This window comes from Antechinus flavipes, chromosome 3 (genome assembly GCF_016432865.1).
Source record: "Antechinus flavipes isolate AdamAnt ecotype Samford, QLD, Australia chromosome 3, AdamAnt_v2, whole genome shotgun sequence".
Taxonomy (NCBI): Eukaryota; Metazoa; Chordata; class Mammalia; order Dasyuromorphia; family Dasyuridae; genus Antechinus; species Antechinus flavipes.
In genome coordinates, this window is record NC_067400.1 from 314,366,133 (window position 1) to 314,486,794 (window position 120,662).

Sequence of the window (120,662 nt, forward strand, 5' to 3'; positions counted from 1 at the left end):
TAAAAAAAAAAGATTCTGTTTCTACTTCAAAGATAGATACAGATTGAAAGGCAGGTTAATTGACTTTATCCTGGGAAAGTGAACTTGATATCAAGGACTGCTTTGGTCACTGACTCTATGGGATCCCAGATAAATTTTCACCTCTCTGTGCCTCAAATTTCTCACCCACAAAATAGACCTTTTGATGCTTTGATTATCCTCCTTAGGAATAGATGAAGATGATGTCCAGTGATATGGCTAATAATAATAATACCAGTGGGCAGCAAGATGATGCAATGGATAGAGAACCAGGCCTATAGTCAAGAAAAGTTGAGTTCAAATCTAGTTTCAGATACACACTAGCTGTGTGACCCATCATTTAACATGATTTGCCTCAATTTCCTCATCTGTAACATGAGCTAGAAAAAGAAATGGCAAACCATTCCTGTATCTTTGGCAAGAAACTTCCAAATAGGACATAAAGAGTCAGACGCTACTGGAAATGATTAAATAAGAACAAAAAGTAGCATTGTTGTAGTGCCTACTATGTGCCAGGCATTGTACAAATATTTTCTCATTTTATTTTCTCAACAACCCAGGGAAATAAGAGCTCTTATAACCCATTTTACAGATGAAAAAACTGAGGTAAACAGAAATTAAGTAATTTGTCCAGTATTATATTGTTAGTAAGTGTCTAAAGAATTTAAACTCAAATCTTACTGACTTCAGGCCTACAACTCTATCTATTGCAACCACTTAACCACTCCTATTTTGCTGGATTCTTATTTATTTTGTTATAACCACTTGAATATAGAGCATTTCCAAATAGGAGTTTCCAATATCATCCACAAGACCACATCACATTCACTGGAAGATAGTGTTGTGATGAGTAACTAAAGGCGAAAGGAAAGCTTTTAAGGAGATTGTAAAAGCAGAATAAGAGAATTCAGAGAGGGAAATTGCAGTTTGAGAATTGAGAGGTGAACAGACTGTGATGGTCATGAACAGCATGATGAAGTCCAAGATGTAGCAATGCTGATAGTTGGCTAAAGCACAATAGAAGTGCAGAAATTATGAGGCATCATTAAGAGTCATTCACATAGATTTTAAAATCTCCAAGGACAAAAGAGAGGGAAACCATGAACCAGGGAGTAAAGATATAGGGAAGCTCGTCCAAATTCTGAATTCACAGGATCTAAAATGATGAGAATTTACTGCATTATAATGTGAAAGAAGATAATAAAACCTTCACATGTGCCAGGCAAGACATGGCTTTCTTTTCTATTTTTCCATTTTCAGATAATTATTTTTGTTAGTTTTTTATTTTTTTTTTAAATTTAGTTTTCAGTATTTGCTTTTACAAGATTTTGATCTACATCATATTTTTGTAATCATATTTTGTTATATTATACATGTACAATCATATTAAACATATTTCCACATTAGTCACTTAGTGAAAGATGATTTTCTTTAAACACACACACACACATACACCCTCTCTGTTCACCATCCCACAGGGCTTTAAGGCACTTTTAATGATGCAAAAACAAAAACATGCTACATTAAAGTGGAGAAAGGAATATATCCCCAGAATAGAAAGGCTAGGGCAAAAGGACAATGTCCCCTCCTTCTGGCAATAATAGATCATAAGCTATAATTTCAGTAATTAAACCAGGGGATTTCTACTTCTTTCCTTTTGTATCCCCCACCTGATATGCCTTTATTTTAAGAAACAATTACAATCTTCCACTCTGTTCACAAACATTTGGGATTGTCAAAAAAACAATTTTTATTTTTTACTGCCAGCCTTAAGAAGCATGTAAGGGATTCATCAAAACAGTGAAACGCCATAAGTCTCTGCATGAGATAGAATTTCAAAGTAGGTCATCTTTCTGGGCTAAATTCCCAGTTAGCATACCTGACATACTATTGTTACTGGCATTAGTCCTTTAAAGAAACATCAGCAGTTTGTGGCTGTTTACTGACCATTCACCTGTTCTCCCGTCTATTCATTCATTCTGTCTCCCCTTCCAAATCCTGTGTCTTTTTAGATTTCTATCCACCCACTGCTTGGAGTTTGTAAATGTCTATGGATATGCCTATTTCTACACACGATACTATGGCAATTGGGAGTCTGCTTTGTGATCTCCAGTTTGATATACCAGTGAGTTATTAGCCGGAATAATATCCCATCATCAACTCAGTTAAATTAATATTTAATAAATGCCTACTATGTGCAAAGCACTAATGCTACCTACTAGAGATACAAAAATGAAAAATGGTACCCCCTTCAAAAAACTTACAATGTGATAGGGCAAGTGTAGAGTATTTATATTAATATATATGATCTAAAGCAATTAGGTAACCCAGTGAATTAAGTCCTGAAAACTGATTCAGATGAGTTCAATGACTTAAGCACTGTCTGCCTCGATTTCCTCAAATGCATGAGATAGTTATCAAATGCTTGGCAAAACTTAAGAGTTATTGTGATGATGATGATATGAAAAAGGTAGAAAAGAAAGTTAAGGTCTTTTTCAGAAAATTTAAGATAGTAGAGACTCCTTTTAGCTTTAGGATAGAGAATATTGAGGAAAATTTCATGGGGAAAAGTGGTACATGAACTTCCTAAAAGTAATCCATGGAGAGGAATAGAGAAAATGCATGGGGGTGGGAAAGGGAAGAACAAGATCAGAAAACAGTTGGCAGTCTGGTTTTTTTAGATTGGAAGTAATACAAAATAAGGCTGAAAAGGTAGGTTGTAGTCACATTGTGACTCCTTTACTCATCTTTGAAGGTGATATGGTTCTTTTCCTTACCCAGAAAGACACTTTTTATTATTTTTGTACTTGATCTCATTACTTCCTATCTCTTCCAAGTTTGTATCCACAATAATTCTTTCTCTCCTTCCACGTCCCTCTCTCTTTTTCTGTTTTTCCCCCTTCCTTCCCTCCCTCCCTTTTACTTTCTCTCCTTTTTTCAATGTCTATAAATGCTCAACTCTACCCTGTCCTTAGGTAATCTCCCTTCAAGCATCCTGAGCATTATTTGTTGTTAATATTCCCTCCATCAGAATGTTTCTTACCTACTTCTCTCAACAGGAAGGTATCATGCTTTCTCACCAATTCTTGCTCAAGAGAACCAAGCTTAATTTCCAAACAATTCCATTAATGGTTGCCCCATTAACAATTCTAGAATGGACCAAAGTTTCATGCAAATAACTTGACCCAGACACTCAAAAACCTTTAATGGTTCTCCATTGCCTATGAGGAAAAATATATCCCATCCTGACATTTAAAATTCTTCAGTTTGACTCCCATTTACCTACCCAACCTTATTTCATACTATTCATACCATTTCTTTTCACATGTTCTACATCCTATTCAAACTGAACTATCAGCCATTTATTCCCCAAACAATACTCCCATTTCTTGCTTCTTCATGTATTTACTTATGCTTGAAAGTGTGCTCCTCTCCATCACTTCTGGGAAATTTTAGAAATCTTCAAAACTTTACTCATGTGCCACATTTTCAGGAAAGTCTTTCCTTGTAATATTCTCCTCTAAAATGTAATATTTTCTGGGAGCAGGTTTCTTGGGGGGCTTCTGGGAGCAGCCTTCATTTCAGCTCAGTAATTCCCCCAAATGCAGCCAGAAGTTAAAGCCCAAATCCTTTATTGTTTTCTTCAAAGTCTTGTCTCTTTTCCTGGGAGCGGTAGCTTTAATACAGGCCTCTCTCTCTCTCCTTGGTTCCAAGAGCTCCTGCCACTAGTCCTTTGCCTCTGCCAGCTTCAGCCTCCAGCCAGCACAAAGATGTAAGATGGAATGAATCTGTCTCCTCCTTGGAGAGCTTCTAGTGGGCTTCTGTGTCTGGCCCTGAGAGCTTCTTGCTTATATGCTGTACACTGAGTCCACACCAATCATTCTATCACTAGGGAACCATTATTTGTTGTAGGAGCAAATCAATGCTAAACTAGATTTAACCACTGTCTCCTCAATTCCACTTAGTACCTTATTTCAAGTTCTAGACCATAACATCTCCTTGTAGGATCAGATCAATCATACTGAACCATGCTAAATTAGATAACTATTATCTCTATCAATTCCACTGTCTTAGTACCTTGTAAGAATCCTAACATTTCCTAATGCCCCAAATGTTAACTGCCTTCTAACTCAATTTCCCTTACACTATTGCTTACTATCCTGTTTTATACGCAGTAGAATTTTTTCTTATATTGCCTTTATTATTTTTCTTTGAAACATGGGATAAGGAAAGCAATTTCTCTAACTATAACAGACTGCACATAAAACTGCAAATCTACCATATACAATTTGCTGTCTTTTAAATAGAAGTTGTATATATAAAATATAGAATACGTCCACTTTTTTTCTTCTCTCCCTTAATGCTAGAAATGGCTACCATTAGATAAATAGGTGTATATATATACACACAAATAACACACATGCATGCATTGTACAAATAAAATATTCTATACATATTTCTATTTATCATTTCTTCCTCTGGATAGTACCTTTCTTTGTATGTCCTTCATATTTAATTTGGGACTTAGTCACTCAGTCATTCTTAAAACAATACTGCTGTTACTTTATATAACATTCTCTTGGTTCTGCTCATTTAGCTTATTATTTTGTGCAAGTCTTTCCATGCTTTTCTAAGATCATTGGGTTTGTCATTTCTTATTGCACACTAACATTCTATCACAATCATATACCACAACTTGTTGATGGGCATTCCTACAATTTCCTGTTACTTGCCACCACAAATAGAACTGCTATAAACATTTGGAAAAAGACTTAGTGGTATTGCTGGTTCAAAGGATATAGGTAGCTTAATAATTCCTGGGACATAATTCCAGATTGCTTTTGAAGTTGGTTGGATCAGTTTTCAATTCCTGTGGCAGTATTTAAGGTCATTGAAGCAGAAACCATTTCATTTTGTCTGTATCTTCCAAGAAAATAAGTGTCTTACATACAAATAAGAAATATAAGCTGGGCAAAAGGTGAGTAGGGCCCTGAATTAGGGCTGTTGGCAGTATGAACAGAAAGGATAAAAAGACATCTTGAAGATAGAAAAGGCAAACCTTAGCATTAATGCTATTATGCTGTCTTTAGTGTGGCATGATGATGACCTTAGAATTTTAAAGACTATTCTAATAAAATGCAGTCTTTTAAGATTATCTTACCAACCTAAAAAGTTTACAAGTGTGGTACACTGAAAAGTATTGGTTTGTAGTTACAGGACTTAGTTTGAATCCTGACTAGATATTATCAAAACAGTCAAGTTGTAAAGGGCAAGATAGGTTTGGGGGAAAAGGAAAGGTTTAAAAAAAAAAATAAAAGGAAGTATTGTTATGTATATACTAAATTTAAACTGCTAATGAGATAGTGATTAGCAGACAAGGATGGATGTGGGACTGCAGTTCAGGATGTATTTGACAATCTATCCTATGCACTGGGATAATTATTTTTTAAAATAATATTTTCCCAAATCCACAGCTCTTCCAATGTAGATAGGTAAAAGACACCAGCAGTGGCAAAAATCCAAGACTGAAATCTTGTTTAGTTTTTGCCTTTATTAACTACTCCAATAGTTGATGTGTTATTTCCTTAGTAAGTACTCTTTTTACCAAAAATGTTCATAAATAAGCCTTTTAGGTAAAGGTTTTCACAGATGTTGTGGCCAAAAAACCCAAAAAAATTCAGTGGCAAATCCTCTAGTGATAAAAGATCCTCACCCCTTTCATTTTACAGAATGAAGGCATGGAAAGATCAAGGGCCTTGCCCGAGGTTACAACACCAATACTCTAGAGCTGGGATTCATAACTCAGACTTTGACTCTATATACATAAAGATTCAACTCCCACCCATACAACCATTAAAAGTTTGTTGGAATCTCCAGGAGCAAACTATCTCCTACCACGGTTTTTGAAATTCCACGATTACTTCCATGCCACATAAGGAAACATCACTTAGAAATGCTAGCAGAAAAGTTAGTAAAATTAGGAGGTCTGCAGGAGAGTGATAAGTCATAATCTGTGGAAGGGTCCACTTCCTAAGAAGTTTTAGACCATCTTCTGAAAAGTATAGTCCCTTACTAAAAATTTCCAGATGTCTTCCTCTACCTCCCCAAAAAGCAGCATGTGACATGAATACTTTTAAGAAAAAAAGGTACAATATATACCCAAATAAACATTTCACCAAGTGCATATATAGATTTTATTTTTTAAAGAAATTATAAATATTCACAGATATAGAATTTTATTCTTCAAAGCCCCCAAATAATTTAATCTTATATTCATTCCTTAGGAACTATTCTTCCAACGATAGACAACCTAAGGGGAAAAAAAAGATATTTTAGAGAATTAGACTTCAAAAAAACATACTGTTTACTCTGACATCAATTAAAAATACTTGTAATGTCTTCCCTGAGAAACTTCAACAGCTCCCCTAATATAAATAAAATTATATTAAAGATAAAAATTTTAATGGTACTAGTTTCACTTAACTTTAAAATACACACTGATGTAAAATTTTCAAAACAAAATAAGATTATATCAAATAACAATCTCAGAAAGCCTTTGAACTAGGTTATGTATCTGTTTTCTTAAAAACATCTTCTCATAAAAGAAAAAAATATTTTGTTATTTTAAAACTACAAAGAACAGAGAGGAGCCTGCAGGGCATTTTGTTTGTGCAAGAGTGTTTGGCAAAGATAGGTGAAGTTGAAAGCTGCAAGGTCAGCTCAGCTCATCACTAACTTCCTGTGGAAAGTTCTTCAATTAGTACCTAATGTAAACTAGAAATTACAGCTACTAAGACCATTTTGAAATAACAAAAAAAAGAGTATTGGTACAGATAATAGCAATAGAGAATAGTAAAAATAATAGGCTTCCTCTCCTACTAATGCTTAAAAACACAAAAGACTGAAAAGTATAAACACATCAGGCTGTTCTGGCTCCTCAAGTGTCAGATTTCAAGAAAAAATGCCTTTCAATTCAGCTCTAACTAGAAAATTAACACTTTTTCTCAGGTCATCTTCTAAGAGATTTAGTCATTTTTGAAAAAATATTTTATTATTACTTATTTTATTGTTTATGTTTATATTTTAATATTTTCATTTTCTAGTAATTCTTTAACAAATCATCACAAAATGAGCCATGGCAGGAGGTGATATTCTCTCAATATTTATTTATGGATATTAAGTTGCTAGAGAGGAACCTATTCATCTTTGTGTCCCCCAACTGTACCTAGCAGAGTGTTCTGCTCATAGCAGGGAGCAATAAAGACTTTTTGGATGTATACATAGCAAAAATAATGTTTCCATATACTCCCTTCTCTGGCTAACTTTTTCTTAATTTGCAATTTTCCCTTATCTGCATATTGGCACATTCCACCCATTCTTAATGCTTGATTTAATTAAATAAGCATCTCAATACCTCCCTTCTCCAACTGAAAACTCTAGGGCTCTAGGATTTATAGGGTTAATTAATGGCTATCAACTCACATTTTCCTTAGAATTCTCCCATTCAATAGGGAGATTGCTTACTACCACTGCATTTCTCTCAACCTTAAGTTTCTTAAACTATAAAAATATAGAGCTTAGACTAGATCTCACTATGGTCCCTTATAGATTGAAAATTCCATAATTTTCCAAAACTGGATCTGCTTCCTTGGAATCACACTGTTGTTCACTGACAAATTGAAAATGTTTGAATTTACTATGCTCTGTATTTTTCCTAATATATGTGTGGGAAAAGGTGAATAACTTATAGATTCTAAAGTAGGTCAAGCCTTATAGGCCTCACTTTCGGCTTCTCCAGCATCACATGAGTTTAGATAAGGCCTGGACTACATTTCACTGTCCAACGAAGGGAGTGGCCAAAGAAGCTGTATATCACCTTGTCTACTACATTCCACTGACCAACTAGGAGAACAGTAGACTTATATGACCAATCACAACATATAGAGGGTGGGATTTTTGAAGTTCTTTGTCTGAAATGTATAAAAGCTGTAAGCATTTTGAAAGCTCTGGCCCTATCCTGCTGTGAAATTTTGCTCACAGACCAGGATGGGGTCCGCTTCTCGAGATTCTAATAAATAATTCTGCTTTCTATGAGATCTCTGTTGTACTCAAATTGGTTGGTCTTTTTGTCCCAAACATATAGAACTTAGCTTCTTAACTTCTTTACATAAAGAAACTCCAGCTATATTAAATAAGTGTATCAGCCTTACTAAAAGTGCTTTCTTAGACTATTTTTCAAATATTATATTCAAATATATATTTCAAATATAAACATGGATATTCAAATACTATATATATAAGATAGTTGGCTCCTGGAGATCCCACCAAACTTTTAATGGTTGTATGGGTGGAAGTTTAATCTTTATGCATGTGAAATCAAAGTCTGAGCTATGAATCCCAGCTAAATCCCAAATAAAACCTTGATATTTCATAGAATTAAGGATTCTGTGAAGAAATACTAATGCTAGTGATAGTCCTCCCTAAAATACTGAATAAAACAATCATGTGGAAGTTGCATACAGAAATTTTCCATTATGAAAATTAAATCTAATTCTTTTATTTTGCTCCAAAATTTATTCCACCTCCCTTTATTCCAAGGATATTCTATGCCATCAATCAGCATTTATGGATTCTAATCTATCTATCCACTCACTCACCTACCTAATTACCTCCCTATAAAATCTAAATGTGAAAACCTTAATTTTAAGCTACTTCACAAACTCCAAAAGGGAGAAAAATTAATAGTTTAAGAGCTAGCTAATTAGATTTATCCTCAGAGTAGTACAGTGAGTTCTATACTAAATGTAATCTCATTTAGAAAGCTAGTTCACATTTATCCACCCTTTTTAGCAATGGAGCTTTATAATTAAGAGTTTTAAGGTTTATAACACAAAGCCTACATATAAGCATTCTAGCAATAAAAACTTCCCTCAATAATAAGGTAGCATAAAAAAAAAAAGCATCTAATTTGAAGAGTTCAAAAATCTGGATTATAGCTTTAGCTGAATTCACTTGAATTCACTTCTGTGACCTTGAACAAGTTTAAAGTTTCTCATGCTCCAAGGCATACAGGAGAATTTTTAAAAATACCTATTCCTATTTCATAAAGATTATAGGATCATAGATTTTGTACTAGAAGAGGGTCAGATGTTATCTGGTTGAAGACCTTCATTTTACAGATGTAGGAACTGAAATGATTTGTCCAAAGTCATTCAGAGAGGAAGGAATAGAGCCAAGAATTAAATCTAAGACCAATCACTGAAAATCTAGTACACATTTTCCACTAAACCATCCTACCCTCACAATATGAAACTATACCAATTTCTTGGAATGGTCTAAAATTCATGATGTAACTAGGATTATTATCATGATTTGGGGAATGAGACAAATTACTTTTGCTCATCAGTGGACACTACATATACAGCAGAGACCTGCTGTAGTCAGCAATATAATTCATGCTAAATTACTAATAAGTAGAGGAGGGAAGCGGCTTCTAATGTCAGAAGACTAGATTAAGTAAGATCCAAATTTAGTAAGCAAGAAAATTTTAGCTCTTGAAGGTTAAAGACTAGAGGACTTTGAGTCTTTAGGATAGACTTACTTAAACCAAACTATTCAAAAATTTGGGATCACCAAACTAATTAGAGAGGAACTTGATAAATAAAAGGACTCATTATGATTTAAGTAATGTAAGCCTAAGTTTGTTGAAAATAATTTAATTTATATTTGCACTAATTTTGATTATATCTGTCATATAATGAATTTTAAAACTGGAAAAAAAAACTAATAAATAATCTAGGTCAAACTCTTCAATTTATAGAGGAGGAAATAGGTCTGTTGGAAGTAACTTACCTAAGATCAAAAGGCTAATTAATAGTAGGTTAGACTAAGGCTTAGATATCTTTTCTCCAGCTTAGTGCTCAAGTTCCATTTCCTTGCCCTTCCTCTTTACAGTCCAGGGGGGCAGGAACAATCCTAGAACCCCTTGGAAGATAGAAAACAGGGGCATATATAAACGTGGGTATCCAGATTTGTGACTTTATTATCATTTAGTCACTCAGATATTTAAATTAGTAGTATAGTTTTGTGGAAAGAACACTGGAATAAAAAAATTAGGGGGAGTATTCTGGGAAGGTAACAAAGCAGATCAGAAAATTTCAAGCTCTCCACATTGCCTCCACAGATAGATCAAATTCGCACTTCAGGATGCAAACTTGGGGCAGAACAGGGTCTTGCCAGACAACCTGAGAAGACTAGGGTTTAACCAGTGTGAAGTGCAACCACCTCCAGGCTACAACAAATGGATTTTACCTGAAAGCTGTGATCAAATAAAGAATCTTGACACAATAATGCAAGAAATGATCAAAGAAAATTGTTCTGAAGTGACAAATCATGAGGAGAGAGTATAAATAGGGAAAAACAAAATCCAATCACCACCTCAAAGAGATCCTTTGTGGAAAACAAAGGAATATTACTGCCAAATTTTTTAAACCCCAGATCAAAAAGAAAATTCTGTGAGAAACAAAACAAAACAAAACAAAACAATTCAAATATGCTGGGGGTAGTACAATTAGATTTGTACAGAATTTTTCAACAGACACAATAAGACTGCATGTCCTGGAATAACATATACAATCAAAAGAACTAGTCTTGTGGCCAAAAATATCATATCCAGTAAAATTATCCATAATATTGAATGAAAAAAAAAAAAAAAGACTTTCAATGAACTTGCAAATTTTCACAACTTTGTCTCAATTAACTCTGAACTTAATAGAAAATTTAACACAGAAGAGTCACTATCCAAGGTTAATTTCAAGGTACTCAACATGAACAAAGTTTAGGCTTTTTATATGGAAATGTATACCATATGTTTAAGACTGACTTCAATTATTAGGTAGCTGAAAAGAAAGACGGGGACAGAGTTCAATATGATCTGAGTCTAAAAAGTAAAATTGTAAAAATAATAATCATGTTATACAAACAAATGAGATGCAGAGAAAGAAATGACATAGAAGCATTAAAGGAGAGGAAAAGGGGGAAAAAAGTTTGGGTTTTTTTGAAAATCTATACACATCAGGAACGGATTAATTAGGTAACACTACATATATTATGAGGGATATATCACTCTCCAAAATTTAGAAAGAAATAAGGGGGGAGGGAATAAAATAAGCTGAAATATAGAAGGATGTATAGAATAATTATAGTGGGACAAGGAATATAGATTAATGGGAAAAGAATAAAGGGCAGGAAAAGGTGACATAGGATAAGGTGGGGTGCAGAAGGGTGTTTAGATTAACAGGAGTGGAACAAGGTGTATGATTAATGAGAATGGTTTAAAGAGGGAAGGAAAGGAGGGGGAGAAGATAAAGGAGGGATGTATTGGTTAGGGGAAGTTAACAGCAAGGCAAGTTAAAGAACATAATTAAAATAGGAGAGTTAGCAAAGACAGAAAATAAGGGATATACACAAACACTACAATAAGGACCAGAAGTAGAATTTATTAAGTAGGATAGTTAACATTGATCTTAAATAAAGTCAAATTTAAAGATATGCAAGAGAAAATTTACATTATGTCAGCCATATTAATATTGTCTTAGCTGTATGTTTACATATGGAAATATGTATGTATCTGCCTGAGCATATGTGGGCATGTATACATGTAGGTGTATGTATATGTGTGTATAGATATATGTGTATTATGTATGTAGGGGATAGATTGTGAGAGAGAGAATGTATGAGTGTATAAATATATGTGTGCTTGCTTAACTGTAGGCATCTTGGGGAGGTGGAAGGGATGAAAGAGGGAAAAAAGTAAAGTAAAAAGCACACAGCAGAGAACAAAAGAATAACCTACAAGGAAGCAAAGAAAAAACGGACACTCCATGAATATAATCTATTATTATACATGCTTTCTTGAAATGAAAATTTATTTTTATGTATTTTGAATACTCTGTAATGTTCTGCTGGGCACATGACAATGTTTTGTTTTGTTTTATTTTCTGCTTCTGCCTTTCTTTTTCTATTTTTTTTATTTTGCATTAAGTTCAATAAAAAGAAAAATAGAAAAGAAAAAATTAACCTTAAAAAAAAAAATTAAGTTCTAGCCTTATCTTTGCCACTACCTATGTGACCTTAGAGTGACTTCTTATCTCTGAGTCTAAGATATTTGATTCTAATTTTAAATGATTCAAAATACTCCACTAAGGCTCAGGTTTCAGTTTAAAGAAGAACAAGTCTGAAATATCAGAGATCTCAAATAGGTTGTAGAAGCTCAATTTAATTCCATTTTTTACCCAACAAATGCACTTCTGGATCATCTAGTTCCTATTCCACAGTTTTTCATGAGCTCAACAGTATTCAAGAATGGGAGTTGTTAAAATAAGCTTTTCCCTTCTGTTCCTTCTAAGTCAGAATCTGTTAAGTGCCAAGTCGCATTCTGGACATAATGTAATCCTACATCTCACCATTAACCTACCAACTTCCATAAATCTGAATAACATCGCTTCCCCCTTCTCCCTCTTTTAGCTATAATAACTAACCAGTCTTTGTCTAAATGAATTAAAGTGTGAAACTAAATGAACTAAAAGTTTCAATAAAATTAGTCAATCTGATTTTATTATTTTCCCCATCCCAATCCTTTCAAGATAGAGAAGTTATGCTTTCTATTTTTTGAAAGGAAACTTGTTACATTCCAAACATTTGTTAATAAAAAAAAAAATCTGGCTGGCAATTAGCTAACATTTAAGACTTTCTTTGTTCAAAAAATGTTTTATTTGACTTGTTGAAAAATTACACTCATTCCTTTCTCTCAAAAGTTTAAATAAGCTACTATCTAAGAGGTAAAATGTTGATTTTTAAAAAAACTTTGTTCAAAGTAATACCTACATTTACTTTCACTTGGTACTCACCATCCATCAACTTATTTCTTCTTTCATTCATATTTTGAATCCCAGGGCTCTCATACACTCCTTGTGAGCTTCAATTAGATGTCCACAGTGTTCTTCTCCTTTCTCAATGATGCTATAAAACACAATTTAGTCATTATTCAGCAAAAGAGGCATTAAGCTTCTCAGGTAAAAAATACGGACATTAACAGAAGGGAGTCAGTCAAGCTATAAAAACTTGTTATGAGAAATGCTGTTACAGAGACTCTTATAATTACAATTATTTTGATGTCACAGATAATACAGATAATCTACATGTTTAAATTCTGTGTAACAAAGTCTGCATGATCTAGAATTCCTAATGGATTCAGCAAAATAAAGACAAAAATATCCCAAGAACTGTAGCAACACAATAGTCTTTTACTATATACCCATTTCTCCAGAGCAATTTTTTAATTTGTTAGTAGAAAGAGGTTAGAATTCAGAGATTTTTTCAGGTCTTTACACTTAGTTTTCTAGCAATGCAATTATTTAAATAAAATTCTACTGTAACAATAGTAAATTTACTTAAAAACTATCCTAATGTCTTGAGTTTGCCAAGAGTTTGTCATAAGGCTATTTGTGTGTTTCTCTAATATTTCCATGAGTGAAAAATATTTCTGAAGTTTTTTTGGCTTCACATTTTTTTAGGGGTAAGAGGAGAAAGAAAAATTCTATTCCCAAAGTTAAAGACAGGCAATGGAATAGGAATAGAACTAAACAATTTCCCCAATTTTGTAAGTTTTGAAAGTGGCAAGTAAGAAGACATCAAGATAACCCTCATCGTCCAGTTTTCGAACCACTGACAAAGACATGTATTCCTGCTTATCTACTGAGCAGTACGTTGTTTTTCCCCATGGAAAAGAATCAAAAACACTGAGATACAAATATACATTAAAGTATATTTAGTTCATGTATTCCAAGTGTATTTTGTATCTTGCCCAACACTGGAGCTCAAAGAAAAGTAAAAATAGTAACTCTTTACCCTCTAAAAACAATATAACTGATATGTCAAGATATGTACATATGACACAGGCAATCATATATTGTTCTGAAAGTGTCAAAAGATACATATTAACAGAGTCTCATGTATCATACCACTAAACAAATGATTAAAAAAATTACCCAAGGGAACAGATAAACAGACATGCCAGGTGGGAGAAGGGAAATAATGAAAAAGGGGGCCGTGGAAATTAAATACCAGTAATATTAATTGCAAATAAAAATAGTAAGAATAATTGACTTTCATATAGCACTTTTAATGCTTGCACAACATTCTACATACACGATCCTCACAGCTTTATGAGATGGGCACTATGTGTGTTGTCCCCATTTAACAGATGAGGAAACTGAAAAGCTCAGAGAAGTGACTTGTCCATAGTTACACAGCTGGAAATGTGAAAGGGGGGAGGTTAAGCTAGGTCTTCCTGACTGGAAACAGAAACAAAAGATCAAAGGTTAAGTAAATGAGAATAGTGGCAAAGATCAAAATAGTCACATGAGACCAGAGAGGGAGGAAAAAAGACATAAAGACATTGACAACATCTTGAAAAAAACTACACAAAATGTGCCACGACAAGTATTAATGTGGGTAAATCTTTAAAACAAACTGTACAGATGATGAAGCTGGTCTGTTTTGTTAGCTTGCTTGTGAATAGTACAGAAATGACAGCAGCAAGAATCAAACTCTAGACATGTCGGAATAATGAACCAAATATAGCAAAAATACATTTTATAGGAACAAATGTGAAGCCTTTTATACTTAAAAGAAAAATTACCTGTACAAATATCAAACAAAGGAGAGCTGGTATTACAGCATTCCATGTAAAAAAAAGTCTAGTTTTAATTGATTTCAAGAGTAATGTGATTGCCAGAAAACTGAATATTAGTCATGGATTGAACTAATGGAAGTAGTTATCAGAACAAGAAAGTTACAGCATTTACACTAGCCAGACATCTTAAGTACCGGGCTAAAATGCCCATTTTTGAAAGAGTTACTGGAAGTTTCCATGGTTCTAGAAACCATGTTACGTAAGGATTGGTTATTAATTAGAATTGAGGATTCTAAATTCATGAATTTAGCATTTGTTGCATAGATTTGTTTATTTTTTTTTGCTGAGGCAATTGGGATCAAGTGACTTGCCCAGGGTCACAATTCTGTGACCTAGCTGTGTGTCAGCCAGGAAAGGTTAAGTGTCTTAGGCCACAATTGAATTCAGATCTTCCTGAGACTTCAGGGCTGAAGGGCTGGTACCGTATCCACTGCACCATGTAGCTGCCTCTTGTTGCATAGATTGTCTAAGTCAATTCTCATTTTAGAAATAAGGAAACTGAAGCACAGAGGTTAACTAAATTCACAAATCCATGAACTTAAGTCATTGAGAGAACTGAGTGCAAGATTAAGGTATAATTTTATTTATTTTATTTTGGCAGCATGGCTAATGTGGAAATGTGTTTTGCATGATATGACATGTCTAACTCATAATATTGCTTATCTTTCTAAATAAATAGAGGAGGGACTAGGAGGAAAAGAACTCAGAATATGGGGGAAAAAACTTTAAATGAATGTTAAAAATAAAATTTAAGAACAGAAGTTCATTTTTAAAAATGATTTTTTTAAATCATCATAAAATGAGATATAATTTAATGTGACAGATAGAAAACTTGTCTAAAAGGTAGGAAGGACCCAAGTTCAAGTTCTGTCTATGACAAATGATGGCTTGTGATCCTACACAAATAGACTTTAACCTCTCATAATTCTAGGTAATTCTCCAAAACTCAAAGTTACAGTGGTATTAACTTGCATTGGAAGGGAATTCTCTACACTGAAGATATCCAAAACTGAGCCACAAAGGTACAAGCACTCCCAATATTTAACTAGGAAACATTTGACAAGACAAATACTTTAGAACATAAGATTGTTGATGTGTTTCTAAGTCAACATACTGCCTTCGAGGATCTTTATGAACAGTTTAATGATTTATTTAAGTTGGACACCATAGTTCCAACTGAAATAGATCAAAGGTTCAGTCCATTCTCTCGCTAGCCCTAAAGTATAATAGATATATAAAATGAAGATATCAGCCACTCAATGTTCTTAAAAATTGAGAAAGCTGAAAGCTTTTTTTTTTTTTTAAATTAAACTCCTTCATTCTAAAGAAGCAGACATGAAGACTTTGAGAAATGACCATGTTACAAAGGTGATAGGGCAAGACCATGACAGGTACCCTTTGAACCTTCCCCTGTATCACGTGGTCTGGTGCTTCGTAGGTAGTAAGAAAAGTTCGTAGCTGAGGGGAAGTCCCTTCTCAATGGTTCCCTGGAAAACGGGGAAGTTGGTCTAGATTGAAGATTCTTAACTTGGGGGAAAGGAAAGAGTCTGAATTTTGGAAGCTTTTGTAATTATTTTTCAGGGTAATCGGTTTCCTTTGTAATCCTATTTATTTTATTTTATGCACGGGGAAAACGTGGTTATGGGAGGAGGTTCCTGGCCACAAGACTCAAGGTTAAGAATCCGCGCAGGCCGGACACCACTTACCAAGCATCCCGGGCTTTCTTGGTCTCCGGGCATGCGCAGCACGGTTTCAGCGGCTTCTTCTCCTCGACCTTTCCGGAAGAGTCGGAGTCACAGCTGGCGGCCGCCAGGGTGGACATCTCCAGAGTAGTTGCAGAGGACGGCTTCCTAAGCACCCGGAACAACAGGGGTCATTTATTATAGGGAACCCGGCTCACCTTCCCTCCCTCTCCCCAGCCCACGGGATTTCCTTAGTCCCTGCACCTAGAGGCTGGGAAGATCCCCTTTCGTGAATCTCCCACTCGATAGGAATAGAACCGGATCTTACCTCCAAGAACTCAATTCGGGAACTATTTTCCTCACCCCTCCGGAAGTTGGGGAGAAAAAGAGGAACCGGAGGTCCCGCCTACTCCGCCGAAGTAGCTATTCCACAGGACAAGCTAAAGAAGATCCCGCTTGCGTCATACGGAAGCCGGCAGAACCGGAAGTGTACTTAGTGATGAAGGACGGGACGGTACGGGCAAATTAGAGCTTTCACCAAACTATCAAGTTAGCTTTTTTTTCTTTTCCTAACCTTGTTGTACACTCACGGGTGATGTGAGTAAGAACCTAGAAAATGGGTTTTTCCAACTGAGATGATTTTGCAAAACAATAAGTCTCCATGTTTTTACTTGGAGGAAATTAGGGTGAGCTGATGCAGCTCCTCATGTGTGCTTCCTATTTCAGTATCCTCCCTCCCTCCTTCCTTGGCAACTTGGTAGAGTAGAACACTGAATTACACTTGGTGGGACACTTATTGGTCCTGGAGTGAGGAAGTTCTCCTGTCTCAGACCCAGGGCAAATCCCGTGAGAGCCTCGGCTTTCCTAACTGTAAAATGGGGATAACATAGACCTGCTAGGATTGTTATGTGAATCAAACAAGATAATATTTGCAAAACTGATGAGGTCCTTAATGGTGTGTTGGACCAAAACTGAAGAACTGATCCCTGAGGCAGGCAAGGAGAAGGCTCTGATGGAGATCTGTTCAGCTTCATGGTTCCACTTTCTGGGGAGGTTTTCCAGTCTCAAATGCAAGGTACATCAGATCCCCGAGATTCACCCTTTGGAGAGGTCTGGAGCAGTTTCACCTTGCCATGCCCTATCAGAAATCCCAGTCATGTTCCTGAGGTTAAATTTTCCCTATAAAATCTATTTGTGGGCTATCCCATGGCTGCTACCTTCCTTTGGGTAAGTCAGCCACTGCACTCTGTTCTTAGTCTCTTTTGTCTTTCCCCTCTCCAAACCACTGTGGTATTTTCCCCAAACTCCACTACTCTTCTCAACCCCGTTTCTCCTCCTTACCAGCTAACTAACTTTTGGGATACTAAGTCCCTTTCAGGATTTAGCCTGCCAGATGGGGGCATGCCCCAACCTCTGGGGTGCTCCCTTTCCAGTAGGAAATTGTGAATTCCACTGAAGAACTTGTCTTTCACATGCTCTCCATTCTATTTTATATTTACCATTCCTGGTGTCTATTGTAGCCCTTCATTTTGTCTGTAAACATAATGCTGAAGAAACTGAGCAAGACAAGAGATTAGAGACCAATTTAATAGTTTATTAAATGGAGAGAAATACTGGGACCAATGGATCCATGGTTGATCCCAGGGCTAGACGAGACTATCATCTTAAAAGAGTCTAGCCCAAGTATGGGGACAGCAAGCTTTTTTATAGGATAACAAGAACAATGACATAGTGGGGGAGGCACCTAGATGGGGATAACCTAATGGTGGAGGAGGTTACTGACATTCTAATGACATCTAAAATGGATAAACCTTTATCTTGTCAAACATTAAGAAGGAATGTCTACAACCTAAAGATATAAAATCTTTATTGTGGTGTTATTTTTCTTTAAAATATAATGGTTCTCTCTGGGAGTAAGTTTCTTGGGGAGCTTTTCTGGAGGCAGCCTTAGTGTCGGTTAAAAGTAATAATCACTCCAAATGCAGCCAGTGATTTTATTGTCTCTTCCAAAATCTTATCTCCTTCACTTGGGGCTTGGCTAGTTTTCTGGAGGCCTTCTCTCTCCATGGTTCCAAGAGCTCTTGCCGCTAGTCCTTTGCCTCTGCTCCCTTCAGCCTCCAGCCAGCACAAAGGTGGAAGATGGAATGAATCTGTCGTCTCCTTGCTTGGGGCTGGGCAGCTTTCTGGAGAGCCTTTAAAACTAGCCTTGGTCTCAGTGGGGGAAGTGCCAGGAGGCCAGCCACCGCGGTGAAAGTTGGAATGAACTGGTTGCACCTCGCTCTAGAACAGGCTTCTCCTGAACTCACTTGATGCTCCCCTCTCAATCTTTTCAGCTGAACTAACTTGACTGGCTCACTGAAGCTCTATTTATGCTCCTTCTCTGAGAGTGGGATTATAGGTTTCCTCCCAAAGTATTCTAAGACCCTGAGACCTTCTTGCTTATATGAGTTCTCTAAAGATGTGAACACAAGCATTGTTTCTATCAGTATTAGTGACTTATCACCTTGTAAGGATTTGCTCTTAAGGAGTGAACCAATAAGCATTGTATCAATTCCATTGAGTTAACATTAGGATTCTAACATTTCCCTCGAGTTATCACCTTGTTACAAGTTGAGTTAACACTAGGATTCTAACATCTCCCGCTTTCTTTTGTTTTAGAACATAAGCTGGTCATGACCTCCCTGACTTCTCAAGGAGGAGAGAACCCCAAAAAGAAGGTGATCATGCCTTCCCTGACTGCTCAAGAAAGAAGTGAAAACATTAAGAGGGAAAGGTTATAACGTAAGGCAGAATAACTAAATAGGACAATTGGAGAAACTGGATCAGGACATTAAAAAGGGAACTTTGGCACAACATAACCCCTTCCCCAAATAAATCTAACTTTTGCCAAAGAAAATGTCCATTGTGAATTATTCATGTGACCAAACCCCAACTTTTGGTGCCTATCATCTTCTGATTTCTACGTCAACCACATCAAAACGCTGGAGAAGAGAAAAATCAAAGGGGATAGTAAGCAAATTAGGAGTGAAGAAACGATTTCTAAGAGTTTTTTATTCAGCTGTGTCAGATTCTTTGTGATTCCATTTGGGGTTTTCTTGGCAAAGATTCTGGGAATAGTTTGCCATTTCCTTTTCCAGCTCATTCCTCAGATGAGGAAACTGAGGAAAACATCATTAAATGATTTTGACAGGATCACACAGCTATTAAATGTCCAAGGTTGAATTTTAATTGAGGTCTTGCAGACTTCTGGCATGGCAGTCTATCCATTGTACCATGTAAATCAGTGGTTCTCAGAGTATGGTCTAGAGAATCCTGGGGATCTCTGAAACCTTTTTAGAGGGTCTACAAATTCAAAAATAGTTTTTATTTCCAATATGGTAAATGTCTATAAATATAATCCAGATAAACAAAAACTCTTTGGAGAGATCCTCAATAATTTTTAATAGCATAAAGATACTGAAAACAAAAGTTTGAGAACCACATAGGTGCTCTTTCAAAGAATTTAAGCTATTTGAAAGCAGAATAGGCTGAATGAATGGGTAAGGAGTTCCCTCTCCTGGGAGATATTTAAAAATAGACTTGTCAGGAATGTTGTAAAGATTTGAGTTTTTTTTTTTGTTAGATTATTCTAGTAATAGAATACTCTATTGCCTCTGCTAACACCTTTGTGATCCTGGAAAAGGCATTTAGCTTCTTGAGACTCCACATCTGCAAAATGAGAAAATTAGATGAGAGTCTTTTCAGCTTCAGATCTTACAATTGATTTTTTTCCTGCCAGCTGTTCTTATTCCTATTTTAACAGTAGTTATTTGAAAATGAAACATTCTATACTCCAAGAAAAAAGATTGTGTATTGGTACTGATTATTCCTAGGTTCTTGCATAGCTAGATGGGTGTTCAGAGAGCTTAAATTACTATAAACAATTTGGAAGCCTCACTACTTCCTGAGGCAAGCATGGAGAAGCACTGATGAAATTATAAGTGGATTTTGATTAGGCCTTTTGTTCTTTTAGTGGACTTTTATTAGAGTCTTACCCCAGGTTAAATTCTTATCATAACTCCACAGTTATTGTATCCAGTCAGAAGGTCAAGTTATGATGTCAGCCCCAGAGGTGGTATTTTCCCCCAAAAAGTACTGTACCTCACTAATTTGATAACTCCTTTTTAGGGTTAATCCACCAGTCAGTGGTGTAATCCACTACTAACCTCTGAACTCCCACCTCTTGAAATACAGAGTTCATTAGGAATTTGCCACAACGGAATGGATTCTTCCTCCTCAATGGTGTCTTTCCCCTGGTTATTTGTGAGTTTCTGCTGGGAAACTTAGCCGTTGTCTTTCCCATTGTTAATCGCTAAAACCCCTTTCTTTGCTAAAAACCCTATCTGAAAAACTACTGGGATAATTGGAAATTAGTATGGCAGAAATTAGGCATGGACCCACACTTAACACCACATACCAAGATAAGATCAAAATGGGTCTATGACCTAGGCATAAAGAACGAGATTATAAATAAATTAGAGGAACATAGAATAGTTTATCTCTCAGACTTGTGGAGGAGAAAGAAATTTGTGACCAAAGATGAACTAGAGATCATTACTGATCACAAAATAGAAAATTTTGATTACATCAAATTAAAAAGCCTTTGTACAAATAAAACTAATGCAAACAAGATTAGAAGGGAAGCAACAAACTGGGAAAACATTTTCACAGTTAAAGGTTCTGATAAAGGCCTCATTTCCAAAATATATAGAGAACTGACTCAAATTTATAAGAAATCAAGCCATTCTCCAATTGATAAATGGTCAAAGGATATGAACAGACAATTTTCAGAGGATGAAATCGAAACTATTACCACTCATATGAAAGAGTGTTCCAAATCATTATTGATCAGAGAAATGCAAATTAAGACAACTCTGAGATACCACTACACACCTGTCAGATTGGCTAAGATGACAGGAAAAAATAATGATGAATGTTGGAGGGGATGCGGGAAAACTGGGACACTGATGCATTGTTGGTGGAGTTGTGAATGAATCCAACCATTCTGGAGAGCAATCTGGAATTATGCCCCAAAAGTTATCAAATTGTGCATACCCTTTGATCCAGCAGTGCTATTACTGGGCTTATACCCCAAAGAGATACTAAAGAAGGGAAAGGGACCTGTATGTGCCAAAATGTTTGTGGCAACCCTGTTTGTAGTGGCTAGAAACTGGAATTTGAATGGATGCCCATAAATTGGAGAATGGCTGGGTAAATTGTGGTATATGAATGTTATGGAATATTATTGTTCTGTAAGAAATGACCAGCAGGATGAATACAGAGAGGCTTGAAGAGACTTACATGAACTGATGCTAAGTGAAATGGACAGAACCAGGAGATCACTTTACACTTCGACAACGATATTGTATGAGGATGTATTCTGATGGAAGTGGATTTCTTTGACAAAGAGACCTAACTCAGTTTCAATTGATAAATGATGGACAGAAGCAGCTACACCCAAAGAAAGAACACTGGGAAACGAATGTGAACTATCTGCATTTTTGTTTTTCTTCCCGGGTTATTTATACCTTCTGAATCCAATTCTCCCTATGCAACAAGAGAACTGTTCGGTTCTGCAAACATATATTGTATCTAGGATATACTGCAACATATCCAACATATAAAGGACTGCTTGCCATCTAGGGGAGGGGGTGGAGGGAGGGAGGGGAAAAAAAAATCGGAACAGAAACGAGTGTCAATATAAAGTAATTATTAAATAAAAATTAAAAAAAAATTTAAAAAAAACCCTATCTGGATTTAACCAGCTATTAATAGTATAAGACATTTGCCCCTTGATCTAAGATCTAACCCTACACATTTTTTTGAGACAATCCATGACATTGACCTATAACCCCAATATACTTTTGAAATCCATAACCCCGACTCTTTAATATTTGGGTGGCTAACCCCAACAGTACCAAAAAAAACTCTTCCAAAAAGAAATATAGACTCACATAAGAGATGTATTTCAGTTACTTTTATTCAACAATAATTTTCAAATTTCTACATTATTTTTTCCTAGTATTGCTTAATGAATAATGAATTCAGAATACACCCCTTTTTTTTCCATTAGATATTCCTTTAAAATTTCTGGAAGAAAAATTAATTAAATTTTTTGATTAATTAAAATTTTAAAAAACTTAATTTTAATGACTGATTTTAGATAATTTATTTTTGTTTAATGATTATGCCATTTAATGTAGGGAATAAATTCTTAGATTTTAAAGAAAAATTTCAGTTTTTAAAATAAGTCAAGTTGTGTTTTCATATCGCTCTCTTTTTTTAAAAAATTCAATAATTTATTAACTATACAGTACAGTACAACAAACTGTGAAAGAAACAAATAACAAATAAAGAAACAAATAATCTAAGAACTTTTTGTTTGTTTTAATCCAATCCATAGGAGTCAGTGCTTGACAATGGGGAGGAAGAAGGGATTAACAACTAAATGGATTGAAGAAAGTATCCTGTATAAAATGGCAGATGAGCTAAGTCTTTTTTTTTAACCCCATTTTTTTTTTTATTTTGAAAAAAATTTTCTTTACAACATTATCCCTTGCACTCACTTCTGTTCCGACTTTTTCCCTCCCTCCCTCCATCCCCCTCCCCCAGATGACAAGCACTCCCACAAAAACAGCAAAAGGTTCATTGGGATCTTGCTCTATTTTTGTAAAAGCTTTACATCCATCTTTCTGTCCAGGGAGAGAACTCCAAGTTTTTATTGCAGCCTTAGAAATTTGCTCATATACTGTTATGACATGTTAAATATGTCACAGTATATCCTAGATAAAATATATGTGTGCAGAGCTGAACAGTTCTCTTGTTGCACAGGAAGAATTGGATTCAGAAGATAAAAATAACCCGGGAAGAAAAACAAAAATGCAAACACCATATCTTAAAACCTTAACAATCCCAACATATTTCCCAGAACTCTTCAAAAAAAAAAATGTCAAAGACTAGGAAAAATATTAACCTTTTTTGGGGATGTGTGAGGGGAGCAGAATTCACTTGGTTGTAATGCCAAATGATGGTATACTCTTATTATATAAACCTCTATTGTATGTCCACTTTGCTAGTTACTATGCCTTTACTACCACTTTTATGTGTACTCACCATTCACATTTTTAATTTTTAACCAGAAACATTTTCTCATATCAAAGAATATAAATCTTTGGGCTCTTTGTTTTGTAATAGCTGCCTCAGTGTCATCTTTATCATAGTAGCAACAAGTCCTTACATGATTAATTAAATTTTTTCATAGTATACTAGTTGGTAGAAGTTAACTGTCAAGAGAATTTTTTCCTAATAGATGATTTGGCCAATAAAGTGAATATCCTGTTAATATGGTAATTCTTGTTCATTCTTATACTTTAGTACTTACTAAATGGATAACATAATTTTCTTCAGTGGTACACCTAAAACCCATTCATGTTTGTTCACTCTGAACAATTTTTTATCCACATTCCCATATAACTTCTCTAAAGGAGGACAATCTAACATTCTAGGGACCTTTTTTTTTTTTTTAATGCGCCCTCAGGACCATTGTATCAGTAGGTGATTCATCTGTTATTTCTCTCTTCAGAGCCATAATTCTCTACAAGGGCAAGAAGCTTGGTCTAGATTCAACTGAGAAAATGGTTGTGGATTCTCTAGGGCCCTGTATAAATACAGCTAAGAAAGTCATAGGGGGGTGCAGAATAGGGTGTGATGAGGAGGACCTCACAGAGAATGTATATGAAAAGCAAGAATGTGTTCTTTGGTAGCTTCCTATTTAGATTATTGTTACTAATTAATTAAAAAACTTAGTTGTTTCTAGCTTTTGGAAAATTGTAAATATTATCAAGACATTTAAAAAATTTCAGCCCCACCCTACTCATAGCTTCTGCCTGGTACTCACTACATACCTATTTCCTTTTCAGGTCACATTTATCTTTATAATGCTTACTCTTCCTCTTGTATTCAAATTTTGCATTCAACTTACATCTCCTTATTTTCCTTGGGAGACTCAAAATTAGCTTTTTCAGAAATGTGATATTCCATGTTTCATAATCATTTGACATCATCTGATGAATAATAATTTTAAAGAGGTGGATTTTTATTTCAAGGAAAAGCTTTGAAAGTATTGTACTATTTCTTCAACATAAACTGCCCCATTCTCTGCTTTCATTTTGAGCCCAGACCATTGTCCATTTGTAATATCTGTCAAATCTACCAATACTGATTTTTTTTTTTTTTTGATCTAGCACTAAATATAGAACCTTTCCTATACTTTGTGGAGTAGGAGTGACACCATATGCTGAGATAGAAGAATTACAGTGTTATTTTTGAATCTTGTTTCCCTGAGTAACTGATTCAATTTTGTATTTCTGTTGCCTTCTTTCTACTACAAAGCCTATTTTTCTACCTCTTAAAATGAAAACTTCAAATACTTCAGAGCCCATGAGAGGCAGTGGGGTATGGTAGAAAGAACACTCAATTACAGTTAGAGGTTCTCGACTTGAATCCCTTGTGAAGTAGATGGTAAGACCTCTTTTTGCTTTAATAAGATATTCTCTTACTAAGTAGAACTCATGCTTAAGTCATTCTTAACTAAGTAGAACTCATGATTTTTAAAAATCATCTAGATCCTATAAATCTTGAATATCTGAGCTATCAAATCTTTACTATACATAATTAAAACTATGAAGCACATCAGTATCAACAGGGGCTGCAAGGAAACTGGGTGAAGAGAAATAAGACCTGGATTCACCTCCAAAGCCAATCAATTATTTTCTCTATTGTCTTTCAGGGAAAATATAGCCCACTTGGATTTAAGAGGGTAGGGAGAAGGAGATGCCCTGGTTAAAAAAAAAAAATCTAATCAATCAATAAATATTTAAATGCCTGCTATGTGTCAATCACTGTGCTGAGCTCTGAGAAAACAAAAAGAGCTTACAATCAGTGGGAAACAACATGCAAACAAATAAGTGTGTGTGTGTATTTCAAGCTATATACTAGAAAAACAGGAAATAATTAACAGAGGGAAAGCACTAGAATTAATGGGGATTGGGGAAGGCTTCTTAAAAGAAGCCAGAGAACAACCAGTGGGACAGTCAGAGTAAATGCCTGGAGCAGATAGGTGAGTGTCTTATTTGTGGAATAGCAAATAAGCAAATAAGTCACTAGGTTAGAGTGCATGTTGGAGTAAGATGTAAAAAAGAGTGGAAAGATTGAAGGGAGCTAGCTTATAGGTGGCTTTGAAATTCAAATAGTGCCAATAAGAGGTACTGGAGTTTATTGATTGGGAAGGTGACATGATCACTTTAGAAAAATCACTTTAGTGGCTAAATAAAATATTTAGGAAAAGCCTTGAGGTAGGTAGGCCCATTAGCAGGATATTACAATAATGTAGGCATTAATTGATAAGGACTTGCACCAGAATGATAGAAGTATCAAAAGAGTGAAAGGGAGTATTGGTGACAAATCTGAAAACAAATGTCAGTTTATGCAACTATCCTTAATTTTGAAAATACTAACTGCTCACACAGGTTGAACCACAGTTAACGCTAAAAAAGTAAAGCTCTATATAGTCTAACAGTGATAATAAACAAAAATCTTTTAGTTGAAAAAAACTAGACGTGTTGTGTGTCTAGTAGGAGACCCACTTTAGTGTGGGCAAATCTCAATACATATACTAATAGGCTACACAGTGAGTTGTAACCCTGACAATGAGGGGATGATAGCAACATGAGACAAGTTCGATTCACAGCAGGGCTTCATAACTGGAATATAGGTCTTTCAGGTACTTGTCTGAGCTTAGGAACCATATGGGGCTAGTGTTAATCAGTTCTGGGATTTTGCTGTGATTGAATTCATCCAGAGGGTGATTGATAAGTATTCTTTATAATGTTCAGGCTCGCTTTCTGGAGGTCCTCTGGAAGGTCCTTGGTCTCAACAGGATAGAGTCCAAAGTTTTTATTGTCTCTTACACAGTTTTGTCTGTCATAGTCAGACCCAGTCTCCTCCAGCAGTCTGCCAGTCTGAACTAGTCTCCATCTGAGTCTGACTTTGTCCCCAGTTTAAATATGCTATTATAATTACATTATTACAATATACTGAATATGTGTGAGCTAGAGAACCATTATATCACTATGCTAAGTACTAAGTATATATATGAACTAGAGAACCATTATCTCATCAATTCCACTGAGTTAACACTTTGTTTCAAATATACTTCTCCAGAGTTCCGGCTTTCTACAATTGTTATGCCAGGCTCAGGTCATAAACTTGCTGCCTAGGTCTTAACTCTGGAAAACAGGGCCTCAGCAACACCTTGGGTAAGAGATAGAGAGGGGTCCATAGTAACTTTTAGGTTGTAAGTTGGAGAGGCATGGAAGTTAGTGTTGCTCTCTACAATAAGAAAGCTAGGAGAGAGATAAGGTTTAGCAGGGTGGGTAAGCAGATCTGTTTTGGACATATTATTGAATTTAAGATGATCACCTGGCAGGATAAGATGCCAGACACTGAGATCTTTTCTCAAACTAAACTTCCAAGCATTCATACTCTACTTCAGGGAACACAACTCCATTGGGCTGGCCAATGTTCAAATGCCAAATATATGATTGCCAAAAAGATATTTTATGAGAACTCACACAGTGTGAATGCTCACAAGGTGGTCAAAAAAATGATATAAGGATACTCTCAAAATGTCTCAAGAATTTTAGAAATTGTGTGCGACACTGACACACAACTTGGCAAATGATTAAACATGGGACAGGGTCTCTCAAGTTACTGCCAGTAAGAGTCTTGCCAAAGTCCTCCTTAATACTCTGATCTATGCCTGAAAGAAGGTAAACTACCAGAGAACCTGTATGGCTTCAGAAAGGGCCAAAGAACAGTCAATATGGTGTTTACTATTCAACAACTTCAGGAGAAATACCAGAAGCAGAAGAGAGGTCTGTATACAACATTTGTAGATCTGACCAAGGTCTTTGATACTGTTAAATCTCCAGAGCTTATGGAAAATGTCAAAATTTGATTGCTCAGACAAGTTCATTAATATAGTGCTAAATTAAAGATGAGAACTAGCAAGATAGCCCTATATGATATAAGTATCGGATTCTGGACTACAACAATTATAGTTTGAATGGGATATAAAGATGTAAATCCAATAAAATTTATGAGATTTAATAGGATTGCAGTATAGATTGGATATAAGAGCTTTCAGGCTTAGAATGGCAGTCACTGACAGAAGTGGGAAGAAGGGAAATTGATAAGTTTATAGGATCATGATCTAGAGCTGGAAGGGATCTCCTCAGAGAGCTGTTCTAATTTCTTCTTTTCACAAAGGAGGAAACGGGCCCAGAAAGTAGAAGTAACTTTGACTAAGGTCACATAGCTAGTGTCAGAGGTGAGATTAGAATCCAGATGCTCTGACTAGAGCTAGAAACTGAGTCCCAGGATTAAGGAATTTGCTCAGTCATCCCAAATACAATTCTTTCTGCTGCAGTTATAGTTGAGTCTTTTAAGCAGGAACATCTTCATTTTCTGATGACAGTTGGAAGTGAGAATAACTAAGAGTTCTGATTAAAGGTCAAGGAGATAGAGATTTTAGAATTATTGACATTAGAGGCATTGAAATCCTGAGAATGTTTGAATTCACAGGACACAGAAAATCACGGTAAAGAAAGGCTCCAGGCTCTGTGCAAGTTGAGGGGGAAATGCTGACTAAAAATAAGCCATTGGCATATCTCCAGGTTATCATTAAAGAAGAGGAAATCTATTATTATTTAAAGATCTTTCTACCTTGTTCTGGACTGAAAAGTCATGGATTTCCAGTTAAAGCATTTTACTGCCCGAGAGAATGGGGCCAGGCACTTAGTTGACCTACCTAGATCTCAGTTTTCTCATTTATAAAATGAATAAAACCTCCAAGTTTCAAGACAACCGACCCCATCCTGCACCCTGCAGGGACCGCGTGTTTGCCACGGCGTGGACTCGAGGTCCGCGGCAGAGCTGACCTCACACTTCCGTGCACTGAGTAAAATCAGAGAACTTCGAGCACTTGTTAGGGTTTTCCGATTAATAACTACCGATTTTTACCTTAAGGTTCCGGGTTTTCCATAAAAGGACTGCCGGATTTAATCTGCAAACCACCTTGCCTTTTCGCGGAGCGCTCTAACCGCGCCCGGGGAAGGTAGAGCAAGAGCCGGCAGATGGGCGGGCTCCTCCGGGCCGGCCCCTCCCTTGCCTTTCCCCCAGATGCGCCTGCGCGGCGGTTGCCTTAGCGACGCCGCCCAACAATCTGTAGGCCTAGGCTGGCCAGGCTTGACTGGACGTAAAGGCTGCCACCATGAGCCGAGCGGTGACCATCGAGCAAACCCCTTCCCAGCGTCCCCGGTTCCGGCTGAGGACAGGGCTCGGGAGCTCTGTCGCCAGTGGGCGACTATATGATTACCTGTACGGTAAGGATGGGACCCACACGCTTCCCGCCTCCCACCAACTCCCAAAGTGGGCGGGAACTTTTGTCTTCCGGTTGTGAGAAAGAAGGCATGTGTTGGTTAGAGCCAAATTTAAGTGTTGTGTCTGCGCAGGCACAGGGTGTTTCGGAGATTCGGGATCGCGCGCCTTTGGGATGGGATGCGCAGTTGGGGTGCTCTCCCTCCTCGCCTTACGCCCCATCCGCTCCTCACTGCGCAAGCGCGTTCTTGATTGCAGACTTCCGAGTGCTAGAACCACAGGGACCCTCCTGGGGTCGAGGCATCTTCTGTTCAATGAAATCGACCTTTATTAAGCGCTTACTGTGTGTGTGGCTGCAAAGACAAAAACAACACAAGACCCCTCCCTCAGGCAACTAAAATTCCTCTGGGGTGGGAGGGGCTTCAAGCATTTATTTTGCTTTTCGGTGTGCTAGGTACTCCAGAAAACTTTGGGGGATACGAAGAATGGGAGATTAACAAAATCAAAAAGACTAGTGGGATCCCAGCTCTTCGGGAACCTTTGTTTTAATAGGAGAGACAATATGCAAACAAGATAATTAGAAGAAAGGCTTTCATTAAGGGGGAATCTGCAAAGACTTCTTGCAGAAAGCTGGATTTTGACTGAGAACTATGTTCAAAAATGCACACACACACACACACACACACACTCCAGTGATGACCCAATGAAAAGGTGTATTCACTGCTATGAAGATCAGGAAGTGATTTTAGGTACTAGTTATCATTTTAAGAAATGATTTCTGTGTTTTTAATAGGAATGGATATTGTATTTTGTTGATACAATCATATAATTTTGTCAGGGTTATTGATGTGGTTAATTATGCTTATAGTTTTCCTAATTTTGAACTACATTTGTATTCTTAGTATAAATCCAACTTTCTCATAGTATATTACTTATTTGATATATTGTTATAATAGCTTTGCTAGTATTTTGTTTGTTTTTTTCATCATTATTCATTAGGGAAATTGGTCTATGGTTTCCTTTTTTTTATTTTAACTCTCTTTAGGTATCAAAACTCTTTTATTTGTGTTCTAGAAGAAATTTGGTAGGACTCCACCTATTTTTCCAAATACTTTATGTAATATTGGTATTAATTGTTGTTTTTTAAGTGTTTGGTAGAATTTGCTTATGAATCCATCTAGTTTTTTTTTTTTTTTTTTCTTTAAGGGAGTTCATATATGGCTTATTAAATTTCTTTTTTTAAAAAAAATAGGATTATTTAAGTATTCTATTTCCTGTTCTGTTAATGTGGGCTCTTTATATTCATGTGAATATTCATCCATTTTATTTTGATTTGTAGATTTTATTGGCATATAATTGGGCAAAAATGCTCCTAGAAATTGCTTTAATTTCATTTTCATTGGTTATACATCCACTCTTTTAATTTTTGATATTGATTATTTGGTAGTTTTAAAAAAAATCAACTTAACCAATGGTTATTTACTTTATTGTTTCCCCCATAAAACCAGTACTTTGTCTATTTTTTTGTTTTTCTTTGTCTTTTTTTCTTAAACTTTCAATTTTATTTTTTCTTCAATATTCAGGATTTTTAATTTGATATTTAATCGAGGATTCTTAATTTGCACCCAAATTGAAATCCTGAAATGTTCTATTTATCTCTTTTAATGAAGTAAATGTATAGAAATATTAAATTTTCCTATGGACTGCTTTAGCTGCACTCCACAAATGTTGCTCTGTTGTCTCATGTTTTCATTATTCTAAAAGAAATTATTCTTTCTATGATTTTTATTTTTTGCTAAGGCAATTGGGATTAAGTGACTTGTCCAGGATCACACAGCTAGTGTCTGAGGCTGGATTTGAACTCAGGTCCTCCTGACTTCAGGGCCAGCACTCTATTTACTGCATCAACTAGCTGCCCCTTCTGTGAGTTATTTTTCAACCCATTCATTCTTTTGGGTATAATTAGTTTCTCATGATTTAAAAAAAAAAAAATCTATTCTTTCAGTGCCCTTTTAAAAACGTAATTTTAATTACATTATGGTCTGAAAAGGATGCATTTAGTGTTTCTGCTTTTCTGCATTTTTGTGAGATTTTTAGGTTTCCTAATATATGTCCAGTTTTTGTGAAGATGCCATGTACAGTTGAGAAGAGGTATAATCCTTTCTATTCTCACTATTCTCCAGAGATCTATTATAACTAACTTTTCTAAAATTTTATTTATATTCCTTATTTATTCTTCTCAAATTTATTTTTTGATTAGCTCTCTGAGGGGGTAACTTACTCTTGTAATTCATTTAACTTTTTCTTCAAGAATTTGAATATAATGTCATTTGCTGCATATGTTTGTATTAACATTACTTCAATGTCTATAGTGCCTTTTAAAAAATATCATTTCTCTGAATGTCTTTTAATTATGTATATTTTTGCTTTTGCTTTATCAAAAATCATGATTAGTGTAGTTTGCTAACTATTTACTCTAATAATTCATTTAACTTTTTCTTCAAGAATTTGAATATTATGCCTTATGATGCATATATGTTTGTATTGATATTACTTCATTGTCTATAGTGTCTTTTGTTAGAGAAAATGTAATTTCTCTGAATACCTTTTAATTAGATCTATTTTTACTTTTGTTTTATCTAAAATCATGATTGCCACACTTCACCTTTTTTTTTTTTTACTTCAATTGAAGCATAATAGATTCTGTTCTAGCCTTTTATTTTAACTCTGTGTCTTTGTTTCAAGTTTATTTCTTGTAAACAACATATTGTTGGATTCTAGTTTCCAATCCATTCTGCTGTCTTTCATTTTATGGGTGATTTTATCCCATTTACATTCACAGTTATGATTAATTTCCTCTATCCTATTCTTTTATTTATCCTTTTCTTTTTTCTTTTAACCTGACTCTTCCTCAAAAATATGTTTTGCTTTTGATCACTGCTTCCCTTGATCTTCCCTCCCTTTTGCTATCTCTTCTACCCCTTCTCTTAGCCTTTTAGTCTTCTACTTCCATAGTGAATAAGATGAATTTCTAAACCCAACTCTGGGTGTGTGTCTATGTGTGTCTGTGTGTGCTTGCGTGCGTGCGTGCATGCGTGTGTGTGTGTGTGTGTATTATTCCATCTTTTAATCAGTTCAGATGACATTTCCTGTCCCTCCCTTACATTTTCCCCTGTGTACCTCTTTTATTAGATAATTTTTTCCAGTCTTTCCCATTCCTTCTTCTCCCAGTGCATTCTGCTTTCTTACCCTTCCATTCTTTTTTTGTGTGTGAGATTATCCCAATATATAGACTAACACTCTTGTCTGGGTATACTCCCTCTAATTGCCCTAATATTGACAAAAATTCTTAGGCATTACATGAATCATCTTTCCCTACAGAAATGTAAATAATTTAACTGTCCTTTATGAGTTCTCATTTGTGTTTCTATTTTTTATGCTTTTTTTAGTCTTGTGTTTGAATATCAGATTTTTATTCAGCTCTAGTCTTTTCATTAGACTTGAAAGTCTTCTATTTCATTAAATGTATATTCCCCCCTCCATAGAATTATATTTAATTTTAGGAGATAGGATATTATTGGTTATAATCCTGATTTCTTTGCCTTCCAGAATATATCTGAGTCCTCTGCTCGTTTATAATAGTGGTGGTTGCTGAATTTTATTGTGGTATTGATTGTTGCTGCATATTTAATTTCTTTCTTTTTGATTACTTGTAGTATTTTCTCCTTGAACTGGGAGCCCTAGAATCTCGCTATAATATTCTTTCTTTCTTTCTTTCTTTCTTTCTTTCTTTCTTTCTTTCTTTCTTTCTTTCTTTCTTTCTTTCTTTCTTTCTTTCTTTCTTTCTTTCTTTCTTTCTTTCTTCCTTCCTTCCTCCCTCCCTCCCTTCTTTCTTTCTTTTTTCCTTCCTTCCTCCCTCCCTCCCTCCTTTCTTTCATTCTTTCTTTCTTCCTTCTTTTCTTTCTTTCTTTCTTTCTTTCTTTCTTTCTTTCTTTCTTTCTTTCTTTCTTTCTTTCTTTCTTTCTTTCTTTCTTCCTTAATCTTTCTCCATAATCCTTTCTCTGGATGTGAATAGCATTTTTCTACCATGAGTCTTTTGGAATTGTCTCAGATTGTTGTATTGCTGAGAAGAGCTAAGTCAATCATAGTTGATACTATTACTGAGTACTGTGTTCTTCTGGTTCTGCTCATTTCACTCATGTAAGTCTTTCCAGGTTTTTCTGAAATCCACCTCATCATTTCTTATAGCATAATAATATTCCATCACGTTCATATATTACAACTTCTTCAGCTATTCCCTAATTGATGGGCATCCCTTCAATTTCCAATTCTTTGCCACCATACAAAGTTGCTATAAATATTTTTGTACATGTCAGTCCTTTTCCATTTTCTGTGATATCTCTGGGATACAGACCTAGTATTGGTATTGCTGGATCAAAGGGTATCTAGGCAGTTTTTCTTGATAATTTCTTGAAATATAATGTTTAGGCTCTTCTTTTAAATCATGGTTTTTAGAAAGCTGAATTATTCTTAAATTGTCTCTTCTCAATCTGTTTTATAGATCAGTTGTTTTTTCTAATGAGATATGTCATCTTCTAATATTTCATTCTTTTTACTTTGTTTATTGTTTCTTGATATCTCAAATTATCATTAGCTTCCACTTATCTCATTATGATTTTTAAGGAATTATTTTCTTCAGTAAAGTCTGGTACTTCTTTTGCCATTTGCCCTATTCTGCTTTTTTAAGGCCTTATTTTCTTCAGTTTTGGTTATACTTCTTACCAAGCTTTTACCATAATTTTCTTCCATTATTCTCTTTTCTTTTTCTTTTAGAAGGCTTTCAAAATTTGGTTAATTTGCTTAGGGTCATAAGTTAAGTGTGGGGTCAGATTTGAACTCAGGATTTCTCCTGACTTCAGGGCCAGTGCCCTATCCATTGTGCCACTTTGCTTCTTATTAATTTTTTCTTGACTTTTCCTCTACCATTTCTCTCTCTCTCTCTCTCTCTCTCTCTCTCTCTCTCTCTCTCTCTCTCTCTCTCTCGCTTTTTCAGGAATTTTTGTTGGGCTTATGTCCAGTTTGCAAATTTTTTTTTTGAGACTTTGCTTGTAAGGTTTTTTTCCCACATTTTTGTCTTCTGAGATTGTGTCTTGATCTTCTTATTACCTTTATTCAAGTACTTTTTATTTTTTCTCATTTTCCCAACTTATTTCTTGACTTCGGACTTTGTTAAAGTTGGGCATTATTCACTTGGTAGTGGGGGAATTGTTCTACGTTTCAGGCTTTTTTGAGCTGGTGCTATTTTTACAGCTAGATCTGGGAATCTGTAAATGTTTGTACCTCTAAGCAGGTGTTGTCTGAGGAGTATGGTCACTAATCTCCTAGTCTTTGTCCAGGAAGGGACCACACTTGTGAGATTATAAGTGCTCCTCTCTGAACTAGAATGTGGCCTGGAACTGTATTAGGCCAATAGATTGGCAAAACAGTACCCTGTTTTGTGCCCAGTGCCAGTATAAGGGTCCCCTGTAATCTCTTTCTCACCAGATTCTTAGTCCCCTTATTGTCTTTGGGCTGCTGGATGTGCATAGGCAGGCATAAAGATTTACAAAATCTTTTTCTTCAATACAGCCCTGTAAATTAGAGTATATATTATTGCCATTTTGCCAATTAGGCAACTGACATTAAGGAGTATTAAGTGACTTGTTGCAGATATATAATTAATAATTGGCAGAGTTGAATGTCCATTTCCAGGTCTTCTAACTCTTAATAGCACCAACTTCACTATACTGCCTCTTTGAAGTCTTAAAGAGCACCAGAAGCTTAGAGATAACATTCTTAATTATAAAAGGGGCAGAGTAGCTAATATTACCAATGCTTTCTTGTATATATGCCCACATTGATGCTTGACTTCCTCTTTTTTTCTTACTTTCATATAGTTGGGAGTTTTTCCTGCAATTTATTCTGATCACTATTTTACAACCCAGAAGAACTTAATAACATCTCTAGAATTTCAGGATTCAATTTGAATTCATTTAATACAGTTGGCTCTTTTTCTCTCTATTTCTTATTTTTTAAAAATCTTATCCTTTGTACAGTAATCATCTTCTTATTGCATCACTAACTGACACAACACACCTTTAGTTATTGAGAGTATTGTTAAGATGTTTCTCAGTTTTTTGTCTTTGTTTTTGCTTAGGTAGCATTTTATTATCACTTGATCTGCTATAGTTTCCTACTTTCCTTAACAATTATTCTACTTTTAAAATTTATATTTTTTTCTCCATCCACAAACATGTCTCTTGCTTTGTGGGACTATGTAATATTTCCATGCATGTGATCACTACAATTAGATTTCTTTCCTTCGAATTCCTTTGTCACGAATTTGGTGGCTTGGACTACTCATTAGGCACTTATTAGATGCTGCCTTGTATTAAAGTTATTTTTTCATATTTACATATTTCGTATTTGTAAATGCATCTCAAATTCCTGGAGGAAGGGACTGGTGGACCTTTTTATACATATTTTATATGTAGATACTTAATAGTTATTCACATGGTTGTTCAAACGTTTAGTCTTTTTTGATCTCTCTGACATTTTTCCTGGGGTTCTCAAAAGAATGTTACAATATCTTATTACTTTAGTCCTTTTAATTTTTTTAATAAAGCCAAAATTTTATAATTTCTTTGCCTTGAGTTGAATGACCACATAAAATTGGTTTGTGTCAGTTTTTTCTTTTGTCTCTGTCTCACTAGAATTTAATTGTGGATTTTGTACTGCACTATTTTACACTTATTACTGAAAACTGAATCCAATATATCCCTTTCCTGGTAGATATGAAAAATACATTCTATAAAAAATAATTGGGGCAGCTAGGTGGTGCAATGGATAGAGAACCAGCCCTGAAGGAGAAGACCTAAGTTCAAATCTGGTCTCAGACACTTAACACTTCCTAGATGTGTGACCCTGGGCAAGTCACTTAACTCTAATTGCCTCAGCAAAAAATAATAATAATAATAATAATAATTTTCAAACTCGTACTACAAAATGTTATTTGAATGCAAGCTGTCTAAAGGCAGAGGTCTCCAATCTACTTTACTTTCTCTTTGGTCAGATCACATATAGTAGTAATATGATCATGGAGTATTGACAGATCTGCATACAGAGGAGTATGATCAAGATGATGAAGGGTTCTATAAACAGTAATTTGAAGAACAATTTAAAAAACTAAAGATAACTTAATTTTTAAAAAAGATGATTTGCATGCATATCCTTTGACCTAACAATACCACTACTAGGCATGAATCTCAAAAGAGTTAAAAACAAAATGAAAAGAACCTATATATATAAACATATTTATGACAGTTTTTATCTCAGGGCAAAGAATTGGAAATTGAGAGGATGCCCATCATTTGGGGAATGACTGTATAAATTGTTATTGGAATTATGAAGGAATATTATTGTTCTATAAGAAATGTTGAGTAGAATATTATTAGAAAAACCTGGAAAGTCCTTCATAAGCTTAAGCAAAGTGAAATGTACTATGAACATAGTAATTGCAAATTTATGGGATGATCAGTTATGAATGACTTTGCTATTCTCAGGAATACAATGATTCAAGACTACTCTGAAGGACTTATGATGAAAAATGTTATCCATACTCAAGAGAAAGAATTAATTGTGTCTGAATACCAGCTGAAACATACTTTTTTTCTTGTGGGATTTTTTGGTGGGGTGGATGGGAGATGATCTATGTTTTCTTTTGCATCATGATTTTTATGGAAATGTTTTGCACTGTTTCACATGAGTCTTTTCATTGGGGGGGGATGTAGGGAGAAAGGGATAGAATCTGTAACTCAAAATTAAAAAAAATTAAAAAGAGGTGACTTCGTAGACATTATAAGTGTATTCAAATATTTGAAGGGTTGTTATGTAGAAGATGGGTTAGAACTATTCTACAAAATTCAGAGGGCAAAATTAGGAATGTTACAAGGAGATAGATTTTGGTACAGTATAATAAGTTTCTTTATACTTAGACTAGTTAAAAAATGGAATTGACTTCCTTCTAGACTTATTAATTCCCCATTATTTAAAGAATTTAAGGCCAAATTAAATGACTACATATATAGGACACTGTGGAAGGGAGTGCTATTTATTGTCTTGGCCTGCAGCTTTCAATGCCATTTCTGGTCCTAAGCCATTTCTTGAGAAGGATGTGGTGTGATTGGAGACTATATGAGGAAGATTCATGACCCCTATACTTGAAACTATTGTAGTTACATTTCTCTCCCCTACCTTTTACCTTAAATCATTTGTTTGATTCTAGGTAAAGACATTCTCACCCCCAAGAAGGTGAGGATTGTAGTGTAAGGAAATATTTTGGGTTAATATATAACTATACATTATGTCCTGAAGTCAGGAGGACCTGAGTTCAAATGTGGCTTTATATACTTACTAGCTGTGTGATCCTCAGCAAGTCATTTAAACCTGTTTGCCTCAGTTTCCTCATTTGTAAAATAAGCTGGAGAAGGAAATGGCAAAACACTTTAGTATTTTTGCCAAGAAAAACCCAAATGGGGTCATCAAGAGTTGGATACAATGAACAACATACATTCCTATAGCAACATTTTCCCAAATACTGCATATATGAATATAAATTCTCATATTTACAAAATGAACAACAATTTGCTTTTCTCTTCAGTCTAAAAATGCTACTTATTTGGGGCTTCTGAATGTAAAATGTATGGCCAGATGCCCTAGTAAACATGCTGTTTATGGAAATTAGACAATTTGGCAGTTGAAGTTTATCTGATCTTAAGTGTAATCAACTCAGAACTCGAATGAATGTATTAAGGGATTTGAAAAGAATACACACACAAATAGACATGAACACACTTGATCAATCATTATTTCATTGATATTATTACTGTTGTGATCAAAATTAAGCTAGACTGAGGCATAAAGTTCTGAACACATTCAATTTGTTAAGGCTAGCAGTTACCAATAAAAGGAGTCTCTCAGCTCCTCATCAAGCTAAAAGTCCATGAGGTTGAGGCAAGCTACTAGTGCTCACTTGAGGGAAGCATTGAATGGAGAATAGAACTTCACAAGAAGGAAATGATCTATGATTGGTTATAAAGTCTAAAGAAACAATATGATTGATAGCATTGTAGATGTGGGGGTCAACATGGTTGGCTAGAAATCAGGAATATGGAACCCCTATCTTATCGTTAAGGAATGCTGATTGGTTTATTGAGTTGGTTTATGGAGTCCATTGAAGCCTTAACAGCCTTAAACCGAAGTAAGGTAGCATTGCCTAAGGTCAGTCACATTGCTAACAAATTTTCAAGAGCAGGTTTTAACTTTGGTTTTTTTGAGCCATGATCATCTTAATGCCAAATAGTAAATGTAATTTGAATTAGGTTCTAATTTACCACAATTATTCTATTTAGTTTTAGGACAGAATTTTGTCCAGATAAAATCTGGGTTTTTAATCACTTTTTAAAACTTCAAAAAATATTTCCCTAAGGGTCATTAGTTGTGACAATACTACAAAATTTAGAGCTCCTTGTTATCAGTTATTTGTTCTGATAATCCCACCTCTTCTTTATTTCCTTTTAATTAGCCTCCCAAACCTGTTCCTTTTGGGTTCACAATCTAGCCCCTATTCTCTCACCTGTCCCTAAAGCTATTGAGTTTTAACCTTGGGTAAGAGATAGGGTGAGGTTTTATATGGCAGTCATACATTCCTATTCCTCTATTTTGTAATATGAAAATTTCATGCTGCATCCCAAGATCAAAAAATTCTTTCAAACCTCTTTTTTTGCAAAACTTCAGATTCCTTTACTTTCAAACCCTATTTGCTTAAGCTTTCTCACTTCTTATTTCTCTGTGTAGCCCTCCAGGAGACTTTGATTAAAGCTCTTTAAAACAGAACAGCTCTTGTTCTGTTTTCCCATTCTTATTCAACACCACTCTTTTCATATCCCAATCTATCAAACCATTTTTCATCTCATTGAATTTCTTCTTTATAATTTAGCACAGATTTTTTTTTTTTTAATATCACCTCAGTCAATTGCATTATTGTTGCCATTGGGTTTTTAAGAGATTACAAATGCATGGTCTTATTTAAATTCTAATTATGCTACCTCAAAAGTTTTCCTTAAGTGGAAATTGAGAGGGTGGCAGAAATGGTGCTGCCTAGACATCTGATAGGTCTGTATAGTTTAAACACCTTGGTCTGCATTGGGTTTAAAAGGGGCTGATCCCTTTTCAACAGACTGAACATAGACTACAAAGCAGGAAGCCTACAGTGACTTATCTTTGCTGGTGAGGCACAAGAGAATGGATCTAAGTCCTGCAACCCTATTTTATAGCTTACAAAACCTTATCTAGCCAAATAACAATTTAGTGTTTTTCTATTATTCGCAGAAATAACACAAAGCATTTTTCTAAATAAAATTTTGCTCATCCTTTGGCTGTTCCCCAATTTAAACAAATTTTTTTCATTCTGTGTACCAGGAAAGTTTTAATAATGGACAGTTCTTAAGTACCAGATTTAAACTGAGAAACCTCCCCCCCCCCTTTTTTTTTTCACTTTGGAAGTTTACTTTCAAAGCAACTTCAGTTCTCTTTTCTCTAATCAGTGAAATTATCTTCTTACTTACACTAAAGCAATAAATCTATTACTTTTCAGGGATAGAGTGATAAAAGGATCCAAGTGTTGTTTCTTTGTAACTGACAGTTCTATTTTCATTTGTCCTTAATTTCTATAGAGTTACCGCAAAACTTAATAAAACATTTTAGCATTTATAAAAACATTCAAACCACATTTTAGAAATTCACAGCACAGAAATTGCATTTTAGTTTCTGATAAATCACTAATCACTTTACAATGCCAAATTTTTTTGCACTCTGAGAATGAAGATTCTTTCTTATCTGTCTTTTGTCTGTGTTCTAACTTGGCCAAAGTTAAAAGAGAGAAAAAATATTTTTTTCTGAAGATAAAAAGTTTTTGGTTGATTAGGTCTAATTTTAAAAATAGATTGAATAACAAACACAGATAACATGATATAAAAACATGTAAAAATCAGGTTGTACAAGTAAAAGTCTTGTTTCTGGCCAAATTTGAGAGGCACACAGTTATATTATTCCTGTCTTCTTCAACCCCTTTTAAAATGAGAATTGCCCATTATTATCTCTCCTGGGATGAACCAGGAGCCCTCTTTGAAGAAGAAAATTCCTCAAGAATTCAGTTTCCCTAACAACTTGAATGGGGAGCCTCCTTCAAGGAGAAAAAATTTTCCTGAAATTCAGTATTGACTAGGGGGATTTCCTAAGTTTTATATTACTAATTATTATCAAGTACTCACACTTTTTAGATAGTACATCAAGACAGATAAATAGTTACAACTTCTCCAACAACATGGAGTCTTTCATTGAGTTGAGACTGAGGGGTTAGTCAAGTATTTGGTGCTATCTCCTTTGAAAAAATTCTGCAGGGTAAAATTTCCCTGGAACACTCAAGGATTTCTCTAGGAAAATGCTTCAAGGACCAGCTCTCCTTCCCTATTGCCTTTGTGGTTGACATTTGTTATAATTAAAATTAAGATAAACTGAGGAACAAAGTTTTGAGCTTCTTTCAATTTATTGATAAAACTGGCAATTACCAGTAAAAGGAGTCCCTTAGCTCCTTAGCAAACAAATCCACATCCCTCCTTCACTTAAGTTAAGTTGCATGTCATTGCATAATCTCCCTGATTGTCATGGTCCTCTTCCAGCACAAAGGACAAATAATAACAATAACTAAAAGAACTTGAGATAGGTGAGCTAGCCTTTTTGTAGTTTGTTTTTTGTTTTTCTGGGAAGTAGAGAGACTTCACAGATAGACTTTCTCTGTCAGGAAACAAGCTATGATTGCTTACAAAGCCTAAAGAAAATGTGATTTGGTAGCATTTTAGATGTGGGGACATCATGATAGGCTAGAAATCAGAAACCCCTTTTTGTTCTTATGGAACACTAATTGATTTGTGGATCCCATCTTGTAACCTACAGGGTTTGTTAGTGGAATAGAGATAACAGACTTTCTGATATCTGCATCTTGTAAGACTTGTTACTAAGATATCAAGTTTCTCTGTGCATGGGCAGTAAGATGTATAGAGATAACATATTTCTTGTAATAAAGGTGATTTGTGAGAAATTTTAGCTCTGAGATGATGACTGAGCTTCTGAATTTATGAACTTAATGATTTTTTTTTTTTGCTTTGAAAAATTTTTTTAATTAAAGCTTTTTATTTACAAAATATATACATGGGTAATTTTTCAACAATGACCCTTGCAAAACCTTGTGTTCCAAATTTTCCCCTCCTTCCCCTCACCCCCTCTCTTAGATGGCGAGTAATCCAATACATGTTAAATATGTTAAAATATATTGAACTTCTGAATTTAAAGACAAAGAAACATGATTTAGATAGTACACAAAATGTATAGAATCGATTACAAAAAATGGAGACAAAATCAATTTGATTTTCTCAATATACTCTTCATTGATGCACATCAAAACAACTTCATGTCTTCCAATCTTGTACAATTAAGTTCATGTTCTTCCATGGATCTTTCATAGAAGGTCTACCTAACATTTTGGGTACCTTCCCCAGTTCTCTTTTAATTGCATGGATATCATTAAATGCATATGCTGTTCTTTCTTTGCTTTTGCTGTGTTACTCATATATACATATGTGTGTGTATAATCTACATATACATTGGTGATGTTCACATGATGATACCACTTAGGTGGCATTCCATATTTGTTAATAAAAGGTTAGGTTATAGTAATATAATAAGGATGCATCCTAACAGACCTATCAGATATCACTAATGTCATTGGGTAAAGTGGTTTTTATTGCACTTGGGCTTTTGATGAACTCTCAAATGATCCTGTGCTCGGATTCCTGCTCCCAATTAGTCCAAACGCTGCTCAGTCTCCAGAGGTTCGGTTAACTTCAGATCAATTGCTTTTTAAGGGCAGGTACTATTTAATTCAGTGATCTCTATTTTGAACTTCTTCACTAGACTATTCTTAAAGTGCTGCTAAATTAGGCTAGAGAAGTATTTTAACACTGGCCTGTTTTTTGAATCATTTCGTGCAATATTTTGGAATAAATGCTTTTTTAAGAATAATATTGACCAGTCAAGTCAGTGAACTTTGAAGAAGACTTGGCCTTTCAAGGTTGTGTGTGTGTGTGTGTGTGTGTGTGTGTGTGTGAAGATGGAGACTACTTAAATGACATTACCCCCACTTAAATGGGAACCACAGCAGCAGTAAAATGTTCAAAATACATGTTCAGTATCAAAATGTGAGTTATTTTGCACATGGAGAACTCACCAAAAAACACCTCTCAGTCCATAAGCATTTATGAAGTACCTACTTAATGTTCTAAGCTTTGATGGAAATCTTTCTAAAATTAGGTTTATATACTTCTGTCTCTGAAATAGCAAATGAGGAATGCAATATAGTCTTACTTGATTGAGTTATAACAGAAATACACTCTGGTTGTTAAATATAAGGTTATTCCTCCCACACCTAATGGTCCTAATGTGGCTGTACTTTTTGGGTTCTCATATCTGTTTTTCATTGTTGTTTTTTTCTTTCTCCTCTTGCAAACCTGTCCCTTTTCCTTACTGATTCAGTATCAGTTTCTAGTCAGATTACACTTACCACACTTTTCCCTAATTTGATGTTTCTAATTTGCTAGTATAATCTGATAAACTAGATTTTTTTTGCAATGTGCATAAAATAAGAGTAGGTTCTCTGTGAAAACTTGATGAGTTTTCCTATGAATAAAATTAATGAGCTTTATTATTGCTTATGTTTTATTACCTTTCAACTGCTCAGAGACTGTTTTAAATTCTTGGTTGTCTTGTGAATGATTGAATTTGTAGTGATTTCATGATAGAAAGGATGCTTTGTAACCATAAGGTGTTGTGTAAATATAAACTATTATTAATCCTAATAAATTTTTCTATAGATGTGTAAAGGATTAATTTCTACTTTAGATATTATACCAAATCACTCTTTCTGAGCTCTAGGTATTCTCTCTGTCTCCCATTGAGCTCTAACATTTTCTCTGTTCCAACTACTGACTTGAGTTCCTTTAAATTCCAACTAAAATATAATCTTTTACTGGAAATCTCCAAGATCTCTCAAATGTAGTTAATTCCCTGTTAATTATGTCTCACTTATCCTGCATATAGCTTATTTTTTATGTATTTGTCAAATGTCTCTTCTGTTAGATTGTAAGCCCTTGAAGGCAGGGACTGTGTTTTGACTCCTTTTGTGTCCCCAGCACTTAATACATTGCCTGGCACATGGTAGGCGCTTAATAAATGTTTTTTGATTGTTCCTAAGCACAAAATGAGTATTCATAAAAATTTCTGAATTAAATATAAGGATTAGGCTTATACTTTACCCTGATCTTTTGAGGAAAAATTACTCATTACTCTTTTATTTGCACATGGGCAGAGTGGGCATCCATGACTCTTCTTGGATACTTGGCGCTTCCTAGGCTATATAACCTCCAAAGAAATGCAACTTAGTTTGTGTATGTGTGTAGGGTTTCTGATGTTAAAGAAGGGAAAGTTGGGAACCTGTTATAAGTTTTCCATTTTCATTACTTTTTAAAGCTGGTTTTGGAATACAAATTTGTATGTAGCTGTTTTTTGATTATTGAGTAATGAGGATTTGACCTGCTTTAGTATTGGGCATTCTTGTAGGTTTTCTATTTCATTCTCTAACTGAGAAATTATGTTGTTTTGACATTTTTTCCTTAGCTCATGAATAGATTTGCTATGTTCTTATTCTTCTGCTTATGTTCTTGTTGCAGATCCATTGTTTATAGTGTCAAGTGCAAAGGACCATGCACAGGCTAATATCCAGGCTACTGTGATGAGAAACCAAGTGGTAGGCCATTTCATCTTCCCTCATTTATTCAGGCAATTTTAAAGGCCTGAATCAGACCTGAATTATCTTGTTGACTGTGTACATTGATCATATAAATTGAATGACTGCCAGATCTTCCCCAGACTTTGTATTGTAATGACACAATTACTCGGAACAAGACGGTTATCTACTTGTTGAGTCTTTATGAGGGTTAATGAAGTACTGTGAGTAGTGGTTAAAATGTTTTAAAAATTTGATCATATTACTTCCTCCATTTTTTCCTGTTTTACTTCTATTAGAAAAAAGTTCCCAGGTTTAGAAATATGTTTAGTAACCTGCAGAATTATCCAAGATACTTCATGTATTTGAACCCCTCACATCCTGTCCCAGTATTTATTGATCGAGAATGGCGAGGATGGGCGGAGCAACGTAAAGAAGCTCTCCACAAATTTGCAGCGTAAGTTCCAGGTGACTTCAGCTTTCAAAAACTCTACTCATACTGTTGTTTTCCTTTTGCTAGTCACCTTATAGTTTCAATTCAAATTATTCTGCCTTTAAAGAAATAGATTTCTAAAATGCATGTAATTGTAGTACCTAGACCAGTTGTCGCCACCAGACTTTCTTCCCCAACCTCCTTTGACACTTGATAACATTTTGCATTTGCCTCAACATGTTAAACCAGTAACAGTGGTCATAGATGACTGAATAAAGGAGTCTGACCAGGGGTCAGAACATACATGCATATGACTACCAGTGAAAATAAGAAAGCCTGAGGCTTTGTGGAGTTTAACTTAAATATTTCAGCTTTCCTGAGGAAAAATTTTAAACAGCTAGAATATTTCTTGTCATTTTATGGTATCTTCTTTACAGATTGTAGTTAGTACATTTTTAGCAAAAAAGCCTAATTATGGAGATCCTTTCTCTTTTGTTTATCTATAAATTCATCCTTAGTAAACACTTTTTGAGAGTAATGATGGGTATCTTGAGACCCAAAATCAAGGAGTAGTGTTTTAAATTATTTTTAATGTTTGGCATTTAGAGACTGGAGCATTTATGTGGGTTAGATACTCTATGTAAGTGTCTGCCCCCTAACCTAAGTGTGGCTACAGAAACTTCCATTTCTTCTTTACTGTCACTCCTTGAAGTTTGTTTCTTTCTCTTTTCTTCTGAAGATGCTATATTACCTGGGAACGCCTTCTTACCAGTGCTTCTTTCCTCGTCCATGCATCTGCAGAGAAATTCTTCAGTCCTTGGATCAATCCTGAGCTGGATCTTGACTGACAAGGGAGAAGGGCAGCCATTTCTCTAGTCCTTGCATTGGACTCTGCCCTTCACCTCACTGGCTGAGGGCTCCATTCCCTAGTTGCCCTCTAGCTCCTATTACAGAATACTTGGAATAACATATGCTGAGTATTTCTTTGCATATAAGGTTTTTCTCTGAAGTGTAGGTAAATTTTCAATTATTTGTTTGCCCAAAGATTTCCATTTAATCCAATAGATCATCTGTATGACTTATAAATGGAAAAAGAGAAAGGATTGCCAAGGAAAATAGAAAAAATCTGTCCAATAGCCTCTTGTTTCCAGAAGTAAAAATTCTCAGAAAACTTCCAAAAGGCAGTGTACATGTTTGAAAGACAGGAGAATTTTAGGTGTAAACTGGGAACTTGTGTTTTCTTCTGCAGTTCATATGGGGAACCCTCCTCACACTTTCCATCCCTCCCAAAAGATATTACAGGTTCACGATACTTAGTCAATCGTCAGCCCCTCAAAAATACAATTCATAAGCTTCCTCTCCCAAGGGTATTTATTTTTACTAATAAGCCAGAGGACACAACAGGTTCAAAGCAAAAACATCTAATAAAAAAGCAAAGAAAAGTGATAATAGAATGATTTCACTCCTAAATCCAGGATACACTTTCACACAAATAATTCTCACCAACAGTGGAAAAAGTGGCTACATATAGGAATCATGCATCATGTGGCCTTGGCATATGTATGAGCCTCACAGATGAATAAATAACTCAGTTTTTTGATATTGCAGGGCCACTGATGGCTTCTATTATTGTCCTCTCTTTCCTGTGCTGAGCCTGCATGTCTTAGGTCCTGCTTTCTCTTGGGTCTGCTCATTGTATCACTGTATCACCATGGCTTGTGAGTTTTATGTCTGGTCTCTACTGCTTCCCATCAGTTGTGTTTAAATTGGCCTATTCTTGCTGCTTCCATTTATTCAGCCTCAACCCCAATGTTCTGCTTAGGAATCTCGAATAGAAATGCTGTTTCTTCCCCATAAGAGTAGAAATTATCTTTGTCATTGCTGGGTCCAAAACCCAGAGTATAAGCTTCAGTTCTTTTGGTGAGAAATATTCAGGCATTGCACTAGGTAAAAGCACCTTTTTCTCTATAAGGATGGAGGTCTTTTAGTAAGATGATTTTTAACCCTGGGGGACTAATAAACTCTTTTGCAGTAAAGATCTACCATTTAGCTATTTAGAACCTAATTAGACATTTAGTTGGTCTTTCTCCTGTTAGTAGAATGATGAGTTTGTATCAAGCCTCTGACTTTCAGTTATCCCTTTTTGGGAATACTGTGCCTTCAAAACCACATTAAAGGGTTCTGTTCATAAAATACAGGCTGCTTCTTTTTAAATTAACGATATATATATATCTCAAGATCACTTGAGAGATCACATTAGTTGTGTGAGCAAGGAAACTCAAATCTCAAGGCTGTTTTAGGAATCAGCTGAAAAGGAATGCAAGCAAGCATAAAAAACTAAGTTAAAAGCAGCAGGATCTTAGTCCTTCATCTTCCAGGCCCACAATCTTCCTTTACTTTTATAAAAGTTACTGGAAATAAATTTCTCAAAGTAGGGACTTTCCTAGAGCATTATTAGGTGGGCCAGTCTCTGGGAGGTAAGGAAGGACATGATTGTCAATAAGCTGAGGATGAAGAAATCTTTCCAGAAATTTATATTAGTTGGACCCTTTAAGCTCCTCATTTTTATACTTTCTAGCGCCCCACACTGCAACTCATGCTACAAATTATCATTTAGGACTCACTAATATTGACCTGGAGTTGACTGAGTTCTTACTTGTGCTACAAAAACAGAATACCCCAAATTCCAGGTTGGACTGGAGAACGCATTTTCCCATAAAAACATTGTTGCATAGGAGTTAGAGTTACTATTAATAGAGTGCACTCTTTCAGATATAGTTATATAGGTGAAGGATCTTTTATTTTGTGAGTTGGCAAATATATTATGAATTAAATTTTTTGTGTGTGTGAAACTAGGTATTTCATCACATTGTATAACATTGGGAGCATGGGTATATATGTTTAAATCCATAAAAACAACTTAAAGACTTTTGGAAATCTCATTCATAATTAATTAATGATATATTTATATTTGACACTGATGTGATATAGTGGATAGAATGATGGACTTGGGAGATAGCAAGGGCAGGGTATGAATTCTGCCTTAAGCACTTCTAGCCATGTGACTCTTAAATTCTCTGAATCTCTTTCCTCATCAATATTTACAGGATTTCTTATTTTTTTTTAGACTTCTTTACGCTTAAGAAATTTTAACATGACTCCAGATATATATGATAAGGTTTAGATTTAGGGAACCAAAATGAGATTAGGGTTTCTTCTGGTGGTCAAGGAGTTAAATAATAAGGTCTAATGGCAGGTTCGGGGTTCAGGGAACCAAATGGAAAGGTTTGGCTCCCCTGAAACCCTTCGGGATTCGGCACAATGGTAGGGAGTTTTGGAGACTCCCTTCTGGTGGTGCGGAGGTTCTCTGTAAAAGAATTTTCAGACCCGAAAACCTAGATTGATAAAAGAGGTTTATTATGGGGATTGGAAGTAAGGTTAGAAATCTTGACAGGGAGGCATAAAGTCTCGTTAGAAAATAGGTAAGGGTAAAGAAGAGTTTGGTACTGGAAAGAATATTCCAGGGGACAGAGGCCCTTGGCATCCCAGTGTGGCATAGCATGGCATGTTTGGAACCTTGGCAAAGAGAGGGTTTAGTTTGGCTCTTTTATAATGGGAGCTTTAGCTGAAGGGAACTTGTGGGTGGAGTCCCAAGTTGGCTCATTGCTGGGTTTCAGCTTGAGCTGGAATTTGAATTGAATTCAATGAGTTTCAGGACTCATCCGACCCCACCTAGATAACAAGGATGAAACTGTTTTGTCCCTTGGGGGCAGGGTCCCTCACTGAGGCAGAGTTGAAGGAGATTTTCTCCTTTAAGGATTTTTAGAGTTTTGGGGTCCTCTCTTCATATATAAAATGGCATACAAATCACATGTTTACTGATAATTTTGCAACTTCCATATTTAGTTACAAGACCCCATATAACATTGCAACCCACAGTTGAAGAAGCTTTGGTTATAAAAATAGGGATAATTTTAATACCACCTATTTTACAGAGTTGTTAGGGTTAATGTGAATCAAGGCATGGAGGCATGAAAACTGTTTGGAGCAGAGATTTATCCAGATTTCCTTGAGTGCACAGAGTTAGTGAGGCTAAGATAGGCTTTGCATTCTAGGCAGAAGAGTTTATTGGGAAACCATCTCAGTTGTTCAAGTTGATAGTAATGAGAGATGAAAATTACTGCAATAAAAGTAAGAAACAAAGATTATTAGATAGCTTCAAGATGTGATTCAGAGATTGACTTGATTAGGAACTGATTATTGATGAGATATCAAGGGTGAAGGAGAGAACAGAGTCAAAACATTTTTGTAAGTTTACAAATGTGGAAGACTAGATAAATAGTGGTGTCAAAGAGAAATAGTGAAGGTAGAAGGAGAGGGGCAGGTTTATGGGAGAGATAATGAGCTCAGGTTTTGAATTGATGAGCTTAAGGTAATGCTTGCATATCCAAGCAGAGATCATAAAATTATGATTTTAGAGTTGAAAGGGGCAAAGCTGCCCAATAAAATGGGAGAACTGGGATTTGAACTCAAGTCCCCTAACTCTTAAATACTGCATTCTTCCCAATATACCATGTTGTCTCCAATGTCCTTTGAGGAATTGGAAATCAGATCTGGAATTCAAAGAAGAGGTTTAGGTGAGACATTTAGATATTTAGAAGTCACTGATTTGAGGAGGAAGTAATTAAAGCTGTAGTAATGAAGAGGATTGTCAAGTAAGAGTATAACGAGACAAAACTGTCCATTTCTTTCCTTTTCCCAGGTATAATATAGGAGCAAAAGTATGAGAGAGGACATTATCAAATTCTTGTTATTCTATTTTATATTTCTAGTGTCCTCTACAATGGAAGGAGCACTGGATTTGAATGAAAAGACCGTGATTTAAGACCGTGATTTGAATCCCAGTTCTGCATTTTCTTTGACAAAGGGACAAATTACTTAACTTCTTTGGGATTCAGCTTCCTTATTTGTAAATGGAAGAAGTTAGATGCTTCTAACATAGTTTTAGCTATTACCGTAAATGCTCAGACTTCCTAGAATTGTTAACATTGTGGTTTCTAACTTTTTGCATAAGGATACACCTTTGTATTATTAAAATATTTCTAGAATCTTAACATGAAATAATTATATTCAAAAAAATACTCAAATAATCAAGTAAAAATACATGATGACAGAAAACTTTTAGGAATTCATTAATATTTCAAGATATTTTTTATCATATTAATAATATCAACATAAGTTTAAAAAGAGTAATATATTTGCAAGATATAATTTATTGAGCCTACTGATGATATGTTTCATTATTGTATGAAGTCATACTTTGTATTTTGTAAATAAATATCAAAATTACATTTGCTATGTATTTGGATAGTAACTAGTTTGAAAGCCATGTGGCTAACCTTGTGGTATGTGATGGAGTTTAAACATTATTTCCCCTTGTTTATAACTCTATCTTAAAGGTAAGTTAGGCCAATTCCAAGATTTGCTTTCTTGGTTCTTACCATTAATACCTTCTATATGTTATCCATTTTAAATTAGTGGTTCTTTTAGTAGAGCTTCTTTATTACAAATTCTTTTATTACTTAAGCTTCTTCACCTTCCAGACATGTTTACTTCCCATTTATTTATAGAAATCTTTCCTGTAATAGTTGAAACAGGCTTATAGTTCTAGAGCATTTTCTGTTCTGAAAACTTTCAAAATTTATTAATTCCTCCAGCTGTGGGACTTAATATATTTCTTCTTCTCTGCTCATCTATTACATAATAATATTACCCTGTTAGTTCATTGACTGCCAAGAATGGTCATACTATAGTAGTACATAACCATCATTTATTTGTAGAATTACCAAATCTTAACTGTAGAATGTTTCACTTAGATATTAACAGCTGCAATCTGAAGTGCCTGTGACTGGTAGTAGTCATGGTTTCCAGAGGCACATCAGGAACATCAGGTCAAGGACTGTCTGGCCTATTATTCTCATATAATTTTGATGTGATAGTTTTTATGTTAAATCATGTGACTCCCTTAACTTTATATGAATTATTTTTGGAAGCTAAAATATCATGCAGCATATCAGGAAAACCAAATATCACCTCAAGACACATGCATAATAACATAATTTACCTACAAAAAGTTTGAAATAGGTATCTGAACATGAAAAAATATATATATACACACACACACACATATATACACATGGGAATTGTATGGAATACTGATAGAATATAAACTCATTAAGGGCAGTAGTTATTTTGTTTTTGTCTTTGAATCCCATAGGACCTGGCAAATAATGATGTAATAAAGCTTATTGATTGATAAAATGGTGAAGAAATAATCTCTTAGAATAAGTCATTATAAAAGTTAAATACCAACTAGTATTCTTATTCTAGACTTGAATGTTGTTTTCTTGGTTCATTTTAGGGCTGACCCTTCTTTTAAGATGCCTAAAGAAGTTTTTGAAGATCCTCAGGTTACAGGAAAGAATCGTTATAAATATTTTGAATGGTAAGAAGCCAACATTAATGGTGAATAAATCTTAATCTGATAATTAAAATCCATTGGAACGTGTGTACTTAGAATGAGAAGAAAGAATTTCCTTTAATCACATTAAGTTTAGTAATTTAGGTAGATGAAAAATGAAATAGGATACAGATTGGTGTAGGAATCTAGATAATGAAGATGCAAAAATATCAGAATGAACTGGAAAGTGGTATACATAGGCTTTTTGTGAGTAAGAACAATCCAAATTAGTACTAAGAGATTCAGTTTGTCAATTTCCCATAATTCGAATAGGTAACCATAAATTGATTATTGAGTAATAAAGTTGAATCAAAAGATACACTTGAGTTACCTATAGAATCTGTTCTGGGACAGAAATGAAATCTTGACTCTAAGATAACTAAGGTCCCTTGAGAAAGTAAATATCTCATGAATATTGTTATTTTTCCATGAAACTCAGTTGCAACTGGGGATGGATGGTCTTTCAAGACCCTTTTCATTGCCAAATATTCTAGACTTTAATGAAGAGTTATAAAACTCTTCATAGATATGAGCTTCCTATGGAAGGGAGCAAGCTTTGTAATTTCACAAAAACATAGCCCAGTAAAGATGAGCTTTGGGACGGAATATGAAATGGCATGTAGAAGGCCTTATTTAAGAAATTGCCCCCAAGATATTGGGGAGAGCCAGGGTTACATGTGAATCATAACATTTTAGAATTGGAAGGAATCTTAGGAATTAAATCATCAACTTTCATCAAGTCATGAATCCCATTTAATTATATTGCCTTATTTTCCCCTCAGGCCTTTCCTTCCATTTTACAAGCAGATGCCACTTAATGTTATTCTTGCAACACAAAAGTAAGTAACAAAGAATTGAAATGTGTTTTCCAGTTAATTTTATTTCTTCATTATTAGAGATGCAGACTGTTTACTTTGGTATATTTGATTTAAAAAGAAATTTATCTAAATATTATGCTCTTCTGATATATTTGTTGCTTGATGCTGTGACTTAACAATTTGTTGCAATAACCAATTGATAAATATTTTGTGAATCCTCCATTTTTCTAATACTGTCCTGCTTTAGTGTAATTTGTCAATACTATCAGAGGTGGGAGGTGAAAGATGGGGTATGAGAAAGAATAAATGGATCAGTTTGTCTGGAATGTTGAAAGTGCAATGGAGGAATCACAGAATTAAGTCTGAGAAAAAAAGATTGACTCCATCTCTTAAAGAGCTTAATGGTAAAACAGAGGTGTTTTATCCTTGAAATGAAAGAGAATGATAGCAGCTTCTTGGGGATGACATGGCCTAACATATGCGTTAGAAAGATTCCTTAGCAACCAAGGGGAGGATAGATTGGAGAGGGGTAAGACTGGAGGCAGGGAGACCCCATTAGGAATCTCTTACAGTGAGTCAGGACCTCACCTAATTTGGTGACAATCAAGTAGAAGGAAGGGTGTGAATGAGATATGTTGAGGAGAAAGCAACAGGACAACGTGGCAATTAATTGGATGTAGGGAATAACAGAAAAGCCCCCAAAATAATTTTGAGGATGTAGTACCTGCTCTTGACAGAAGCAAGGAAATTACAAATAAAGACTGATGGATTTGGAGGAGGGGAAGAAAATGAGTTCTTTCTTGGACATGTTGAGTTTGAAATACCTGTGGCATAACAAGGATAGAGCTGTCCAGCAAGTAGTAGATAATGAAGGACTAAGAGACGAGACCTGGGTTTATACCCTTAAGAAGGGCACACAAGAAGAAAACGTGAGTTAAAATGCAAAGCTTTCATGCTCAGGTGGAGTCAAGTTAGCTTAGTTGATAAAGGTGACAGATGTATATAGAATTTATGTATTATAGTAAAAAAGGATGAGTTGAACCCTCAAATAAGAACCATTGCATTTACTGGGTTTTTTTCTTTCTTAATTTTCTTTTTTTTTTATTTATTAAAGCAGCTTTTTATTTTTCAAAACATATGCATGGATAATTCTTTGACATTAACCCTTGCAAAACCTTATGTTCCAATTCCCCCACCCATTTCCCTACTCCCTTCCCTATATAGAAAGTAGTCCAATATATGTTAAACATGGTAGAAATATGTTAAATCCCATATATGTATACATATTTACACAGTTATCTTGCTGCACTAAAAAAATCTAATCAAACTGGAAAAAATTAAAAAGAAAATAAAATGCAAGCAAACAACAAAAAGAGATTCACTGGCTTTTCAAGAGGGTCCTTCTTTCATGAATTTGTGGAAGTTATAGGGATTGGGAAAGCAAAGCCAGAAGATAATGGGCAGAGTAAACCATTAACCAAATTTTATTAATATCTATTATTACCAAATCTATGGAAAGTTAATAGACAGGAAAGGCAAAGGAAAGTTAATAGACAGGACCAGAAAAGGAAGCAATAGCAGCAGCAGCAGCATCATTAAGGGTTTCAAGAAATAGTAGAGACCAAGCCGAGCAAGAAGCCAGATGAGCAGAATAGTGCCCTTTTTAGATATCCTGACTTTTATTTTTTAAAATAGTATTTTATTTTTTCAAATACATGCAAAGATAGTTTTAGGCACCCCACTTGCAAAACCCTGTTCCACATCAACCTCTCTCTTCTCTCCTCCTCTCCCAATCCCAAGAGAGCAAGCAATATATTATAGCTTAAACATGTTCAATTCCTCCAAACACACTTCCATATTTGGCATGCTGAGCCAAAAAAAATTTTGATCAAAAAGAAAAAAAACACAAGAAAGGGAAAAAAAGCGAACTACAAAAGGTAAAACACTATAGCTGGATCCACATTCAATCTCCATAGTTCTCTCCTTGGACGTCGATGACACTCTTCATCACAAGTCCATTGGAATTGCCCTTAATCACTCTACTGCTAAAAAAGAGCCAAGTCCATCACAATTGACCATCACACAATCCTGTTGTTACTGTGCCCACTGCTCTCCTGGCTCAGCTCACCCCACTCAGCACCAATTCATGAAAGTCCCTCCAGGCCCCCTGAAATCAGCCCCATCCATCCCCTCCCACAGAATAATAGTATTCTACCACACTCACACACTGCAACCCAGTCAGGCCCTCCCCAACCCAGGGGCATCCATCCAACCTTCAGTTCCCTGCCCCAACAAAAAGGGCTTTCCTCCCTCTCTTACATGCCACAATTGACCTACAATTTAGCCCTTTGGTCATGGCTGACTTACAGAATTTATTTGGCTAGAATCATGAGATAGGGAAGGAAAGGGAAAAACTTGGAAGAAACTAGACAACTACCAAACCAGTGTGTTATCTAGCTCTTAATTCTTCCTCCTCCAGAAACCTCCCAGAATAAGAAAATGGAACAATTTAGTAGTTAAGGTAAATTGCTGAGAAGGTAGACAAGAAAGGAAGAGTGTTTATCATATTATTATAGATATATCACATAATAATATTTGGTATCTGTCAGATCTTTTTGAATCTAATTAATGGGTCATACATTAGGAATCTAAACTTGAGGAATCCATTAAGTTCTTATATAATCATCTTTTGCATGTTTAATCAGGTTACTTGCCCAAATATGTATTATTCTAAATGGAAAAATAAAAGCCACTCTTTTGATTCTTCCTGGTAGTTTGACAGTATAATGAATGTCATATATGTATGTATCTGTATGTGTACACACATATATACATATATGAAAAGTCATCTGTCTTGTGCCTTATATAAAGAGTAGCTTTAAAATGCACTAAAACTTTTGGATCACACACTATATGACATCTGCCATTCGCTTTAGATAACTATGGTTTATATTCTATAATTATCCCAATTCTCTACTATCTAGAGGAAAAAATAGGTTTCTATGAAAGGCAGACTATATCTGCCCTTCTCTATCCTTGAATTGAGTGGGGGGTGGGGGAAATCAGCTAAATTGGGGGGCATGACCATGGGACAAAAGATAAGCTAGAGATCATATAGCTATACTATATGATCCTAAAAGTATACTATACTTTTAAGAGTCTCCTGTGGCACCCAGAATCCACATTTTATATTCATAAGTGACTTCCTTTCAACTTCCTTTTCCCCTCTCTTCTTCCTTTCTCCTGTCCCTCAATTCAATATATGGGGAAATAACTTTTTTCAGGTATTATACAGATGTGGAGAGAGAAAGGAAATTTTTCTTTTTTTAATAACTTTTTATTGATAGAACGCACACCAGGGTAATTTTTTACAGCATTATCCCTTGCATTCACTTCTGTTCCGATTTTTCCCCTCCCTCCCCCCATCCCTTCCCCCAGATGGCAAGAGTCCTTTACATGTTGAATGGGTTGCAGTATATCCTAGATATAATATATGTGTGCAGAACCGAACAGTTTTCTTGTTGCACAGGGAGAATTGAATTCAGAAGGTATAAATAACCCAGGAAGAAAAACAAAAATGCAAGCAGTTTATATTCATTTCCCAGTGTTCTTTCTCTGGGTGTAGCTGCTTCTGTCCATCTTTGATCAATTAAGGCTCTCTTTATCAAAGAGGTCCACTTCCATCAGAATACATCCTCAAACAATATCGTTGTTGAGGTATATAATGATCTCCTGGTTCTGCTCATTTCACTCAGCATCAGTTCATGTAAGTCTCACCAGTCCTCTCTGTATTCATCCTGCTGGTCATTCCTTACAGAACAATAATATTCCATAACATTCATATACCACAATTTACTCAACCATTCTCCAATTGATGGACATCCGAGAAAGGAAATTTTTCAAGGATATTTGGACAGAACCCTAGGCATACTGAAGAATCTGAAGAAGAAACAGAAAGGGTTTTCTCCCTGCTATGGGTGGCTGGGCACATTACTTTATGTCTCTTTGAGTTGAAGGGTAAATAGGCTAATATGTGCGCCAAGTTTGATTTTTAACTCATATTTATACTTGGGTATTCTAAAAGATCTTAGCATGATGTAAATTTTTTTCTTTTTTACCTTTCAGACAAGATATATACAATTATATTTCAGCCACTAAAAAGCAGCCCCAAGTTGCTTTGGTACATACTCAAGGCACCCAGACAGATTATCGGGATAGTGAGACTCAAACAGATCCATATACTCCAGAATACGTAGTATGCCAGGATACTATCCCTGAGATCTTGACCTTGGCTACTCTCACTTGGGGTAAGTTGGCCAATGTGTTTTTAATGATTGGAGCTGACTACTGTTGTTAATGGATAATTATATGATCAGATGTAGGGTCCTAGAAATGACCCTTTGTGTGACCCATTGTTCTTTCTCCATTACTGGTTCATGAAACCTGCCTCTGATTACATTGCAGTTGCTATTTGAAGAGTCTTATTCTTTATAGCTATATAGTCTTTTCATAGGAATTTGTTTAAAGTTTGCCATTTTGCTCATGAATGCTTGTTCATCTGTTCTTACTGCTTTTTGGCAGTCAAAAGTTAGTGTCTCCTGTTTACTAGTTCATATATCCTCTATGAATCAAAAATATTTCAAGTATATATTCATGTATGTATAATAAATCAAGTCAATAAACCTTTATAGAGGACCTGCTATGGTCTAGGAACTATGCTTCAGAAAGGCAAAATAATAACAGAAGTAAAACAATAATCTCTACTCTCAAGAAGCTCAATTTAATGAGAGAGATAACATGTTAAAAGATAAATTTTAAATAGTCAAAAGAAGGAAAGTACTAGTGTTAAAAGGAATCTGGAAAGTCTCCTTGCAGAAGGTGGGATTATTTTAGCTGGAACTTGAGGAAAGCCAGGAAAGGTAAAAGGCAAAGATAAGAAGGGGGGAGCAGTCAGTGAAAATGCCTGGAATCACAAGATGGTATGCTTGTACAGCAAGTGGCCAATTACTTTTCATTGAATTTTGACTGAAGAGTGTGTGGGGATGAGTCAGGTATAAGAATATTGGAGTGGTAAAAGAGAGATTTAAATACCAACAAAGGATTTTATATTTGATTCTGGAAGTAATAGGGAGTCATTGTAGTTTATTGAACCAAGAGGGAAATGGTGACATAAGATAATATCTTTATTTTAAGAACATTAATGACTGATGTGAAAAGGCTTTTTTTTTTTTAAGACAAAAGAAAAAGAGAATAGGAAAAATCACTAAATTAGATCAGTAGATTGAAAAAAATCTAACATTCTGTTATAATATTTTATAATTTATATTATTATATTATATATAATATATAATACTTATATATCATAATATATTATAATTATATTAAAATAATATTTTATATTTATAATTTATTATATACATAATTTATAATAATAATAAATTAATATTTAATGTACTGAACATTGAAAGAACCCCCATGTCTGCAGAGAAATGAAGAAGATATCTTCTCATCTCTCTACTTTGGAATGAGGAATGCTTATTATTTGTAATTTTTGCCACATTCATTTTCAGTTGTTTTGCAGTAGTATTTCTTTCATTTATATTGTTGAATTTGTGGATATTGTTACTTTGGCTTTGTGCCTCAGTTCATGTATGTTTTTCCATGTTTTTCTGCATCATTATATTTGTGTTTCTTATAGCATGTAAATTCTTATAGCACAATTAGTTTTTAGCTTTTCTTCAATTGATGGTCATCTACTTTATTTCTAGTTCTCTGTTGCCCACAAAAAAAGGCTGCTGTAAATCCTTTGGCATATATGGAGCAATAAAAATTTTAGTGTTAAAATTTTTAAAAGGAAGGATTTAACTTTAATATAGGAAAGTTAGGAGAGAGTATACCAAAGAGTGTAGTGGAGCCACAAGGAAAGGCTAGGACTTGGAAAGAAATTGGAGAAAGCTTACCTGAAGTTTTGCTTCCTTTTTGGAATTTGTTTCTGCTGGGGGCTTGGAGGTACTGTTAATTCCTCAGAAGTTTTGATGTATATCTAATAGCCATAGCAAATTCAGTAGGGGATATATTTTTAGCTAGATTGTAATAATTGTGACCAGAGCTCATGACATGATCCAAATTAAGTCAAGGAGTGAGTGTGACCTGTAGGACAAAGAGAAGAATATTCCAAGTAGAAGTTGGCTCAGTTCCTCAGTTACTGAGTTTGAATAGAAATAGGAAGCTCTGACCAAGAATAAGAACATCATTAAAGCCTTCTAACCCCAACATTTATACCAATCACCTTCACATATAACCAATACAAATTTGATAAAGACTGTTTAACTTTAAATATTAGAAGAAAAGGGTCATTGGGTGTCTGTATGTTGGAGAAGTAAGAGTATATCTAGAACATCATGTGTTATAAAAAAGTATCAGTAAAACTTTTAAAAGTTTAAACCTCATTAAAAAGTTACTCAGGTACAGTTATTAAATAGTTATGTGTATATACATATACACACACACACACACACACACACACACACATATATATATAGTATAAGCCTGAGACATGGATATTTTTTTATAGAATTAATATTATAATGGCATTTGTTAACATATATTTGAGTGGGAGAGGATATAAGTAAAGTATATAAAAAGTATTTTTGCTTCATGATATTTTGTAAATTTTTTTGTAAAGTACTGTTGTTGTTTTATCCTGAAGGTCGGGGACTTCCAGCAGGACTTGCTGAAATAGAGATGATTGAACGTGCCAGAGAGAAACGTGCTTGGGAAGCTACTCTTCCACCTCTGAGTAATGATGAATTATTCAATAAAAGGAGGAAAATGATGAATGACATGGAAAGAAAAGAGTGGGCTTTTAGAGAACATGAAATTGAAAAGTAGGTACTTGATCAATCATCAGTACTATTATCCCTTCATTCATATGTCCTATAGATCTTATCACAGCAGACTTTTTTCTTTTTTTCACACATCAAAGTATGTTCAATTTATTTTTATACTATTCTTGCTCTTAAGCTAAAACTCAACTGTATCATTAACCTGCATAAGAGAGAAAGAGTGAGAAAGAGAGAGAGATGATGGACCACAGGGAGATGCCTACTAGAGGATATTAATAGTTCTGTGGGGAGTATCAGAGGTATTAGTTGGCCTTGTCATATGTGAGGACACAGGATCCCAGGTGATCCTGATGTGTGTGCTCTCTTGCAGTGTGCCCTGGTCATTTGGGCTCCTGGCATGGGCTCTTGCAGGTACATTTCCTGCCTGTTTTCCTTCCACATATGTTCTTTGATTATGTGTATTCTCTCTGTTTATACACTCTCCTATGGTGTGCTACTTGTGGAAGAATATAGTTTATCTGAACTTGAGAAATTTTTTTATCTTATTTTTTCAAAACTAAGGCAAAAAGATTCCTTCTTCCTACAATTACTTGATATAGTTCCAAAAATGTTAGTCTCAGCAATATGTCAAGAGGAAAACATTAAAGACATATTTGCTATACTGTTTACTTAATGTCTTGCATTCCCTAATGCATTCCCTAACTGGCAAAAGTTAAGACATCAATAGGGGCTTATTTGACCCACAGGGTGCCTTAAACAAATGGATAGCTTTTCTTGGAGACTCTCAGAGAGGTAGGTATTGATAAATTAAAAATGTTTCTCAAATCTATCCTTTCCCTCTTCCTTCAGCTTGATGGACTCAAGTTTATGCCCTACATACCTCACATTTTGCATTTCATCTCTACAAATTTAATTTCTTTCTACCTAAATTTATTCTTCTACCAGTCTAATCTTAAAAATACTCTGCAGCTTTCATGTTATCTTTCCTTTGCTTAAAAACCTTTTACATTGCAATACAGGTCAAGTATAAATTCTATGATCTAGTTTCTCCCTATCCAACCAGCCTTTGTTCCTTATTACTCTCTTCTCCATTCAGGCCAGTTTCTTTGATGTCTCTTGCATTCCGTGTTCATTTTCTCCCCCTTTCCTCAAACTGTTCTCTTCATCTAAAATGTTTTCTTCAGTGTTCCTGGCCTATCAATTTTTTTTTTTTTTTTTTTTTTGCTGAGGCAATTGGGGTTAAGTGACTTGCCCAGAGTCACACAGCTAGACAGTGTCTGAGACCAGATTTGAACTCGGGTCCTCCTGACTTCAGGGCTGGTGCTCTATCCACTGCGCCACCTAGCTGCCCCCTATCAAAAATTTAAAGACCATCCTTCCCAGCCTACCTTGTCAAATCCCATCTTCATCATGGATTCTTACCGTCATCTCATCTCTCATTTCTCAACTCCTCAGTAGCATTTGTAACCCCTGTGACATTTAGACCTGTTATTCTATACTGTTCTCTAATTGTTTCATATTTCTGATGTCCCTAACTAGAATGTAAATGATTTGCTGGGATCCTAGAGTTAAGACTAGAAGAGACTTAAAGATCTAGTTAGGCTAGAATTGAACTCTCTAAATTTGAAAATGAGGGAATTGAACTGACACCACTGAAGCCCCTTGACCAAGGTGAGCGGAGCTGAAATTTAGAACCAGGTCTGTTGGCTCAAAATTCAGCCCTTTTTTCACTAGAAATTTTTTTCTCTTGATAGGAGCTACTACATATACCTATTAATGATCAGCTGTACTGAAACTTTTAAGTTCATATGTTTTTTGGGTCCTTCTAGATATGTCTTTTGCTTGAGTACATTTGCTGATTCTGTCGCATTGGTGCCCTTGAATCAATCAGTTTTTGTTTTTTAATTACCTAATATGTTTTGGGCTCTGTGTTAAAGTACTGGGATACAAAGACAAAAGTAAAAAGTCTTTAAATATGTAGGTGTGTACAAGACGGCGGCTGATTGGCTGGTGGTTGTCCTTCTTTCTTCAAGAGGACCAAAACGACACCAGCAAATTAGAGGCGAGTTACTGCATGTCCGACCATCAAGCAGTCCCTGTGCGCATTGTGGGGGCTTCTCTCACTTGGCGCGTTTCCTGTTTCTGCTGAGCCAGTTCAGTTCTGCTTTGCTGGGGCAGTGCACGAGCACTTTTTGATGAGGCAGGCGGCTAGAGGGCGCCACAGCGTCACGAAGATTTCTCATGAGATCAAATCGGGCCTCGGACACTTCCTAGCTGTGTGAGCCGGGACAAGGCATTTAGTCCTGTTTGCCTCAATTCCTGCTTTCTAATATGGGTTGGAGAAGGGAGTGGCAACCGCTGCAGCGTCTGTGCCTAGAAAACCCCACATAGGCTCAGCTCTCACACACACTCTCTCACATAGATGGTGACTTTGGGGGGGAGGGCAGGAGGAACTGGAGCAATTGGAAAAGCCCCTAATTAGGTTGGTGCTTAATGCTGGTCTTGGAGGGGCCCGGGGATTCCAAGAGGCAGAAATAACGCAGAAAGGCATTCTGAGGATGGGACTGCCGGGGCGAAGGCGCGGAGACAGGAAGTGGAGGCCACGAAGATTTAAAGAGGACCGCTGTGGCTGTGGAGCACAGGAGCACAAAGGACGGGAAGCAGGTTACCAGATGCATAAACACTCGTGCGCACACTGCGGGAAGACCTCGGACAAGGAGCTCGTGGGTTTTTCTATGCATTTAGCCAAACCTCTGCTTTTTTTTTTTTTTTTTTTCTTTCAACTAGACTTTGATTTCATTCATTGAAAAGACTCCTAGTGAGGAAATCCCACGTGCCAAAGTCTATTTACAACTGTTTTGCTAATTTGATATTCTTAACAAGTTGCTTGGGATGGGGGGATGGCTGGGATGCATGGGGAGGGAGCAATGAGAGGCCGTGTGGTTTGCCCAGTGTCACACAGTCAGGATATGACGGAGGTGACACTGATTCCAAGTCTTTTCTGATGCACACAGCCTCTCTTTCTACTTCAAAATAAAATACTTTTTTGGGGGGCCGGGGAATGGAATGTTTGTCTTCTGAATTTTGCTAAAAAATGTCTCTGGATATGTCATCACTTAGAACTGGGTTTTTTAACTTGGGGTCCATGAACTTGTTTTTAAAAAAATTTTTTTTGATAACTTTTTCAATATAATGGTTTTCCTTTGTAATTTTTTGGGTTTTATTTTGTACATTAAAAACACTCTGAGGAGGAATCCTTTAGACTCCAGCAGACTGCCAGAAGGTTTTATTGACACACCAAAGTTAGAATTCCTTCTAACTTACAGCTAATTTTATCCTTTTGTAGTAAACAGTGCAAAATTAGAGATATTTGGCCACTGAAATGAAATGGTTAAAAATTTTGGAGACAGAAATTAAACAAGCTAATAGATTTTGTTAATCTAAGGCCCCTTAATGTTCTCAAGAAACATTTTCTATTGTATATCAGTGAACAAAAGCAGATAAAAACTTTGATCATAAATTTTGACTCAAAACAAGTAAGGTCAGAAGATAAGGTTTGTAAGCAATGAAAGCTTCTGAATAGCAGAAATAACAGTTACTTTTGGTATAGATAGGGGATTATAAAACACATAAAGAAATCTTGGTGAGCAGTATGGGGAGACAGACAGTATGGTACAACACACAGTGTGGTGGATAGCTCTTTACTGCTTTGTGGCAAACAGCAGTGGGGATTTTGGAACTAGTGAAAAAACCTTCAATGTTTCCTATAGATTTAAATCACTCACTAGTGTTCTAAGAAACTGTTCTGACAGTAAAGTTACAAAAGACCAAGAAATAACAAACAAAATATAAAGAATGAAAAAATAGAACAGAATGTGAAACATCTTATAAAGGAAACAGATTTGGAGTAAAGATCAAAAACAAAACGTATAAGAATAATTGGACTACCTGAAAATTGAGATCAAAAAAAGAATCTTGTCACAATAATGCAAGAAATTATCCAAGAAAATTGTCACAGAGTGATAGAACATGAGGGGAAAGTACAAATAGGAAAAATTCACTGATAGCAAATTAGGCAAGATTGCCCACAGAGTTTCTTATCATTTGGATAAGGAGTCAACCAGAATGGGTGGCATTCAAATAATACCTTTACATGTTCCAGTGTCTAACAATGAACATCCTCAAAAATAGGTAGGATTCCACCTAGTAAACTTCACCCCTAGCTAAAAAAATCATATCAACACTTACTTAACGTGGAAGGAGTTTGAGTAGGTTCCATTTCAGCTTTTTCAGTTTAGTGACTAGGAGTCCACAAAGTTATTTTTCATATTATTCCTGACACACTGAATGGCAGCTTTGCAGCTTTACAGACAGGAATGTTTGGTTTACAAAAGTGGCTCTTCCTCAGTATAGAAGAGAGAATGATTTTTGACAGTGTCTGAAAGGTGACCTGTTTTAGCTTGACCAGATGAGTGGATCCATGTGTAAGCTTAAATTACAAGGTTACAAGTGGTTACAAGAGAAGGTTGTGCAAGGACAAGATGTGCTAGGAAGGAATATGGGATCAAGTAGAAATCAGCAACCTCCTGGTCCACCCTTGCGAACTTAAAAAAAAAAAAAAGCTCCCAATAGAGCTAGAGCTAGTCTGGGACCTGTGATCTTTGCTGCTAAGTCCTGTACAATTCTAATTGTAACTCCAGCATATTTAAATTGTTTTGTTTGGTTTTTTTCTTGTTTTTTTGCAAAATTTTCTCATTAATCTGGGAGTTTAAAAATTAGGCAATAACATTTCTGTGTGTTTTCCACAAAGGATCTCTTTGAGGTGGTGATTAGTGAATTTTTTCTGTTTCTATCTTGCCCTCATGTTCTTCACTCCAGGTCAATTTTCTTGGATTATTTCCCGTATTATTGTGTCAAGGTTCTTTTTTTAGTCACAATTTTCAAGTAGTCCAATTCTTATGTTTTCTCTTCTTGATCTGTTGGTTTTTATAAGATGTTTCATATTCTGTTCTTTCATTCTTTATATTTTATTTTGTTATTTTTTGCTCTTTTTTTCCTAGCTTCACTGGCTTATACTTGGCCATTTCTAATTTTCAAAGAATTATTTTCTTCTTTTAAACTCCATATCTACTTTTCAAGTTGGTTAACTTTTTTTCCCCATAATTTTCTTGGTTTTCTTAGATGGTTTCTTTTTCTCTTTTCCTCAATGTCTCTTATTTGATTTTTTAAGTCTTTTTTGAGTTCTTCTATAAATTCTTTGTGAGCAGGGAGTCATTTAATGTTATTTTTGGGGATATAAGAGGGTTTTGTTTTGTTTTTTTTTTTTTATTTTACTGTCCTCTGAAGATTAAACCCTGGTCTTCCCTATTTCCATAGAAAGTTTCTTTGGTTGGGTTTTTTCTTTTTGCTTATTTTTTTTAAAATGAGAAGTATTAGTGTAAGTACCTCTAATTGTGGGGTAGTGATGGTACCCCTAGCTTCATTTCAGCTCTCCCTTCTGACCTGGAACCCAAACCAAAAACTTCCTGTTCCCCATTGCAGCCAGCAATATCCTTTCCCCACTGTTTCTGCACTCATTGGGTGGTGGTTACTTTTCTCCCCAGGCCCACAGCTGGGTCTTGGCATTCCTAATCAGTCAAAATTCCTTCAGTCTTCCCCCACTCCTAACTCCTCACACAATGTGGGATGTGAAAGTTCCTGTGGCTCCTGTTGAGATTCCAGACTAACTCAGCTACCCCTATGGTTCCCCAGTTGTTTCTATGGAGCTAGCCTGGATAGTTTGCACTTCATATGGGTTAATCCCCAGCCTGGAGTCTTCAGAACTTCTCCAGGAGGGCGCTGTGCTGCCCCAAGTCTTCTGTATTTTTCAGAATCTATGTTCACTTGGAGATGCAAATTTGGTCTGTTTGTGGGAGAAATCTGGAGAACTTGAAATTTACTGAACTACTCCACCATCTTCCCAGAATCCTCCTCCTGTATTCCCATTTTAAAAAAAAAAAGTATTTTTAAAAGTATTGCTTTTATAAACATTTATCATCCTAAGATTATACACTCCACCCCAACAAACAAGTTTTTTAACTCTCAAAATGAAAGAGCATAGTTTAGTGAAACTATGTATTGATCAGGGCCAAGAATCCATGTCTCATTCTGGATTTTAACTCCACTGTCTCTTTGGCAAGAGGGAGATGGTGATTATCATTATTTTAAGATGAAACATTGCCTATGTTGGCCTTGTACAGGACATCTGCAGGGTGCGGGAAGGATATCAGAGCTAGAGGAAGATGATCCGGAAAAACAGAAAAGCCATAGATAAAATAGTTGCTTATTTTATTTCTATAGAGGTCAGAGAGAATCTGGAGCAGGATTCCAAGGTGATATGTGCCTTCCATCTTGCTCATTATGGAGCCTGCTATAGCACATATGCTTATAGTTGTTGGAATCACTGAAGTAAAGTTGTGAAAACATATTTGGAAAAAGTGCTGATGTGTGTGGGGACATAATTATTAATTTCAGAAAAACAAAACAAAACATCACAATCCAAAGATTTACAGATCTTTTCTTTGTCATTTTGACAATATTGCTAAAAAATTCACTGAAAAAAAAGTAGAAACAGATGGAATTGTATAAGTATTTTTCCCACATCTTGTAGATTTTTTTTTTAAAACCTTGAGGCAGCAAACCATTACAAGTGGCACATCATTTTCCAGTGTTTCAGGAGTTTGGTTAAATATTTCAGTCATTTGTGGCTCCTGGTTCTGGAACACAGGGTTATACAAAGGTGAATGTTGAAAACTATATCCTTGCATATATATGGAAAAATAAAATATTATTTGAAAAAGAAATATGGACAGCCAAGCAATACAGATCCCCTCTTGGAAACTTAAAAATAAATGGACATAAAAAAAACTTCCAATCAAATACTAAACACAATTCTTAAACTGTCCCGTTACATGTACCACATGTCCATTATCTTCAATTGCCCTTTAGAACTGTCAGGAAAGAAATTACAAGAGAATTCTTAAATTGAAATGTAACAAGTTTAGAGGGATAATGTTGTTCTGCTGGAGTTTAGGGATGGACCTGCAATTCCATTAGCAGAGGAACCTGCCAGGTGAAGAAATTCTCTAGAATACATTTTACAACCTTCTCTTTGTGGCATGAATTGCCTAAAGAAGACGTGGTTGTTGATAGCTTGGATTTCTTCCTCTGAAAATTACCTATTCATGTCCTTAGACCAGTTTATCAATTGGGGAATTGTTCTTAATTTCACAAAATTGAAATAGTTTCCTATATGTCTTAGAAATGAAAGCCTGCTCAGAGGAACTTGCTACAGAGATTTTTTTCCATATTCCATTTGTCAAAATCTTTTCTAGTTTTAGCTGCATTGGTTTTGTTTGTGTAAAAACTTTTAAATTTTAAATAATTTGACAATTCTTAATTTCACAGGCTTGAGGGATTAAAAAGATACTTTATCAAAGAATCATAGAATTGTAACTGGGAGGGACCTCAAAGGTTATCTTTCCAAAATTTCAAATAGGCTTCTAAGTAAGGTCGTTTAATGCCTTGTTATGTCTTGGGAAAAGTTTATAGTTTTACTGGAAATAATGCTTTGAACAAGATTGTTGTCAAACATGAGGCACTGAGTCTGAGTACCATAGCCTCAACATTTTCACAGTTTGGAGAGACAGATGCCCTATTACAAAAAGATATTGAAAATGCAGAGAGACATCTGGTTAGTGTGGAGACACAGTTCCTATAAAATGAAAAACTTGCCAAGACAGTCGACTGTTTCTTGCAGATCTTTCTCCAACTACCATCTCCATTAAATGATGCAGTCAGAAAGACCTCTCTGCTATCAGAGAATTACTCTTGTTTAGAATTTTTCCCTTGTTAAATTTAAACCTGGGAGAAAGTTGAGGGTGCTTTACAATAAATAGCACATATTTTCCCAAAGAATTGAAAATCATTTAGCTACAAAACATGCAAAAACGTTCTCAATGATCTGCTATTCTTTTTGTCAGCAGTAAAACCTCTCAGAAGGCATTTCAAATGGATTTAAAATATACATAAATATGTATCATTTGAATGTTTCTAATTTTGATTGTCATCATAAATTTTTATTTTACTTAATTTTCCCTTTTTCTTCCCAGAAATTCATAGTGGCAGGTATGCTCCTTTCTCTTTTCCTCATAACAATATTCATAGCAATGGCATGAAAGAAGCTTGGTTGGCATGCTTATTTTCATTTTCAGATGATATAAAGCTGCTCTCAGATGACTAAGAGATGGAAGAAACAAGATTTTAAAGGTTTTAATAGGCTGAAGCTAATAAGGTTAAATATAATGAGTATAATAACAGCCCATATTTAGATTAAGGAAATCAACTGTACAGATAAAGAATAGAAGATGTGAGGCTAGGCAACAGTTCATATGAAAAAATTGAGGGGTTTTAGTGGACTCAAAGCTCAGAATGAATTAGCATTATGATATAGCAGTCTCCAGAGCTAATCTGAGGCTGTGTACTAAGAAAGAGAAACAGAATGTCTAGAACTAGGGAGGTGATAGTCCCTGTAGGGCTGGGCCTGGGCAGGACACAGCTGGAACAGTATGTTCAGATCAGGGCATCCAGTTTTAGAAAAACTTTGACAAGCTAGAGTGTATCAATAGGAGGATGACCAGATTGTGCATGAATCTGGAAAATGTGTCCTATAAAGATAATTTGAAGAATCCACTGTGCCATCTAGCTGCCCCTGTTTGGGGTTTTCTTGATAGAGATACTGCAATAGTTTTCCAGCTCATTTTGCAGACATGGAAATTGAGGCAAACAGGATTAAGTAGGAATGACATATTTGCTATCTTCAAGTACTTGAAGGGATTAGATGTGTTTTTCTTAGATTTTGAGAATAGAATTAGGGAGTAATAAAGACACAGATTTAGTTTTGACATTTAAACATTTCTTCTAATTTTTCAGGTGGTAATTGACTCTTCTCATGAGAAATTTTCAAGTAGAGACTAGATAATGAGTTGTTTAGGATAATAATATTGACTCCAGGCCCAGCACTCTATCCACTGTGCCACCTAGCTACCCTAATAAATGAACTCTGGAGGCCTTTATATCTCTGAGATTCTAAGCTATATGAGTAGGTTAAAAGACAAAAAGGTGCAATCAATGAACAGAATACAGATATGAATTCATACGTCTTTGGTCTTACTCTCCCATTCTAACTGGTGGTTATAATCATTTATTTTGTACTAAAGGCATATTATTTTGCCACTTAAATGGCCTTTCAATATGCATTTATTTGCTAATTAATCCATATCTATATTATCCATTATCTATATTTGAATGTCAGTCATCCTTGAAAATGACAGTGGCAATTAATGCCACACAGTGGACTTTAGGTTACATATATTAGAAAACAAAAACAAGATACTTTTCAAAGGGATTTGTGGTAGATCCTGAATTTAAAAAGTTAAGGACATGTCAGAGCCTTTTGTATTACTTGGAATCCTTAATAGATAACTGGAAGGGAAATAGAGAAGTTTAGAATCAGAAGGGAACCTTTGGGATAGGCACTCCAGTAAATTTCTACTGATTGGTTGATTTAAATAATGAGCATGTTAAGAAGGTAAAAAGGGAGCAACAATGATTTGTCACCCGTGAAAATTAATTTTTTGTGGTCTTCATAAACATCTCCTTAACCTGATTTGTTGATATAACCAAACCCTGCCACTTGTTTAAAAAAAAAAAAAATATATATATATATATATATATATATATATGATTTTAATTAGATTAATACTTCATAGGTTCAGAGTACAGATTTAAGCTTTATTCCCTGAAAATATCATGTAATAAAATAAATAATTGACAAATAAGCATCAACCAGAATAAAGATCAGAATTTTTGGTAGAGACCATTTTGTACCAATAAAATTGGAGGATTTCTATTTGAGATGTCATATGTTTGCATATCTGTCATTTAAAGACTGCAGGAACTTCAATTAGAGGTCCTCAAACAGCTACTGAAGAAGCGTGAAGATGATCAAAATGAAATAAACATAAGGCGTTTGAATGCCCAGTGGTCTCAACTTCAGGGAGAAAAGGAAGAGAAATTGGCAAGAATTAGACATGAACATGTAAAAGGTAATTTTTGTCATAGGAGAGATTATGGAAATGGAACAATTGGGTTGAAGTAAGCTCTCAAATAGACAATGTAATTTAAAATGCTGAATATTTTGTTTGTTTTGTTAGTTGGGGTTAAGTGACTTGCCCCAGGTTCACACAGCCAGGAACTAAGTGTCTGAGGTTAAATTTGAACTCGGGTCCTCCTGACTTCAGGGCTGGTGCTCTATTACACCAACTAGCTGCCCCCCAAATGCTGAATTTTAATAAAATCATCTTATTGTACACAACCAGAAATGAGAAAAGGATAGTGATATATTGTTAAAAGCCAGAAAGGAGAAACAGCAAAAAATGAATTCTAGAAAAAATCCAATGATAATTACCTAGAAATCAGGTTATTTAAATTAGGAAGAAGAAGCATAGTGGACAGATCTCTACCAGAGGGTTTCCCTCATTTGGAGATACTGTAGTTCTAGATGATAGGACTTAAAAAGTATTAAGACCTGAAATAGAGTTTGGACAATAAAGTGAAAGTAGCCAATGTGAGTCTTAGTTATATTTTAAATATTTATGGCAGTAATTTTCTCCTATTTACAAAGCAATTCTAAAAACATGCAACTGGGGCATTCATTCTTTAATTTATCCTGAGACTATTCAAGGTGGATCTGAGACTATTCAAGAGTGGTCTTCTTTCCATTTTTTTTAGGTTATCTCAGATCTTCTCTCAGGAAAGGATTTAAGCTCAGTATTGAAATTGATTTTGTGTTCAGCTACTTCTGAAGCTATTGATATGGGATCAGACTAAGAAACATACAACTATTAACAGTTTTAATAATTCATAAAACCCATGAAGCTTTATATAGGCATAAATTCTAGTGAAAGGGAAAAGTCCCTGAGACTTTCATTTTTTGTATTTCTAGTGTGTGGAATTCATAATATGAGAAACAAAAATGTTTCTTGAATTCAACTTTCACTATGTGAATGCACTAGAAGTCAGACTTTAGTTAATTTCCCATGTGATCATATGGTTTTGAACACCATGTATATGGATACATGACTTTCAATATAGTATTGCTAAAAATACCAAACTCAAACATCAATGTTCCTCAACATAAAATGTATGTTTAAAGAAAAAGAGAAGTAACTGGGATTAGTGTTGCAATTAAAACTCTGAACATAACCTAGGTTAGTTTGGAAGCTGACCTTTGGCTAAATTTAGATATAGCTTGTTAAGTAACTTCACCCTTTAGAACAATACTTTTGAGACTTTATCAGTAGTTGTATTACATTTCAGAAATAAGAAAACTGGTGTCGAGAGCAAGAAATGTGGAGGGGAAATTTGAGAGAAGAAACATCATTAGAGACTATAATAATTTTGCATCTCAAGTCTATGGACCTCTTTCTCGATTGGGTCGCTTTCCAGACAGTAAATCGGAGCGTTTTGTTGTCAAAAACCACTTTCTTAACACTTATGAAGGTAAGTATCATGAAAAATTCAAGCATATAGGTATTTATCTGATAAACAAAAAACGGGATAACACATTTACTGGAAGCCCAATATAAGAAAACCATGACTATGGGAAGAATAAACTAGAGAAATTATTTTTGTAAATATAGTGTTATTTTGAAAAAAAGAAACTTCTTTTCAGGAAGAGCTTATGAAATATATGTATCAGGTATCTAATAGGGTATCCAAGGGAAGCAGGGTTGCCCAGTAATTGGTTGACAAGAAGGAAGAGATAGAAAAAAATTACTACAGAACTGGAACTGGGCATCAGACAAGGAAAGATTGATTATATGAAAATCAAAGATGAACCTATCATGTTAGAAAATGAAATCTCTCCCTTCTCATCTCTGCCATCTGGTTTCCTTCATGTCCTAGCTGATAACTCATCTTCTACAAGGATCCAATTTTTGTTACTGCTTCTGTCTTCTCTCTGAGATTGTCTGTAATTCATCTTGTGCATATCTTGTTTATACAGTTATTTGCTTCTTGTCTCTCCCTTTAGATTATGAGATCCTTAAGAATAAGGACTGCCTTTTGCCTTTCTTTTTATCCTTAGCACTTAACACAATGCCTGAAACATATTATGTTCTTAATAAATACTTATCTGACTGACTGTTTAGCTTTTGGGAGAGTGACGTCTAATAGAGACTTGAATATGTCTTGAAAATAATTTCAAACTCTATGCTCAGAAAGTTATCAGACTGTGCATACCCTTTGATCCAGCAATGCTACTACTGGGCTTATACCCCAAAGAGATACTAAAAAATTTTGTGGCAGCCCTGTTTGTAGTAGCTAGAAGCTGGAAAATGAATGGATGCCCATCAGTTGGAGAATGGCTGAATAAATTGTGGTATATGAATGTTATGGAATATTATTGTTCTGTAAGAAATGACCAACAGAATTATTTCAGAAAGACCTGGAGAGACTTACATGAACTGATGCTGAGTGAAATGAGCAGGACCAGGAGGTCATTTTATACTAAAACAATACTATATGATAATCAATTCTGATGGACCTGGCCCTCTTCAAAAATGAGATGAATCAAATCAGTTCCAATGGAGCAGGAATGAATCAAACCAGCTACACACAGTGAAAGAATTCTGGGAAATGAACCACTTTATAGAATTCCCAATCCCTCTATTTTTGTCCGCCTGCATTTTTTATTTCCTTCACAGGTTAATTGTACATTATTTCAAAGTCTGATTCTTTTTGTATAGCAAAATAACTGTATGGACATATGTGTGTGTGTGTGTGTGTGTGTGTATATATATAGTATTTAACTTATACTTTAACATATTTAACATGAATTGGTCAACCTGCCATCTGGAGGAAGGAGGGGAAAAATTGGAACAAAAGGTTTTTCAATTGTCGATGATGAAAAATTACTTATGCATATATCTTGTAAATAAAAAGATATAATAAAAAAAATTTTCAAACTATGAGCAATTAGCATGTAGCAACTAAAAGAATGTAAATGTTAAATATTTAGAAAATGCTTACTTTCAGGGCCAAATCCTTTTGGTCTAGGCCATCTCTCCAGCTTTGGCTTCATTTTTCTATACCCAATCTTGACTCCATAGTTGGCTTTTATAATACCAGTTAGCTGCTTCCATCAAATCATAGGATCATAGATTTAGAGCCAGAAGAGTTTATGGTCCTTCAGACTGCTTCCTTGCTGCCTTTCTGTTTCAGCAAAGTATTTTTTGGCTTTCTTCCTTGAATTACTAATTTGAGCTTAGTTTTAAAAGACCAAAGTTTCCCTCTACAGCCAAGGCCATCTCCAATAGTCCTGATCTTTATCTGACCATTGGCCAAAGGGGAAAATGAAGCAGGTGACCTTGTCCAGCCCTGCCTCACTTAAATCCAGTTCACCTGCATGTCATGGCATTACTTCCCTGATATCATGGTCCTCTTTGAGAACAAAGGACAAGTAGCAACAACAATAACAATAGCCTTGAGCTGTTCTTCGCCATAACTAGTGGTGGGTGGGTGGTGGAGAAAGGGAGGGAAGAAAATCTCCACCCTGTCTTTCCCATCCCAAAAAGAGAAGAGTGATTGGTTCTTATAGGTTCTTATAGGTTCACTTGTTTAGCTCAATTACTCCCTCCTGAATGTTTAGTGTTTAGTAAGCTAACTTTTAAAAAGTGACCATAAACATCACCAGTCTTCTGAGTGTTATTGACTTATTAGCCCATCAAAATTTCATAATTTGTTTACTTCTTTACTTTCTGAGATTACTACTTAAGTCTTTATACTTAATTTAACACCTTCTTAATTTTGCTTACTTCCCAAATTGGGAAAAAATCAGTTGGTCATTGTTATAGGTGCAAAATCCTAAAAGCCTGTAGTATTGTAGGTTAAACGCTTTTTCTTTACATGGTATCATAACTGTCCTCAAGACTCAAGTCATGAAATTAAAGAATTAGGCTAGTAATATGTATTCTGGATGGCCTAAGTACAAAAATCCCAGGTCTGAAAAAAATCAACAACTCCCTCATCCATTTGACCAGCTGTTAGGGACAATACAGTGGCAGAGAAGCTATACCGACTTGAATTAAAGCTACATACTTGCTAAATAATTATTCTTTCTCTGTCCTGAATATTCTTCCCCTGCTATGGATAAGTAAATATCTTTTTGTTGACTGCCAGATGTTGTAGGTGTTTCTATTCTCAAACCTGAATTCTACCTGGCCTATCATAGTTGGAGTACAACTTTCTTCCCTTATTTCCCCTCTTCACTTTAACATTTAAAACTTTTTTTTTTTTTTTTTTGGCTCCTTAGTTCCTAGGATAGTGGGAGATGCACAGAAGGTATTAGTTAATAAACATTAATTCAATGAATGTTTTATTAAATACTTTCTTTTTCATGTCTTTGGTTCTCCTAGGGTTACTTGAACTTGAGGCCTCCCTCCCTGATTTTGTAACACAGCCTCGAATCAAAACTCCAAAACCCAAAGAGCTCACCACAAAGAATAAATTTCTTAAAAAATCAGCAAGACTGGATCTTGAGTTAGCTGAGGTTCACCAGGTATAAAGCAGTCATACTTTCTTTTCTTACAAATGACTTTTACCTGTCCATAGAGCTAGACTATGGTCTAGCTTGTGTAGTTCATGCATTTGGAACAAATTACTAATAGTGATACCACACACTAATGAGATTTGAATGTGATAACTCCCACAATGGAATATGAAGCCAGAGATCAACTGGAATGCAGCTGAAGTTATGCTATATTTCCCACTGGAGGTAGGAAAAGGGAGGGGAGGAAGATGCTACACTTGCAAAGAGGAATTTCTGAAGGATCACTAGATCAGAGACTGAGAGGTAGAAGCTAACTCAGATGTCATATAGTCCAATCCCCTCGTTTTTGTTGTTTGTAGGCAGTTGGGGTAAAGTGACATACGGTCACAGTTAGGAAATGTCAAATGTCTGAGGCTGGATTTGAACTCAGATCCTCTGACTCCAGGGCCAGTGCTCTTATCTACTGCATCATCTAGCTGCTCTACCAGACCCTTCATTTTACAAAAGAGAAACTGAGGCCCTGAGAAGTAAAGTCCATAACTCAAGGTTATTTAGACAAGCATAGTAAGCAGGGGAGCCAAGATCCTTGTTTCTTTGGGAAGAAAGGTTACTGTTTTGTTGACTGTTGATTTGCTCTCCACAAAATTACAGTAGATTTTTCAAGGGAAACAAGGAGGAAAACAGAGAAATTTGAATATGACATATCTATCTATCTATCTATCTGTCTATATATGTCATATTCTAATTTCTCTATATTCCTATATATTTCTATATATTCTCTATATCTATATCTGTATCTCTTTATATTTACATAAAGAGATGTAGATGTAGATATAGATATAAAAAGAAGCATGGGCTGTGAACCCAAAATTAACTACTCAGTAAAACTTTAGTATGCTATATGAAGGTAAGAGATGGAATGTCAAGAAGAATGTAAACTTTAAAGAGAAACATGTACAATTCATTGAGTCTTTGAACAACAATCAATCATCCAAGCCAAAAAGAGAAGTATTTGAAACAATCTGTTGCTAATCAGATCCATGTAAATCAGTTGCTAACAAAATGTTAGCCAACTTCAGTTGACTACTACTATTGATCCACTGTCAGTTGGATTTTTTTTTTTGAGTTGTTTTTTCAGTAGTGGTATACATTTGTATAGATTTCTTATAGTTTTGGTTTTGTTTGGCTAAATTACTCTGGTATAGAGTGCTGTTTCGAGTAAACCAAAAGAAAAGCGAGATAATGTCACATTCAGCATGGTACTCAGTGGGAAAGAGATCTGGAGTTGGAGAACATGGGTCTGATCCCATCTTTGATAATTATTAATACTCATGGGAACTTGAACAAGTTACTATACTTCTCAGCCTCAGTTTTCTCAGCTGTAAAAATGGGCAAATGGACTGGATGACTTTGTAGGTCTCTTCCAGCTCTAGATATGTGATTCTAAAATAAGAATGGGGAAATCCAAATCAGAGTAAGTTGAAAAGAATTTTGTTGAACTTGGTTTTCTTAAGTTTGGATTAATAGCAGGAACAATAAGAATAAAAAGGTTTGTGGTCACTTTAAATAAATTCCATAACAGTACCAAAAAACTGATAGAAAAAAATCTAATTATTTTGATGATAAATAAAAATAGACAGAAATCTTTAATAAAAGAAAGTGACAAAGAATTTTAAAATGAATTCTAGCAATTTTTATAGGAGTCCATTTTGGTAAGAATTTGTAGAGTAGTCATATTTATTCCAATTAAGGAATAAAAAAATTACTTGGATATAGTTATATCAAAAAAAGGAGTAAAATAAACATAAAAGCATGTGTTTTATTTCAGGCACTGTTGGATAAGAAGAAGAAAAGTCCCGAACCAAAGAAAAAACTTTTTTTCCTTCAGAAAAGAGTAATACCACCACCTCGACTGCCAACACCAACCTTGGAAATGTGTACTTCTGTACGTAGAAATGCTTGCTCATAATTAGAAATTCAATAATGTTATCTTAAGTGGAAAACTGCCCCCTTCTTCTTTTATTGCTGTATTCCAGCAAGTAACACTTTCATTCTTGTTAATGATTAAATTAGCCAGAATTTTCAAGAATGAATAAATGAAAAATACACCTAAGAAAACAGAATTTTTGGTATGCAACTTTCATTTAGTCTTTCCCCCACTCCACCCCTCCCCCACCCCCCGAGGCAATTGGGGTTGTGACTTGCCCAGGGGTAGTAATACAGCCAGGAAGTATTAAGTGTCAGGTCAGATTTGAACTCAGATCCTCCTGACTTCAGGGCTGGTGCTCTATCCACTTGTCACCTAGCTGCTCCTTCATTTAGTCTTAATACAGGAAGACTGATAGGTGACTTAATTATGGTTTTCAGATATATGAAACAGAACAAGAACCAGTAGCAGACTTATTCTTTTATTTAAATCATATCTGGCTTTTCATGACTCCTTGTGAGGTTTTCTTGGCAAAGATGCTGGAGTGATTTGTCTTTTCCTTCCCCAGCCCATTTTATAGATGAGGAAACTGAGGCACATAGGGTAAAGTGACTTGCCCAGGGTCACACAGCTAATAAGTGTCTGAGGCCTGATTTGAATTCAGGAAGAGAAGTGTTCCTGACTTCAGCCCCATCCCTCTGTTCACTGTCCTGTTCAGCTCCTCTAGCAGACTACTGGCAGATATATGAAGGTCTGAGTTCAAATTGGCCTCAGATGTTTATTAGTTGTATGATTCTGGGCAAGTCACTTAATCCTCTTTATCTCATTTTCCGCATTTGTAAAATGATCTGGAGAAGGAAATAACTTTTTGCCAAAAACGCCAAAAAATCCCAAATGGGGTCATAAAGCCTGTAATGATTGAACCACAGCAACAGAGTAACAGACTATTTTCAGTGAAGAGAGAAGAAACTACAAACTAAAAGGAAGCTGTAAACTATGCTTTTAGGTGTAAGAAAGGATTTACTGACAGTTCAGCTCAATTCAAGAAACATTTTCTCAGTGCCTCTTATATACAAGGCACTGGAGACTAATTCAGAATAAGCCTGGAAGAGTAAACATAGTACCAGATTGTAAAAGTCTTTCTTTGTCAAGCTGAACCATTTGTATTTTATCTTATAGGTTATTGGGAACCATCGATGATTCTTGAGCAAGGGAATAGCATAGTAAGATGTATTTAAGGAAGATTATTTTGTCATTGTATGGTACAGCATGGAATGGGTAGAGAACGATCAAAGTTTAGGTATAGCCCAGGAAGGAGATAATATGGGTCTAAACTCAGGTAGTATCTGGGTAAATGCAGAGAAGGGACCAACATGAGGTATTTGTGGAAGTCACATTGACAAGATTTGGTAGCTGTTTGGAAAAGAGTGAGAAGAGTTGAGAATGACTTGGAAGTTGTGAACCTAGGTGACTAAAAGGGTGTTTGCAACAATAAAAATAGAAACAGCTGAAGGAGGAAGAAGTTTGTGATGAAATTTAAATGAGTTGTATCTGGACATGTTGAGTTTGGGATACTTGTAAGATATCCAGCTGGAGCTTTTTCTATCAAGTGTGGGTCTGGAACTCAAGAGGCTGGTTGTAGAAATCTGGGGGTCATCTTCAGAGAGGTGATGATCAAATCCATGAAAACCAAAGAGATGACCAGGAGGGAGGAAGATGGAGGAGAAAGAGAAGAGAACCCAGAATAAAGGCTTGAGAGAGAAGACTCACAGATAGGAAATGGAAAGGTCACTGATGATCCCATTAAAGGGATAGAGCAACAGATCGATATGAGAAAGACGAGAAGAAACCAAAGTCACACAAGCAAAAGAAACAGATAGGGCAGCATGGTCAACAATGTCATAAACTGTCGAGGTTTAGAAGGATGAAGAGCGAGGCTGGCTCACTGAGCCCTTAAAAGGGACTGTGGGTCATCTTAAGGAGAACAGTTTAAGTATTAAGATTGTGAAAGGATTTGATTAAAAGTGAGGAGAAATTTAAGAATAGGGTGAAGGCAATACAGGATCAAATGAAGATCTGCGGGTTATTTAAAGATCGAAGAACCCTGGGCATGTTTGCAGGAGGCAGGGAAAGAACCAATAGGTAAGGAGAAGTGGAAGATAAAGAGAGCATATGGACGGAGTCTGAGAAGAGAGAGGATGCTCAGTACTGTCAGCTGTCCTGAGATTGGTGTACAACTACATTGGGATTTTGTTTGCTCCAGGGTGGCCAAGACATTAATTTGCCCTAATTCAGGTGCATGAATCCATGAATGATCTCTCAAATTTCCTTCAGACATTATGATTCTAGAGTTAAGTAGAACATGGGAAAATTATATAAGAAATACCTAGCATTTATTTTTATTTAATGCAAACTTTAAAATATTCCCACTTTTGTATGAGATAATTTTTTTAAATTAACAGCATATGTATTTAATATATACATATTTGGTCAAAAATACCAGCTGATATATTATGTTTACTCATTGTCTTACATTTAAACTTAGTTTATTTGGCAATGCTATTTTATTTCTGATTTCTGTTTTATTGAAGGTAATTTTCTACATGCTTGATAGAATGTCAATGTAAATCACCCTCTCACCCAGCCTTATTCCTCTGGAAATTAATATACATCAACAATATAGAAAGGAAAAAGTTAGATTGGTTATATTATATGTGGAGTCATCCCCAGATTAAGAATGGGCTATGTGGTAAAGGTTTTTGAAAAGTCTATTGGTTGAAATTCTGGAAGGATTTTTCTATAAAAACAGTGCAAGTTCCTGTCATAGTGGGTAGGTTATCAGGCTGAACCATTAGACTCATACTGTGCTTGAATTTCCTATACTACTAGGATAGGGACTAGAGTGTCATGGTCATTGATATAAGGCACTGGGTGAGGAAGCTCCCTCACCAAAGCTGGTCACCACTTCCTCTGCAGCTTATGTATTCTTAAGAGAGTTGTCTAAAACATAGATATCAGATACTTAAGCAGATGAAAATGTCATTGGGAAACATTTAGTAAAATAAATGAAAATATAGTAGAACATAGTTAATGTTAATATGCAATGTATTAAGTTACTTTGCAGCCCATGCAGTTTAGTGGTTTCTATTTTTATTGGAGACAACTCTGGCCCAGAGCCCTGAGAGACTAAGGGTGCAAGGTCACGTAGGGAGGTAACACTTAAAGTTAGGTCTTCCAGGTACCGCCTTCCTGTCCCTACATTAAGAATCTTTTCAAATCTAATCATCCTCTGTAACACTGTTTTTCTTGGAAGATAACTTTTAACTTGTGTGTCTGCCTTCCAAATATGTATCTTTACTTTACTATGGAGTGGTAGGATTATATACACAGCTAAAAAGAAACTTGCCAGAAAAAGAGGAGGGGGGAGAGTGGAGGAGGATTGCCATGCTCCAGACCTTGGCCAGGGGTTCCTGTGCTCTTAGGAAAATGCTACAGTAAGGCAGGAATATTGTGGTAGGGTGTGAGGTGCAGAGGTATGGAAGCTTTAAACTGCATGTAAGGCTAGGATCCTTATGCAAACCCTGCTGGATTGTGCTCTATCCTAATAGATTCCTTAGCCAACCCTGTTCTTTTTAACTCGAGGTTCTGGGAATTGGTCTACTTGCTTTCCCTTTCAAAATGCTAAAGCGTATTACTCCTGATCAAGGTTGTTATTTTCCCCAGAAGTTAGCTTTATACTCTTTTGGAAGTTTTCAGGGGTTTCCAACGAAGGGGGACAGAGGAAGTATAAAACTCTTTTCTATATCCTTCCCCAAATGTACAAAGCATTTCCTTTTTTCACATAGAACATAAAGTGGGAAAACCAAGTGGAACATAGATTAATAAATGGCAAGGCTTTAGTAGATTATGAATTAGATGAATTAAAGTTTTTCTGCACTCCAGAAGAAAACTTCATTTGAAATATCCTAGGCTTCTACATAGCAGTTAGGATGGTATAAGGATTTAAAGCTGAGGAGAAGGCTGATTGACTGACTGAGGGATGACGACAGAATGGAGGCTGCCTGTCTTCCATTTGGGGCCAGATGAGTTAGGAGCAGTGGGATTTTTGGGGAGGGGAGATCTGGAAGAAAGAACAGCTCTAGGGCTTTTGCTCTCTCCTTCCCTCTCATCACTAACAGCATTACCATTGCAGATCCTATCCAGGAGAGGCTCTAGAAAGAATAATAATTGATTATAATGTGGGGTCTGGGGTCTCTTAGGTGATGGAGATAGAAGGAGGAGTAAGGAGAGTAGGGGAGTAAAATTTCACATGGCTGAAGTGATGACAGCCTAATTTTCAATGAGAAACCTATCATTTAGACCATATTGGAAATGCTAAGTCCTTCTGAGTATCTTCCACACTCCTTCAGAGGGTTTTTCATCTCAGTCTAATTTGTGTAGTCCCTTTTCTGTACTTCAGGAGGTCCTGCTGCAGGCTAGTGACCTTGCATTTTAATCTCTTTGCATTTTCATCCTTTTTAGGAAGAAGAGGAAATTGAAATGGCCGTGGTCTACTTACAAAAGTTACTTCGGGGCCGAGTCATCCAGAACATGGTACTCAGTCTCTCTCACTCTCCTACAAATGTCCTTCCTGTGTGCAGTGTGGATTGATTTCGGCCAGTGAAATCTTTGTCCTGAATTCCACTCCCCTTCTTTTTAAAGCAGAATGCCTTTGTTTTCCCAAGCTTGAACCAAATCACTCACTTCTGATAGGAAGCTGGTTCTATTGGTGGGTTATTACTGCCCTTGCCCCAGCGGGGCACTAAGATGGAAGAGAATAAGAAGGAAGGCCATTATGAAAGTGGCTGCAAGAGAGCCCTTTCCTTTTTTTTTTTTTTTTTTTTTAATTCTGAATGAAAGCATTTCCTTCATCTGGGAATCTACATAAATTTGTATATAACAGCAATATAATTTGAGTTTATTTCCTAATTTATCAAATCCCTCATTCAGAATACTTGTCTAATTTTCCATACATCAAGGGATGCCTGTATTCTAAAAGAGAGAACAAAAGTAGCTGAAGTATCAAGGCACTTAGATAACCTTCTTCCGAAAATGGTTGGGAAATTCTGTTGTTACAGCTTCTTTAGAGAAAGGTTGAGGAGTCCAGGTAAGGAGGGAGTATGCCATCCTATTAATGTATTGCCAATATTTCCTTGAGGAGGCCACCCTTCTGAGCATAGACAAGGGAATGTGTACTGAAGACTGGTGGTAGCAGCCTTAGAAAATGAATGAAGATGATGTGTTTTAGAAAAGGAGGCACCCATTTTTCAAAGGACAGAGAAGAAAAGGAGTCTTTTTTCGGGAGTGGGGGAAGGAATACTGTTACCTTAGCTCAGTCTCTTGTTATAAGAAGGAAAAGAGGGGATTTGGAATGAAAACCCCATCTTTACATTCAGAGCTCACCAGTGGGCACTCCTTATTTGGGGATAAGGGAGTAGGCGTCTGTATAATTCAGATAGACAACTTTTGGCAGGATCTCATCCCTCCCATTCTAGGGCATTCCATGTGTGGGTCCTGGAAGCATCATGGGCCATAACCCCAAACACACGTAGATATCTGTAAAGATTTTCTTCTCCCCCGCCCCCATCACAGTGCATTGTCATGAAACAAATGTCAGCAACAGGCACCCCACAGTTATGTCATTTCTCCTAGCCTCGGCTGCTCTTCTACGCAGTATCACACATCCCACTCCCCATGACATCTGACTCAGCCCAATCATCAGCCCCATTCCCATTCTTTGAATCTCCTAAATCTCCCCTGCACCTGTCTGTGCTCCAGCTCCACTTATCTGTCTACCAGAGTCCTGGCACAGGAATGATATTTTAGGGAAAAGTTTCTACCTTCTGGATCATCACTGCTTCCAGGCTTCCTCTAAGATCATTTTTCTTGTTCTACAGATATACTTTTTAAAAAAATAAGCAATAATATATATTTATTTAATTAGACAATATAGTTTCAAAGCAATAAGAGTACATTTTTCTTTTTTTTCCAAGGTCAGTCAGTGCCTTGAGAGCATTCTCGAGGTAGGCCAGTTATACCAACCACTTACACAACATGAGAGACTCTGCAGGAGGAATGTTCTTTTCCATGTATTCTTTTTTTTTTTAAATACTGTTTCAATATGTTTAAAGACATATCCTGGCATTTGGTCACATTTATTTGACAGTCCAGGTGTGCTATTGGACTCCCACTCTTTGAGAAGAGTAGCAGATGTTCCATCAGCAAGTTTTCGTATGGACTAATGGTTTTTAATGGCTTCAGCATTCTAAAGAGACAGGGGTATGGGACAGAATGGTGACTTGGGCTGCTTCTTGGGGAAACATTATTTTATCCCCATGAACAGGGTGGTGTGGGTGGGAATTACCTGGGCTAAGTAGTTCTTAGCATTTTAAGATAAATTTCAGTGTTAAGAATAAAGTTCCATCAGTTCTCAGAACTCATGACTTACACTTTCTCTGTGTACTTTGATTAAGATGTTTGAAGGAAAAGAAAAGCGTCTAGAGTTGATCAATGAATTGCGGACTACCCATTCACTGCAAGAAGATGACAGACTGGTGAAGAAACTAGAGAAGCAGGTGACTCTGGCCTTGCAAAGGCAGAGGAACTTGCATGAAGAAAAGGTCTGTTAATCATTTTGTAAAGGACATTATCAAAAAATTTTTCAAACTTTTCAAACATGGTAGCAAACAACCATGCATGCTGTGAGGACATTTATTTTGACAGATATCTGGGCTATAGATTACTGTGTAGTTAAGTGGGAAAAAAAAATTACCCAGCTGGGGCTGAGGAGCCCAGGGCCTTGTTCTGCTGATTAGTCACATGGCCTTGGATGAGCCGCTTTTGCCTCATAGACCTCAGTTTCCTTATTATTAAAATCAAGGATGTTGGAATCAGTCTTTCCAAGAGCCCTTCCAGCTCTCACCTTGTGTGTTCTGTGTAAAAACAAGTAATTTGACACAGATTTATCAACAAGCATAATTTCTGTTGTGCTGCATTTTATTGGGCATCAGTGGTATTCAGTATGGATGATCCATAATTAATGCAACTTTGATACAAGTACAATGCCCATGGGTCTTGGGCTCCTCAGGTGATAGATCCTGTGCTAAAGGGATCTGGCAGTCAGTGTCCCAGCAGGAGCAGCAAAGTGCAGAGTTGGGGCCCACTTTTGGCATAGCAGCAGGACTAGATACAGACGCATTGCACAAGGCAGCCAAATTCTGCAGTGGTAGGAATGTATTGCCTTCCTTTTAACAGTCCAGCTATGGAAGGAGGATGTCTCAGGACCTCAGTGTTTGATTCTGTTAAGTAAAGTGACTTCGGCCATGGAGGAAGGATTCCTTTCAGGATGTAGAGCAAGGGGGTGCTCTCTGTGCTATGGGTTGTGACAGTGACCAAGCGTCCAGCGTGATGCACCAGTGTCAGAAAGTGCCAAAGCAGGAGCCAGTATGTAGGTATGACAATGATCCAGCCAGTTGCTGGGAGGTATTGCTGCTAATTCCTCCCTACAACTGGTCATTGAAAGCAGGACTGTGCTGCATAAGATATTATCAAGCTGCTTCATAGCTTAGGACCAACCGTCTTAGCTCTGAGGAAAATAAAGAGAGCATAAAGAGCCTCTGATGTGGAATATTCCTGGCCCAGGCCAAGATCAGGATGTGGAGCTCACACACACAGACAAGTGTGGTTTTCCAATCCTGTTTGTTTTTGTGCATGAATTACTATGATCAGGAATCTGCTGTTTTCCAGAATCGTTTGAAAATGCCAAATGTTTTAAAATAAAGCAGTATTTTACCCCACATTGAAGGGAATCATGTTTGATTAAAGCTTTGCTGAATTCTTAGGAAAATCTCTGCTTGAGTCCAGCCCTCAATGTTGAGGACTAGAAATTCATCTATCTCACCCTATAATAGAATAGTTTGACTAGAGAAACTTGCACTAAGGACACTTGAAATGAGGTCTTATCTAGAAATCATATAAATAATTTGATATTAAAAATAAATTATGGCCAGAAAATGGCTAGGCAGACAGGAATTTTAGATACTGCAATTTACACAGCAGTCCTCTGTAGTGATAAATCAAACTATCTAAAATTCCTTTTTTAAAAATTGTTTTTCAGATGGCAATGATTGAAAATCACTTGGGTGGACTAGAAGGAAAGGCATTAGTAGACATGTTTGACTTCCTCTCCAAAGAACTAATTCGACTGCAAGAGGAGAGGAGGATCCACGCCTTTGCCATGCTTGCCGAGAGGCAGAGACGGATTCGAGAAGCCGAGGAGAGTGGCCGTCGCCAGGTGGAGCAGAGGCGCCAGCGTGAAGAGGATCAGATATTTAAAGAGGCGAGTAGAACATGGATGCCACTGGCAACACAGAGCAGAGAGGTTATCTTTTTGACCCTTACGATACCAGTGAGTCAACACTGCTCTGAGGGCAGGAGGATGGGAAGGAAGCTTCTTTTGGGAAAGTGGCTGTTATGCCCTTTAAAATTCACAAGAGATTGTTTGAGCTAGGAATCTCATTCTTGAATGATGTGCTATCCATTATCGCAGATTAGTAAGGAAACAACTTTTATCCAGTTTGAATGTCACAATCAACATGTCCCTTATATTTTTAATATGTTAAGTTGAATTATTCTGGGACATTTATGTTCTCTCTCCATACATGCCATAATTTATTGAAATTTGAGTTGGCAATTTAAAAACTTTTATCAAATACATTTTATTTTAAGGTGGCAGACTAAGCAGAAGCCTATCTGTACATCTTCCAGTAATTAATATATTTGGTCAAAATAAGCCAAGTATAACAACCACAGTTAAAATCATCAAATATGAATGGCTGAGTAGTTAAAATAAAAGTCACTTGAGTCAGTAGTAGAATAGGTCATTTGAATATGAACCAAATAAAATGAATGTTTGACATTAAATAAAATTAAAGAGAACTATATCTTCAGACCTCTTCTAGAGATTGGGAAACTCTCTAGGATTAAAATGTTAATTAATTTCATTAATGAACCAAGTTTAAGGCTTTTCCACTTAGCATTAACTTTGAAGAGGCATAGTGGTTTAGTGGAAAGACTCAATCAGAAGAGAGTTAAAACCTTTACCTGTGTAGGCATGAACTAGTATCTTAACTGCTCTGGGACTGTTTCCTTATCTGAAAAATGAGATAGAAGGCCTCATCTTTTGGCTCTAATTGTATGAGCCTCTGAGGTCACTGGGAATCAGAAGAGAAGGGTTTTCTTTTTGTTTCAGGCCATGTCACTTAATGCACTTTAATGCATTCATTAAGCATCAAACAACTGCTATGTGCAAAAGAAATGTGAAAGCATTTGTCATCAAATAGGGAAGCAAAATGACTTATGGGGTCGTGCCCTCATGTAGGTCATTCTCATTGAGAGAGACAGTGCATCAAGGAAAGTCTGTTGCAGAGTGGATGGAAGATCCAGTGGTTCTAGGGGTGCAGTGTTAGGTAGACAAGTCTGTCCCCCGCGTCCTCCATTGATATCCATCAGGATTCTCTAGTTGGGGATTCTTTGCTGATTGGATTCATGTGAGTGACTGTGTCTGCTTTGTACTTGAGGGGTGTGGGCCCACAGCCATGGGGAAAGGAAAGGACTGAGGGCAGAAGTGGAACATGTACTTCATGCTACCCCCATGAGGTTTGGGGATGAGGAATGGCATATGTAAGCCACTGGCAACCTGGATCTAGAGAAAAAGGAAAATTTAGCCCTAAAGGTTAGGGTGGCTCTCCAAATTGATTAAAATCCAAATTTTGCCCACTGCCTACATTCATTTTGTGAGGCAAGAAAATCATGGCCATTTTCATGTTAGAGGACTTAAAAAGTATTCTCTTATTCAGGTACTGTCCTATGGGTGATTTGTCTTGATTTTGCTGTTTCATTTGTGATTCCTGTATGGCCTGCGAGTAGAAAGTTTTGCTCTGTTGGGAGTTCAAGCTGTGATTTGTTTGACTGTCATCCTAAAGTTCCTTATACTAAACCTGAGAAGTAGTTTATGAGTCCTTGAATTATGCAATAATTATGAAAATAGTATTGACCTTGGAGATCCCCAGGTGCCCCTGGACCTCACTTTAAGAGCTACTGGCTTTTACTTAATTACTCTAACACTTTATACCTATACTATACTTGGATAGCCTATACTTTTGAATCTCAGGATTGCTTTTTGGTGCTTTTTGGTTCATAGAACCACCACAGGGCTCAGAGTCTGGAATAAATGACTTTAGGGAATGAACAGATAATAATCTAGGTTAACTTTCAGAGGTGCAAGTCATGGATCCTTCTCCTTTTCTGATGCTTCATAGTATTGTTGAGTTCACCCTGGGTTTGTAAGGGTTGCCCTGCCAAGCACAAACTATAGTAGGTTCTCTTGTGCTCAATAGGCTTTGTGTATAGTCTTGATTTTAGATTATGTTTGTTTTCTAAGTGCCAGCCTAGCTGAGTACAGATAGACTCCTCACCAGGAAGCTAACTGCTCAGCGAGGAACTCTTTGGGCTTCATGCCTATAAGACAAAGAAAATATAAAATAATTTTCAGTGCTAGACATCCTCCCTCTTCCCCTTTTGTAATAATATGGCTAAGAATCATGGTATTTTAGAAAACATCTCTAAATATTAATTTAGCCTTTGGTATGTATTACACATATAAGATTCTTGTTTAGTGATAAATGAGCAAACACCCCCTGGGAAGATCTGAATCTTGACATCTTCAAGAACTGTAGACAAGAAGGTTTCCAGTAAATGACAAGAGAATGGCTTTCAGCTTTTCCTTGGGGAGGCATCCAGAGGAAGCAAAAACATCTTGTTATCAGATATTCATCTTTTGGACTACTCATGAGAATTATTTGCAAAAGGAATGCAAAAATAATGCAGCTTATTTCTTTAAATTTTTCATTGCAAAGGATAAAAGATAGAAAAATTCTTTAAACCCTTCAAATCAAAACAACTTTGATACTTTGATTCATTACAAAAGTAAGGATGAGGGAAAGAGCAAAAAGGGTAGGAAAAGATGGATTAGTTATATAGAATGGAAGAGACAAAAGGTGAGAGTAGTAAATTGCGAGAGCAAAAATGAAAATTGGTACTAAACTTGAAGAATAAAACTGAGGGGAAAAAGTTAGATTATACAACAGTAACAGCTTTTAGCTATTTAAACAAGTTACTGATATTGAAAACTAAGAAATAGATGGAGGAAAAAACAAAAAAGGGATGCCACTACTAACTGATGTACCTTTTTTCTCATCTGTGCAAGACTTGTAGGAGATTAATTTACACATGCACAGAGGGCATTCTTAATGAGGGTAACAGAAGGGAGCAGGAGCAGGCAACTGCACATTGGACAACAAGGTATAGGGAATATAAGATCTCAATGTGGTTATTGTTTGCTGAGTATAGAGAATATGTTTGATTCAGTAGAGAAAAGCACTTCCTGAAGCCTCTGCACCCATAAGATGGTTTCCATGTACCGTGCATATACCAAAATCATGCCTACAAAAGATGCCTACAAAGGATAACAGAAGTAATTTTGTCCAGCGATCCTCTGCTTATTAATATCAAAATTAGGACACCGGGAGACATGCTTTCTCTCAAGACTGGTGTCTCAGGGAGAAAGCAAAGCTGATGACTTTGTGCAGCTCTGCCTCACTTAAATCCAGTTCACTGGGAAGCCAGGACGTAACAACAACAATGCAGAGCTCTAATTAAAGAGGAGGAGCTCCTCCCTGTGCTCCTGTTGAGGGATGATGTGCTGATTGTGCCACTTTCCAAAACAATCCAGGGCTTCCTAAACAAGATAATCATTCAAAAGCTTGTTCACATAGGACCTATGGATGGATCCCAGTAGATGAAGAATATATATTTTTCCAGACTATGATTACCCAAAGATACGTGATGGGCATAAGCAACACATTGTTAAAGAGTTCTACGGATGAAGGGGTGCGAAGGATGTTATCGGAGGAGTATAAAACCAGAAAAAAATTAGGGTTCATCACCTAAGGTAGATAACTTTGTTAAGTGAATCAGCAGCAACCAAGGGCAAGAGTATGTTGCCATTTGCTGCTTTGGTATGCCGATATATCAGAAGATGACAATGAAGGCCTTTGAGCACATGGGATGGACCCTGGGATATGTTTGTGGAAGGACATGGATGTGAATCATCATCCAGGATAGGTTGCAATATGCATTATTGAAATGGTTGTCCACATCATCATCCCTGATCCTTTGGAGTGTGTCAATAAAGGCTTTCGTTACACATCTATCAGCAGATGCCATTTTAGGACTTTGATAGTGCTTCTCTAACCGCTAGCTACCTAGTATGTAAATACTGACTTGTGGGCTGAAATAATGGCTGCTTCCTTGAAGGTACCCCATTTTTAACTATCAAAGAAAAATAGACATGTAGATATCAATATATAAAAATATATAAATATGGAAGCGGCAAGGAAGTACAGTAGGTTAGAGTTCTGGACCTGTAGTCAAGAAGATCTTCATTTAAAACCAGCCTTAGACACTAACTAGCACTCTAGCTGGGCAAATGACTCAATTTCCACTTGCCTCAGTTTTATCATCTGAAAAAAAAAAATCAGATGATAATAGTACTTAACTCTCAGAGAGTTGAGGATAAAATTGCAAACCTTAAAGCACTATTATAAATGCTAGCTAACATTATCATTATTATTAAATAGATAAGATGGACTATTTTTAATCATTACTCAACCATTTCTATTGCTTTATAGTGTAGTGGTATCAAACAAATTCAATTCAAATATTTATTAAATACTATGGGCTGTAGTACTGACCTAGGCAATATAGATGAAAAGATAATGAAGAGTCTCTGATCTTGAGGAATTGATATTCTCCAGAATTGGAGGTTAGAGGGAGAAAGGTAAAACAGGTGATTATGGGATGCAATAGAAGAGCCAGAGATTTGGATTCACAATTTTTGAGTTCAACCATTTAGGAGAACAATTTGGAACTATTCCCAAAAGTCTGTAAACCTGTGCAGACCCTTTGACTTTTTATTTGCTAATAGGGATACTTTGCAAAGAGGTCAAAGAAAAGGGGAAATGACTTATATGTACAAAAATACTTACAGCAGTGCATTTTGTTTTGGTAAAGAACTGAAAATTGAGGGGATGCTCCTCAATCAGGAAATGGATGGGCAAATTGTGATTTATAATTAAATTGATGGAATACTATTGGGCTACAAGAAATGATGAGGGGCTGCTTATATGACCTGATCTAAAGTGAAATGAACAGAACCAGGAGAACATTATATACATTAATGGCAATATGGCAATGATAATCAACTGTGAAAGACTTAGCTGCTCTGCTGAAAACAGTGATCCAGGACAATTCCAAATGAATCATGATAAAAAGTGCTCATTCTCCCTGCTACTTCCAGAGAGAGAAATGATGATCAGATCAAAGCATGGTTTGAATAAAATATGATATATGTGTATTGTTTTAAAAAATATGTAATATATCAAGAAATGCAGTAAAGTCTACATTGATTAAAATTACATTTAAAAAAGAAGGTAAAATCTGTATTAAGAAAAACACAAAGATTCAGAACAGTTCAAAGCAAATGTGTTATTTTTAAATTTCAGTATTAAAAAGAAATTACTTTTAAAGTAATGCAAGCTAAAGTTTAGAGCTTAATATGGAAAGTTATTCAATATTTAATGTAATTTTTAATTAGCATTTACTGTAAGCTCTTATTTTAACATATATTTATTAAGTGCCAATAGTGTGCATTAGACCTAATGCTGAAATGGATACATCTTGAACTTCCCAGCCATCATTTATCTGGTATAACTAAGCAGGATATTTTATGTTTGATACAGGTAATTAAAATTCACCAGAGTACTGTCACCTCCTATCTAGAAGACATCATACTAAATACAGAGGAAAATACAGCAGAAGAACAAGCCCGGGAAGAAATTCAGAAGATGGCTGAGGAAATCAATAACATTGCTTATGAAATAGAAGATCGGTATGTACTCAAAGAATAGAACACAGGATGAACACTGTTCATTACCAACCTGAATTACTTTTCTGTGAAAGAAGTCTTTACAATACAGAACTTAGGTCTTAGGAAGCCTCTGTCCTTGAACATTTGTGAATTTTGCTTTCTTATCTACTATACAAAGCATGAAGAAAAAACGAATGAGGTTTTGTGACTAGTGACAAAATTTCAGATAGCATTAGAAGATTGTTCCAAAGTTTTAGACATTTGTGCTACAAACTCTGTCTCATACAGCCTTTTCCCCAACAGAGGCATTGATTCAAATAGAACGAAACTCCCTGGATCCTGTAGCCTTCTCATAACCTCTCTGGATTGTATATTTCATAAAATTCTCTCAGTGCAGACCCATTCAGACCAAGGTTATCACCCACAGAAGGAAGGTCTTAATGCAAGAAGGTAACGAAACTATAGCAAAAAGATTTTAATGCCCTTGATTTTATCATTTAGTCGAACTCATCTTCAGTCAGAAGAGATTGTTGCAGAGTTGGTTTATGGTTTCCTGATTCCAGAAGTGCAGAAAACATTTGTGAAGGAGAAAGGTAAGATGTGGAAACACCTCATTTCTACCTTTATTCAAAAAATAATATTTTGTTTTGTTAAAACAACAGGAATGAACATCAGGGTAGACTGTGCCCCTAGGATCAAGTCTGAGGATAAGTACTCTTGGCTACCAGGAGCACTCAAATTCAGGAACAGCAAATCTAACAACAACAATAGCTAAGATTTTTACATACTACTTACTATGTGCCAGGCATCTTTACTATTATTATCTCATTTAATCCTCACAACAATCCTAGGAAGTAAGTGCTATTATGATTCTCATTTTACAGATTGAACAGGTCATTCCCAGGGTCACAGACAGTTAGTAAGTCCATTGGGACATTTAGCTTCCTCTTTCTCCTTTAAGGTGGTAGGAAGCACCTCCCATCCTAAGTCTCTATATACAGTTTTGAAAATATCTCAGATTTAGCCCCACATAATATTGGACCCAATTACCATCACAGCAGAAACAGCAATGGAGAAGACCCTGCAGGAAGAGTCCATGTCCAAAACTATCATATATCTATATATATATATCTATATATATATATCTATATATCTATATATCTATATATATATATATATATATATATATATATATATATATATATATTATTTATTTATTTATTTATTGCTGAGGCAGTTGGGGTTAAGTGACTTGCCTAGGGTCATATAGCTAGGAAGTGTTAAGTATCTGAGGCTAGATTTGAACTGAGGTCCTTCTGACTTCAGAGCTGGTGCTGTATCCACTGTGCCATCTAACTGCCCCCTAATATTTGTTTAATAAATACTTGCATTTGAACATGTCTCCTAAGATAGAATGTAAGCTCCTTGAGGGCAAGGACTTTCAGCCATTTTTATTTTTGTATTCATAGCACGTGACACATAGTAAGTGCCTGACGTAGTGCCTGACACAGTATAAATGCATGATAAATGTTTACTGATTTAATTGATGTACACATTTTAAAACAAAAACATTTTCACTGCTATCTTTTCCAAATACCTTTGGAACGTTTTTGCAGAATAAGTTTTCAGAGTAAAAGCATTTCTTTCCTTTTGCTCCAGTGAAGAATTTACAAAAGAAGCACATTCTTGCAGCTCATCAGATTATCCACCAAAATACTGAAAATGCCTTGCGTCAGCCTCCACCCGAGGAGCCCCCCACTCCCAGGCAGAGACCAGTCTCAGAGATTGACAAGATGTTTGCTAAAATGCAGGCCAAAAAAGACAAAAAGTCGGATTAAGGTGAGTTTGATTTTCTGGTTTGCTTTTTTTTTTTTTTTTTTAAACATCTGGCTCATAGTCAGAGGTGACCTGTGGAATTAAAAGAGCTGTGTACCAATTATTATGTCTTTTATATTGAGTGAAGGCAAAAGATGCTTCTTTTAGGAGGTTCCCTCAGTCCTTAAAGAAGCTATGGAGGGTAGTCATCAGCCCAAGGACAGGATCAGGGGAACCTGGCTAAACATGGATTATTAATCAATGTTGCTTTTGGACTTCAGAATTTCCCCTTCTGGTAGAGGAAGAAAGGATTCAGAAAGAGCAAAGCCTAGAATCTGGGTACCCACAACCAAGAGGTCAGGAGGAAAAGACTGAACAAAAAGGCAGTTGTGGAATATTAGCTCTTTAGTTCCTTCTCAAGACCAGTTAGGATGTGGAGAGAAGCGGTGGAGGAGTGTCCTATATAAGGAAGAGCAGGAAAATCAGCTTCACTCAGCCATAGACATGTGAAAGGAAGGAATATGTGATGGAGGCAGAGAGGGTTGTTGAGCAGAGGAGGTTATATTTTAACTTAGAATAAGGGTTCTTAACACCAAGGGTCCATGGATTTGTTATTTTTTAATCTTTAAAAAATTTTAATAGTATTTAATTTTTCCAAATACATGCAAAAATAGTTTTTAACATTCAGCTTTGCAAAACCTTGTGTTCCAAATTTTTCTCCCCCACCTCCTCTGTATTCAGCAAGCAATCTGATATAGATTAAACATGTGCATTTCTTCTAAACCTATTTCCATATTCATCAACCTATGCAAAAAAAAAAAAAAACCCAAACAGATCAAAAGGGAAAAAACCAAGCAACAAACAACAGCAACAAAAGGGTGAAAATACTTTGCTTTGATCCACAGTCAGTCTCTTTTTAAAATCTTATAGAAACTATTTCAGTATAATTGATTTTGTTGATCATTCTGGATATTTTATTCATTGAGGTACATAATTCTGAGAAGGGGACTCGAGAGACTCCTTTTCACAAGAAAAGCAAAGAGCCCCAGAGCTAGAGGTTCAGGAGGCCCCCAAGTCTGTTGTAACAGGATCACACATGTGCTTGAGGAGTCTCAGTTTGGCAGCTGAGTGCAAGAGAGGAGAATGTTTTAAGACTGAGAGAATTAGGTTGTAATAATAGTAATAGCTAGGATGTCGAGTTTTCTTTGAGATTTGCAAAGTGCTGTGCTTATATGATCTCATGATAAGTGCTATTATTTTCCCCATTTTTCAGAGGAGGAAACTGAGGCTGACAGAGGTTTTATGACTTAGATTCACCTAGCTGACCGTCTCTGAGGAAGGATTTGAACCTTAGGTCTTCCTATCTCCAGGGGCCAACACTCTCCTCAAGAGGTGATGAGAGCCGGAACTCAGATGAGTGGAGAGAGTTCATGGAGGTAGTCAGTGAGAAGGGGTGGCAACAGACTGATTTGTGGGCTCGCCTGCATCTCTAGAAGGAGCAAGGATGATGGGGAGCTCTATAGAAACAGAAAAATTAGGAAGAGGGAAAGAGGGGAGCTTTCACTTGGGACAGGACAAGCTTGAGATGCCTCTGAGACATCTGCTTTGGCATGTCTGCCAGGTACCTGGCGACTGGCCCTAGAGATAAGAAGGCCTGGGACTAAAGACCAGGAGCCACAGGACTCACCCTACTGACCCAGAAAAGTGGGCTCAGAGGCTGGGACCACAAGGATCAGAGCGACCAGGTGGGCTTTGGTGGGCTCCCTGCTTAGGGAGTCCATTTAGCAATCCTCCAGTTCCCTGTCTTTATAGCGTAATTGTGAGACAGTTGTGGAGGCCCAGGAGTGGGATTAATCTACCAGTGGCCACTGCAGGGACCCACACTGGTGCGGAGAAGTAAGTCATGGCAGAGGGTTACAGTGAATGTCTGTGACACAGTGCTTCAGTTCAGTGAAAGTGGGTGTCAGTATAAATAGTGTATAAGTTACTATATACACCATATATACTATGTCAGAAATTAGTGTCGGGACAGACTTAGATTCAGAAGAGACTCTTTTTGGTTGTGTAATCATGAGTGTTGATCATCCATTGAAAGATTATATGTAAAGTGCTTTGCAGACCGTATAACACCATATAAATGTTAGCTGTTGATTTATTTAACCCCTCAGCCTCGGTAACCTCATTTGTAAAATTGGGAAAATGATCTTTTTTGGAATTTCCTCTTGGGACTGTTGTGAGGGTCAGATGAAGTAAAGTGCCTTGCAAACCTCAAAGTGCTATATAAATAGTAGTTATTCTTAAATTGTTTTATATGGTGACTTATTATTGTCTAACCACTTTGTGAATGATTGTGTCAAAGAATTAATTTGATCCTACTTTATTCCAGTCAGTATTATTCAGTTTAGAGTGATTCTGTAGGAATAGATATTATTTGTTATATTTGTCTACTAATATGCATTTAATCAGTTTGTTCATCAATATTAGTATATATCTTATATCAAGGGATAATTAGATAAGGTTAGATAGATTCTTAATTATATTAGGCCCATGAACTTTAAACTGCAAATTATAAGTTCCCTTGCTTGTTATAAAGTTCAATCGCTTAACCACAGGAAGTCATCTAGATCCCAACTTCTTAAAACTATGGATCATGGATCATTACATGGAGGTCTCTTTACTAAATGTATGAGTCGTGGAATTATGATTTATCAATCAATCTTTGATTTGTATACATATTTTATATACTTATATATACCAGGGTCATGTAAAAATTTCTCTGGTGAAAAGGGGTCATGAGTGGGAAAAGGTTTAAGAAGCCCTGGTCTGGAGGATCTCCACTTTTATTCTATATTAAGGTAACTAAGCTCAGTTTGGTAGAGATGATCTAATGAAGTGGAGAGTCTTTCAGATTATTTTTGTTCGTCTTCCCTTCAGCATCCCTCCCCATTGCCCAATATGGGAAAGTAGCCATACAACTTGGCCAGCAACTAAGTCTGTCTACAGGCCCTCTTTAGCCCTCCTATAGGGAGAAAGTATAACTGTCTGTCAACCAGTGAAATCCTGTATTTTTACTTGACATAATCTTTATATCATTTTATCAAAGGGTTTAAAACCAAGGCTCTGGAGAAAGGGGACATCTTGGTTCATGAGGAATAGCTGAGGTCTTGTTCATTAAAGGGGGCCAAGTCCTTTTAATAGATGGTTATTGACTCAGAGCTTTGCCTCAGGAAGTTTTCTTGTGAACTGGATATTTGGGATCCACATGACTCCTCTGACCAAGTACCAACTATATCCAGTAGGACTAAGGCATACTGTATTAAAAGGATTCAGAACTAACATGGATTTATCACCTTGAAAGTTACACAGTGATAAGATTTAACCTTCCAAATGCTGTGAGAATCTTCCATACTGGATCTTCCATTTTATATCAAGTATTCAACATTAGCACTTTTGAGGATTGATACCCCTGATAACAAAATAAACCTTGTAATTGTTATCCAGAACACAAAAAAAGCTATTTACTTAAAGATTTTTATGGAAGTATTATTTATAATTGCAATAATTATAATCTGTAATCAACCTGAATGTCATATCAGGGGAATGATTTAATAAATTGTGGTAACCTAATATTATGGAATTCTCTAGTGTAATTCATGTCAACCAGTATAAGGAATGCAAAGAAACCTGGGAGGATCTTTCTGAAATCAATCAAAGTGGAAAAAACCCCAAAAATTAGCCTCCTGAAGAACAGAGTATTGTCCACGCTAGCGACACCCATATAGGAGAAAAATTAAAGATAATGAACAAAGAAACTTGAATGGATATTTGAAGCCTTAGTTTTGGAGCCAGAAGACCAAGGTTATGATCAGACCTTCTTCCATGTGCCTCTGGGAAAGCCATTTAAGTTCCTGGTCCCCTTGCTTTCACCATCTGTAAATGAGGAGAAGTGGCTAGATGACTTTAGAGCTGCGATTCTGTGACCTCTGGATAAGGATGTATTTCGAAGTAGAAAGAATGGAAAGTTTATAATATTTTGTGCATTGATATTTATGTAAATAGTTACAAAGCAAATTTAATTGGTTACATTGACATATTATAAGATTTTGTTTGACATTTATCAGCCTTGACAATAAAAATATAAATAAAACCATAATTCATGAATTTGTTAGGTGGTGTTTCCTGTTGGTTTCTATCCAAGCATAATCGTTTTTAATGATCTTTGCTTAATTAAACTTCTTAAGAAAAATTTCTCTTTTATTTTGTTTTATTTGGCTTTGAGAAGAGTGGGATGTAAACTTCTCAGGCTATGATCTAACATTTTATTCTATCTGTATGTATTGTCATCTATCATTTATATAGATATATAAAAATCTATAAAACCATCGAATTTGAATTTGGTTCCTTTCTTGGAAACACATTGTCTCTACCTATATAGGTTGTATCTTAATTTACTGAGGTGGAGCTAGGAAACAAGGAGCCAGTCAAATCTTCCCTTTCCTCCCACCTCCACACCAAGGTGTAACACCCAAGGGATTCATGATATCTTAAGAATCAGTGGCGCTAGATGGGACATTGGACTCTGGAGGAGTTGGATTCAAATGCTGCCTCTGACAATTACCAGCTGAGTAGGCCCTTGGGCCCGTCACATCCAGCCTCAGGCACTTCCTAGCTGTGTGACCCAAGCAATCCATTTAACCTCTATCTGCCTCAGGTTCTACATCTCTAAAATGGGGGTAATAATAGAAGCCATCTACCAAGATTGTTGGGAGGAGAAAATGAAATGATATTTGCAAAGTGCTTTGTGAATCTGAAAGTAAATGCTAGCTATTAGTATTAGTTGTTTGACTCAGACAAATCACTCCTCTCTGCCTCAGTTTCTCATCTGGGAAATGGGATTCCAGCATTCAATCTACAATCCTACCATCAGGAACAATAATTTCATTAATCAGGTGATTGTATTTATAAAGAACCAACAAATTATATTAAAACTAATTGTTTGATTTCTGAGGAGCCATGTGGTAAGGAGCTCCAAAATGCTTTGTGACTTCTGTTCCCCGAGAGATGCCCCCACTGGGAGGTTCACTGTTCTTCATTGTATCAGGACTGCTGGTTCGCTGGTTAGAAATACTGTAATATCTTATGATTGTTCACCCTTACCCGCTTTCTTAACATTTACCTTTCCAGTTTCTTCACTAAGCCCACATCTAAATTTACCCACATAGTTGTCTCACTCGCTATTGATCAAAATACACCATTTTTCCCTTCATTCTGATAAGACAGAAGTTAGTTTTCTCCAGAGAAAAAAAATCTTTATTTGAAAACAGCCACTGAATTTAGCTACTGTTTTCATTGAGTAAGGCATTGACAAGAATCTGCTAATTGCACATAAACACACCTGAGCCCCCAGCCTCTGAATGGGATGATATGGAAAAGCTCTATCAAACAGGTGGGAAAAGCTGATTATATTTTAGTGGTTATCAAGTAGCTGCTGCCTCCTAATCCAAAAAATATATCCCACCAAGTAGAGGGCCCAGGACAGTTTTCACAAGTTTCTGTACCCATGAAATGATTCTCAAAAAATAACTGGCAAAGCAGCTAGGTGGCACAGTGGTTAGAGCATCAGCCCTGAAGTCAGGAGGACCTAAGTTCAAATTTGACCTCAGACAATTAACACTTCCTGTTGTGTGACCCTGGGCAAGTCATTTAACCCCAATTGTCTCTTGAAAGCAAAAACAAAAAACCCAGAGAAAAGAAATAACTGGTGACCCAAGATGGTAGTTTCCATAGAGCAGTAAAGGATGTTACTCCAGATTTCAGAATCTTAGGAAGTGAATCAGTGGTAGGAAAATAGAGACAGTGGGCATAAGTCACTTGTTCAGAGAAGATTGAATAAAAGAAATGGGATTAACAGAGATTAACAGAGGATTAAATATGATTCACATATTTAGTTCCATTTGTAAAAATTGCCAAGAAGAAAGCATGTTTGTAACATCTTCATAATATTCTTAAGTCCATAGATATATTCAGTACTTGTGAGAGTCACAAAAATAGGGGGAAAATATTTTTTTAATTAAATCAGAATCTTTTAATAGCTTCAAAATTTTTACTCTGGTTTTCATGATGTGTACATTCTTTTGAGAAATATAAAATGGGTAAAACAAATCTAGGAGTGTTTCGAAGTGAATATTGAGTTGTGTTATAAATTTTATTAAAATGCAGATATTTGCATATGGGTTTTTTTTGTTTTGTTTTTTTTGCCAGATAATGAATGTTGTAAAGAAGATGTACATATCAGCAAGAAGAATTCCAGGCATCTTTGCTTCTTCCAGCTTATGATACACAAGAGATTTTGTCATTGTGTGATTCATGAGGAAAAGAAGAATGGTCTTTGGGAGACTTTTATCTTTATTAAACATACAGTAATTTAAAATAATTTTTAGTAATAGAGACCAAATGTAGGAATTTAATTTTTTGCTTAGACTTCTTCCAGAGCCACTTAAATGTTGGGAACCTTGGCTTATCAGTCCAAGAACTAACTCCTTGACCTTCCTTCATATCCCAGATTAATTTATTTTTTATCATTACATTTTACTGAAAAACGCACCAAATGCTAAGCATCCACCTTTCCGATAAACAAACAAAAGAATAGCAATGCATTAAAAACATATGTCTGATAGCTATTATTGGTTTTCTGTTTGGGACTTCTTTTTTTGTCACAGAAACAGGAATATATACCTATGCAAAGGCTCAAAATAAGCTGTCTTTTTAAAATGAAAAGCTAATGATCAATAAATTTCATCAGTGTCTTAAAAAAGTGGATTTTGTTCATGAACTATCTAGAAAAATAATTTATAGTGGAATATCTATTATTGTTGTATTGTTTTGTCCTCTTAATTTACTTTGACAAATTTGCTCATTTAATCCTCCTAAGGGGAGGGGGGGGAGAGAGGACGGAAGTAGATTAATCAAAAGGTACTTCCTTTTTATAAACAAAAAACTCGGATACTGATTTTTTTTACCATTTAAAAGAATTTGTGGTAGGAAGACACTTTGTATAGACTGTACGTGGCTAAAGTGCTGGTTTTGGAGTCATAAAGACTTAGGCCATGTCTTAACTGTGATAACATGTTAGTAGTATGATCATGGACAAGTACCTTAAGCTCTCATTGCTTCAAGATGGCTAAAACTAAAAATTAAAGAAGGATTATATTCCCTAGGATACAGAGAGTTTCCATGTGGGAGTTAGCGACATTCATTCATTTATAGGTTCAGGTCCTCTTTGCCTCTAAAAAACTGAGTTTTAAAGGGAAATATTATAGAACAGGTTTTTCCCAACCTGTCAATTAGGAAACCCGAGTTTAAAATTGAGGGGCAACAGGTAACTTATTTGCTGCATATAGGGTATTAGCATTTCAGGAGGAGAGGAGGGGAAGGATGCAGCACATGGTACTGCTAGAAACTGTTGCTCCCTTTATAAAATTTGTGAAAGCATTTAAAGTGAGAATGGAGTTTTGGGCACAGTGGCAGCTTCCACTTGAAAGATTGGGTCCCATTTTGATAGAGATATCCTTGCATATACACATACTCTTCCCAGGATTAATTCTGCATAGTGATAAATTGTCCCAATTACCTTCCACCCCGCCCCACTTCATCACAGATCTCACTATTAATATCAAGGATTCAAGCAAATGAAATCTTCACAAATAATTGCGTATACCCCAAAATGAAGATCTTTTGTTTTCTCCGAGACTGAAATGTGGTGATGGGTTTGGATAAAACAGATGCAATAGTATTTGGATTAATTTGGACATGGATAAATAAGAAAAGAATATACTGCTCAATATATTAACCTGTTTTTTCTTTGAAAAAACATACGTGTATTTGTAATTGCTTCTCTAATAGCACAAAACTTGATTATTTTTATTTTCCAGGAAATGAACTTTTTAAAGAAGCATTTTTTTTAAATCACCCTACTACACAAGATTATTTTTATTTTAAAAAATTTCTTATTTATTCATTATAAACATTTTTTAAGTTTTGAGTTCCAGATTCTCTCCTTCCCACAACTATCTCCATCCACCAAGAAAGCAAGCAATATGATATCATTTATACTTGTGAATTCATTCAAATCATATTGCCATATTAATCATATTTCCAAAAAAGCAAGAAAAATAAAGTGAGAAAATTATGTTTCAATTTGCATTCAGACAGTTGTCCCTTTGGAAATGGAGACTATTTTTTCATCATGAATCCTTTAGAATTGTCTTGGATCATTGTATTGATCAGAATAGCCAATTCACTCATCATTATTCATCATTTCTGTGCACAGTCATCTCTCATTTCTCACTTCACTTTGCCTCAGTTCATATGTTTTGCCATGTTTTTCTGAAATCACCTCATTTATGATTTCCCATAGCATAATCACATGTCACAACTTATTCAGCCATTACCCAATTGATGAATATATCCCCTCAGTTTTCAATTCTTTATCACAATAAAAAGAGCTACTGTGAATATTTTTGTATATACAGATCCTTTTCCTTTTCCTTTTTATTCAGTCTCTTTGGGGTACATAACTACTAAAGGTATTGCTGGGTAAAAAGATATGTACAATTTTATAGCCCTTTGAGCTCACCTAGTTCCAAATTGCTCTCCAGATTGGAGTTTATTGGTGTACCTATTTTTCCCTTCTCCAGCATTTGTAATGTGAGGTAATATCTTAGAATTGTTTTAATTTGCTTTTCACTAATCAATAATGATCTAGAGCTTTTTTTTTTTTACAGACTATATAGATAACTTGGATTTCTTCTAATGGAAACTGTTTATATCCTTGCTACCACAGTAGCTTTTTATGGTCAATTTTGTTGTTTTTTTTGGAGAGGCAGTCAGGGTTAAGTGACCTGCTCAAGATCACATAGCTAGTTAATTGTGCAGTGTCAGAGCCTGGATTTGAACACAGGTCTTTGTGATTCCAGGCCAAGTATTCTATTCACTGTACCACCTAACTGCCTCCTCCTCCCATTTATTTTTTGTTGACCTATTTCTTGACTTTGAACTTTATCTTAAAACTGGGCTCTGCTCTCCTGGCATTTTTTGTGCTGCTGTTTTCAAAGCTAGTTCTGGAGAGGTATAGTCACTGCTTTCCTGGTATGCACTCTGGCCTTTATCCACAAGGACCCCAGTCCCCTAGAGCCACAAGCACCAGGACTACCTTTGCTTTGGAACTGCAACCAGGGGCTCTGCTCCCTTTGGACCAACTCTCAGCCCCCTTCTTATGCCCTGGAACTGTGACTCAGAATTATATGTGGACAACAGAGTTGCCAGCCAGTGTCAGCTGTATCCAGTGACACTATATCCCCTCTAATATCTTTCTAATCAATTGACTTACCCCTTTACTGTCTGTGGGCTGACAGTTTTCAAAGCTACTGCTATTGCTGTGGCCATTATTGCTGCCATTGTGGATTCTGGACAGACTTCTGCCTCCATGTCACAAACTTCCTACTGACCTTCTAAGTTTTTTAGGCCAGAAAATTGTCTCACTCTGATCTTTTTTTTGTCTCTGATACTCCAAATTTGATTTGGGGAGTTATTTTAAAAGTTTGGTTCCTAAATCATTTACAGGGTTATTTTTTTTTCTTTTGTCAGTAATCATTACCACTTTTTATTTCAACATTCACATCTTGCCATTTAGTAGCTGAAATGATGGGATGTAGACTAGCTTTAATATCCACCTGATCATTATATTTGACCAGATTTTTCTTGCCATTTAATATAATATTATCTTTTTTTTGGGTGGGGAGGGTAAGTACATATGTTCTTTGTGTTGGCTCAGTTTCTTTGGTTCTTTTCTTGAATTTGTCCTTCATATAAATTTCTTCCTATTCTTAATTTTTCACATTCCTTACAACATAATATACCAAAAATTGTTCACTCATTGGGTATATTCATATATTTTCCACTCTAGTTTCTTCTTTTTTTTTCCTCAATAGTATTTTATTTTCTCAATTACATGTAAAAATAGTTTTCAACATCCAATTTTGTGATATATGGAGTTCCAAATTTTTTCTACATCCCTCCTTTTTTGCCCCCCACCCCATCCCCAAAACAGCAAAAAAAAAAAAAAAATTTTTTTTTAAAAGAAAGTGGCAGTACTAAGAAACAAAACTCCAAGTATGCTGATATCTTACCATCCTAAGTATATTTTGAAATCTTAATTATTAGCTTTGCTTTTTAAATATTTGTTGTGAAGAAGCAGGAAAATTGATGTCTCAATCTTATACTAATGTGGAATTAAAAGCCCTTACCACTGGAATTAACATAATTGGGTTATAAACTCCTTGAAAAGCTTTTACTTTTCTTCACAGAGAAACATCCTCTTAGTGCACTTTGTCCCTTGGCTTCAGCAGAAAGACAAAGGTCCCATACTCAGTGAAGATCTCTGACAGGTGGGCTTGCTTGAGGCACCTTCATTCAGAGAGTCACTTTGTCTCTCAGTCACTTTGGATGGTGGTTTCTAATATCCCCTATCTATTATGTTGATTAAAAAAAAAAGCCACCAAAATCACCAAATTATAGAACTCTCCAGTCCAAGGAGATTTCCTCAGCAGCATGCTCCTTATATCAGGAAAAAGATCCTCATCATGGCCTTCCAAGCTGGAAGACTGAGGTCATGTCATGAAGATTAGGAGTTGGAGGGTTTGCTAATCCATTCCTTGCTATTGGTGTGAGCTACTTGGAGAGCATTTTGTTCACTAGCCTCCAAAGCCACCTTCAGGCGAATGCGGTAGGAAGTCTGCTGGATTACCTGAGTACTTTATTTCTGTCTTTGTTCATGGATTCCTGAAGTCATTGGAGTTTGTGCATTTTATGTGTGTGATGAGTGAAATTAAAAACTGCTCCATACTCAGTATGTGTATTATGTCCATCAGTTGCCTGTGTGAGAGTTGGAGACCATAGGACACACTTCTGGGGAAGCATTGATATGAAACAGAATAGAATATAAGACAAAGAAAAAATTTCCTTGTGAGTTAGGACCCCAGCATCAGATCTCAGACACCTATCAGGTCTGTGTGAGCTCGTGTCTTCAGGGGCCCTGGGCCTTGAGTGTTAAATATATGAAGTTATTGGATCCTCATAATATCTGTAAGGTAAGTAGTCATCCAGATACAATTATCCCCATTTTGCAGATGAGAAAGCTAAGTCTTTAGAAGATTTTCATTGATTTACCCACGGGCACACAGCATAGACTCCCATTTAGGAACAATCCTTTAAAAAAAAAAAAAAAAGGTGTCACCCAGACATTAAAGAGAGTGTAAGCTGTCCAGGAAAGAAAAGGAAAAAAAAAAATCCAAAAGTATGAGAATAAGAATGAGACTGATGCTCAGACTTTGCAGACAGAATTTTTACAGTGGAGTTGGAAGCAGTCAGTCTAGTTTTTCTCTTTAGAGATGGGAGAATGCTTCAAAACCTGAGGACAGTTCACACTTCCTAGTTATATGACCCTGGGCAAGTCACTGAACTGCAATTGCCTCACAAAAAGAAATGTTAATAACAAAAACAAGTCTGTAAAGTAAAATTAATGTGTATATCAGAGACATACAAGATAAAAATGTAACAGTTGATCATTAGATTTTTGGTTCCAGGTACCTGGGTTCCCATCACAGTTCTCCTACTTTCTCATTCTCAGTACTTCCAAAATCACATTCATGCTAAACATTTTATTTTCCCACTTACTGTGGGATCTTAGGTAGCTGTTTTAGACCTAATTTCCTCATCTATAAAATGACATCATTGTCCTTGATGACTTCAAAGATCCCTTCCCCTCTAAATCTATGAGTTGATCCACCCAGCCCAGATCAATTGCAGTTTATAGGATCACAGATTTTGACCTGGAGGGGACCTTAAAGCCCATCTTCATTTTATAGATAAGAAAAATGAAGCCCTGTTGGAGAGGATGTGGGAAAACAGGTTCACTGATGCATTGTTGGTGGAGTTGTGAACAAATCCAACCATTCTGGAGAGCAATCTGGAATTATGCCCAAAAAATTATCAAACTCTGCATACCCTTTGATCCAGCAGTGTTTCTATTGGGCTTATATCCCAAAGAAATACTAAAGAAGGGAAAGGGACCTGTATGTGCCAAAATGTTTGTGGCAGCCTTGTTTGTAGTGGTTAGAAACTGGAAAATGAATGGATGCCCATCAATTGGAGAATGGCTGGGTAAATTGTGGTATATGAATGTTATGGAATATTATTGTTCTGTAAGAAATGACCAACAGGATGAATACAGAGAGGACTGGCGAGACTTACATGAACTGATGGTAAGTGAAATGAGCAGAACCAGGAGATCATCATACACTTCGACAACGATATTGTATGAGGATGTATTCTGATGGAAGTGGATTTCTTTGACAAATAGAAGATCTAACTCAGTTCCAATTGATCAATGATGGACAGAAGCAGCTACACCCAAAGAAAGAACACTGGGAAATGAATGTGAACTGTTTGCATTTTTGTTTTTCTTCCCAGATTATTTTTACCTTCTGAATCCAATTCTCCCTGTGCAACAAGAGAACTGTTCGGTTCTGCAAACATATATTGTATCTAGGATATACTGCAACATATCTAACATATATAGGACTGCTTGCCATCTGGGGGAGGGGGTGGAAGGAGGGAGGGGAAAAATTGGAATAGAAGCGAGTGCAAGGGATAATATTATAAAAAAAATTACCCTGGCATGGATTCTGTCAATATAAAGTTATTATAAAATTTAAAAAAAAAAAGAAAGAAAAATGAAGCCCAAGGTCACACGAATAGGGGTATTGTTGCTGTTCTGTCATTTTCCCATTGTGTCTGACTCTTTTTTACTCCCCATGGAATTTTCTAGGCAGAAAGACTGGAGGAATTTGCCATTTCCTTCCCTGGTTCATTTTACAGATGAGGAAACTGAGGCAGCCAGGGTCATATAGCCAGTGAGTTTCCTCGACTGGCTGTGAACTCATGAATGAATCTTTCTGACTTCAGACCTAGGTCTCTCTCCACGAGACCACTGAGCTGCCCTAAGTAGAGGTAACAGAGATGCAATTTGAGTTCATTCTTGGGTTCTAAATCCAGTACTCTACATTACCCCACATTGAGTTTTTTCTCTGCCTGCAGCTAATCTCCTACCCAGGAGCCTCTACTCTTCTGGGAGCAGAAAATATAAAATGACCCTCAATAGCAGGGTTGAACACGGGTCATACACACAAGCCCACCCAGCCGGATAACACAGAAATGGCAGTACCGGCCTGGGTTAAGGTCTAGCTGCTCTGCTTAAGCCCCAAGCCTGTAATTCCAGGTTCTAGCATATGGTTCACTAGCTGATTCCTGAGCTCAACATGCCATTTCCTACCTCCATACCTTTGCAGATCTGTCCCATGTACCTCTAATTCACAGCTCCCTCACTTCCACCCTCTCGATTCTTTAATATCCTTAATAGATTCTAAGGGGATCCTTTTCTGATACCTCTACCTCTTGATATTTTCTCCCTTCTCAAATTACCTGTATTTATGTATTTTATCCCTTTTTCCTCTACTAGAATGTAAGGTCCTTAAGGAAAGGGAGTTTTTCAGTTTTGCCTTGTATCCCCAGTATCCAATATGGTGCTTTGTACATACAAGTGTGAACTAAATGCAAGTGGATTCAAATTTGAGTAAACTGTAATTAGACAAAATAAAGGCAGAGAGAATCATCTTAGATATCAAAAATCTTGGAATCAGCCATTTTATAAACTCTTCTTTCCCCATTGTTACTGTAAATAATTCACTGTTTTTCACTGTTAAGATAAGACTAGGGCTCTGTGGGAGAGAAGAGATTTGAGATGATGAAATACCTGCATAGCAAGTATGACCCATGGACTCCTGGCAAGCCACTCTAGAGAGCAGAGTTCATGTTCCTTTTCCTGGAAATAATTGGGGCCTTCTTGCTCTAGAATGAACCTTAGACTTTTTTCATCTTGGGAATAAGCTTTCCTAGAAAAAAAAAATTCTCTTATTCAGTCTTCCCTTCTCCAGAAGCAATCAGTGCTCTCCCGAAGAAAACATTCCTTGTTTTATGCATTGGTTTTTAAATTAGGAATCATGGGTTCCCAAAATCACAGCAGTCTTGCCTTCTTATTCAGGGCTCAGGAGAAGCAACCTTCCCCATCCTCTTCCATCCCCATTTCTTTTCCACCCAGGTGACCCAGCATCTCACTTTTTTGTGTGTTCCAATGATGTGTTAGGAGTTCAGCACCAAATAATGAGATTGATGTAGGTGTCAAATGTTGGGATTTGGTCATGAAGAATTCACAGTGGCCATTCTTTTGGCAAAAGGTAGGTTTATTTAGAAGACAAAAAAAGAACAATAGCCATCAGGAATGATAAATAGGAAATAATTTGGGAGATTATGTAGTTAGACAGGGAAATGGTTTTAGCAAGTAATAATGGAAGAGAGAAGTTCCCCAGTGGAACTCATAATTAATCAGGACAAAGGAAATACTCCATTTGAGGATATACCCTTAACTGGCAGACTAAATCCATAGAGGAGTTTTTCACCTTAAAAAAGTTAGCTACAAGAAGGAGAAACATTATGGACACTAGGGGCAGAATTCTTGGGCTTAGCCCAAAAAAAGCGTTTGGCAAAGATGTTGGGCCATGGACACATTTTTAAAGGGAAAATTTAACTTCTTGGATTTCTGACTGAACACAGCAAGCTCCCTGCTTGCCTCAAGGAGTAATTTTATCAGTATGTCAGATCTCTCTCTGCCAACCCCTTCTAGTGACCCAGGACCTCATCAATAAGGAATTATAGCAGTTTGGGCTGGAAGGAATCTTGGAGATCATCTTATTCCACCTCCTCATTTTATTACCTTTTCCAAAAGGGGCATTCTCTCCTGGACTAGAATTAGATATCAGACTTTCTTCCTCATTATTTCTATGCTCAGTTCAAACTTTTCTCCCAAAATTTAATTCTTCTTCATATTGATGAACTGTAAATTTCAGGTGCTTTCCATTCATAGTTGAAAACACCTACAGGTTACAACCTTTTAAAAAGGGAGAAATCACATTTGGAAACCTCACTAAAAGAAAGGGGCCTGTGCTCTGTTGGGATCACAGGAAATAAGTAGCTGGCAATGAACCATTGCAGAAAACTCAATTTTCTGTAGCCATGTGTAAGTGTGTGTGGAGGGAGCAGTAGGTGACCTTGACTCAGAGAACTCTGAAAAGCGAGGGAAGGCATGGCAGTAGGGCAGGAGAGGCAAGAGGAAGGGAAGACAGGCTCATAAAAACTTAGGGAACACCCACAGGTATTGGCTGACCTGAGTCCTGTGAGAGATCAGGGAGTACAGCACCCCTCCCTCCTATGAGGTCTGCAAAAAAGATGCATGGGGATCAAAAAGTGAGGAGCCAGACTGAAAGGGAAGGAAATTTATTAAACTACTCCCCAGTAGCAGCTTCATTTTTTAAGGAACAGAGTGGATTTTTATATAGCTTTTTAGGCTCATTTGGAGCCTATCAAATGAGATAATATTTATCAAGTGCTTAGCAATAATGCCTAGTACATCTGCTATATAAATTAGCTATATAAATCTGCTGTATAAAGAATTGTCTCTATTTTAGAGACAGCTGATGGCTAAAACCTAAAACCTGGAGTTGGGAAGCCCCTGAGTTCAAATTCAGCCTCAGACACTTAACATTCTGACCCAGGGCAAGACACTTAATCTCTTTTTAAAGTTTTTTGACTTCTTTCAGTTTTTCAGCTGCAAAATGGGGACAATAACAGCATTTACCTCGCAGGATTGTTGTGAGGGTCAGGTGAGATATTTACAAATGTGCTTAGCATAGTGCCTTGCATATAGAAAGCAATAAATACTTATTCCTTTCCCCTTCCCAATCAATCTGTGGCAAAATGGAAATAGGGGAAGTTTGTGGACCTGAAGGTCACTGGGCTCAAGTTTGTTCCTAGGAGGAAAGGCATTTCTTAATAGTGAGCCTTAGCAGAATATCATATATTGGTACCAAGTCTCTAAGGTGGTGGAAAACTCCTTCAAGACAGGCTCATCCTACTGGTACTCGTAAGGAGAAAAAAAGTGAAGCCAGTCTCTGATAACACAACCTTACGGCTCTGTTTCTTTGGCCTCTGAAGTTACTTTCTCTGGATGAAGATGCTTTGTCACACAGTATTCCTATTCATCCATTGCCTCAAACAGGCTTGTATCCATTTAGGGAATATTGACCCCAAGAAAATAGTTTAGAAATAAGATGAAATAAGAGATAAAAAACTTTTAGAGCTCATTGGAAAATTAAACTAACAATGCGAAGCCAGTCTAGTGTGGGAGGAAAAAGAAGCAAAAAACCACACACAAAATCTGTGGACCATTAACAAAATTATGGGATAAAATTCAATTAGGAAGCTCTTTAGGAGATTATCAATAAAGGATCAAATAATGGCTCAGCCCCCATCCAGACCTCAAGTCCTGACTTTCTGGATAGCTGAATATGATAATACCAACTTCTCCCTAAAATATTCAGGTCTCCAGCAATCACCAAACCAACATAGCATGGAATGTAAAAACAAGTTTATTAAAATGCATATAAAGGAGTACTAGCTCAGGAGGACTTGAGTTCAAATCTGACTTCAGACACTTAACACTTCCTGGCTGTGTGACCCTGGGCAAGTCACTTAACTTCAATTGCCTCAGGGGAAAAATGTATATAAAGAACAAAGAAGGGATAAATATTCTAGCCTGTTTCACAAAACAACAGTTATATCCTATCTTCCCTTAAGAGTCTGCAAAGGACTGAATTTAGCATTTCTTCATACACTGCTATTGCAAGTCTCTAAACCACCCCAGAGTCAACTGCACTGTCCCTTTTTTCTGAGGCTTTTTTGCTCTAGAATCTGCTGCCTTCTGCCAGCCCTTGGCTGCCACCATATACCACAATGTAGTTACTGTAGCTCCCACTTTAGTTTCACAGTAGCTGACTGACTTCTTGATAACCATTCAGATGTCCCAGCCATCTTCCCTTCTCTGATTGTCAGAGTCAATTCCTTGGCTCTCTGTCTTCCCAGCAGACTGCACAAGTCCTTTATTCACATGAGTCATATGGCTTTTTTAGAACTTCTTCAGAACTACTCATCCTTTCAGTTTGAATCACTTCTTCACAACCTGTTACATTTCTGTAGTTATACATTCGTTTTCCCCACTAGAGATTTCCCATTCCAAGTTGAGAGGGGGAAAAAAAGTGGGGAAAATGAAAAGTATTTTTCCTGCATAATTTCCATGTCAAGCTTTTTCTTTTTTCTTCTTTGAAATGGTAATATGGACTTCCACTTTTAAATATAACTCAATCAGCATTTAGAACCCAAAGAATCCAAGGGCTAAAAGACAGGGGTCTGCTTCCCATTGACTAAAATGGAGCAAGAGAAGATTTACTTTTCTACTGCCCAGTTTCTCCTCTACTCACTCCCTCCTACTTCTGCTTCTTCTCACCCTAGGGCTATTGATTGTTGACCTTGGCCAGAAACAAACTGGTAAATTCTCCCAAGAATGTAGAGATGCCTTGCTGTATATCTCCAACCTCCTGGAAGGTGATGAAGCAATAAAAAAAAATTAATGGGTTTCGGCTTTCTGTCTCTGGATCAAAGCTGCTAAAGCTTCAAACCTGAAACTTGAAAGGAAAGGAAATCCTAAATGTGAATTTATCTGTTCAATTCCTTTGAAAATCATCCCCATTGGCTCAAGTATAGGCACTGCCATTTTCCTTACTAGAAATGTTTTCCCTCTTAAATACCACTTTTCAGGAATATATTTGAGGCAAGTAAAATGAGGAAGATTATGATATACTTAGATTATTTTAAATTTGCTGTGAATTGCTGTATAGCCTTATCCCAAGTAAGAAGGTTAAAAAATAATAATACAGTTTTGGGGCAGGGGCAGGAAAAGAGGGGATTGGAAATAATGGCAGCCATTCAACACTCAGATGCTGACAGAATTACTTCTGCTCCTCATGATTTTGGAATGAAAACATCATGAGAGGGAGGATTAACGAGAGCAAATACGGTAACATGTCCATTTGCTTCATAAAAAACCACTGGACTTGGGACTCAGGCGTGCCAGACACAAGGCTGCTAAAAGCTATAGCAAGGAAGGGTGTGAGACAGGATTGGCTCACACCCTGGAGAATGACCTGGGAGTAGGTTCAAAGGAGAAAGTGTTGCCTTTATTCTGACTTGGAGCAGGAAGGTTCTGGGAGAACAGAACAGCTAAACTAGGGGATTGTCTCAGGATGTCTTTAGTTTAGCTCATTTCTATAGCTGTTCACTTGTGTTTTTCCAAAGTGACTTCTTCAGCCCTCTTATCCCTGAGGAGAGAAGTGGGACTAAACAAGGCGTCAGCACACAGGTAGGATTCCGTTCTTCTTTTCCTGGTTGAGGAAGTGTTGAGCTCTCTTCCACTAGGATGATGTGAGAGAAGAAATCTCTCTTGTGTGTATTTAAAGGCTGGGAAACTATACTGACTAGTTTCATTTTATAGACTAATAATTTTTGACATAAGAATAATAACTTAGAGTTTTATTTCAAGATTTCTAAGGAGAATGGTCCGGGTCAACTTGTGAAGCAACTGAAGCTGTTTCTCATTTCCCTGGTCCTTATCCCTCTCTCCTCAACTTGATTCTTTGTTGCTTAAGTACTGGGTAAATTTGTTTCTGACAGCCTAGAGATCCTCACTCAGATCTGCTTCCCAAAGGGAATGTCAAGGAGTAGGTAGCATTCCGCATTATTAATTCTCTGGAATCATGCTTGATCACGATGATGATCAGTTATAAGGAGGGAATTGTTGTCCTAATAACACCTGGGGTGGTCTTAGATAGTCATTATTTTTACAAAGTACAGTGTAAACCTGGCTTCCTGAGCAGAGTTCTCATGGTTCCATGGAAGCAGAACTGGATTCGAGCTCAAATCCTCTCTTTTCCATCATCTAGGTGACTCTGGGCAAGTTCCTTTGCTTTCTAAAGTTGTGATCTTATTGGTCAGAACTGTTATCCTCTCTTGGTCCTCCCCTTTGTCATCCCTCACTCTTCATTCTCATTTCCACAAATTTCCGGGGTGTTCTCAGGTGAGGGGATCTTTTAGGGCACAGTGTAGCAATATGATCCCATACCTTCCCTCCAATGTTGCCAAGATATTCCTCCATAGTAACTACCATGTGGAAGGAGAGGAAAGGGAAGGAACAAAGGAATTCAAAGTGTGATAGTTATTGCTCTGAATCTGGAGTCAAAGAGTTAAATTCGGCCTCAGATACTTAAGCTGTGTGACCCATGCAAGTCACTTAATCTTTGCCTCAATTTTTTCAACTGTAAAATAAACTCATAGTAGCACCTCCCTTATAGTGTTACTGTGAGATGACATTTGTAATAGGCTTGGCCCAGTGCCTGGCACATGGTAGGTACTTAATATATACTAGTTTCCTGATACTAAGTAAAATGAGTAGAATCAAGAGAACATTGTACACAACAACAAGAAGATTATACAGTGATCAACTTTGATGGACGTGGCTTTTTTCAACAATGAGGTGATTCTAATTCCAATAGACTTGTGATGGAGAGAGCCATCTGCATCCAGAGAGAGGATTGTGGGGACTGAATTGTGGATCCCAACATAGCATTTTCACCTTTTTTTGTTATTGTTTGCTTGTTTTTTGTTTTCTTTCTCATTTTTCTCATTTTGATCCATTTTTTTCCTTGTATTACATGATAAATGTGGAAATATGTATTGATGAATTGCACATTTAACATATATTGGATTACTTGCTATCTCGGGGAGGGGGTAAGAGAAAGGGAGGGAAGAAAATTTGAAACACAAAGTTTACAAGGGTGAGTGTTAAAAGCTATCTTTGCATATATTTTGAAAATTAAAACTTATTTTAAAATATCAGAAGAAAAGCAAATAAATGTAAAGGGATAAAAAAATAAAATGCTAGTTCTCTTCCCTCCCTACTAAATGTTTCTCAGTTTCCTTATTTGCAGTAGAGACATTGGATTCAATGACTTCTAAGGCTCTAAATCTTTCGTTTTAAGATAATGTTAAATCTATTTGTAAATATTTTAAATCTATAAAGTGCTAAATATATCATTTTAGAATAAAGTTCTTAAAATAGCAACAAATTTAGGCTAATGATATTGCCCCTATGGTAGTTGCTGTGTAGTAAATAGCAGAGGGAGAATTTGAGTACAGGTCACTCCAGGACTCCAAGGCCACCACCTTTCTACCATGACTCTTAGCAAAACTATAAGTAACAATACACATAATCAGGCAAAAGAGATTCTGACATTGGCCATATACAAAAACATGTTTCATCCTATTTTTTACTTTTGAAAGACTTAATTCTGATCAACACAATGATCAAGCATGATTGCAGAGCATTAATAATGTGGAATGCTACCTACTCCTTGTCATTCCCTTTGGGAATCAGATTTGAAAGGGGGGTCTCTGGACAGTCAGAAACGAATTTACTGAGATGTAAAAAAAAGGAATCAATTAAGGAGGGAAAGGAACAAGAACAGGGAAGTAGAATGCTGCAAGAGATCCAGCTTCAGCTGCTTCACAAGTTGACTCAGACCATTCTCCATAAAAAATATACAAGCAGGCTCATAGCAAGGATTCCATGATTGAAGGTTCCTCAATAGAATCTTGAAATCTCCAGTAAATTTCTCACCAACTCATTTTCTCTTCATTGCTGTGTATTTGACTGGCAGAAACTTCCCTAAGCCTTGCTGAATTCTTCTGCTAGTACTCTTTGTACTGAAAGTATAATACCCAGGTAGACCAATCAGCCCTCTTCTATCCTAATAAGATATTATCCTAATAATAGGCCATAAGGTATACCTTCAGCTTGGCTCATCTAGTAATAAATATAGATGCCTGATCACAAAAGAGTTTGGGGGGAAACTGTGTTTAGCACATAATAAGTGTTCAATAAATAGTTGGAATGTAGGAAAAATGACTCAAAACAAATGTTCTGCATATGATCCTTTAAAAATAGCTAGGTTCAAATTGCCAGTTTCAAAAATGAAAAGGGTGAATTTACCACCAATGAAGAGGAAATTAAAGCAATAATTAGGAGCTATTTTGCTCAATTGTATGATAATAAATCTGATCATCTAAATGAAATGGATAAATACTTACAAAAATATAAATTAGTTAGATTAACAGAGAGGAAATAAATTATTTAAATAGTCCCATTTTAGAAAAAAATATTGAACAAATTATTAATGAACCCCCTAAGAAAAAATCTCCAGGGCCAGATGGATTTATAAGTGAATTCTACCAAACATTTTAAGGACAATTAATTCCAATACTATGCAAATTATTTGGTAAAATAGAGGAAGAAGGAGTCCTACCAAATTTCTTTTATGACAAAGATATGGGGCTGATACCTAAACCAGGAAGGACCAAAACAGAGAAAGAAAATTATAGATCACTTTCCTTAATGAATATTGATGCAAAAATTTTAAATAAAATATTAGCAAAGAGATTACAGCAACTTATCACTAGGATAGTACACTATGACCAAGTAGGATTTATACCAGAAATGCTGGGCTGGTTCAATATTAGGAAAACTATTAGCATAATTGATTATATCAATAGATGCAGAAAAAACATTTAACAAAATACAACACCCATTCTTATTAAAAACACTGGAGAGCATAAGGACTAAATGTAGTTTCCCTTAAAATGATAAGTAGCATCTATCTAAAACCATCAATAAGAATTATATATAATGGGGATAAACTAAAAGCATTCCCAATATGATCAGGAAGAATCTATTCAATATTGTACTAGAAATGTTAGCTTTAGCAACAAGAAAAGAAAGAAACTGAAGGAATGAGAGTAGGTAATGAGGAAATAAATTATCACTTTTTGTAAATGATATGATGGTATACTTAGAAAACCCTAGAGAATCAACTAAAAATCTATTAGAAACAATTAACAACTTCAGCAAAGTTTCGGGATATAAAATAAGCCCATATAAAGTCATCAGAATTTCTATATCTTACCAAAATCCAGGATCAAGAGATAGAAAGAGAAATCACAATTAAAATAATTGTACATAATATAAAGTATTTGGGAGTCAACCTGCCAAGACAAAGCCAGGAACTACATGAACACAATCACAAAATATTTTTCACACCAAGTTAGACCTAAACAACTGGAAGAACATCAAATGCTGATGGGTAGACTGAGCTAATATAATAAAAAATGACAATTCTACCTAAATTAATCTATTTATTTAGTGTCACACCAATCAAACTTCCAAAAAATTACTTTATAGAGCTAGAAAAAATAGCAAAATTCATCTGGAAGGAGAACAAAAGGTCAAGAATTTCAAGGGAATTAATTTTTTTAAAAATGCAAATGAAGGTGGCTTAACTGTACCAGACTTCAAACCATGTTCTAAAGCAGTGATCATCAAAAACATTTGGTACTGGCTAAGAAATAGAAGAACAGATCAGTGGAATAGTTTAGGTTCAGAAAACACAATAGTCAATGTTAATAATAAACTAGTGTTTGATAAACCCAAAGACTCTAGCTTCTGGGATAAGAACTCACTATTTGACAAAAATTGCTGAGAATACTGAAAAATAGTATGGCAGAAACTAGACATTGACTGACACCTAACACCATCTACAAAATGGTGTTCATGATTTAGACATAAAGAATGAAACTGTAAGCAAATTAGGAGAACAAAGGATAGTCTACCTCTCAGATCTGTGGAGAAGGAAGGTATTTATGACCAAAGAAGAACTAAAGAACATTATGAAACACAAATTTTGAATCTAACCATTCTGAAGAGCAATTTGGAACTACAAAGGGCTATCAGACTGTGCATACATTTTGATCCAGCAGTGTCTCTACTAGGTCTATAGCCCAAGGAGATCATAAAAAAAGATCCACATGTGCAAAAGTATTTGTAGTAGCATTTTTTGTAGTGCCAAGGGACTAGAAACTCAGTGGATACCCATCAACTGGAGAATGTCCAGATAAGTTATGGTATATGAATGTAATAGAATATTATTGTTCTATAAGAAATTATCAGCAGGGTGATTTCAGAAAAGCCTGGATGTATATGAATGGATGCTAAGTGAAGTGAGTAGAACCAAGAGAACACTGTATACAACAACAACAAGATTATGAGATGATCAACTGTGATGAGCTTGGCTCTTTTCAATCATGTGGTGTTTCAAGAATATTCTAACAGACTTGTGATGGAAAGAGCCATCCTCATCCAGAGAAAGGATTGTGGGGACTGATTGTGAAGCACAATATAATATTTTCACCTTTTTGGTCCTTGTTTGTTTGCTTTGTTTTTATCTTTCTCATTTCCCCCTTTTGATCTGATTTTTCTTGTGCAGCATGATAAATATGGAAATATCTGTAAAAGAACTGCATGTGTTTAACCTATATTGGATTACTTGTCTAGGGGAGTTGGGATAAGGAAGGAGAAAAATTTGGAACACAAGGTTTTACAAGGATGAATGTTTAAAACTATCTTTGCATGTATTTTGAAAAAAAATAAAAAGCGATTATTAAATAAAGATAGCTAGATTCAACCATAAAAACAGTGAATTAGACAACTGACAGAGTTGACTTCTTTCTACTTGGGGGTTATTCTCTCCTCTCTGGATTTTCATGATACTGGTCTTTCCACCTTTTCTCCTTATTTGTCTGAGTGCTTCTTAATTTCTTTTATCCATTTCACATATAGAGTCACATGTGTGGGTATCCACAGTTAGTAGATATCAAAAGACATAATTTATCTGTATCTCAGTTCCTGTATTTGTAAAATGAGTTACCAGGCCTACTTTAGAAGTATTACAAGAAAAAATCAAATGTGAAAATATTTTAAAAATACAAATGCAAAAATACTGTAGAAGAAAAAGATAATGCCTACATCCCATTTTATATGAAGGATCATACTCTTACTTTTAAGAAAGAATTTCAGTTAATGTCTTAGATTTTCATAAAGAAACTATTGAATATTTCTTAGTAGTGATCTCCAGAGATACATAGTTAAATCCTTCAAATAATATGGTTATAAAATTGTGCATTTCCTAATCTCTAGAAGGATTCAAATTAAGATTGGACAACTATTTGTCATGGTTATAGAAAACTTAATATTTTGATCAAGGTTTAGATTAGATGATCTGTGACCCTGACATTCTAGAAATCTATTCAAAATTCCTTTTCTGGGCTTCTTCCTATTCCTGGGATCCTTCTGGCTTTCACTGGGATCCACGTGATAAAGCCAAAGGAAAGAAGTGTGTTAAGAGATGGGTGATTGAAATCAGAGATGACCTCAGAGTCAGTGAAGAATAATACCCCTGAACTTATGACTTGAATTGGTGCCAAAGGACAACATTGCTTCTCTCTTTGTAAATTCCCTGACCTCTTAAATTTGGTGATCCACTCAATTGCAGCCTGGAAGACCAACATTCATTTATGGCATCGTGGAGATAACCAATGTGTTATTGCAGTTATATCTTAAACTCATTAAACAGAACAAAGGTTATATTGAAAATGCTCCTCTCTGTCTTGAAGCTGACTCAATCTCCCATAAAATGTTGAAAAAGAAGAGATAGCACCCTCTAAGAGAAAGATGTGGGGAGACAGAAGCACTTGGTCTCCTGATATTCCATAGAGAGATCTTTCTTGTTAGCCACGAGTAGTGGGGAAAGAGTGAGCAAACTACAGGAATAAGAAGGTTATGAGATCTTGTTAAAAAGAAAGGGGAAGGAGGAAGGACAAAGAATCCAAATCTGTAGCTAAAAACTGGTAGGGCAGGACTAATGAAATTTATGAAGAGATGAGTCAAAAAAAGAAATTACTATGAAGAATATCTAACTATTCTGAAAGGAGTTTACTCATCCTTGTAACTATTGCCATATTTCTCAGATTAGGAAAGCTTCAGTTCTTACCATGGCATAAACTGAAAAGATGGTATTTCCACTTTATGCTTAGCAAATTCCATTCTTTGCTGACCACAAAACTGATTAATTCTATTCAGAAAGCCTGTTGGCACATGCTTCCATATAAACATTTTTCAATCCAGGCTCTTTAAATTCAGTACAATGACCATTCAACAAACATTAAGTGCCTACCTTGTCCTTAGTACTGTTTTAGGTCCTGAAGAGAGACCAAGTTAAAGAAACACTCCCTGCTTTCATGAAACTTGTCTAATCAGGGGGAATATGATATCCACTAAGGACTACAATTCAAGATAAGTAATAATAGATGTCATTTTAAAAGTTTGCAAAGCACTTACAATCCCTGCATTTATCTTCACAGCAATTGGTGGGGAGGGAATGGTACGTGCTATCATCTTGTTTTGTGGATGAGGAAACGGAAAGTCAAAGTTGTTGAGTAACTTGCCTACGTTCACATTGCTACTGAATGTCTGAGAGATTTGAACTCAGGTCTTGACTCAAAATCCAGTATGATTATTATGCCACCTTGCGATCCTATCCAAGGAATGAAAGCAGTGGGCTATGTGAATTTTTACAAAAGGACGACAAATAGATTCCTGGCAATGTATCCCTGGGGAAGATTGGCATTTGATTTGATTTTAAGAATGGTTAGGTACAAAACAAACAGGTGGAGAGAAAGAGAAAGAAGGTGAGAGGTATAAAGACCAGTATGATATAAGCAAAGAGCAGAAGTGGAAAGGTATTGTGCTAGTGATATAGTCCATTTTGCCTAGAATAGAATTTAGGGAAGTTAGGAGTAAGAAAAGACCAAGAAGGTCAAATGGTGTCCTACTCATATAGGGTCTCAAAAACCAGAGTATATGACCTTTTATCTAGAAAGAACTAGGAAGTCACTGAAGAGTTTTGAGTAGAGACATATATTCCGGTTTCATATTATTGGATATAGAAATACAAAGTGTCTCTACCTGTACAACTGTAGTAGTGTCCAAAGAAAAATTATTGTTTCTGTCATGTTGGATTTTCCTAAGTTCATTGAGCATATGTAGTAGAAACAACATTGGATGATTCTAAAGAAGATGATTCTACTAATGACTACTTGTACTGGGAAGAAATCTTTCAAAAGATCATTTATCTGGAAATTATATGAGCAAGGTCCCAAGATCTTCATTATAGTGTGAGTTTTCTAAATTTCTGAGGGCATTGGACATTAGTAGATAATTTCTAAGGCCTTAATTCTAAATCCTATGATCCTTTGGTATTCTATTTTTTTTTTATTTTTTTTTTTTTTGGTGAAGCAACTGAGTTAAGTGACTTGCCTAGGATGACACAGCTAGGAAGTGTTAAGTGTCTGAGGCCATATTTGAACTTAGGCCCTCCTGACTTCAGGGCTGGTGCTCTATCCACTGTACCAACTAGCTGCCCCGACATTCTAATTTTTTATGGTGTGTGGTGTACAAGGTTGGCCTAAACCTAATTTCTCCAAGGCTGTCTTCCATTTTTCTAGTAATTCTTGTCAGATAGGGATCATTTTCATAATCATCAAGCATTTATTAGGTGCTTACTATGTGCCCAGCACTGAGGATACAAAGAAAGACAAAAACAAGGTCCCTTCTTTCAAAGAATGTACATTCTACTGGGGAAGACAACATACTTACAAATACATTCACACAAGAGATAAACACTATAAATAGGAGGCAATCTTAGAATTAAGGTACTGGGAAAGGAAAAAGAAAAAGATGAGAGTGTGTCCCCCATCTTCTAGTCCAACATACAACAAAGGTCACTGAGGTACTCCAAGCATTTTCAACATATTAGGAAATGTGTGTGGGGTCCTTATTTAATTGGGCTCAAGATCTTCCTCAAAAGTACAATTTCATAGTTAACACCAGAAGCAATGAAAATCCTATGACTGGTTGAGGGATGTGTCTGTCTCACCAAAAAAAAAAAAAAAAAAAAAAAGTAATTACTCTTTTCTATATTCAGCTCAAGACAAGCTTGTTGTGCATAATTCAATTGACTCAAGTCTTCTAATATCAAAACTTTTAGTCAAGGTAGTGCCTCCAAATCTGGGATCTATAATGTCAGAAAACCGAAAGTAGAAATCTTCATCCTTTTTGTTGTGTCATGGCAGTCTTTGGCAGTCTGGACCCTCTCAGAATAATGCTTTTTAAATGCAGAAAATAAAATACACAGAAACTAAAGGTGTAAATTTGTTTTTCTATTCAAGTTCATGGACCCTCAGAAATCTACTGATAGATTTCTTTGGAGTGGATCAACCCCAAAAGAAACCACTGTTTGGAAAAATTATCATTCTATCTTGCCCTTCCAGGCTTTCAGACACACTATAAGCACTATAACTCCACAGTGCTCATAAATACAGATAAGTACTTATAATTCAGCACTGCACATATTGTAAAATAATTAGGGTTTACACTTCTCCTCAGGAGAATGCTGAGGGAGGCTTATGATAAGTGTAAATGGTTGCGGCCCACCTGTCGAGATTCTGCAGGATGGCTCCGCTCCCAAAACAGCCTAGAGCATTCTCTCTTTCACCCTGTGCCAAGTTCCATTCAGTAAATGTTTTTAAGTGGGAAGTAATTGGAGCCTCAGTGCCCTCTGGCATGGGATTAAGCACAGGTCTATATTAACACTATCAGCTGAAGCTTCAAAACTAAGAATTTATTTATTTAACAAGACCTTCAATTCAAACATTTAATGAGCTCACGTTCTGTTAAGAGGCTTTCACTAAAATCCTATTCCATGCCCTTTTGGGGTTCACAGTTTATCTTAATCAAATGGAATCTTTGGCAGAACCTATAAGATGGAAAGGCTTCCAATATGGACCAGTCATCTGTGTATCTGTCCTCAAGGATGCAAGTATGGGAGAATCATTACTAGGGGCTGATCATCAAGGAAGAAATTTCGTTTACTTCAGCAACTCATTTAACCATCATTTAACTAGTGACATCAGGAGGGGGATGTCTTTTTTTTTTTAATTTTTTATTTAATAATTACATTAAATTGACACTCGTTTCTGTTCCGATTTTTTTTCCCCTCCCTCCCTCCACCCCCTCCCCTAGATGGCAAGCAGTCCTTTATATGTTGGATATGTTGCAGTATATCCTAGATACAATATATGCTTGCAGAACCGAACAGTTCTCTTGTTGCGTAGAGAGAATTGGATTCAGAAGGTATAAATAATCCGGGAAGAAAAACAAAAATGCAGATAGTTTACAGTCGTTTCCCAGTGTTCTTTCTTTGGGTGTAGCTGCTTTTGTCCGTCATTTATCAATTGAAACTCAGTTAGGTCTCTTTGTCAAAGAAATCCACTTCCATCAAAATATGTCCTCATACAATATCGTTGTCGAAGTGTATAATGATCTCCTGGTTCTGCTCATTTCACTTAGCATCAGCTCATGTAAGTCTCGCCAGTCCTCTCTGTATTCATCCTGCTGGTCATTTCTTACAGAACAATAATATTCCATAACATTCATATACCACAATTTACCCAGCCATTCTCCAATTGATGGGCATCCATTCATTTTCCAGTTTCTAGCCACTACAAATAGGGCTGCTACAAACATTTTGGCACATACAGGTCCCTTTCCCTTCTTTAGTATTTCTTTGGGATATAAGCCCAATAGAAACACTGCTGGATCAAAGGGTATGCACAATTTGATAATTTTTTGGGCATAATTCCAGATTGCTCTCCAGAATGGTTGGATTCGTTCACAACTCCACCAACAATGCATTAGTGTCCCAGTTTTCCCGCATCCAGGAGGGGGATGTCTTGACTTGAAAGTGAATTGGATTTAAGTGAGGCAGGGATATGCAAAGTCACCAGTCTCATTCTCTTTTCCGGAGTCATCAGAATGCTGTGGCAAGATGTAGGTCAGATCAACTGGCAATGGCAATCAAAATACCGTGGGAGACCTTGACATGTTTAAGCACCCACTTTTTTATTAAAGCCTTTCATCTTCAAAACATATATATGGATAATTTTTCAACATTGACCCTTATAAAACCTTGTGTTCCAAATTCCTCCCTACCCCCACCCCTTCTTCTAGATGACAAGTAATCCAATATTTGTTAAACATGTGCAATTCTTCTATACATATTTCTACAACTATTATAAGCACCCACTTTTTAAGAGTACTCACTTTGTTTCCAGTTCTCTGTTAGCATAAAAAGTGTTGCTATGATTGAATCTTTATTTCTGTCTTTCTGATCTCCTTGGGTATAATACTCAGCAATGGGACGCCTAGGTCAAAAGGCATGAAATTTCGAGCACTTTTTTACATAATTTTAAATTGTGTTCTATAATGTTTGGATTGATTCAAAGTTTCATCAATCATAACTTGTGACCAGTTTTCCTTTGAAGAATGGTTCTTGGTTTTATAATCTCCTCTATCCCTTGTTTGGTTATGATTTCTTAGGAGAAACAGATGATAAAGGCAATCACAAAAGAGAAAATAAATAATTTCAATTACATGAAATTGAATAGCTACCAACAAAATTGACACAAATAAGATTAGAAGGGAAGTAATTGATTGAAAAAGAAGTATTTACATTAAATATCTCTGATAAGGATTCTCATATTCAATTCACATTGGAAATGAATACAAATATATAAGACCTTGAGGCATAAATGAAGTTTTCAAAAGAATTGCAAACTATGAATGATTATTTGAAAACATGCTCAAAATCACTAATAAGAAAAATTAGAAGAGATAAAAAATATTGAGGAAATACAT

At 36.1% G+C, this 120,662-nt stretch overlaps 2 protein-coding genes and 1 long non-coding RNA gene across 7 annotated transcripts; 2 read left to right on the top strand and 1 right to left on the bottom strand.

Moving 5' to 3' along the window:
- Positions 1 to 6,198: 6,198 nt before the first annotated feature.
- Positions 6,199 to 16,873, bottom strand: LOC127554109 (cytochrome c oxidase copper chaperone). The gene is made up of 4 exons (XM_051985346.1): positions 16,784 to 16,873; positions 16,480 to 16,623; positions 12,927 to 13,038; positions 6,199 to 6,328 (listed from the first exon to the last, which is right to left on the bottom strand). The coding sequence occupies exons 2-3, from the start codon at positions 16,593 to 16,595 to the stop codon at positions 12,954 to 12,956; spliced, it is 201 nt and encodes a 66-aa protein (XP_051841306.1). The 5' UTR covers positions 16,596 to 16,623; positions 16,784 to 16,873; the 3' UTR covers positions 6,199 to 6,328; positions 12,927 to 12,953.
- LOC127554110 (uncharacterized) lies at positions 16,874 to 19,351 on the top strand. 2 transcript variants are annotated; one of them, XR_007951899.1, is made up of 2 exons: positions 16,874 to 16,969; positions 19,114 to 19,351. It is a non-coding gene; the product is annotated as an uncharacterized LOC127554110 (long non-coding RNA). The 2 variants fall into 2 exon arrangements; XR_007951898.1 differs by having other exon boundaries at positions 16,906 to 17,004.
- Positions 19,352 to 28,580: 9,229 nt separating this feature from the next.
- CFAP91 (cilia and flagella associated protein 91) lies at positions 28,581 to 97,715 on the top strand. 4 transcript variants are annotated; one of them, XM_051985349.1, is made up of 18 exons: positions 28,581 to 28,937; positions 43,812 to 43,888; positions 44,167 to 44,324; positions 50,722 to 50,805; positions 51,603 to 51,659; positions 55,764 to 55,945; positions 58,348 to 58,525; positions 68,471 to 68,628; positions 69,902 to 70,084; positions 73,000 to 73,142; positions 74,962 to 75,078; positions 79,582 to 79,653; positions 81,573 to 81,719; positions 83,216 to 83,437; positions 88,959 to 89,107; positions 89,588 to 89,679; positions 90,746 to 90,925; positions 97,163 to 97,715. In XM_051985349.1, exons 1-17 carry the CDS (start codon positions 28,826 to 28,828, stop codon positions 90,922 to 90,924), a joined length of 2,310 nt encoding a protein of 769 aa, XP_051841309.1. In that variant the 5' UTR covers positions 28,581 to 28,825; the 3' UTR covers position 90,925; positions 97,163 to 97,715. The 4 variants fall into 4 exon arrangements, with proteins under 4 accessions (XP_051841309.1, XP_051841308.1, XP_051841310.1 ...); XM_051985348.1 differs by lacking the exon at positions 97,163 to 97,715 and adding an exon at positions 94,547 to 95,288; XM_051985350.1 differs by lacking the exon at positions 97,163 to 97,715 and having other exon boundaries at positions 90,751 to 90,896.
- The last annotated feature ends 22,947 nt before the right edge of the window (positions 97,716 to 120,662 follow it).

Bases quoted from the DNA above. Each gene is read 5' to 3' on its own strand.
- LOC127554109 (XM_051985346.1), bottom strand. From the start codon at position 16,595: ATGTCCACCCTGGCGGCCGCCAGCTGTGACTCCGACTCTTCCGGAAAG. The intron at 13,039-16,479 runs GTAAGTGGTGTC...TGTGTTTTATAG, and splicing joins AAGAAAGCCCGGGATGCTTG to CATCATTGAGAAAGGAGAAG.
- CFAP91 (XM_051985349.1), top strand. From the start codon at position 28,826: ATGAGCCGAGCGGTGACCATCGAGCAAACCCCTTCCCAGCGTCCCCGG. The intron at 58,526-68,470 runs GTAGGTACTTGA...TGTCATTTAAAG, and splicing joins AGAGAACATGAAATTGAAAA to ACTGCAGGAACTTCAATTAG. The intron at 81,720-83,215 runs GTCTGTTAATCA...ATTGTTTTTCAG, and splicing joins GGAACTTGCATGAAGAAAAG to ATGGCAATGATTGAAAATCA.